The sequence below is a fragment of the Ziziphus jujuba genome, chromosome 1 (genome assembly GCF_031755915.1).
Source record: "Ziziphus jujuba cultivar Dongzao chromosome 1, ASM3175591v1".
NCBI classification, from domain to species: Eukaryota; Viridiplantae; Streptophyta; class Magnoliopsida; order Rosales; family Rhamnaceae; genus Ziziphus; species Ziziphus jujuba.
Window position 1 is genome coordinate 10,238,908 of NC_083379.1, and position 144,179 is coordinate 10,383,086.

Genomic DNA, 144,179 nt, shown 5'->3' on the forward strand with positions numbered 1-144,179 from the left:
TTCTTTCCAAATGCTTGACTTAACGAAGGAATTATCTCAAAACCCCAAATCTATCAAACAATAAATGAATAATGAATAAGTAAAGAATACACACCATAAATACAAGTGTAACAAACTTTAAATAATAGTGTAATAAACTTACCATAAAAGCCAAAGGAAACCCACAGACACTATAACTCTTTGACTTGTTTAAAGCCATGGACTCTCTATGCTCAAAAGCACTCTTTAACGATCTAATGGTGGTGGTGTATGATAAAGTACCCCATGGATATTTATTGAAGTACTCTAAATCATCCACCATCTCCAAGTGATTATGGGGTACGGTGGCTATGCTTTCTTTGCCAAGAAGAACCGTCTCTGGCACATATAATAAAGCCAACTTTAATCTATCATCGTCGACTTCATCATTGTCTTGACACTGTGCGGTCATAAAAGCTTCAGTTATCTCCAAGTTAGTGACTTTTCTCTTTCTACCAAAATACGTATCACTAATACGCGTAAAGATGTTAACCTGCCTATTGGGTTCATAACAAAACCGTAAACCTATAATTATGGCGAACTCTCTATGTGTAAATCTAGCACCACGCCCTCCAAAATTGAATACCATAGAATCCTTGTCATCGCAAACACACTGCCTATATAACATGCTGTTGACGATGTGGCCACTAAATTGTATCTCGTTGGCCTTCAAAAAGTGGCAAAAACAGTTATCCTTGAACTTCATTCTTTGGGCTGGAATAAGCTTGAACTTAATATCCGTCACGGCTTTCCAGAAGTTAGATCTACAATTAACCTTTACCCTCGATATCTCCGAGTCCCAAAACCTTCGAACACATGTTGGTTGATATTCTGAATCCATTTATCTACAAAACAAATACAACTAACAAATAATAAGATATGCTTGCATATGGACAACAAAATCGAAAGGACCAAAAATATATTAAATAGGAAAAAAGGAAAATCTAATGAAAATTCTGCCAAACAAGTACAATTTGAAAGTTTAGAATAAAAAGATATTTATGCATCTAGGGGAAACAATTTTCGAACTACAAAAATCTGTTTTTCGACCAGAGAAAATTTTCTTTTCGACTGGAGAAAATTTTTTGATAGGAGGAAAATCATCTCCAACAGGAGGAAAGTTCTTTTCGACAAGAGAAAATTTCTTTCCAATAGGTGGAAACGTTTTTTCCACCTGGAGGAAAAATTTTCCGCCTGAAGGGAAAATCTTCTGCTTGGTGGAGAATTTTCCAAAACCTAATGACGTACAACTAATGGGGTTTGCGCAAAATTATAATGAAAATGTCTAAAGAAACTTTTAGAACCAGCGCATATGTGGATTTAAAAGCTCCAATATCTTCTATATATTAGTGTACATTATACATTAGGCAACAAACCAACCATACGCATGTGACATTGCTTCCTAAGGATAACCTATGGTTCTAACACATATTAAACATTATGGTTTCACATTCAAACCTCCCATTAAAATACAACTACATAAGAGTTTTAATTTCACATTTCACATTCCAACCATGCAACACAAACATTTCTGTCACACCGAAAAACACATATAAGCATGGCTCATAATGACAAAGGTTCAAAATTGAACAATTTATAAAGAGATGACTTATCATCTCTAAAATAATCCATTATGAAAATTATCAACAATTTTAAAAAACCATTCAATGCAGCACAAATAAAGGTTCTCAGATTAGTTCGTTACATTAAAGTGAAATTAGTTTGCAAAATATTTTCTATTTTGTTTAGAGAAACAACTTACATTAATGGGGGACAAACCGCCACCAATGCTTCTCTATCTATTTATATATATATATATATATATATATATATCTTTCTCTATCTCTGTAAGTGTGTGTGTAATTTTCTCAGCTTACACTTGTAACTCTAACGATCGCAAATTTTGCGCTTCAATTTTCTGCTCGGTCCATCACTTGCTCCTCCAATGCTGAAAAATATAGAAAATCAATATTAGTATCAAAAAAGAGAATGACGGTGTTTCAAAATTAATAATAACAACGAGTATATTGTCTTAATTTCAGTAATGTCCATTTATATAGACGAGAATAAAAGGGACTAAAGTATTATTAAAATCCCCCATACAAATAATAAAAAAATGAAGAAAAAAAAAACCCATGTACACATGTGGATGGAACAAATTGCTTATACCAAAATGTAAGCAACTTAAAGGTCACATACGTTTGAACAAAATGCGGAGAAAAAATAGAGTAAATTTTTTTTTTTTTTTGTTTACCTTAAAAAATTTGGAAGTCCCAACAGAGCATCAGAGAGATATTTTCAGAGACCGAGCTTAGATCAATCCCAAATGTAAAACCTCTCTTGAAAATTTCCCTTAAACAATATGCATTTTTTTCCAAAATGAATGAACTGCATAATTGTGTTTCTTCCTTATCTATACCTCTCTTCAATGCTAAAAACACCTTCAAGGATATAAATTTTTTTAACTTGTCATCATGGCTTAGATTTTTAGCTCATAGTAAACAATTTCATCGTTATGTAAGGTAAGAAGGGTCAAAGGTGAGGAATGTAACGTCATTGTTATAGTAAAAAAGTGGGGAATGAAACACCATAGCTTCAACTTTTATGCAGTTACTTTGGATGGGGAAAAAACCAAAATCATGCTTTAGTTTCATATCAGAAAAAGTGTATGAGCAATCTCAAAAAGAAATAAAACAATAAGTCTCGACCATCTGGTTGACTATTCTCCTATCACTCTGATATATCTTTGACTATTTGTTACCCTATCTTAGCAATTACTAATTTTTAGATAAAGATTTTAGATGTTTCAAAGAGATTCCCATGGTTCATATCGTTTTTAGCTGTGCATTAGAATCTATCAAACATGTCCAAATGAAAGAACTACAATCAATATTCCCACATTTCCTAAAAATAAATTCCAATCAAAATTCTAACAAATTCTAAATGGAACAAAAAATTGAGTGTTAGTCATTTCTAAGTTTATATTCTACTTGTTCAACTAGTTTTCTTGGTACCATACTCATACACTTTATATTTTGTTTTCCAATCTATAAAAAGCTAAGCAAATAAAAATCCAGTTTAGAAAACAAAATCCAATATCCTTTCACTTGCCTAATAATCTATCATTCAGCTTTTGCTTTTCAACAAAAAATCTTTTTTTTGTAGCTACCACTAAGTTGGCCAGTTCAGAGGAATAATGAAGAGCCAAAAAATGTTCAATAAATAATTGAATAACCACATCAAAATAATAATTCAATGATGATTTCTTATGCTTTTCACTAAGAGGCCTTTTAAAACCTTGAGGGCTGGGTTGTAAAAGGATTTTCCAGGCCCAAAGAGGACAATATCGCATGCGGGTAGTCTGGGCTGTTACAATTGGTATCAGAGCTAGTTACCCAGGCCAGTGGGACTGGTAGGTGAAGGGGTGGGACCTCTAACCCATGCGAGTCCTTTTAAAACATTGAAGGCTGGGTTATAAAAGGATTCCCCAGGCCCAAAGAGGACAATATCACATGCGGGTGGTCTGGGCTGGTTCAGATGGTATCAGAGCTAGTTATCCAGGCCAGTGGGACTGGCAGGTGAAGGGGTGGGACCTCTAACCCATGCAAGGCCTTTTAAAACCTTGAGGGCTAAATTGTAAGAGGATTCTCCAGGCCCAAAGAGGACAATATCGCATGCAGATGGACTGGACTATTACAGTAGTGGTGTTTTTATGAAGTCTAACAAGCTATCTATACAGTATATCAGGCTATAACAAGCTTAGTAAATGTTGGCACAATAAAAAATACATGCTAAAGCTGCATCTTATGCAGAAACCGTACATATCGCAATTTCTCAAGTCATAAACTGCAAGAACAAATAAGTTATGGTTAAGACAATCACTTAACATTATTCAAATGCCATTCAAGTATGCTTTACCATTTTCATGGTCTTCTTTCTAGTCTAAATAACAAAGGCTTAACTATGAAGTTTAATTAATTCAGTAATAACATTATAACATCAGTGAAAGTATTCAATCTTAAAGGAAGAGATATGTTTCAAAGCACTATACTAGTTAATCATAAAACTTAAGAACATGATTCCTACTATAAGTGTCTTTAGCATCAAAGTACTTTCAAAGAACAATAAACATGTTGAAAATATTGATGAGTTAAAAGTAAACTCAGACAACTACCATCACAGACTACGTTGCTTGATCCAAAATTATATATCAGGTTATCGAAAACATTACTTTCTCAAAAACATAATTTATTAATAACCTAGCAACCCTAAAAAACAAAAAAAATTCCTAAACTAACATAATTTCATAAGAAACGCATTTCATGACAAACAAACAAGTACTAAAACAATTTATTTTTTTTTTTAAAAAAAAACAAAAAGAGGAGAAAGGAAGAAAGAAAACTATGATAGAACCTCAAATACAAATATCCAATATGATGCGAAGCCACCCGAGACAGCTCGACCAACAACCCGCTGGGGTGCTGACCCATTACAAATGAAGGTGGGGCCGATCACTAGGGCCCAAGCCAAGAAGTTCAAGGACAATCTTGCTGTCTTCATACAAGGAATAAGTCATAGTCAAGAGGGGTTGGCCATATTTAAAGAACAAAGGCCTGTTTTACTCATACAAGCAATAGAAGCCAAAACGGGATCGGGTGACGTTTTTGGTAACAATAAAGAGGCCGGGTTGTATGAATTGGAACCCCATCTTTATGGGTTCAATTCATATGGAGGATGAGTCATAGAAACCAGCCAAAGCAGCTTCAAAGCCAACCAACAAGGTGGTTTGCGCACAAGGAGAAGGAAAGGGCCGGATTTGCTGTATTCTCCGCGGGTTTTACTGTATTTTACTGTATTAACCTTTTCTCATACTTCCAAGCAAGGGCAACGTGGGGAACTTTACAATAAGCTTATTTGGCATCCTAAAAAGCATATTGAAGCTGATTTGGAGCTCACTTTGGTCAAAGAATGGTCAAAGTCAAATTAGTCAAAAAGCTAGTATTTTAGTTTCCTAATTTTATTCTACTTTTTTGTTTTAGGAAACTACCATTATTTTTAGTTTCTATTTATTTATTTTCTGGAAAAATAAGATTAGGAAAGTTATTATTTTATTATTTTCATTGTAAATTAATTAATTCCTAAATTCAACATAAAGGAATTAATTAATCCAAATTAGTTTAGGAATAGGAAAGTTTCGGCCAAGGTAGAATTCTTCTTTGTGTGGCCGGTTTTTCCTAGGGTTTTTAGGGTTTATTTTGTTTCTTTCAAAGCCTATTTAAAGGCTTATTTTTCATTAATAAGATAACTTTGAAACTTTGATTTGATGAAGAAAATACTTGTGAGATTAATTATCTCTTTGTTCTTTGAGAACACCTAAAACACCATTAGAGAATTGGTTGTTTTAGCTTGACTTATCAATAGGTTTTCCATCCCCTATTGTGGCGTCTACATTATACCAAGGTTTCTAACCACAGGTTGGTTAGGGGTTGAGGTCCATTCCATTAGAACTTGAACTTAATTAAAGATCCGGGCTAATATAATACGGGTTTAGGAGCAGGTCGTCCTAGGTTCGTATCATTTGGTATCAGAGCTAAATTTTGTTCAGGTTTGATCTATCTTTATTTGCTTTATTTGTTTTTGTGTTATTCTGCAATTTTAGCATTAGGTTAAGGTTGGATCCATCCTATACACGTTCAGCATCTTAAAAAAAAAAAAAAAAAATTCATTCTTAGTTGAATTAGGATTTCCTAGTTTTATCGTATTTTTGTTTCCTAGTTTGTTGGTTGTCTTTTATCATTGTTCTTGTTAATTTGGTTTTTGTTGATTTTTCTTTGCTGTTTTAGTCTTAAATATTTTAATTCATATATTCAAAAAAAAAAAAAAAAGAAAACAAGAAAAAAAAAAAAGAAGTTTGCGGCAACATTTAAAAAAAAAAAAAAAAAACTGCACATTTTGTTTATTTGGAGGTCACGGGTTTGGTGTTTGTTTTGGAGTTGGAATTGAAATTTTGGTAATTATTCTTGCTACTGCAGTTGTTTATGTTCTGTGAGTGAAAAAAAAAAAAAAAAAGAAGGTGAAGCCGAATAAAAAAAAAAAAAAAAAGAAAAAAAATATTTCGGTTTGTTGGAGTTTGATTTGTTTGCTGGAAATTTGTTGGAGCTGCTGGTTTTTTATTATTTATTCAATATTTGAGTTGCTGGAGAATTATTTTTGCTGCTGGATATTTGGATTTTGGGTGCTTAAATTATTTGGATTAAAATTAGATAAAGGAATTGATACAAAACTTGAATTACAAGAACAACAACCAACACTTTTCTATAATTTTGTTCTCTTTGATTCTTGTTCGTATTTGAATTTCTTTTTCTGGAATTTTATTCTTGAACTCATAATCTACTACCATCTGGTGCAGTTTTCAAAAATTCCAACGTTTTCCCATTATTTTGTGTTTTCTTGTCTAGAAAGCCGAAAAATTAGGATTTGTTGGATTCTTTCGGTATTGCCTACTTTTTGCTACTGTTTTGTTGATAAGTTTAATTAAAACAAATTAGTGATCTAATTGCTGTTTTGTGGGTGTTTTAATTAGAACTTTGAGATAATTCATTGAGTGGAAAAAGGCAAGAGTGTGTGAGCTTAAAAGAGGGTAAAAGCCGAAACTAGTGTGCAAACACGAGTGTCGAGACCTTGTTTGAGTGAAACACGTGAGGGAGTGAATATTGTGAGGATTTATTTTATTTTTTGTAGTATTTTACTAACATGGCAGATTCTAGAATAAGAAGAGGGGATCCACCCTTGAGGATCAATGAAGAAGAGTCCGTAGCATTTCATGGCGATGACCGAGCTACCGGAAGTGGAGACCAAGTGGACTTGAGAACTATTTTGGAATCAATACAGCGGATGAGTGCTCAATTTGAGCATGTAAATCAAAGAGTGGAAAGATTAGAAGCCTCACAAGGAAGGCCGAGCACAAGAAACAGGCAAGAATTCCATGGAGGTCGAGGAGGTCGCGAGAGGCCGAGAGAGGAATTTGATGAGGAGCCATTGGACGGTGACTTTGAGGAAGGTATGGACGAAACCTTTGCTGTCCAAGATAGAGCTGGCCATGGGAGATATAGGAGGGAGGATACAGATGAAGATTTGGGAAATATCAAGGTTAATATCCCACCTTTTATGGGTAAAAGTGATCCTGAAGCTTATTTGGAGTGGGAAGAGAAAATGGAGATGATTTTTTACTGCCACAACTATTCAGAAGGTAAGAAGGTGAAGATGGCAGCAATGGAGTTTGGTCATTATGCACTCCAATGGTGGATAAATGAGCAAAGCACCCGAAGGAGGGTTGGTGAAGACTTAATTACAACATGGCGACAAATGAAAGGAGTCATGAGGAAGCGGTTTGTGCCATCCCATTACCAAAGGTTGCTGCATCAAAGGCTTCAATCTTTGTCTCAAGGAAGTAGGTCCGTGGAGGATTATTACAAAGAGATGGAGATGTTAATGATGAGGTTAAACATGAGGGAGGATAGAGAGGCAACAATGGCAAGATTTCTTGGAGGGTTAAACCGTGACATTGCCAACCAACTTGAATTACAACAATACTTGGAATTGGAGGAGATGTTGCATGTAGCCATTAAACTTGAGAACCAATTCAAGAGGAGGAGTGTTAGTACATGGTTTGGAGGAGTTTCTAGCAGTGGAAGGACAAGTTCAAGTGGCTGGAAAAACAATTCCACTTATGAAAACAAGTTGAGGCCAAAATTAGGAGAAGAATCTACCAACCGGCCAAGAAGGGAGGTCAAGACCGAATCTGTCCAAGCACTTAGAGGTGAGATAAAATCTGATCCTAAACCTCAAAAATCTAGAGAAATAATTTGTTTTAAGTGCCAAGGAAGAGGACACATATCCAGCCAATGCCCAAATAGAAGAATCATGGTATTAAAGGGTGATGGTGAGCTGGAATCCGCAAGTGAAGAAAGTGGAGCTGAAACTGAGCAAGAGGAGGGTTGTAATGAAGATGAAACCGAACCTGTAGATACATCTAATGCCGAGTTGAGCTTGGTTTCAAGGAGAGTACTTGCTGTCTACAAAGATGAAGAGCAGATACAAAGAGAAAACATCTTCCACACTCGCTGCGAAATACAAGGTAAAATTTGTAGCATGATTATAGATAGTGGGAGTTGTACTAATGTGATAAGTAATCTTGTAGTTGATAAATTAGGCTTGAAAACAATTAAACATCCAGAACCTTATAGATTACAATGGCTTAATGATAGTGGTGAGATGAAAGTAAACAAACAAGCCAAAGTAAAATTTAATATAGGTAGATATGAGGATGTAGTTTTATGTGATATTGTGTCTATGATTGCTGGACATATACTATTAGGTAGACCATGGCAATTTGATAAAGATGCTACTCATTTTGGTCGAGAAAATAGTATTGTTTTCAGGTTTAAAGGGAAGAAGATCAAGCTGGAACCATTATCTCCTAAAGAGGTTTACAAGGACCAATTACAAATGCAACAAAGGAGAGAAGCCGAAAAGCTCAAGGAAAAAGCAAGCATGGCACCAACGGCTTCACCATCCATTCAAGAAGGTAAGGTTGAGGTTGCTGACCAAGGTAAGGTTTCTAAGGTTCATATTGAGTGGAAAGACCAAGAAAAATTCGAGAGAGAAGTGAGAAAAGAGAACAAACCCGAGAGCATACAAAATCCAGAAATTTCCGCCAATGAGAGCCAAACCGAGGGAAGAAAAAGAAAAGAAAGAAAAGAGAGGAAAAACCAGAATTTTTATTTGAGTTTAGGGGATATTAATAAGGTCATTGAGTGTAAGAAACCTTTGCTGGTCATGCTTTACAAAGAAAATTATTTTAATGATCAAACTAACTTTGAAGAACTTGAATTGCCAAGTTCAATGATTTCTCTTTTGAAGGAATTTGGAGATGTCTTCCCAAACGAGATTCCAAGTGGTTTACCACCTATTCGAGGGATAGAACATCAAATTGACTTTGTTCCGGGGGCTGCCATACCAAATAGACCAGCTTATAGGAGCAATCCCGAAGAAACAAAGGAGCTGCAAAAACAGGTAAGTGATTTGCTTGATAAAGGATATATTCGTGAGAGTTTAAGTCCTTGTGCTGTTCCTGTTTTGTTGGTACCTAAAAAGGATGGTTCTTGGAGAATGTGTGTTGATTGTAGGGCTATAAATAATATTACCATCAAATATAGACATCCCATTCCTAGATTAGATGATATGCTTGATGAGTTGCATGGTGCTTGCATGTTTACAAAAATTGATCTTAGGAGTGGTTATCACCAAATTAGGATGAAAGAAGGTGATGAATGGAAAACCGCATTCAAAACTAAATATGGACTGTATGAATGGTTAGTTATGCCTTTTGGATTATCTAATGCACCTAGTACTTTCATGAGGCTTATGAATCATGTAATGCGTCCATTTATTGGTAAATTTGTGGTTGTTTATTTTGATGACATTTTAATATATAGCCGAAATTTGGATGACCATGTGGATCAACTTAGGCAAGTTTTGCAAGTTCTTAGAAAGGAGAGATTATTTGCTAACATTAAAAAATGTGACTTTTGCAAAGAAGAACTTGTATTTCTAGGTTTTGTAGTAAGTGCTGCAGGAATCAAAGTTGACCAAGCTAAAGTGAAGGCAATCCAAGAGTGGCCGGTTCCTACATCCATTACCCAAGTGAGGAGCTTTCATGGTTTGGCAAGCTTTTACCGAAGATTTGTCAAGGATTTTAGTACCATAGCAGCACCATTGAATGAAGTTGTCAAGAAGAATGTTGGCTTCAAATGGGGGGAAGTACAAGAAAAATCTTTTAATTTGTTGAAAGAAAAATTGTGTAATGCACCTTTGTTAGTTTTGCCAAATTTTTCTAAGACTTTTGAAATTGAGTGTGATGCTTCGGGTGTAGGTATTGGAGCTGTTTTAATGCAAGAAGGAAGGCCCATAGCCTACTTTAGTGAAAAATTGAATGGAGCTGCCCTAAACTACCCGACTTATGACAAGGAGATGTATGCTTTGGTGAGGGCTTTGGAGACGTGGCAGCATTATCTTATGCCAAAGGAGTTTGTGATTCATACCGATCATGAGTCTTTAAAGCATATCAAGGGTCAAGGAAAGCTCAACCGAAGGCATGCTAAGTGGATTGAATTTATTGAAACATTTCCATATGTTATCCGCTACAAAAAAGGTAAGGAAAATGTGGTTGCCGATGCATTATCCCGAAGGTATGTGCTCTTTTCTACCTTAGATGCTAGATTGCTTGGATTTGAACAATTGAAAGAACTTTATGAGCATGATAGTGACTTTGGAGAAATTTTTAGAACCTGTTTGAAACATGGATTTAATAAATTTTACATATTTGAGGGATATTTGTTTAAGGAAAACAAACTTTGTGTGCCTAATTGTAGTATTAGGGAATTATTGGTTCGGGAAGGACATGGGGGTGGTTTAATGGGTCATTTTGGTATTTTAAAGACTTTATCCTTGCTGCAAGAACATTTTTATTGGCCTAACATGAGGAGAGATGTTGAGAGAATTTGTGAAAGATGTGTGAAGTGCCGAAAAACAAAATCAACATTGAAACCGCATGGGTTGTATAAGCCTTTGCCGATTCCTACCTATCCTTGGATAGATTTGTCTATGGATTTTATTCTTGGGTTGCCTAGGTCAAGGACAGGTAAGGATTCAATATTTGTTGTAGTAGATAGGTTTTCTAAGATGGCACATTTTATTGCATGTAATAAAACTGATGATGCATCCAACATTGCTAATTTATTTTTCAAGGAAATTGTGAGATTGCATGGAATGCCAAAAACTATTGTGTCGGATAGGGATGCTAAGTTCTTAAGCTATTTTTGGAAAACATTGTGGGCTAAATTAGGTACTAAGCTTTTATTTTCAACTACTTGTCATCCACAAACTGATGGACAAACCGAAGTAGTAAATAGAACCTTGTCTGCATTGTTGAGAGCATTAATTAGTAGAAATTTAAGGACTTGGGAAGAATGTTTGCCACATGTTGAATTTGCATATAATAGGTCTTTACATTCAGCAACTAAATTTACTCCATTTGAAATTGTTTATGGTTTTAATCCTTTGACTCCATTAGATTTAACACCTTTGCCTTTAAGTGAGCGTGCTAATCTAGATGGAAAACAAAAAGCTGATTTTGTAAAGCAGATTCATGAGAAAACCCGAGCAAACATTGAGAGGAGGACCGAGCAATATGCAAGGGTGGCTAATCAAGGTCGAAAATCAATGCTGTTTGAACCTGGAGATTGGGTGTGGCTGCATTTAAGGAAAGAAAGATTCCCCGAACAAAGGAAATCAAAACTCATGCCGAGGGGTGATGGACCTTTTCAAGTTTTGGAGAGGATAAACGACAATGCTTACAAGCTTGATCTACCGGGTGAGTACAATGTTAGTGCTTCCTTTAATGTTGCTGATTTATCTCCTTTTGCTTCAGGTGATGATTTCGATTTGAGGACAAATCCTTTTCAAGAGGAGGGGAATGATGCGAAGCCACCCGAGACAGCTCAACCAACAACCCGCTGGGGTGCTGACCCATTACAAATGAAGGTGGGGCCGATCACTAGGGCCCAAGCCAAGAAGTTCAAGGACAATCTTGCTGTCTTCATACAAGGAATAAGTCATAGTCAAGAGGGGTTGGCCATATTTAAAGAACAAAGGCCTGTTTTACTCATACAAGCAATAGAAGCCAAAAAGGGGTCGGGTGACGTTTTTGGTAACAATAAAGAGGCCGGGTTGTATGAATTGGAACCCCATCTTTATGGGTTCAATTCATATGGAGGATGAGTCATAGAAAACAGCCAAATCAGCTTCAAAGCCGACCAACAAGGTGGTTTGCGCACAAGGAGAAGGAAAGGGCCGGATTTGCTGTATTCTCCGCGGGTTTTACTGTATTTTACTGTATTAACCTTTTCTCATACTTCCAAGCAAGGGCAACATGGGGAACTTTACAATAAGCTTATTTGGCATCCTACAAAGCATATTGAAGCTGATTTGGAGCTCACTTTGGTCAAAGAATGGTCAAAGTCAAATTAGTCAAAAAGCTAGTATTTTAGTTTCCTAATTTTATTCTACTTCTTTGTTTTAGGAAACTACCATTATTTTTAGTTTCTATTTATTTATTTTCTGGACAAATAAGATTAGGAAAGTTATTATTTTATTATTTTCATTGTAAATTAATTAATTCCTAAATTCAACATAAAGGAATTAATTAATCCAAATTAGTTTAGGAATAGGAAAGTTTCGGCCAAGGTAGAATTCTTCTTTATGTGGCCGGTTTTTCCTAGGGTTTTTAGGGTTTATTTTGTTTCTTTCAAAGCCTATTTAAAGGCTTATTTTTCATTAATAAGATAACTTTAAAACTTTGATTTGATTAAGAAAATACTTGTGAGATTAATTATCTCTTTGTTCTTTGAGAACACCTAAAACACCATTAGAGAATTGGTTGTTTTAGCTTGACTTATCAATAGGTTTTCCACCCCCTATTGTGGCATCTACATTATACCAAGGTTTCTAACCACAGGTTGGTTAGGGGTTGAGGTCCATTCCATTAGAACTTGAACTTAATTAAAGATCTGGGCTAATATAATACGGGTTTAGGAGCAGGTCGTCCTAGGTTCGTATCACAATATAACTTGGCCAAGCTCAACCATCTGGAAGGCCAACACATATACATAAACATTCTCTCCAGTAAATATCGATTCACTAAAGTAATAATAAATTCCCAGAAATTTTTAACCTCGTAACTTGCTCAATCTACCAAACACTTGCCCAATCCACAAAACCAAGAAACGAAAACGATCAAACAGAAACGACCAAAAAAAAATTAAAATAAAAAAAATCAATAAGAATATGGAGAGGCATAAGCTTTAAGTTCATGATCAAATACTCAATTGGAGAAGAATATGCTTCAGAAAATTGACAATCAAAAGAATCGTGAAGTTCAGATGCAAAATACATACATCGAACAAGCACAAGCACATATATACATACATATATATAAGTATAAATATAAAACAAAAAAAAAACAAAAAAAAAGAAGAAGAAGAAGAAGAAATCCTAAAAGACAGAAAAAGAGAAAAAGAAAACCTTGAGGAGGAAAAAAAGAAGATGGCAAAGGAGGGTGGATGGAGTGGTGAAAGAAAAGAAGACGAAGAAGAAGAAATCTTCACCGGCCGGAGATGGTGGAGACAAAGGGTGCGTTTGGCATATATAATGGACTCTCTGTATGATAGAAATACGAAATTATGCCCTAATTCTCTCTCTCTCTCTCTATATTTCTATTTCTCTTTCTATTTTGGAAAATTATATGAAAGCCGAGGACAGTGGGGGAAGCTGCACGCTCCCAAAAAGAACGCTCTACTATTTGACTCAGAATGCAAGCAATAGTGAGCTATGGCATACTTTTTGTGTACTTGAAGATTTTAAGCAAACAAGAAGAAGAAAAAAAATGTTAAAGTTGTTGGAAAGAAAAACAGACCGCACCGGTGCTTTCAAAGAAAGGTTACCTTGCAGCTGTGGGAATGGCTAACCCCTGGTGGGAGGACGACGACGGTGAACGGCATGAAAGTGATGCAAGGACGATGATGGCGGCAAACGATATGGAAGGCGTTGCCTTTCGTGTCTCTCCTCTATTCTGGTGGCTCTCAATCCAACAACTCTTGTCGACACAACGATGGGTGAGGACGATGTCGGCGAACGGGAGAAGAATGTCAGTGAAAATGGCAACCGGGATGGTCTTTTTTGAAAAACCCTAGCTGCGTTTTCAAAGGGAAAGTAGAAAAAAGAAAACCAAAACCAAAAAAAAAAAAAAACAAAAGACAACAGGCCTTTTGATAGAGAAAAGAACAAAAAAAAATAAAAGAAAAAACATAAATAAAGGTATTTTAGTCCGAATGTGTAAAATATTGGTTAGTCTTTAAAAAAGAAAAAAAAAATTACTATTTTTCATGTTTTCAGTTGTACGGTAGCTAGTTTTCAAAAAAACTCAAACCTTAAAGTCTAGTGAAGCAATTCGGCCCATTGTCATTCCCGCATAGCCCAATCTTTTATTTCTTTCTATCCACATTTCACCCCACTAATTTTATTTGAGAATTTCTAGTTGCAATGCAAAAATGAGTTTACACAATGTTAAAAATTTATATTATTATGATACCTTTGCAAATTTTTGTTTTTTTTTTTTTTTTTTTTTTAAATTTTGAGCTCTCAAAATAACCACCTGAGAACATTGGAACTTCCTCTAGAGGCAAGCTATGGTTATCAATTTTCCTTTCCCAATTGCTATCTTGGATGACAATATTGGATGAATCATTCTTTATCTTTCATGATTTCGTTTAGGAATAAATCAAAGAGTAATTATTGGATCAAAAATGGTGTCCAAAGATGAAGTAGGTTATAAAGGATCTAGAAAACAAAGAAATTTCAAGGAGAGCAAAGAAGCTATTGGATCAAGTCTTGAGGTTTCTTCTTCTTTTGGTATGTGACATCGACGGCTCTTATCGGATGGTAGGAATTCTTTTTTGAAAAAACTACAAAAATTATAAAGGTTAATATATATATATATATATATATATATGTAAGAAAAAAAAAAAAAAAAGAGCGGTATCAGTGAAGTGCATTGTTTATCTGCTAGTTTCAACCCACAATGTTTGAAGTTATGAGTGTTTTGAAAAGTGAGAAAACCATTGACGATATTTGGGAACCTGCCTCCACCCAGATTCTTTGCCAAAATTGTTTCAAATCTCTACATGAAGACCAACTGCACGCTTAGCTTCTCTGGTGATTAAGAATAACTGAAGATTCAGTGGCTCTCTTGCGAACTTATTTAAAAAAAAAAAAAAAGGGAAATTGGATGGGTATTTTGATAATTTAAATGTTTTTGGGGCTGAGTACATATTTTTTTACATTGCAAAAAGTTCTCTTTTATTTTTCAATTATAGTGGATGAAGGATCAAATGCCATTTATTTCCCTTCTTCTCGTAGAAAAAAGGACTCCCGAATTTACCCAAAAAAAAGAAAATCCAAATTAAGATCTAATTTTATTTCAGAAAAGAATTAAAGATAATTAAATATATATATATATATATATTTATTTATTTATTTATATTTATATTTATTGTTTATTAACATGAACCTAGAAAATCTAGTATTTATGAATTTGTAACACAAAAGCCTCTGTTTCTTTTCTTTTCTTTTTTTCGTCTTAATTTATTATTATTATTTTTATTATTATTATGTTTTTTGAATGCCTTAATTTATTAATAAATGTGAACAAAATTTGCTATTTTAAGGAAATCCAACTCAACCCAGGCGAGCCCAATTGTCCAATTAATGATTGATGGCTCAGACCAAATCTTATTTTCTTAGCGGTATTTAGTTTTCTTTCTCACAGCCAAAAATGGGACATAGGTTTTCTCGGCCACCGAACATTAATTTTCTTTCCTTAAAGAATAGAACTCAAAATTTCCGACCCCAGTTTGTCAGGATCCATTCAAAATTCCTCATCGGAACCCTAGACAAGCCCTGATCCTAGGGAAACCCTATTGGACCTTCCAATGGAAAATCAAGCAGAACCTTCCCTAAGGGTTGGACTTACCACAAATTTCCTGCACTGAAAACACACTTCTATAAACACTACCTTATTCCTCCCATCTTACTACAATTTGTTTCCACAAATTTACAGCACTCCAAATAATAACAAGGAATTAATGCAATATTTAATAAAATGCGTCCAATATAGCATACAGAACATTATACAAATAAATATAAAATTAATACAATGTCAGATAAAGAAGCAATACAAGATGAAGAGGAAAAAAGAAGGAAATGCTTCTTGGACTTTCGGCAATGAACTGAGACGTCGAGCTCGCCCCGAACGATCAACGTCTCCCAATCCTTGTACCTAGGGGAACGGAATTTAAAAATATGAGATACTAATCATCTCAGTGAGTGACCCTATCTACTGTACAATTATAATAGTAACGATAATTGTAGCGCAATTGATTAATTAAGAATAAATAAGTAAATAAATAATAATTAATTGAAAATAATATTTTCTCTCAAAACCCTCACCATTCACTCTGTTGGAAAAGTTCCCCTTTTAAAACATTTTCGCGAAACCCAATCTTTTATGCACCAAAAATCAAGGAATAATTAAATAATCCAAATATGAATAAAATGTAATGAAATATAATAAAATAAATTTAGAATACTTGCATGAAAGAAATATAACATAAAGGAAAATTTTAATATATAATTCATAAAATTTGATTTAATAAATCAAAATAAACAGTATCAAAAATATAATTTAAATAATTACAAACAATCCTGTAAAATAAATGGTAAAAATATTATAAAAATTCATTTTAAAATATTCAACCAATCTATATAATAAGAATACGGCAAGATGCATTTTAAAAACATTGATTTAAAATAAGTGACATAAAATATGAACAATTGTATTTTAGAAAATACTAATTGGAAATAGATGATGAAACAAATTAAATACATTTAATTTAAATGCTGCTTTAAAACTTTAGGATTTGAAACTTATATCAGAAAAATAATTCTTGACGCACCACACTATATACCAGTGATGCCCTATGATACCCAGCGTCTCGAGCACCATCTACGATCACTTCGGCGTCCCGACAGCGCTGCTGCTTAAACCGCCATCCCGGCCATGGAGGGGGGCAGCTTACGGCCAATATCAGACTTGCCTGCCCTCGGTCCGATGGCAACTCTCGGTAGACATTATAACTTGCACGCTCATTCACATACACAGTACAGAACACTAATACTGTATGGGTGCATCTAAAACAAATAACCAAATTTATTATTAAAATACGTAATTTTTTCCAAAATTCACCATGGAAATTATACTATTTTTCAAATTCACATTCCCACATTTTTCTTTAATATCACCAGCATAAATCCATCGATTTCAAATCTATCAATGAAATCAACAATAATTTAAAATAAATATTCCTTCAATTCTTCAAAATTCAAAATATAATTAAATCACATGATAAACATAACAATTATAAAAGAAAATTGAAATCACAATTTCTTTTAATTCCCAAATATATTTTTGGCACCCAAACATATATTAAAACAACATATGTTGGCAATATAATTTAGATGGAAATTCTCTTAATATCGAATACATAAAACATATTTTCCAAATATTTAATTATGAAATATTCCGACAATGAAATTTCATAATAATTACCAAAATCTCAAATTCCTTAAAACCAAAATATTTTATAATGCACAAATATTTGATTCCATTTGGCATCAAAATTCCAAATATAAATTTACTAAATATTCAACACATCAAACATATTTTTCAAATAACCAATTAACACAAAATATATATATTTTAACATCCCAAAATAATTTTGAAGGTGGGTCACTCATCTCGGGCACGCAATCCAACCAAGATCCTCCATAGGATCAATTCTACGGCTCACATGTGCTCCTAAAACAACAATATTACACATGGTCAAATAAATTAATATTTTATTCGGATAAATAATACCCGGTACTCGGGGTATTTAACACAAACGTTAACCAAAATTTATGAGTAATATACCGAAACGAAGCTTATGGAATGAGGATCATGGATTACAGCTTACCTCCTAGAGATCGGACCTGAGGTGGCCGGAATCTCGCCGGAAAAATCATAGATTTTAGGCCTTCGATTCTCACAATCCGTTAAGAATTGAGGAAAGTGGACATCGGATTTGGGTTCAGAGGGTCGTAATTAGTGGGTAAGGATGGGCAGTGCAACTGGAAACTCGCCGGAAAGTCGATTTCCCAACTAGCCTCAATGGTCACCAGAATCCGCCACTACCGGCAGCGCGTCCGGTGGCCACTAGCCGTGATTTTTGATGGGAAGGTAGATCTGGTGATGGGTAACTCAACGAGACCGGCGATGAGGCAAACAGAGGTCAGAATAGGGAGAAATCTGGGTTTGAAGTAATCGGCGTCGCCACCGGAAAAAGCCTCGATCCGGGCCCGTCGGCAGTCGATTGGCCGTGATTTTTGGCTGGCCAGCCGATTTTCAGGTGGGCTTCAAGCTAGGGTGGTGCGTGTTCTGGTGGCCGAAAATGGGTGAACAGCGGTTGGCCGGTTGTGTTTCTCTTTCTAGCTCTCTTTCTCTCTCTCTCTCTCTCCTCCTTTCTTTCTCTCTCCTCTCCCCGGCTCCCGTGTTTTGCCAAAATAAAAGCCACCCATGGGTGACACTGTTCACTCACAGGATTGGCTGAAAATATGACACGTGGCACATACTGTTCACTCAAGTCAAAATATATTAAAATATTATGGTATTCGGAAAACTTTACATGTCCATAACTTTTTAACCAGATGTCCAATTTAAGCGTGCCGCTAGTCTATGAACTTGTATCGACGAGTACTTCACAACCATGCATGAGTCAAAGCTCAACTTTGCATGAATAAAAAGTCAACTCCGGCACCTCTTGAATAGTTTGGACCTCAACTTGTTTTGCTCATAACTTTCAAACCGTAGCTCCGTTTTTGATGTGCTACTAGTCTATGGACTCGTGACAACGTATACTTTTTAATAGTACCTCAGTAAATGTGAATTCCATCAGGAGCAAAAAGTCAACATTTGACCCTTTCTCGGTCAACGACGGTCAAATCCGATCAACCTTAGTCAAATTTGAGAAATTTCCGGTGTACTTCGGAACGGGGTGTTACAAGTTTCCAAACAATTCAGAACAAATTTCACCTGTACGTGATTAACATTTTAATACCCTAAGGATTTAGGGAAAAATACAATTTAGTATTTTTATTTTCATAATGTTTCATTTTGAGGGTTATAAAAAAAATTTAACATTTAATACCTTTTTATTTTTAAAATATTACATTTTAATCTAAATGCGGACCCAAAAATTATTTTTCTTCTTCTATCCAAATTTTTAATTTAAAATTAAAAAATTGTTAAAAACCCAAACGCACAATTTTGAAAACCCTTCATCTTCTTCTTTCTTTCTTCTTCCTCCTCTGCTCAAACAAGCAAAATGAAATTTAATTTGAATTTCATGCTCAATAAATTCATTTCAAAATCAAACCCCCCCGCCCAAAAAAAAAAAACAAAAAGAAAAAGAAAAAGTCTGAGGTTGAATCACTGAGTTGCAAGAATTAAATAGAAAGCTTCCAATTTCATCTCCAATGTGGTGGTTGCCAAGGATGGCAGCTAACAATTTCAATACCATTAATGCTACCGTCAAATCCGACCCTAAGAACCACAAAGGCCGATATATCATCTACGTCAAGGCCGGGGTGTACGACAAGTACATCACCGTCAAGAAGAACATGGTCAACATCTTCATGTACGGAGATGGCCGGAGAAAAACCATTGTCACTGGCAACAAGAGCAACCGCGAAGGATTCTCCACCTTCAGGACGGCCACTTTTTGTAAGAACAGCCATCCATATTTATAATATAATATTTACTAAAGACCATATATAATATTTTTACATTCTTGTATATGCAGCAGCTATTGGAGTTGGATTCATCTGCAAATCGATAGGATTTCGTAACACAGCATGTCCCGAGGCACACCAGGCAATGGCTTTGCATCTCGGCCTTCTTCAACTGCAGAATGGACGCCTACCAGGACAGGTTGTACGTGGACGTCAATTCTACAGGAACTGAGTGATATCGGGGATGCAACCTGTTTGATCTAGAACTGCAAAATCATAGTGAGGAAACCCATGGACAACCAACTCAACACCATGACTGCACAAGGAATAACCCAATCCCAGAGGCCAACAGGGCTGGTGATCCACAACTGCAACATCGTGCCAGAGGCGAAGCTATTCCCCATGATATTCAAGATCCAAACATCAGGGAGGCCATGGAAGGAGTATTCCAAGACCGTGATCATGGAGTCCACACAGGCAGACTTCGTCAACCCAGCTGGTTGGTACCCATGGGCTGGAAACTTCGCCCTCGACACCTAGCAAATCATATTTTTCTGTTAATATATGTAACAGAAACAATGAGCAGAGGAGGAAGAAGAAAGAAGAAGAAGATGAAGGGTTTTCAAAACTGTGCATTTGGGTTTAATTTTTTAAATTTTAAATAAAAAATTTGAAAAAATTTAATAATAATTTTGAGTGTCACATGAGGTGCACGTGACCATTTTCACGGTTTTTGTTACAAATTAACTGATTTTGATTAAAGTGTAATATTTTTAAGATAAAAAGATATTAAATGTTAATTTTTTTTTTTTTTTTTACAACCCTCAAAATGAAATATTGTAAAACTAAAAGGTAATAAATTGCATTTTATCCAAAGATTTACTACTATTGGACAAAATTTTCCAACATAGGGTGTCTTTTTGCCCATACTAGGCATCTCTAATTATGCATACCTGCTATCTTCTAAATCGAAAGAAATAGAAAAATAAAAATATATTTATAGAACTCATTAATCTCAATTATAAAATATATTTTTTAGATAAAATAAAAATAATTACAGAAAAACATTTAAATGAAAATAATCAATATAAAATTATACTTAATTATTGGTTAATTTTAAAAATAATCATAATAAAATACTATGTTTACAAAATTAAATAATAAATAGATAACTATAATATTATATAAGAAAATAATATTAAGTAATATCAACATGAAGTAATATATTACAAAAATAACTTTTTTAACAAATTAACAGGTTGTTATCATATTTCAATATTAGCAGTCTTTTCAATTAACTCAACTAACGTGTTTCTTGTTATATTAGCATTGTTATAGATTCAACACTATTAAAGCGAATTCAAATATTGATAATTTCATATGGGGTTCGTATTATATAGAATTTTGTAGATTTAGGTGAAGCAAGCCAAGAAATCAATAAAAGTGAGGATATACACATTAAAGAGGAAAAGGCTAAGATTTTTTGTGTAGGTTTTCAACATGGAAGCTAAAATTAAATGGGAAAATTATTGCAAAGAAGAGATGAAGCAAGTTGCAGTGATGCAGCCACCCGCATTCAATGAGGCATTAAAGTGACCTTCATTGAATGAGAAGCACAAGATCACTTGAGGAGTCATGTTAGTACCCGAGATAAAGGCACCAGTGAATAAACTCTACTCACCAACAAATTAAGGGGTAAAGTGGTCATCAACTTATATAAGCTAGATAAATAAACTCTAGTATGGTTTTATTCCCACTATGACGTTTGATAATCATGCTACATTTTTAACTATATTTTTATATTTGAAAAATACCTATTGATAAGCACTTAAACAAAATAAAAATATAATACTATGCACACTTCACATTGTATTTTACATTCTAAGAAAAATAAAATAGAGTTTAATGATGAAGGTAAAAATATAGACTAGAATGATGGCAAATCATCCCCTTCAACCTTGAAAACTTTTATACTTTATTTGTGCTCTTTATATGTTTATACATACATACATATATATATATATACACACACTATTCATTCTGTCTATTTTTCACACTAATTGCTTTCAAATGGGTTAAAAAAAAATATCATGACATATATTCTTAGGTTTATATAAAATGAAGTCCTTTGGTATATGTAATCCATTTGTTTAGGTTATGTAATTTGGAATAATAAATAAGATCCACTATATATAAATCGAAAAAAAAAATTAATAATAAATGAAATCAGTCAATTTAGACCTTCTGAATCTAACTAGGTTATATGGACTAGAGAATGCAATGGAATTCAATTTATATAAACCAAGCAAATTCAATGGTAGGTGAAGCCGTTAAGAATAAATAATTCAGACGTTTGAATCTATCCAAGCTACATAATTCAGACATTTGAATTTATCCAAGCTATGTATACTAAAGACTATAATTTGATCTGGTCTATGTAAACCAAACAAAAATTCAATGATAGATCAAATTGTTCAATATACATTGTCTGAATATTTTGAAGTTGTTCTGATTATCTATATTAGAGGATACAAAGTAATTCAGTTTACATAAATTGAAGAGAGGTTGAAGATGAATAAGGCTATTGAATAGTGATAGTTGATCAACTTTAATGGGTATTAGGGCAACTTAAGACAATCAACCATTTTCAATGGGAATTAAAAGTAAAATATATGTGATATATGTAATTCTATTTTATTTAATTGTAATTATAAATTATGTATATTTGTTGGTATAGAAAGTAAAAGTTGAATTAATTTTTTTATTTCAAGAAAAATTGAGTATGTCTAGAATATAATGTAGTTATTACTTTTTGTAGTTGTGAATAAAATCCTAATAAGTGAGCTTTTTAACTCACTTATTTGGCCTTTACATGCTTAAGTTCTTTCTTGGAACTCAAGCTTTTTGATGCTTTCAATGGGTTTTCTGTTCTTGTTGTAGGTGACAAAAAAGAGGAATTAAAGCTAGTTTTAGTAGAAATGTTGGAGATTTGAAGTGAGGCCTCATTAGCAACTCCATGGGTGCTCAAGTTGCTAGCTTGGTGAGCTATCACCACCAACTTGCCAACTAGCAAGTCAAGCTTACTAAAGAATACTCAAATACACTCCAACTTGGCATCCAAGCATGCCAGAAACTCTAACTTGCCAAACTTAGCATGCTCCGCCTCCAACTCACACTCCAAGCTCTTATCATGTAAGTATAGCAAGTTCATGGCAACTCCAACTTGCCATGCTCAAATTCCCTTCATTCCTAGTGTGCTCAAGTCAGAAGCCTTAGTAAGCTGGCTCGCTATATGGCAAGTCCAAGTTGCTGTCTGGATTTTCTCAAGACAAAAGCACATGCTCTTCTTCCTAAGTCACATGCCGACTTATTTTTTTGATGATATGAAAATTTATGGAGCCTTGATGAAAAATTAAGGGTTAGATTCCTTTTCTAGTAGGTTTTTAGAGAAAGCTTAAGATCTAAGTTAGGGAGGCTCCCATTTTGGGAAGGAAAAAAAAAACAAAAATACCCTTGGGCGAAGAACACAATTTCTAGTGAGAGAAAAGGTATTGTAAAGAAAGAGCTTGAACTTGAAGGAACTTTGAAGATTGCTAGGAGTAGAGCTTCCAAGATTTCCCATCTACGTTTTTTTCTCAACTCTTCTACTATTTCTTTTCTATATTGGATTCATTAATATAGTTTATTATTGCAAATATGCTTGGATTAATGAATTATTTTATGCTTTTGCGTATGGTGATTTGTAAGAGCATGTTAGATTAGATCAGGTATCTGTGATCATGATGGAACCTATACATTGAATTATAGGTGAGGGTTTATTGTTAATTTTATTTATCATCTAATTACCTTATGATATTCTTATTTTAATGCTAATGCATGCTTGCAAGTGCAGATTTGTTTGGGTGTTAGGCCAATTTGTTGATTTAGATTTCAGAAGGTCTACTTTAACAAATTGGTAATAGACTTGCATATCCTAGGTCTTAATTGGATGTTGTGATACTAAAATTAGGTCTTGGATAGCCATGAAAGAGGGGGCTCAACGCATGGGAAAATTAGCAATTCAGGAAGAGATTTACTAAATACTTGAGATTTTCATAAGCTCTGTAGGATTTTTAGACAAAAAACATGGCAAAATGAAAAAGAAAAAAAAGTAAGCTTGAACTGGTGTGAAAACGCCTGTGCATTCATTCATGGATAGAACATATAAACACAAGCTTACAGAAACAGTAAACCACCTAATTTTCATCTAACACCACAGTAATCATACTGTCAAAAGATAAGTCATACTTTGACTACCTAATACAATAGTGTTTTAGCAGAAAAGCTAAATGTAAAGTAACTAAACATCAAAAAACAACTAAGACAGCAATAAAAAAAGTCATTACGCTAGCACTCCTCCTTGACAATTTTGGTGGAAACTCTAAGATCATTTCTTAATGTTTCAAACCTGTTTCTTGGCAAAACTTTTGTCAAAATATCTGCAAGCTGGACCTCAGACCTGTAATGAACTAGCTTCACTTCACCATTTCTTTCAGCTTCCCTCACGGCATGATATTTGACTGGAATATGCTTTGTTCTTCGATGTTGACCTGGATTTTCAGCAATGGAAATTGCAGACTTATTGTCACAATATATAATGATAGCTTCTTCTTGCCTCTCATTTAAATCAACAAGTAACTTCCTTAGCCATAAAGCTTGATTTGAAGCAGCTGCAATAGCAATATATTCAGCTTCAGCTATAGATTGAGCAACTCAACCTTGTTTTTGTGAGCTCCATGAAAATGGACTTGAACCAAGAGAAAATAAGTACCCTGAAGTACTTTTTGAATCCTCCATGCTGCAAGTCCAATCACTATCTGTCAGGACCCGTCCAAAATTCCTCACCGGAACCCTAGACAAGCCCTGATCCCAAGAAAACCCTACCGGACGCTCCAATGGAAAATCCAATAGAACCTCCCCTAAAGGTTGGACTTACCACAAATTTCCTGCACTGAAAACGCACTTCTATGTACACTACCTTATTCCTCCCACATTACTACAATTTAAATTCCACAACTGGCAGCACTTCGATAACAAATTATATAAAAAGGCATATAATGGAATTAATTTAGTAAATAACCAATTGAAATATACCATTACAGATTCTTGTCCACCCACACCACCCACTTAGTGCTGCACATGTCAATTACACTTCAATATCACATTAAAAATATGCCAATGCATAACATAGAAAGAAAGGTAACACAACATCGCATTAACAAAAAAAAATAAAACAATAACAACGTTGTAATGATACTGGTATTAATGTAACTTGCCCGAGGGCTACCACATAACCACACATGCCCAAGGGCTATCTCACCTACCCAAAGGCTACCACTTGTCCAAGAACTATTATACTTGCCCGATGGCTATTTTTCTTACTCATGGGCTATACTTATCCAAAGGTATCATATGGTAGTAGTAATAATAATATAATAACATCGATTAAGAATATTGGCAAGAAATTAAATCACAGTTAGATAACATAACATAAATACATGAAAATCATATCTTAAAATCATAGCATAAAATAAAATATGCACGCTCGTAATGGAGATACGTACGATACCTTTTGACATACTACGTGATCCATGATTCCAGCTGTCGCCGCACCTTACTACCAATACAAACCAGGGTGGTTGCCTATATTGGCCATCCGATCCCCTGGACTTGTAGGCAACACGATTATGAGGCTAGCTCTACATGGACCACATTTGTTTGTCGCCTCCGTATGGTGCAGTATATATAGAATAATATCAAATAATATAACATACAAATATATGTACGAACACACACATATATATATATATACATAAATATACTTGATGCACCATACTATATACCAGTGGTGCCCTCCGATACCCAGCGTCCCGAGCACCAACTGGCGGGGAGGTTAAAGAGAGAAACTTGCATATGGTGCTTCGGCGTCCCGACAACACCGCTGCTGAAACTGTCATCCCGGCCACGGAAGGGGGCGGCTGATGCGCAATATATAAGACTTGTCTGCCCTCGGTCCAATGGCAATTCACGGGAGACATAATAACTTGCGCACTAATCACATCCACATCCACCTGTGCGCTAATCACATCCACAACTACAGAACACCGGTACGTGTATGGGTGCATCTAAAATAAATAACCGAATTTTATTATAAAAAGATACACAAACTTTTCCAAAGTTTACTGTGGGAATTGTACCATTTTTCAATTTCACCATCCCACATTTTTCTTAAATAACACGAGCATAAATCCACCGATAATAATATACAAATAATTTTTCTCCAACTCATAAAATCAATTAAATAATATTCCAAGGGCATAATTATATAATTTGAAACCACCAAACCTAACCAATATTTTCCTCGAAATATTTAAAACCAAATCATGCCCAAAAATAATATTAAAATCCAAATACACTTAATTAAATGAAAACACCTTGCTCATACGTAATGAATACAATTAAATCACAATAATAAAAATCAAGAATTCTCTAATAAACCAAATTTCCATTTAGCATCAATAAACATAATAAAATTTAAATCATAATTTCATAAAATTTGTCTCTTCCCCAATAATTCAATATAATCAGTTTCGCAAACCTTCAAATTAATTCATACTAAATGTCAGTAGAACCACATACAGTTCCACAAATAATTAAGCATATAAAGATAGATTTTATTAGCTGTTATAACTTCACAGTAATCTCCCAGTAAAGTTAACAATAATTTAACAGCAGTTTAAAATCTACAGCTTTCCAAATTTAAGAAACATTAATTCAATCCATATTTATGCAATTCAACACAATTGGACATCTTCAATATAAATAGCAATTACTTAAACATCACACATACATTTTTCAGATTACCGTATTAAAATAATATTATTTTATCAAAAAATGGCAACTTTCAAAATACTCAATCACAATTCACAAATAAGGTACCCAATCGAAGCTTATAACGAGGACATCAAGAATATACCTTCAATATGTCCCACTGCCACCGGAGATGGTCGGAATTTTCGTCGGAGCCGCTGCCGACTTGTCCCCCCTTGGTACACCATGAACGAGCTTGAATTGGAGAAATTGAAGGTCACCATCAGCTTCAGAAGGTCCAAATTAAGGGAGAGGGACCGAGAACCCGACCGGAAACGGCGAGGATCCGGCGACCGGACGAGCTGTTGTCACCTGCTTCCATGGCGGTTTCCCGGTGCGTCGATGGCTTCCGCGGCAACCTGAGCACATCTCGACGAAGCTCGTATGACGGGTTCCCGGTTGGTGTGGTCGATGCAACGTAGGTGCACCGGAGCACGGCAGATTCGGCCAGAGAAAGAGGGACGGCTATGGCCGCTTCCACCGCCCGATCTGGGCGCGTCGTCACCTGACCGGCCACCAAATTTGGCAGCCAAGCTCGCCAGCAGCTGGGGAATGTCTATGGCCGGTGCGTGTGTCCACTAGGTTGCCGGAAATGGTGAAGGTCGATGGACCCGAGGGAGAGAAGAAAAGAAAAAAAAAGAAGGAAGAGGAAGAAGAGGGATCGGGGCTGGGTCCCCTTTTTCCCACGTGGGGGAAGGAAAAAAAAAGAAAAAGAAAAAGAAATAAAAGGAAATAAAACAAAACAAAATAAAATAATTAAATAATAATAAAATAATATTATTGTATAAAATAATAAAATAATATGGCATTTAACCATAGTTGACATGTGGCATCTCACCGTTGTGACACATGGCACCTTTCATTAAGTCACACGTGGCACACTGTTCACATATTTAAAAATAATATTAAAATAATACTGTATTTGAAAAACTCTACAAGTCCATAAGTTTCAAACCACATGTCTAAATAGGACGTGCCACTAGTCTACGGACTCGTATCGACGAGTACTTCACAACCATGCATGAATCAAAGCTCAACTTTGCATGAACAAAAAGTCAACTCCGGCACCCCTTGGACAGTCTGGACCTCAACTTGCTTTGCTCACAACTTTCAAACCGTAGCTCCGTTTTCAACGTGCTACTAGTCTATGAACTCGTGCCAACGTATACTTCGTAACGGTACCTCAATCAACCTAGAATTTCATCCGAATCAAAAAGTCAACTTTTGACCTTTCGATCAACGGTCAACGATCAAAGTCAACGGTCAATGGTCAACCTCGGTCAAAGTTGGAAAATTTCTGTTGTACTTTAGGACGGGGTGTTACACTATCAGCATGACCTATCAACTTTCCTTCTCCTTGCTTCATAAACCAAACACCACAGTCTATAGTGCCTCTAATGTACCTTAGTACTCTTTTAGCTGCAGAATAGTGAATATGTGATGGAGCATGCAAAGTAAACTCACAGAAAACATAATGTCGGGTCTGGATGCACATAAATACAGCAAACTCCCCAATAAGGCTTCTGTAAACTGAAACTTCAATATTGGCAGCACCATCTTCGAGTTCAAATTTTTTATTTTAAACCATTGGAGTATCAACTGGATTACACTTCTCCATGTCAAATTTTTTGAGCAGTTCCACAGCATACTTCCTTTGGGATAAGAAAATGCCATGACTAGATTGATATATCTCAATGCCAAGAAAGTAGTTCATCACTCCTAAATCTAACTTTTCAAACACTTTTTGCATTTTAGATTCAAACTCCATCACACTTTGTGAATATCCTCCTATAATAAACAAGTCATCAATATATAGAGAAACAATTAATTTTTCATCATTTGAACATGACTTCATGTACAAAGTATGCTCATTCTCACTCCTTTTAAAACCTTTCTCCATAAGGTGTGACTCAATTTTGCTCTATCAGGCTCTAGGAGCTTGTTTCAGGCCATAAAGAGCCTTATGCAGCTTATAAACTTTATCTTCTTTCCTTGAACAATAAAGCCTTCTAGTTGTTTAACTACACTTCTTCTTGCAAGTAACTATTTAGAAATGCATATTTCACATCTAAATGGTAAATTTTCCAACCTTTTTTGGCAGCAAGAACTAGTAGAAATCTGATTGTCTCATGCCTTACAACTGGTGCAAACATATCTCCATAATCAATACTTAGTTGCTGCATATAACTTTTAACTACCAATCTTGTTTTATGCTTTTTATTGTACCATTTACATTGAGCTTGGTCCTAAAGACCCACTCCACTCCAATTGCCTTTTTACCTTGAGGTTTGTTCACCAATTCCTAAGTCTTGTTTTTGTTTATCATGCTGATTTCAGTTTCCATGGTCTCTCTTCATGTCTTGAACTGATTTGCATTATAGAAGGTAATGGGATCACACAATCCTAGGTTGCATCTCTCATATACATCAACCAACGGTCTTGTACCTCGGATGCATCTCTCATATGCATCAGTCAAGGGTCTTGTCCCTCAGATGTATCTCTCATATACATCGGTCAAGACCTCGAATGCTTCTCTTATATGCATCGGTCAAATGTCTTGTACCTCGAATGCTTCTCTCATATACATCAGTCAAGGGTCTTGTACCTCGGATGCCAATAGCATTTTCATCATTTGAATCAGTCTCCTCCTGAATTTCATCATATTCTCAAATAAAATTTTGTTCTGAGGCTTGAACTTCACTCTTTTCCCAATTCCAAATAGCAACTTCATCAACTTTAACATTCCTACTAACAATCAGCTTGTTAGTCTTCAAATGATATACTTTGTACCCTTTTGTGTTGCTGTTATAACCATTCTCACATAAACTTTTTGATCCAACTTGTCTCTTTTCACTTCAAGAATATGTGTACAACAAATGTTCCTAAATATCTTCAAATGCTCCACAGTAGGCTTGACTCCATACCACACCTCATATGGAGTTTTGAACACCATTGCTTTTGTTAGTAGTCTATTTAGCAAATATACTGAGGTATTCACTACTTCAACTTAAAACTTCTTCGGCAATTGCTGCTTAAACAACAAGCCTCTACACATCTATATAATAGTCCTATTCTTCCTCTCACTAACCCCATTTTGCTAAGGAGTATAGGAAGAAGTCAGCTGATATTAAATTCCAGCTTCTTTACATTGCAGCTCAAACTTTTGAGCTGTATATTTAGTCCCATTATCTGATCTTATTTCCTTGATGCTACATTTTGTTTGATTTTCAACCATGGCTTTAAAGCTGGTGAATATCTCAGCAACTTTAGATTTTTGTTTTAGAAAATACACCCAACACATTCTAGAGAAATCGTCAATGAAGTTGATAAAGTATCTGCTACCATTGATAGAAATCTCACTCATAGGTCCAATACATCGCTATGAATCAACTGAAGCTTTTCAGAGGCTCTCTAAGCACCTTTCAAAGGAAATGGCAGTCTTTGTTGCTCACCAAATTGACACACTTCACACACTTTCTGATTTTTGCTAACAGCAAACATATTCTTTACCAATTTTTTTTCATGCATTAGATTTAAGGGGTCATAGTTAAAATGACCAAGTCTTTTATGCCATAACTTAGATTCATCACTAGTTTTGGCATAAAAAATATTGTTTCCCTTCTTATTTCACTCTACTAAAAAGCTTTTATCTTTCATTACAACATTTAGAATTTCACTTTCATATTGATCATATATTTTGCAAGACTGATCTTGAAAATTTAAAGAATGTCCATTTTCAAGCATTCCTCCCATACTCAACAAGCTTTTAATGATTTCAGGTTTATATAGCACATTTGAAATGAGTTTAGTACCTATTGAAGTTTCCATAGCCACATCATTTTTGCCTTGAACTTGAATAAAGTTTCCATTTCCAATTTGGACTTTGGAAACGAAGCTTTTGTCTAAGCTCTTGAAGATATCAGCATCATGTGTCATATGTTGAGTGCAGCCGCTATTCACCAACCAAGCTTCTTTACTACCATTTTCTGCATAATATGTGGCAACAAATAACCTTTCCTCATTTTACTGTGCTTCATCAGCAACTTGTACCTGGTGTGCCTGTTGTATTGGTCCTCCTTTGTTTTTTGCAAACTTTTTCAATATGTCCAAGTTGTTTGCAAGCTCTACATTGAACATTAGGCCTAAACCAGCAATATTTTTCAAAATGGTTGTCCTTTTTACAATGAAAGCACTTCACAAACTTCTTTCTTTCACCTTCTCTGCTTGTACCAGCACCAAGTCTTCCTTTGTCATTGCTTCCTCCACTTTGCTGGTTCTTTTGGTTATTGTTTACTAGAGCCTTGCCATTTTGTACTACTAGAAAAGAACTTTCTGAAGCCTTTTCTTGTCTTATAGATCTTCTTTGTTCAATTGCTTGTAAAACATTTACCAGCTTTAACAAAGAAATCTGATTCAAGTCTCTTGACTTCTCCAAAGATGAGATCTTTGCTTCAAACTTCTCCGGTAAGATAACCAGCACTTTCTCCACTACTCGTTTGTCACTCAGCTCCTCTCCAAGAATTTTGATCTGGTTTACTGCCTTCATGAGTCTATCAATGAAGTCTTTCACCAACTCTGAATCCTTCATTCTCAAAGTTTCGAACTACCTCCTTAAGTTCAATACTTGCATCTGTCTTGTTCTTGTACTACTCTGGAACTCTTCTTTTAGCTTGTCCCAGACCTCTTTGGCTATAGTGCAGGCCATAATTCTAGTGAACATCACATATGAAACACCAGCATGTAAGGCAGATCATGCCTTAAACTTTTTAGCAACTTCCTCATTATGTTGCTTTATTTGAGCAATAATGGGATTTTCTGTCAAAGAGCGAGGATTTCTATTGGTCTTTACAACTTCCCATAAGTCAAAAGCTTAAAGGTAAGCTTTCATCTTTATAGACCACATAGCATAATTTTCTCCGGAAAATGTAGGAGGTGATGGAGCAGAAAAATGAGTTGAAGCTATTTAAAAAAGGAAGGAAAAGTAGAAGGAAGGTTTCTGTATTTTTTTGATATTTCACTCACAGCCCCATTAAGATCGCTAAAGCTTTGGTACCATTTGTAGGATTTTTAGACAAAAAGCACGGAAAAATGAAAAAGAAAGAAAAGGAAGCTTGAACTGGTGTGAAAACTCCAATGCATTCATTCATGGACAGAACATATAAACATAAGCTTACAGAAATAGTAAACCACCTAATTTTCACTTAACACTGCAGTAATGATATTGCCAAAAAACAAGACATACTTTGACTACCTAATACAACAGTGTTTTAGCAAAAAAGCTGAATGTAAAGTAACTAAACATCAAAAGGCAACTAAGACAGCAACAAAAATGTCATTACACTAACAAGCTCTAATTGAACTTGGAAAAGGGAATTAGAGTAAAATAGGACACCTGTAGGCTACGCATTGAATTAGTAATTGGATCTTTAATCAACCTAATCACTTAAACTCAGCAAGGGTGTAGCAGTAATCATAATCCTACAACTTTTGCTAATAGGAGTTCCATTTTGAGCACTTGAATTGTATGCTGTTTCTTAAAATTTCCTTATCATATTAATTGCTCTTGTTAAATTACAATTTTCATCATTTAAATTTCTTGCCTTGCTTTAATTTTCTTGTTACGTTTAATTTGATTGCTTAGATAAAATTAAATAGAGAAAAAAAACCATAGTAATCAATTTAAATTTGTCTAAAATCAATCATTGTGGGATGAATCTCAATTCATCACTTTTATTACTTAAAACGGTTTGTGCACTTATGGTTTCAAACAATTTTTTATTCAAATGAATATGCTTATAGCATAGGTGTGTGTTCAACATTAATACAAGTAAAGAATGAGAGCCACATGATAACAAGCCATTTTCATATTGATAGTGATGTGACTTCAGCTGCAGCAAATAACCATGCTACCTAACCTGTTGCTGTCCTCATCTGATTATTACTCTTTGTATATATCTTGTATCTCATATTTATCTTGTACATATGCTGTCATCAGTATAAGTACTCCCTGTACATTGAATTATTAATCAAGATAGGAAGAATCAGTTTCTGGTTTTATATGTTTTCTATATGGTATCAGAGCTCTTCTCACTCTAATAGGTTTTTTTCTTTTCTTCCATATACCAGCGGCCCCACTTTTTTCTTTTTTTCTTATGTCTTAATAAAGGAAGGACCTTCCACGTCTTCTACTTCTTGTTTTTTTCTTCTTTCTCTCCTGCTACCAGCGGCCCCTTCGACTCACATCAAGAAATTACTTCCCTTGGCGTGCTCAATGGGATGCACTTCTCATTGCTTATGACATATACGGTTATATGGATGGTAGGCTATCATGTCCTTTTTCTCTCCTTCCCATTTCCTCCTCTGACACCAGCTCTCAACCAAACCTAGCCTATATTTTTTGGAACCATCAGGACAAATTTATTCTTAATGCTCTCCTTGCATCTATTTCTACCGATGTCTCTCACTTTGTCTCCACTGCCAAAAATTCACATGAAGTCTAGACCAAACTCTCCAAAACATTTGCTAAACCATCCATATCACATATTCTTCGTCTACGGGAAAAATTAATTAGACCACAAGGGTCTCGTCCTATTCAAGAATATCTATTGGATCTCAAAGTCGCCGCTAATGAACTTCTTCTTCTCAACCAACCAGTTCTTGAGGATGATCTCATCTTGTGTATTGTCAATGGTTTGTCTCCAACACTCAAAGACATCTCAGCTGCTATCAAAACAAGGAATGATTCAATCACTTTTGAGGATCTTCATGAACAACTTCTTGAATATGAATCTTACCTCACAAGACTTGACTCTCCGATTGAACATCAAGTTATTACGGCTCATCTTGCAAATAAATCTTTCTCCAAGCCCAATTATTTTTCACGCCGAAACAACTACAGACCAAGTTCATCTTTTTCTCAGCAGCCTTTATCTTCCACCAGTGGATCTCGTTACCTTAATTCTGCAAGGTCAAGTGCCTATAAAGGAAAATGCCAATTGTGTGATCAACTTGGGCATTCAGCTAAGTTTTGTCCTACATTGAAGGACTAATGGACGCATATTCCTCAAAGAATGCCTCACCCACATCGCCCAACCCCACCACTTTAGGTATTTCATTCAACTTCCACACCTCAAGGAACTTCATCATCTACTGGAATTCTTGGTCCATCTCCAACATCTACAAACTGACTTATGGATTCCGATGCCTCACACCACATAGCTAATGACTTACAGAACCTTTCTCTACACTTCGATTATGATGGCACTACTGAGATTATGGTTGGCAATGGTAACACTCTCCCAATTACTCACACAGGTTCTACTACACTCAAATCTCCTTCAAAATCTTTAGTATGACCAAAAATTTACTTTCCGTTTCAAAATTTTGTGAAACAAACGATGTCTCTATTGAATTTTTTTCTCACTATTTCTTGGTTAAGGACTTGCAGATAGGATTGGTTCTTTTCAAGGGTCCACATAGAGAAGGCACATATGAATGGCCATCCATCAAGACAACACACCCATCTTCTCTAATTCATGCATTTACTAGCTCCAAAGCAACTCTTCAAGAGAGGCACCAATGCCGATCGCATCCTTCGCACAACAATTTCAGCATCTTCTCTTCCCGTTTCTTCACATAAAAAATTTCACTGTTCTTCTTGCAAATGTAATAAGATGCATAAACTTCCATTTGGCATCTCATCTATGTGTAGTTCCCAACCTTTGCAGTTAATTTATTCTGATGTCTGGGGACCCACTACAGTAACCTCTATTGATGGGTTTAGATATTATGTTCTGTTCATTGATCATTTTTCTAAATATATATGGTTTTTTCCAATAAGAACAAAAGATGAAGTTTACTCTACTTTCGTTCAATTCAAAGCTGTGGTTGAGACGTTTTTCCAAAAACCAATAATTTCCTTTTATTCCAACAATGGAGGGGAATTTCAAAAACTAAAATTCTTTTTTCAAACCCATGGCATTACGCATTTTCTCACTCCACCATACACCCCTGAACATAATGGCTACGCCGAACGATGGCACCATCATATCAAGGAAACCGATCTCACTCTCTTATCTCAGGCAAACTTACCACCACATTTTTGGACATATGCCTTTAAGACAACTGTTTACTTAATTAATCGAATGCCTACTCCAATGTTGAACATGCTGTCTCCTTTTCAAAAAATCTTTGGAAAACAGCCCAATTATTCTCATCTAAATACCTTTGGATATTTATGTTTTCCATGGATAAAACCATATGTCCATCACAAATTAGAATCCTATTCCAAATCATGCATTTTCTTAGGATATCTTCAAAATCAAAGTGGTTATCTTTGCTTTGATCCTATCACAACCAAATTCTTCCAAACATGGCATGTCAAATTTGTTGAGCAAATTTTTCCCTACAAAACTCTATCCCACTCAAACTCTAACTCTAATGCAGGTCCCACTCCACCTTCTACCATCATGACATCACTCTCCTCACAAATTTTTCCCTACAAAACTCTATCCCACTCAAACTCTAACTCTAATGCCGGTCCCACTCCACCTTCTACCATCATGACATCACTCTCCTCATCTACCGATCCCACCCACACTATCATCCCTTTTAATCTTAAAACCGGTTAAAGGTTACCAAATCCTTCACAACTTTTATCTTCTAATCACTCCTCCCATTCTACCACAACCTCACCAATTCCACATGTCTTCTTCCATAATGACTCCTCCAGGTTCCACCCAACACCCACAACTAGAGGGCCCTCAGATTGTGTCACCACGTGGACTCTTAGAGATTACCTCTCCTTCTCATGAGTCTTCTTTTTCTCACCCTACCCCACCAACCCGTTGGCATCCCATGACTACTAGGTCCATGAATTTAATTTTCGAGCCAAAAAAACTTTTTAATGATTTTTTTGTAGCAGATAAGCTCTCCCTCTCTGAACAGGAACCAAGAACTGTCAAACAAGCTCTCCAACACAAGGAATGGCGTGATGCCATGGCCTTTGAGTTTAATGCTCTCCTGCACAATAACACATGGGAATTAATGCCTCCATCTCCTGCTCAAAATGTGATAAGTGGATATTTCGTATCAAAAGGAATGCCGATGGCTCCATCAATCGGTATAAGGCATGCTTAGTTGCCAAAGGTTACAACCAGTGGCCTGGTGTGGACTATTTTGCCACCTTCAGTCCGGTGATTAAACCAGCCACAATTCGCCTTGTTCTTAGTATTACTATGATGCACAAATGGCCCATTTGACAATTAGATGTTAATAATGCTTTCCTTCATGGAAATCTTCAAGAAGAAGTGTTTATGGAGCAACCACATGGGTTTGTTGATTTTGATAATCCACATCATGTCTACCGACTGAAAAAGGCCCTCTATGGTCTCAAGCAAGCACCCCGAGCTTGGTATACTGAGTTAAAACAATTCTTACTATAGATTGGGTTCACGCAATCCTTGTTTGACACCTCCCTCTTTGTGTATCATCATAACCATGAGACCATGTATATACTGGTGTATGTAAATGATGTTATCTACACCGGTAATAATGTTACCTTACTGTCTCAGTTTCTCTCTCAGCTGTCTGCTCGCTTCTCTCTCAAAGATATGAGTCCTCTCAACTATTTTCTTGGAGTTGATGTTGTTCCTACTGCTACTGGTCTATTTCTATCTCAAAGAACCTATATATTGGATTTACTAGAAACACCAAATATGCAAGATGCCAATGAAGTGTCTACACCGATGGCTTCCTCAACTTCTCTCCTTCTTCATGATGGCTCTAAACCTGTTGATGCAACCCTCTATCGTAAGATTGTTGGAAGTTTACAGTATTTGTCCTTAACTCAGCCTGACATAACTTATGCAGTCAATAAATTGGCTCAATTCATGCATCAACCATCTGAGAATCACTGGGCTACTGCTAAAAGGCTACTACATTACCTTAAAGGCACCTCCTCCTTCGGTCTTCTCCTACGATCAGATACACCTCTATCTTTGCATGCTTTCTCAGATGTGGATCAGGTAGGAAATAGAGATGATTGGACCTCTACAACTGGTTATATTGTGTTTTTGGGTGCCAATCCTGTTTCGTGGTCTTCCAAGAAGTAGAAATCAGTCTCTCGTTCATCTACCGAGGCTGAATATCAAGCGGCTGCAAACACGGTTTCAGAAGTTTGTTGGCTCATATCTCTTCTACGTGAACTTCATGTCTATCTTTCTCACCCTCCTTCAGTTTACTGTGACAACATTGTTGCTACATACCTCTGTGCAAATCCAGTTTTCCACTCCAAGATTAAACATGTCTCCACTGACTTCCATTTTGTGAGAGAACTTGTCTCCTCTGGAAAAATTTGTGTATCACACATCTCCAGTCAAGATCAGTTAGCTGATACACTTACTAAACCTCTCCCTCGGCATTCCTTCCAGTCAATTCGGTCCAAGATTGCTATCTGTAACCGACCACCAATCTTGAGGGGGCATGATAGTGATGTGACTTCAGCTGCAGCAGATAACCATGCTACCTAACCTGTTGCTATCCTCATCTGGTTGTTACTCTTTGCATATATCTTGTATCTCATATTTATCTTGTACATATGCTGTCATCAGTATAAATACTCCCTATACATTGAATTATTAATCAAGATAGGAAGAATCAGTTTCTGGTTTTATATGTTTTCTATACATATGTCCCCCAAGTCGAGTTAAAAATTTATTGTACTTCGTGAACAACCACTCCCTTCTTTTACAATCAAATGGTACCCATAGGTCCAGAAGATATTTCCAATACATTTGAAATATTGCTTCTGCTTCTAATACAAGGATGGAGCCCATACACATGGATTCCACCGTATAGTAACTGTATAATAGAAGCGGATGCAGATGCTCCCGAAGTAGCATAGTTGTTTTTGGGTCCAGAGAGTGATATGGCTGAAGTGTCAAGGGGGAGCAATTGAGAGATAAAGAGGTATGATGTCTGGGTGACGCTTCTCGAATTTGACAGATAGGAATATCTATCAAATTCGAAGGACTTAATGACTTTCATCTGCCCAATGGGCCCAAAGGAATGGAAAATGAGACCAGATGGAGTAAGAAAAGACTAAAGAGAGGGAACAAATTTGCATTCCAACCAGCCCAATAATACTTTATTTACTTGTCCAGAATTTAATTCTAACTTGCAGCCGCAAATTAAGAATACCATACAGCAATTCTAAAAGTAACTTTCTCCAAGTTTTGATTTATCTTATATTAAATTCCAAGTTTTGATTTATCTTATATTAAATTGAAATTTGTTGAATGCATATGTATGGTTGGGTTTTTGTTTTTGTTTTTTTTTTTTTTTTGGGTAAATGTTGTTTGTATTGCTTTGCTGCAACAATATTGTATTTAGTTGTCAGGACCCGTCCAGAATTCCTCCCCGGAACCCTAGATAAGCCCTGATCCCAGGGAAATACCACCGAACCTTCCAACGAAAAATCCGGCAGCACCTCCCTAAAGGGTAGGACTAACCAAAAATTACCTGCACTGAAAACACACTTCTATAAACATCCCCTTATTCCTCCCACAATACTACAAATTGATTCCACAAATTTCAGCACTTCAAATAATAACAACAGCAACCCAGTGCATAAATAATAACTACACGTCCAATACAGTATACAGAGCATTATACAGATAAATGTGGAATTTATACAATGACAGATAAGAAGTAATACAGGATGGAGAGGAAAAAGGGAAGAAATACTTCTTGAACTTTCGGCAACGAACTGAGACGTCGAGCTCGCACCGGACGATCAACGTCTCCCAACCTGGACCTATGAGGAACGGAATTTAAGAGCGTGAGATGCTAATCATCTCAGTGAGTGACCCTAACTACCGAACACCTTTAATATTTATAATATACCAAATAAAAGGGATTTAATTACTCAATACCGAACGATTAAATAAATAAATAAATAAACAATTGAGGTAACAATTTCTCTCAAAACACTCACTATTCACTCCGTTGAAAATGTTCTCCTTTTAAAACATTTTTACAAAACCCGATATTCGTACCTCCCGAAAACCAAGGGACCAAATAATTTAATAAACAACAAATAAATAAATAAATACCCCAAATATAAATAAACTGCAATAAATTATAATAAATAATTTTGTACTCTTTGGGGTTTGAAATTTTTATCCGAAAAATTTGTACTTGACGCACCACACCATATACGAGTGATGCCCTCCGATACCCAGCGTCCTGCGCACCGACTGGCGGGGAGATTAAAGAGAGAAACTTGCAAACGGCACTTCGGCGTCCCGACAGTACCGCTGTTGAAACCATCATCCCGGCCAAGGAGGGGGGTGGCTGTGTGCACTATATAAGACTTGCCTGCCCACGGTCCAATGGCAACTCACGGGAGAAATAATAATACTTGCGCGTTGAACCACATCTACATATACCAGACCACCAATACTGTGTGAATGCGTCTAAAATAATTATTAAACCAACTGTACCGTTTTCCAAAATTACCGTGGAAAATATACCAAAATTTCTCACTTACCATCCCACATATTTTTAGTTAACAAATCGGTACGAAAACATCGATAACAAATAAACCATAATTTTCTCGTAATACGAGGTTCAACCATTAAAATACCGCGGGCATAATTTATAAAATTAAACCACCAACTTAAACAAATATTTTTATAAAATATTTAACCCAATTATGCCCGAAAAATAACACTTAAAACCACGTACGATTATTACTGAAATATACTTTGCTCATGCACAATAAATAAATTAAACCACAATAAAATAATAATCGGGAAATTCTTAGTAATCCAAAATTCCGTTTAGTATCAATGGGTAAAAATATATATATAAAATAATATTTTTTCCCGACTATATTTAAATTCCACCACATGAGCATAATTTCAGATACCAATTTAACAGCAATTAAATATAATTAATTATCCCAAAATACTTATTAAAGGTGGGTCACTCACCTGGAGCACGCAATTAAACCATGATCCACCGTGGGATCAATTCCACGACTCACCGGTGCTCCTAGAACACAATTCACACACAGTCAAATAAATTAATATTTTATTCGGGTAAATAATACCCGGTACCTGGGGGGTCAAACACAAACATTATCCAAAATTGACAAATTATATGTCCATGGAAAGCTTGTGAGATGAGGATCACATTAACGACCTCCATTGAGCCCAATTCGACCGGCGGTGGCCGGAAATTTTTGGCCGAATTTAAACTTGAGGGATCTCTCAAACAGAGGGGTCAAAAATGGTGGAATAGAGGTATGGGTCGGGCTGGGTTGGTCGGAAACGGCGAGAATCACCGGAAAAACTTAACCGGCTGCCGCCGACTTCACCGGCCCGATCTGGGCGCGTCCAGCGGCGACTGGCCGGGAAAATTGGAGGCTGAGGTCGTGGGGAGCTGGGCTTCACCGGTGGCTGGCGCGTGTGACTTTCCGGCGACTGAAATCCGGCCAAACGGTCGGTCAAAGAGAGAGGGGGAGAGAGTCAAAGGAGAGAGAGAGAGAGGGAGAAGTCTTTGCTGGTTTTTTGAACGGCTCAGGGAAGAAGGAGAAGGGAAGAAAAGGAAAAGAAAAGAGAAGGTGTTTTCCCATGTGGGGAAAAGAAAAGAAAAAGAAAAAGAAAAAGAAAATAAAATAAAATAAAAATAATTAAATAATAATAAAAACAACATTATATAAAATAATAATAAAATAATATGATATTATACATGGTTGACATGTGGCACCTCACTATGGTGACACATGGTCACATTTATTTAGTCACACGTGGCATGTCGTTACGCGTTTAAAAATAATATTAAAATAATACAGTATTTGAAAAACTCTACAGGTCTATAACTTCCAAACCATATGTCCAAATCGGACGTGCCGCTAGTCTACGGACTCGTATCAACTAGTACTTCACAACCATGCATGAGTCAAAGCTCAACTTTGCACGAATAAAAAGTCAACTCGGCACCCTTGGACAGTTTGGACCTCAACTTGTTTTGCTCATAACTTTCAAACTGTAGCTCCATTTTCAACGTGCTACTAGTCTACGAACTCGTGCCAACGTGTACTTCGTAACGGTACCTCATTCAACCTAGAATTCCAACCGGAACAAAAAGTCAACTTTTGACCCCTTCGGTCAACGGTCAAAGTTGGAAAATTTCCGTTGTACTTTGGGACGGGGTGTTACAATCTTCCCCCCTTACAAAAATTTTGTCCTCGAAATTTCTTACGTCGCTGAAACGTATAAGAATATTGATTGCGGATTTGAGCCTCGAGCTTCCACGTCGCTTCCTCGACTAGATTAATTCACCACGAGACTTTTGATCTGACAGGTATTCGATGTCCTTTCGTAGCAACAACACATGAGTTACGCTGCATACCGATGTCTGCTTTCCCGAAAATACTAACTTGCATGCCACAAAACCAATTCTTCCAATAACCCTGTAGAACAAATGTAACAAGAACTTGGCTTTCTTGTTAGCCAAAGCGTACGATTCTCTTCTATGGAGATAATTTCAGAAAACTCAATCGCAGACTTTGAATTCAACATCTTTTCCATGCACGTCGGCTTAACTCATTTGTCGATTTCTGAGCGGCTTCCAAACTCTCTCGGATGACTTTCGCCTTATTCGTAGTCATTCGTAGGTGCTTGCATCCAATTCACGTTGGTCATCGTACGGTGCTTCTCCTTACCTACTTCACTCCAATACAGTGGGGTTCGACACTGCCTTCCATAAAGAATCTCATACGAAGACATCTTGATGCTTGCTTGGGAGTTAATATCGTAACGAATCCTGCAACTTCCTTTATCGTGCCAAACCATGATGTCGTCTAGTGAGCATTCCATACATCTTGTACCCTTGGGGTGTATCGCATACATTGAATCCTGTGCTTCCTTTAGGATCTCCTTTTTGAACTCAAAGATATCCTACTCTTGGATTCCCAATTGGCGATACTTAAACTTTAAGTCGCTCTTGGAAAAACCATAACATAAAACAAATAGTAAAATATATTTTTCAAATATACTTAACTTGCATAGGCAATTGTTAAAACTCCACATTGGAACAATAATAAAAACATGAATAAATGCATAAAATTATATCTTAAAATCCATAGCGTAAAATGAAATATGCACACTCGTAATGGAGGTACATACAATACCTTCTACATACTACGTGATCCATGATTCCAACTATCGCCGACACTCTGCTACCAGTACAAACCAGGATGGTTGCCTATATTGGCCGTCCGATCCCCTGAACTCGTAGGCAACATGATTATACGGCTAGCTCTACATGGACCACATTGGTTTGCCGCCTCCGTATGGTGCAGTATAATATCAAACGATATAACATACAAATACATGTACGAACATAAACAAAAATACTTGAATAAAACACCTTTAATTTCAACTACCACTTTGAAAAGCATTTAATTTTGATAATCGATCGGAAAAATATTTTGATGCCTAGAAATTGATCGACACACATTCATACTCAGCAACGAGTATCAATTATGGGTGGTGACCTTGCTAAACCGTTGATAGCCGATACACACCCCTAGACAATCATCCTTCTTCTCCATGAGTGAAACAAATGCCATTCACGATGATAAGCTTGACCTAGTGAAACCTTTATCCACCAAATCTTGCAGTTAAGCCTTTCAGTCCTTTAACTTTAATGGAGTCGCACGGCATGGCGGTACTGAAATATATCGACGTCCAAAGCCAAATCAATAATAATTCGATATCCTTTTTACGGTTGTAATCCAGATAACTTGCTGGGAAAATGCTTTCGAATTGCTTCCCACTATTAGCGGTTCCAACGCTCCCCATCTTCTTTGGCATCAACCACTTGGGCCATAGACCCTTAACAACCATCCTCCGATAGCTCCTTACAATGACTGCAGAAATTAACCTCCGTAAAGACTTCCTAACTCCTCCACGAAGCACCACTTCAGGTAAGCTGAAACATTTTAACTTTACTCCTTTATGCTAGCGGTCCATAAACATAAGTTGCATAAACACTCAATCCATATCTAGGACCACTTCGATTCCCAAAAAGATTCATAGAATTGGATCTGCCCCCATTACTTGATCTTCAAAAAGAAAAGGTAATCCGCGACCATCGACTACGCCATAGGAATTCCCCATTAGGATAGGTGATTCTAATTGGCACCCTCGAAGATTAGAGTCATTCAAACTTGGGCAACGAATTTGCTTCGAGACAAACGGAAAGAACGCTTTAAGATGGGTAAACCGAGAGATTAGACACGGATGGGATGCACAACGATGCACAGTCCCTTAGGAATACTAGAACCTAGAGCTCTGATACCAACTGTCAGGACCCGTCCAAAATTCCTCCCCGGAACCCTAGACAAGCCCTGATCCCAGGGAAATACCAACGAACCTTCCAACGGAAAATCCGGCAGCACCTCCCCTAAGGGTAGGACTAACCAAAAATTACCTGCACTGAAAACACACTCCTATAAACATCCCCTTATTCCTCCCACAATACTACAAATTGATTCCACAAATTTCAGCACTTCAAATAATAACAGCAACAACCCAGTGCATAAATAATAACTACACGTCCAGTACAGTATACAGAGCATTATACAGATAAATGTGGAATTTATACAATGACAGATAAGAAGTAATACAGGATGGAGAGGAAAAAGGGAAGAAATACTTCTTGAACTTTCGGCAACGAACTGAGACGTCGGGCTCGCCCCGGACGATCAACGTCTCCCAACCTGGACCTAGGGGAACGGAATTTAAGAGCGTGAGATGCTAATCATCTCAGTGAGTGACCCTAACTACCAAACACCTTTAATATTTATAATATACCAAATAAAAGGGATTTAATTACTCAATACCGAACGATTAAATAAATAAATAAATAAACAATTGAGGTAACAATTTCTCTCAAAACCCTCACTATTCACTCCATTGGAAATGTTCCCCTTTTAAAAAATTTTCACAAAACACGATATTCGTACCTCCTGAAAACCAAGGGACCAAATAATTTAATAAACAACAAATAAATAAATAAATACCCCAAATATAAATAAACTGCAATAAATTATAATAAATAATTTTGTACTCTTTGGGGTTTGAAATTTCTATCCGAAAAATTTGTACTTAACGCACCACACCATATACGAGTGATGCCCTCCGATACCCAGCGTCCTGAGCACCGACTGGCGGAGAGATTAAAGAGAGAAACTTGCAAACGGCACTTCGGCGTCCCGATAGTACCGCTGCTGAAACCATCATCCCGGCCAAGGAGGGGGGTGGCTGTGTGCACTATATAAGACTTGCCTGCCCACGATCCAATGGCAACTCACAGGAGAAATAATAATACTTGCGCGTTGAACCACATCTACATATACCAGAACACCAATACTGTGTGAATGCGTCTAAAATAATTATTAAACCAACTGTACCGTTTTCCAAAATTACCGTGGGAAATATACCAAAATTTCTCACTTACCATCCCACATATTTTTAGTTAACAAATCGGTACGAAAACATCGATAACAAATAAACCATAATTTTCTCGTAATACGAGGTTCAACCATTAAAATACCGCGGGCATAATTTATAAAATTAAACCACCAACTTAAACAAATATTTTTATAAAATATTTAACCCAATTATGCCCGAAAAATAACACTTAAAACCACGTACGATTATTACTGAAATATACTTTGCTCATGCACAATAAATAAATTAAACCACAATAAAATAATAATCGGAAAATTCTTAGTAATCCAAAATTCCGTTTAGTATCAATGGGTAAAAATATATATATATAAAATAATATTTTTTTCCCGACTATATTTAAATTCCACCACATGAGCATAATTTCAGATACCAATTTAACAGCAATTAAATATAATTAATTATCCCAAAATACTTATTAAAGGTGGGTCACTCACCTGGAGCACTCAATTAAACCATGATCCACCGTGGGATCAATTCCACGACTCACCAGTGCTCCTAGAACACAATTCACACACAGTCAAATAAATTAATATTTTATTCGGGTAAATAATACCCGGTACCCAGGGGGTCAAACACAAACATTATCCAAAATTGACAAATTATATGTCTATGGAAAGCTTGTGAGATGAGGATCACATTACCGACCTCCATTGAGCCCAATTCGACCGGAAACTTGAGGGATCTCTCAAACGGTGGGGATTTTGGGCAATCTAACCCTGGAAATGGACTCAGAGGGGTTGAAAATGGTGGAATAGAGGTATGGGTCGGGCTAGGTTGGTCGGAAACGGCGAGAATCGCCCGAAAAACTTAACCGGCCGCCGCCCACTTCACCGGCCCGATCTGGGCGCGTCCGGCGGCGACTGGCCGGGAAAATTGGAGGCTAAGGTCGCGGGGAGCTGGGCTTCACCGGTGGCCGGCGCATGTGACTTTCCGGCGACTGAAATCCGGTCAAAGAGAGAGGGGGAGAGAGTCAAAGGAGAGAGAGAGAGGGAGAAGTCTTTGCTGGTTTTTTGACCGGCTCGGGGAAGAAGGAGAAGGGAAGAAAAGGAAAAGAAAAGAGAAGGTGTTTTCCCACGTGGGAAAAAGAAAAAGAAAAAGAAAAAGAAAATAAAATAATAATAATTAAATAATAATAAAAACAATATTATATAAAATAATAAGAAAATAATATGATATTATACATGGTTGACATGTGGCACCTCACTATGGTGACACATGGTCACATTTATTTAGTCACACGTGGCACGTCGTTACGCATTTAAAAATAATATTAAAATAATATAGTATTTGAAAAACTCTAAAGGTCCATAACTTCCAAACCACATGTCCAAATCGGACGTGCCGCTAGTCTACGGACTCGTATCAACTAGTACTTCACAACCATGCATGAGTCAAAGCTCAACTTTGCACGAATAAACTCGGCACCCTTGGACAGTTTGGACCTCAACTTGTTTTGCTCATAACTTTCAAACCGTAGCTCCGTTTTCGACGTGCTACTAGTCTACGAACTTGTGCCAACGTGTACTTCGTAACGGTACCTCAGTCAACCTAGAATTCCAACCGGAACAAAAAGTCAACTTTTGACCCCTTCGGTCAACGGTCAAAGTTGGAAAATTTCCGTTGTACTTTGGGACGGGGTGTTACATAGTAGTATTGTCCAATCATCAAACTTTCATATATATAGATACATACATACATATATATATATATATATATATATGGAAATTCTATGGTGAAGATGGTCCGCATGAGGACCGCAGTATTAGTGACGGTTTTTCATAGTATTAACGATGATTTTTTTAAAAAAAAAATCGTCGTTAATACTATAAAAAACCGTCACTAATACTGTGGTCCGCATGAGGACCGTCCGTACCATAGACGAACTGTATATATATATATATTCTTTGACAATTCCATAAGACAAGTTTAAAATATCAGAAAAATTATGCACTTGCTAAAATCACAAGTTCAAAAGTCTTCCCTGCATACAAATTTGAGTTTACATCTCGGGATAACATAAGGTATATTTTATAGAAGTGTTGTTGCTGTTGTTGGTTTTATTGTTATTATTGTTCTTCAATGATGCATAGGATTATGAATAGAATTTGTCTTTATGAGATTTTTACTTCCAAATACTGTCTAGAAATTAAAATAAGCAGGGAAAGAATAAAAACAAAAACACAGGGATCATTGGAGGTTCCCTGGAAGGAAGACATTCTAATTGCTATCACATTACATTATAACTTATATTAATTTCAATTTCTTAATAACATATATATTAATATATATACAGAAAGAGAATTGTTCTTTTGAAAATTATCCAGTTTATAGTAGACGGGGAGGCGATATGACGACATGACTGTTTCATTGTTCAAATTCATGAGAGTGAAGCAGTGAATGGGATGGCAATCAAATATAAATCGTTTTTCTTTCCCACAGTAACTCCAAAGGCTTCAGTCATGTCCACATTCTCGGGTTGTATTCCAGTGGGAAGTTGCCAGTTGAAGTGGTAGAGTAGATTAGCAAGAGGAAGCTCAACATTTGCCACCCCAAATGCTATCCCAGGACACATTCTTCTTCCTGCTCCAAAAGGAATATATTCAAAGTCTGTGCCCTTATAATCAATGGAACTTCCATCAAACCTTTCTGGTATGAAGCTCTCAGCATCATCCCAATACTCTGAATCTCTTCCGATCGCCCACGCATTCACGATGACTCTGGTTTTTAATGGGATTTCATAGCCATCAATTTTGCAAGCCTCCCTGCATTCTCTAAGGAGTAACAATGGAGCTGGAGGGTGCAGCCTCAGAGTTTCTTTGATCACCAACTTCAAATAGCTCAATCTCTGAATATCTTTCTCATGGATTAGTCCTTTATTTCCTTGGCAGAATTTTCTTACCTCAGCTTGTGCCTTCTCTATAACTCTTGGGTTTTTCATCATTTCTGCCATTGCCCACACCATTGTTGTTGATGAAGTATCAGTTCCAGCAGTGAAAATTTCCTGCATATTTAAAATTGTTTTAAGGTTTTTCAATAAAACTGCATAAAAACTTTATATACATATATATATATATAGTTTTTCCTGTTCGAGGTTTGCGCGCAGCATGGATGCAGAAAATATATACAAACCCAAATCACAGCTTTTATGTTGTCGGTTGTGAGTGGAAATTCAAGGCTGCCACTTTGCTGAAGTCGTAGCAGAACATCAACCAGATCTTCCTCCCGCGGCCGACTTTCATCCCCACCGTTTTTTTCTGTCATATGTTTCTGTCTGTGTTCATGGATGATATTTTCAAGAATCTGATTAACCTTGCCGCGAACCTTCTTCAACTTATTAGTTGCCATCCACCTTGTTATTTCAAGAAATTTATTTGAAGGAAACTGTTCGGCTAAATTAAATCCTCCTGCTAATGATAAAGCTTTCTCTGACAATGATATAAATTCATGTTCGTCTTGGCGTTTATCACCAAATGCTGTTCTACATATTATGGAACTTGTTAAGGAGAACAGCTTACCAGTAAAATTGATTAGTTCTGCAGATGAGCGAATAGACTGAATAAGATTCCAAACCTCATCTTCTCGAATAGAAGCGAAAGATTGGACCCTCTTGATGCTTAGGAGCTCTATAATGCAAACTTTTCTTATCTGCCTCCAGTAATCTCCATATGGAGCGAAGGCAATATCTGAGCCACCATAAGTCAAGACTTGCATCGCAAGAAGTTCTGGCCTCTGTGCGAAGCGAAGGTCATGGGTTTTCATTATCTCTCTGGCCATCCTTGGGGATGATATAATTTACTTGAGCAACTTGGCCTAATTGTAGATGCATGAAAGGTCCATGTTTCCTGGCTAGTTCTCGAAGAGCATGATGTGGTAGTGAGCCTACCAAGTTGTGTAAATTCCCTATAACAGGTAGCTTCCATGGACCTGGAGGGAGCTTAGTGGAAGATCTGCTTTGTTTTACAAACCAAAACAAGGAGAAGATGATAAGGAAAATGGTGAGGGATAATGAATACTGAAGCTCCATAGCTAGACATACTACTCAGGAAAAACAGAAGTCCTTTAAGTTGGTACTCTGACCAGGATTTTTGGCATACATATAAATGCTCTTGTGGAGGAATATTATATTATTTTATAAATCCCACTTTAACTACGAGTCTATTACACAAGTAATGCATATATATGACAATTTATACAACAAATACATGAAACATAGATGGATATAGAATCATTCCAATGCTGGGAGTACTTATTAAATTCAATTCAATCTTTTCTTTCTTTATTTTTCTTTTCTTTTATTATTATTTTTTTTTTTTTCGCCTTCCGCCGCCTGCTAGTGGTATCCAATCTCAATCTTAACAATGTTGTGGCACAATCCCATTGATAGTTGCCTATTTTGTCGTAGACCGACCTAAAGAGAAAAGAACAGCTCACCTAACAAAGCTATGATGTACATAGCCAGAAACTTATCACGGTTTGAATAGTCATAAGAATTCAAAAAGACTTCAAAGCCATATCTGGAAAACAATCTCTATTTTTTATAAAGTTTATTTATATAGTGAAGAATAATAACTTATAATAAGGGGGAAAAAATAGAGAGAGAAGAAAAAGTAAATGAAGTCTCAAATTATTCTACAAAATGTTTTTGTCAGTCAGCCACCAATTAGTCTGGCAAGGTTTCCAACAGCAGTAGCATTGGAAGGTACTTCTTTCAAGGCCACTGACCCTGCACCTATTTTAGCACCTTCTCCAATCCTGATGCCCCCCAAAACTCTACTTCCTGCTCCTATGGATACCCCTTCACCAAATCTTAGGATGCCGACGAATATGATCCCACAAACTTTGCCTTTTCCACCCAATGTTACATTATGCAGAATTGTAACATTGTCTCCTGCAACTGCTGTCTCTCCCATCACAATTCCAGTGCCGTGGTCCAGCAACAGCCCACTTCGAATTTTGCTCCGAGATATATTCACTGCTTAAACCTCCGAAACCTGGCTCTGAATCGACAATGCCAAGGCTGTCCTACCTTGTGACCACAACTTATGCGCTGCTTTATAAGCTTGGCATGCTTGGAAGCCTTTAAAGTTCAGCAAGCAATGGACATAGTTTATACAAGCTGGTTTGGAGCTCCTCTGTTGTTATGATAGTCAGAGAAAAATGCTTAGAAAAGTTTCAAACAGTGCATTCCTTTAGATGCTTGAATTGCTCTGCAGTTTCATGGCCAATAAATTTGCCAATGCAGTTTTGAGTGAATTACGCGAGAAAATGGATGAGAAGTAGTAATTGTACAAGAATGGATCAGAAATTGTTGTGTATCTAATACAGCTTCCTCTCGGATCTTCAACCAGATATAATCATCCTCATCAATGTTGATGTCTTACGGAATGATTTCAGAGGCACGAACAGCATTCTGATTTTCTTCACCGAAACCGGGCTTGCTGCATAGAGAATTAGTACTGATATGGTAATATTGGGTTGATTCCAAAAAGCATGGACCTGTTGAGAATTGGCTTCTATATAATTAGGATAGAACAAAGACTTCTAGTGACTGTGCTGATCGCATTTATGATAGATACATGATCGAAAAAATAAAATGTTACTTGTAGGTTAACGAATATTTGTCTAAATTTTTAGATAGATTAGCACCTTTAAATGAAATACTTAATGTTTAAATCGTAAGGTAAGGGAGTATATTTAGTTGCGCCTTGCTAGAACACTATTTCTTTTCTTCTTCTTTTTCACCTTAAGTTAGAAGATGTGACACCTCCCACTTTGCCATTACCATTAATAGACACCAACAAACCTTTGTTAATGAAATCTGCATCTAACTATTAATCCTGAAGCGTTAGATGGTACTAATGAGTTAATGACATTATTTGTGGACAATGATAAAGCTCCAATGACAGCTCAAACGACAATGAATTCAATGATTACGACAACAACGCATCTTATTCTTACAACATCTTCAGTTCAAGAATCTACATCTCCCATTGACATATTGCAGAAGAAAAAAACTTCAGGTATCGTTATATTTGACTTTTACAGTGCTCAAAATTAAAATTATGCTGGAAACATTATGCATGTATGACTAACATGTCAACTTATTATTATTATTATTTTTTTTTTTTTTTTTTTTTTTGGGTAAGAAAACTTATAAAGATGAAAGAATGCTTTTTGCGTCTAATATATGTTTTTTTTTTTTTAATTATTATTACTTTTGACCTCCATACCAAACAAATCCTAAATTTTTTTTTTTTTTTCTTGCTGTTGAGACTCAAACTCAGCTCATAGGCTGGGCTATTGGTGCCTCTTACCACAGGGTTACCATACAGTCTCAACAAACCCTAAATCTTATGAAGCATTGTTGGGTCCATTCCATGGCCCAAATCTTATTTCTTTTTTTTCTTTTCATTTATATTTCATAAGAAATTCTACTTGCAATGTCAAAATGATTCTACACAAATTCTATTTTTAAAAATTCATCCTCTAAGCCTTTTCATATTCTTTTTCAAATTTTATTATTCTTAGTTATAAAAAAAATAAAAATAAAAAATTCTTTCCTTCAATATGTAGCGTCCTCCTATGATAGTGGCCTTTTTTCTCAAAAATAAAAAATTAGTGATATGAACTTTTAAAGTTTTTTTTTTTTTTTTTAATTTATGGAGCATTTCAATTTTAGGTCATTTTTCTGAAAAGTTAGAAAAATATGTAAAGTAAAGAATTCAATAAATTTTTGACGCGACTAAGTAAACTTTTAAAAGTAAATTGTATTGTACTGATAATCAAATGCTTTAAAGCAATACACAAGAATTAATTGAGACAAAAAAAAAAGGTGGTATGTTGTTACAGCCATCGAGCATTGGAAAATCAATGGTATGGTCAATCTTAAAAGCAAGATGACAACAACTTTTCTAATGGCAGAGGGAGGCAGTGACTACTGCTGAATTTATAAAACTCTAATCCTAATTAAAAAAAAAAAGAGACAAACAAAGAGAAGAGAAGGTGAATGAATTTTTGGTAAATTACTATCTATACAAACTATATAAAGTAAAAATAAAATTGTAAAAAAAACCTCATATTTCACCCCACCTTTTTATTTGAAGGATAAAATACCATTGATTTCCCTTTTTTTTTTCTCTTTATTTTTTTTTTATAAAAATTCCCTTTGAAAAATATCAACTCCAAATTTATGATCTAATTTAAATTGAAATAAACGATGAACATTTGATAAAAAAAATTTTTTTTTTTAATAAAAATCAGATAAAATAGAAGAGTAAAGAAGTAGTGAGTTTTGTCATATTTGGATCGATTAATGTGAACACAAAAAACCTAATATTTATGAATCTTTACAACAAAATCCACTTTCTCTTCCTTTTCTCTGTCTTAAATTGTTCATTAATGTGAACAAAATTTGTTAGATTTTAAGGCAAGGGTTATTTAGAAAAATAGCCACCTTACAACTCCATCTTTGAAAAATAGCAAAAAAAAAATTTTTTTTTTTTAAATAGCCACCTTGAGACAAAAATACCTTTGATAAAATTGAAAATTACGCAAAAGGGTTTTTTTACCCTTTCCTTCTTCTTCTACACAGCCGTTCGTGGGGTTTCTCTAAGGCCATTCTTTGCATCTCATCTTCTCTCACTCTCATTTTTTTGTATTTTTTCATATCTAAAACTAAACTCAGGTAAAAATTTTATCTTTTTTCTTATTAGATGAAAGTAAAGAAATACGTGTTTTTTTTGTTTTTTCTCTTTCTCTTTTTTCTTGTATTTTTTGTTAGTTTAGGGTTCTTTAAGCTTTTTATTTAATATGTGTATGCAAGAAATTAATTTATGAGCTATTATATGTGATTTTAAAGATACTTAGGTGGCATATGGTTTGAAAATGGGAGAAATTTTGTGTAAAACTGTAAAATTACAAAAAACAGTAAAAACGGAGGAAATTTGGCGAAAAAGATGAACTTCCGCCAATTTCCTTCAGTTTGTCAGTTTTCGCAAAATTTCCGCCAATTTTTCGCCAGTTTTCTGCCAATTTTCCACCAGTAGGAAAAAGCTATATTTGGCCAAAAAAAAAAAAACAGAATCAATTTTTTTAATACAGTTAATATATTTATTTAGTATTATTCAAAATTTTATATATTTATTGATTTAGTTTAACATTATTCATTTAATTTTGTAGTAAAATAGAAGATGATGATATTGTAATTGCGGTTTTATACAATGGTACATTGGTACAAAATGATGGTGGTAATTGGGAATATCGAAATGGTAAAAATATAATGGTTTCCGTCAGTAAGAGATGCACAAAATCAGAGTTAGAGGATGAGATTTTCAATTCTATTGAGATAGATCGAAATGCATATTTGCTAAAGCTAAAATGGATATATGGATGATGTGCAGAAAAGTTGGATCCTACAGAAATACGATGTGATAGGGATGTGAAATGCTTTCTTCAAGAAGTGAGGAATGGAGGGATGACAATGATACGGCCTCCATTGTATGTTGAGGTGATTTCAAAAGTTGAACATGTATGTAGAAATGTTCATCAAACATCATTTGCTTCGGATAGTGGGAGTAATCTTCATTCTTTTTCTTGTCCTCCAATTGGCGTTCGTCTTCCACAAGCTTCCGGTACTGAACCTATTCAGGCTACATCTCAGGGAATTATGGTTCAAGAAACTCAGTTTAGAGATCAAGTCGATGTTCGTGGGGCCTAGACATCATTTAACATCCACGAAGGAGTTGATGTTGGAGGTGACTATGCTAAACGGTTTCCTAACGATGAGGAGTATGAGCAGTTGCATAATATTGATCATGATGAGAATTACAATGCAGCAGGGGATGATGTTGATCATAATGATGTAGATTTTGATCATGAGTTGCCGGACGATGATAATGATATGCATCCTGAAATGAACAATGAAGGAATTGATGATGTTAGGGTTCATCGTGCTACAAATGACCACATATCATCGAGCAACAGAAGTGGTTCTATTGCCATATTTTCATCAAAGTTCACTGGCTGTGAGAGTATAGTAGTTGGATAATTATTTCGCAACAAACGTGACTTACAGAATAAATTGAGTATCTATTGCATGCGAGAAAATAAGGAGTTCAAGGTGACACGGTCAACTACACAACGGTATGAGGTTGTATGCTTGGAAAATACTTGTAAATGGCGACTATGTGCAACCACATTTGAAAATGGATAAATATTTGTTGCGAGAATTTTTAATAATGTACACAGTTGCTTGTTAGATATTGTGCATCGAGAACCTAAGCAGACCAGTAGCCGGGTTATCGGGCAATGTATCAAATCTAAATATGAAGGTATTGCACGTGTTTACAAACCCAAAGAAATTCAATATAAATTTTTGCAGAAATATGGGGTAAATATAAGCTACAACAAAGCATGGAGAGGGAAAGAGTATGCACTTAACAGTGTTAGGGGATCTTCAGAGGAGAATTTTGCTAAGTTACCTGCCTACGGTTATGAGTTAGTGTCGAAGAACCCTGGGACTGTTACACGTATCAAAACAGACGATAATAACAATTTTGTATATTTCTTTATGGCGATTGGAGCAAGCATTAGGGGATTTAAATCCCACGTAAGACCCGTGTTGGCTGTTGATGCAACTACATTGAAAGGGAAATACAAAGGGTACATGTATATTACATCGGGCATGGATGGCAATAAGCAAATATATCCTTTAGCTTTCGGCATTGGAGATGGAGAGAACGAGCAAACATATACATGGTTTTTCCAAAACCTCAAGGATGCCATCGGAAATTTTTCGGATTTGGTGTTTGTGAGTGATAGGCACCCCGCTATTGAAAGGACATTACGCAAAGTTTTTCCCAATGCATACCATGCGTTGTGCACGTACCATATAAGCAGAAATATTAAAGCAAATGGATATGCGAAAGATGAATCAATAATACAATGTTTCATGCTCGCAACTAGTGCATATTTTGTTGAAGATTTTGAGTTTTATATGGGGCAAATTGAGGAAAAAAACAGTAGGGCTGCCCAGTACATTCGATCATGTGACCCTACAAGGTGGGCACGTTCTCTTTATCCATGTAGAAGGTACACTATCATGACCACCAATATTGCAGAAAGCTTGAATGGCATTTTGCTAAATGCTAGAGAGATGCCAATAGTAACATTTATAGAGCACATACGAGATTTACTGCAAAGGTGGTTTTATGAGCGACGTACTGCAGGTGCAAAATTAACAAACCCTGTGACTGACCATATGGAAGAGCAACTCAAACTACGAAATTTAAAGTCCATCAGACTATGTGTGAAAGCCATTAATATGCATGAATTTCTTGTGGAAGGTGGGAGTTTGAGGGGTACAGTTAATCTCCAATCAAAAACATGCTCATGCAAAGTCTTCGATCTTGATCAATAACCTTGTGATCATTGTATTGCCGCTTGCAGATACCGCAAAATTGCTCCTTATGGTATGTGTTCTCATTACTACACCGCGGATGCATATCGTGCAGCTTATACTGAGTCCATTTACCTTTTGTTAGATGAAAAACAGTGGCATGTCCCGGATGACGTGGCAAGTCACATTGTTTTTCCACCAAGATGGACACATAGGCGAGCCGGTAGGCCGAGGATGCAACGCATACCATCCGAAGGTGAAGATATTATTGGACGTAGATGTAGCCGATGCGGTGGTGTTGGACATTATAGGCAAAGATGTACGAATCCATTGTCTTATGCTTCGAATTAGAAAGTTTTAATTTAGTGTTATGGTTTAATATGCTTTGATAATTATTTCATATATTGGATATAATATTTTCTACTCCACGGTGGAAGATTTATTAGCAATCTTTTTTTTTTTGAATTTAATCCCAAATAAAAAGAAGCTTTCTGGAATTGATTTTCGATCTTTAGTTTACATATCATTTTATGAAAATGTCCAAATGATTTTGAAAAAAAAAAACAAACATATATCATTTTTTCTTTTATTTAAAATGGTTATTGATTTTAAATGTCACTACATTTTTTGTTAATTCCATCTTCATCTTATATAATATTTGTCTCCACTCCCAATTTTTTTTACCCCACTATTAGCTTATATAATCTATTAGAAATTGATTTTCCAAGTGGAGGAAATTAGTTTCTGATAGGAGTAAAAATTATTCAACAATTTCCGCTTGGAGCAAATTTTTTCCAACAGGAGGAAAACTATTTCCACTTGGAGGAAAAATTTTCTGCCTGGAGGAAATTTATCCAGAGGCTTCAATTTATCTCCATATGGGATTTCCAACCGGAAAAAAAAATTTTCCTTCAGGAGGAAAATTTTTCCGCCTATAGGAAATATTTTCCGACAAGTAGAAAATTTTTTAAAATTTGCAATTGAGTTCGTAAGGCATTTGTGCATAACGGAATTCTAATAAATAAACACGGCACATTTTCTATAGGTCAATTACTTATCCTTACATCAATACCACATTGTTATCTTTGTTAAATGAACATTATAAGCTACCATCATATTTACAATTAAAAGTTAAATATAATAAAGAATATGCATCTATAAACATGACAAAAGGAAAGAAAAATGCATTACCACTCAGCTCATATGCTTAGTTCTTTGTTGTAAGCCTCATATGCATACTTCTTCCTAAAGAACTCCATGTCATCTTGTGTGAATGTCACTGGTAATCTAACATGTAAAAACTCGATAGTCTTGAGTGTAAACATGCCACAGTCACCACTACAAAAAAATAATTATTATAACATATATTACTATTATTAGAACCATATTCAATAGTTAATATTTATTCAACAAACATGCTCATAAAAGGATGCAGACAGCATTAAATATGGTAACATTATGCATAATTTCTGGAAATAAATTTCTCCCCTGTTTCGGTTACCAGCCTTATCTGAGTCATATACAGTCATACGACGCTCTTTCAAGTCCACGTGCCCTACCAGCCAATGTATGTTGCGCTTGTTTAGTGGAATCAACAACTGTCAATACATTACAGGATTTTAATTAGCACAACAAATAAAGGAAGGCACATGAATAAATGAATAGTTAACATTACACAATTTGGACATGTATATTTTACATGATTTATGCATTTCCATGGCTTGGACTCCTTCATTCGAATCCCCAGCACATATTCTTGCATTGCGTATGAGAATTGGAACCTAGATGGATTGGCAAGGAACTTTCCATAACACTGCTCAATGTATACCGACAACGAAATAATTTATTAGTTATCCAAAATCATAATAGCCACATATAGGACACCTGGCCATTACTTACCCAAAATCCTCCATCTATCACCTCAAAACTAGGATAAAAAATATCATGAAATCGATTGGCATGTACACGAAATAAGTATGGCAGGACTTCCATATGCTGCATTGAAAAATGAGTTAATTTTAAATTACATCCATGCAGTTGAACAACTATCTATGGAATTTATCAAATTATAAAATAAAAATCTTGATCGAAAAATACTTACATCGTGATTCAGCCACTTCTCACTGGTTATAAGTAACTGGAAAAAGTCTTTACCCGCAGTCAAAATGTCCATATCAACCTTTGCTGCCCCACCGGACTTCATAAATTGGTTAAAAAATTTTACAAGTCACGTGGGTACTGGTTTGTATGGGTCGAACTTCAAAGTAGAAGATGCACCGAGTAAAGTGCGCTGTAGTTTTTTCCGCAAGCCTCCAACACTATAAAGAGTTGTAATAGCTGCTGCCACCTTCCTATCCCGCCTCCCAATATCTATACTTTGCTTAGCAGCTGCTACCTTTCTTGCACGTCTCACGGCAGGAAACTTTGATGGAGACACTTTCTCGATAATTGTAACACTTGGTCCTGCATCGTCTATAACAGATGGATGTGACTGTCTATCAACGGGGGTCGCATCGGGACCAAACTCTTCTTTATTTTCATCCCCTTCAACGTCCACGTCCATCCCATCTCCCAACCCGTCAACACTAACTCCCACTCCTTGGTGCTTCATTAACTTATCAAGCTTGGTGTCCAAACTTGCAAACTCTCTAAGCATGGCGATTCTTAAATCCTTAACATCTTGCCGTACATTAGCCATTTCACCTTCAAGGATTGTTAATCTCTCTCTCAAAGGTACCTAAAAGAAACAATAATGATTAATACTTGCAATAGTAAAAAAGATAAGCATTCATACAATTTATTTAAACCTCATCATGGGATGGAGTAGTTGGAGGTTGGGATGGAGTCGATGGTTTAACATGAACATGAGTAGCAACTCCTGCAATCGATGATGAAGGCTGGTCTGTCGGCTTATATCCCATTTGCCGCCTCCCTCCTTTTCCCATAATTTCCACAGACACCTCTTTCCGTTTCTTACTTCTTCCACTTCTTGTAAGTGAAAGACCTTCATCTTTTTCATCATGACTTGCCCGTGGTGGCTTGTCTCGAACAACAGGTGCAACATTGTATGGAGTACTGTCATGACGTACATCTCATGCCAAGTTGCCGATATATGCATGCTCAAATTCAGTCACATTCATTAAGCCATGAACGGGATACTGCAAAAGACAAAAGGAATTATCATCAAGTGATTAGTAAGTAATACTAATATTCCTACAAATACTACAAAAGTGTATAAATAATATTACTATGTTGGAATGTATATTTATATATATATATATATATATATTTGTACATATAAGTGGAAGAATTCATATACTTACATCACGATGATCGAAGAGTTCAGTGGCCTTCTCAAATCTTGGCACTTGTGAAATATGCCAATTAAGAATTCGAGGGAATGCCATGTCCGGCAACTTCTTTCCGAATGCTTGACCCAATGAAGGAATTGTCTCAAAACTCCAAATCTGTCAAACAATTAATTAATAATGAATAAGTAAAGAAATACACACCATAAATACAAGTGTAACAAACTTTAAATAATAGTGTAACAAACTTACCATGAAAGCCAAAGGAAACCCACAAAGACTATAACTTTTTGACTTGTTTAAAGCCATAGACTCTCTATGCCCAAAAGCACTCTTCAACGATCTAATGGTAGTAGTATATGATAAAGTACCCCATGGATAGTTATTGAAGTACTCTAAATTGTCCACCATCTCCAAGTGATTATGAGGTGCAGTGGCCATGCTTTCTTTGCCTAGAAGAACCGTCTCTAGAAAATATAATAAAGCAAACTTCAATCTATCATCGTCGGCTTCATCATCGTCTTGACACTGTGCGGTCATGAAAGCTTCGGTTATCTCCGAGTTAGTGACCTTTCGCTTTTCGCCAAAATACGTGTCAATAATACGAGTAGAGATGTTAACTCGCCTATTGGGTTCGTAACCAAACCATAGACCTGTAATTATGGTGAAGTCTCTCCGTGTAAATCTAGCACCATGTTCTCCAAAATTGAATACCATAGAATCCTTGTCGTCGCAAACACACTGCCTATACAGCATGCTGTAGACGATGTGGCCACTAAATTGTATCTCGTTGGCATTCAAAAAGTGGCCAAAACAGCTATCCTCAAACTTCTTTATTTGGGCTGGAGTTAGCTTGAACTTAATATCCGACACGGCTTTCCAAAAGTTCGATCTACAATTAACCTTTGCCCTCGATATCTCCGAGTCCCAAAACCTTCGTTGGTAATCTGAATCCATTTATCTGCAAATCAAATACAACAAAGCATAACAGATGGAGGAAACCTTTTTTCCCGACACGAGGAAAGCCTGGAGGACAATTTTTCTGCCTGGAGGAAAGCAGAAAAAGTTTTCCGCCTGGAGGAAAAATTTTCCTCCTGGAGGAAAAAGTTACCTCCAGGAGGAAAACATTTTCCGCCTGGAGTAAAAAATTTTCCGCCTTGAGGAAAAAATTTCCTCCAGGAGGAAAAAAAGAGAAAATATTTTCCTCCGGGTGGAAAATTTTCCAGAACCTAAATGACATACAACTAACGGGATTTGTGCAACAATATAATAAAAATGGCTAAAGAATCTTTTCGAACCAGCGCATATGTGGATTTAAAAGCTATAATATCTTCTATATAGTATTGTACATTATACATTAGTAGTGTACATTATACATTGCTTCCTAAGGATAACATATAGATATATTATGGTTTCACATTCAAACCTCCCATTAAATTCAAACAAAAACACAACTTCACAATAGTTTTAATTTCACATTTCACATTCTAACCATGCAATACAAACATTTCTGTCACACCAAATAACACAATATTATAAGCATAGCGCATAATGACAAAGGTTCAAAATTGAGCAATTTATAAAGAGATGACTTATCATCTCTAAAATAATCCATCATGGAAATTATCAACAATTCTAGAACTCATTCAATACAACACAACTAAAGGTTTTCAGATAAGTTCGTTACATTAAAGCGGAATTAGTTTACAAAATATTTTCTATGTTGTACAGAGAAGCAACTTACATTAATTGGGGACAAACCACCACCAATGCTTCTCTATCTATTTATATATATATATATATATATATCTTTCTCTATCTCTATGAGTGTATGTGTAATTTTATCAGCTTGCACTTGTAACTCTACGATCGCAAATTTTGTGCTTTAGTTTTCTGCTCAGTCCATCACTTGCTCCTCCAATGCTGAAAGAAATAGAAAATCAATATTAGTAACTATACAGCAATCAAACTTAGCATATTATATGTGTAAGATGTGCATATGAAAGGGCACAGAATACTGCTTACCTAGCTAATGATAAGATGGAGCCTGGAGGTTCAAATAGATAAATGTCTCCTTGTATATTCTTTCTTTGATTTCTATTCAAATGAACAAGAGCATATGAGAAATTTGGAAATTTTTCACCAACAGAAAAAAACCACAAGAACTACTAACAACTAAATAACTACAAAAATATACAAAATAATAAAAAAATAAATTAAGGACAAAATCATTGCATAAAATTTCCAGATTTTCTTACTTTTTATATATTTCAAAAGGCAATATAAAAGGTTTTATTTTGTTTCTTGGATCAAGAAGTAGGAATACTGAAGTAGGAATATTAAACCATAACACCAATCCCCATTGCCATTTCTCTCTATTTCTTTTTTATGCAGCCATAATAACACTCACTCACTAGCATAGCATAAAAAAAATTATTTGCAATATTTTAATTTTGCTATTTTGGACCTGACAATCTGTCCTCTTGTTATATTTATAGATATAAATTAAGGATTGCAAGCTGACCATCATCATCCCCAATAACATGAATAAAATAAAGGTGAATTATTTACAAATGACATTTACAAGACGAACAAAGAAGGATAATATTTTAACTTGTCTTATTAATTTGTTTAATTTTGTCTGCTGATAGCTATAAGGAATTTATTTATTCTTTTTGGTGGCAAGAAATGGCAAGCTAGCTCAAGTGTATCTCGTAAATCTAATCAAAGCACTACTATTACATATTTTCTAAGCTATGCCTAGTCGATGGCCAATCAAAATTGCATGTTCTAAATACAGTTGTTTTAACATATATATATATATATATATATATATATATATATATATGTAGTCTACTAAAATCTATACATAATAGCTTCAACTGCAAATAAATTTCAATGTATTTTAATCTTCTCCTTATGAAAACTACGAATTGTTTGCTAGAGAAAGAGTTAAATTATAAAAAAATAAAAAAAAAAGATTCTAACTTAGTTTGCATGATAAACAAATGCTTAATAGATATATGAAAAGTTAGAGTTTTTTTTCCCTTAAGTTTTGAGCACATAATAATAAAAATAAGATTTAAATTCAATGTTGTATTTTTTGCAATAATCCGATCATGCATTGTTGTAACATAAACTTTAATGAGGTGAGTCAGTAAGCTCAAAACAAGTGAGGTTTGATGATTTTCGCACATATATCTATAACTTTTTATGGTGCTTATGAAGTCCAAATTGAATGAAAATTACAAAGCTGTCCCATAATAAGTTCTATTCGATGATGCTAATGACAATTCAAACCTTCACTTGGATATTAATGTCTTGTAAAATAATTTAGAATGCACTGTGCATCAACCATCAAGTTGATAAAGCTGGTGAATGCTACTTTGTTAATCAGGCATTGATTTAGACATTCTACTTAACTATGCACTATATCATCCACAACTTTTTGCTTTTCAATTTGTATTCCCTATATATTATTAAATGTATTTTCTTCTAGAGTTTGTACTATTATACTGTTTTGATTATATTTAATGTAGCTGATATTTTTTGAGCCTAATGTTTGGAGTTAGAGGAGAATATAATTTGTCAAAGTAACTGAAATTTTCTTGCCGTAGTCCAAAACAAAGAGAAACAACAGAACTCATTAATAGGAAATCAAAATCGAACAAACCAAATTCCATGATCAAAAATATATTAACTAATAGTACAAAAGCTTCAAAACTAAGAACAAAAAGTTTGCAAGAAAGAAGAGAAACCTTACAGCAACCTAAAGATCAGAAATGGGGTTGCACAAAATTTTCAAAAACTAGGATCAGAAATGCTTAACTAATAACTGTACAATAATGAAAAGGAGAAACATCCTTTCTATTTTCTTTTCTTTTTCTTTTCTTTCTATCCAAACATCCAAAAAAATAACAATACTTTAGATGTCAGGATATGAGGTAACTACATGCAGTTGACGAAGATTACATGAACAAGATTACATTTTCTTTTCTGACATTTTCTCTTGACCCGAATAGAGCATTAACTCAATTTAGCAGAACCCCACAAATATTCACCCCACAAAGAACTAGTAGCTCATTCCACTTAAATCACTTAATTGACAAAGTTAAAGCACTAAATCATAGATTACATGAACAAGATCACAAACCCAATAGCAACTATAAGCTTCCATCAACATAATCACATTAAACTCATTTCAAACTCGAGCTTCGACAAACATAGAGCCCCCAAAAATGCAGCACCACCACCCTAAACCCAAAAACGCCATATTTAAAAGCCAAGAGCAGGACCAAAGCTCTACTTCTTAGATTGCCTACCATTTCTCGAATCAAAGACAAGTAAACAATTCCACAGAACCATAAACAGCGAATTAACAACGAAAAAAAACAAAAACAAAACTGCTAGTATAGAAGAGAAAAATTCTTACCCAGATCATCCTAGGAACTAAGAAATTTTGGGGTTTGGGGATTTCAGATCTAAGTGTGTGAGTCTCTGAGCTTAGTGTTCTTGTGAGAGTGATAGAAGCTAGCAAAGGCAGAGAGAAAGAGAAAGAGAGAGAGAGAGAGACAGTATGTAGAAGAAAATTGGCTTCACGTGGCCCCTACATTCCACAATCTGATTTTCAGTCCATATTTTTAGTCAAAAAAAAGTTCTTGAAACTCTTACCTCTTTTAGCTATTCCTTCACTTCCTTCTTCAGTGATTCCTTCACTTTCTTTTTTCACGATTCCTTCACTTTCTTCTTCAGCAAACTAACTGACGAAAATGTGGACCTTCTATAGAAATTTGCAAGCTAATTTTAATTTTCTAGAAAGTTGTCTCTCTGCTCGAAGACGAAAATCAAACAACATCGCATGGGCATGGGGAGGGAGGACAATTTTCCAAAAACTGGTTATTCTATGACACCGGCGAATGGGAGGACAATTTTGCTTGAAGTGAAAATGGTGTTGGTGTGTTTCTAAAGGAAAAAGGAAAGCTTAGCTTTATTCGAAAGCCCTAGTTGTGTTTCGAAAGGAAAAGGAAAATGAGAAAAAAAAAAAAAAAACAAAAACAACAAAATAAAAGAAAGTTGCATTTCGATAGAGAAAAAAAATCCCAAAAAAAAATACAAAGGATATTTTAGTACTAAAAGTTGGCTAAAATTAAAAAAAAAAAAATTACTATTTTTCAAAAAGTAATTTGTAAAGCGGTTAGTTTTCAATATAACCCTTATGGAAATCCAACTCAGCCCAGGTGAGCCCACCTGTCCAATTAATGATTGATGGCTCGGCCCAAATCCTATTTTCTTAGCGGCATCTGGCTTTCTTTCTCACTGCGAAAAATATGACACAGTTTTTCTTGGTTGCCAAACATTAATTTTTCTTTCCTTAATAAATAAAACTCAAAATTTCCAATCCAGTTTCGTAAAAGTAAACAATCCAAAATCAATTTCACCAGTAAGTAACTAGCATGTTAGCGCAGTGAGGATTTGTTACACCAGGCATTACAAATTGTTCATTTTTTTCACCATAGCCATATCCAAATCCTCATAAAGGAGCCAAAAAAATCCAAAATAGTGATTTTTTGAGCTGACCCATTAATACCCAGTTTTGGAAGTTCTCAGGAAAGTCTTGGTTGCTGAGAATTATTGTTTTAATTCACTTTGTAAATACCGGCTCTCTGAATAATAAACACTTTAAGCAGGTATTGCTCGCGAGCTCGCTCAACCTCGGAAATCAACAAATGGGTCGCTCTCGTGGAAACTTTCACTCCGCTGATGATGACCCTACCCAAAGGTCTTTTTTTTTTTTTTTTTTTTTTTTGAATGATGATTTCATTTTCGTACTTCAGGCATTTTTGCGTGGTTAGGGATTTTAGATGTTATTATTGAGAGTTTTGGTTTTGATTATTGGGTATTGTTTAGATTTGTTTAAGCAGTCTTACTTGTGCTCTGTTTGATTTTCAGTTTTGTTAAGAAAAATGAAAATATATATGGATACAAGAAGAAATATTTAGTAAAATGCAAATGCAAGTCCTTATCAGAGCTCACGGTCAAAAACAAGGAATGTTATTCATCATTACCTAATTCTATTTTCTTAGAGAATCTTGCGTGACGAATTGCACTGTTTACCCTCAGCAATCTTGGCATTCCCTTTTCATCTCTATGTGATAATCTTTGTTGTAACAATTTCGATCGAGCAAAATGTTTCTTATTACTCTATATGCATTTTGATATTGTTATACTTTAAGGTTTTGAGTTGACTCTGAACATATGTAGTCTTTGTACTTGTTCTTTCTAACTCAATAAGCGGTCTGTCTGCTTCGGATTCTTAAGTCAATGTCCTGTTTTCAACTATGATTCAAGCGATGAATTAACTGTCACATTGAGTAGTTTTATCTGAACATCTGGTTTTGGTTAGCGCAGATCAAGAAGAAAGAAGAATGCATCCAGTGGAGAAAATTTGGAATCTTCCGGTGCAGGTACTTTTGCATCATCATATAATATGATATTGAATCTGTTGACCAGTAAACCATCCTATAATGGTTTTGTTTATACCTTAGGCTCTTCCACTTTTGTTCTGCCCCTTGGTTATTCACATTCTTCCGCATTGTGCAGTATCTTTCATCCCTTTTATAATCAGGTTACGTATTCCAAGACATCAACTGATTTGATATTGGGCTTCTTTAGTTGAGAACTAGAGTTCTCCTGGGCAAAGACATATATATATATATATATTGTCCTTTTATGATGAAGCTAGATTTGATTGGGTTATAATGTATGAGAATAAATAATATGCATGAATTTACAACAAGACCTCTTCTGGAGTGCCTTATGCAAGGGAGCATTGCCTAGTACATCAATATCAACAACTTAACAGTTTTCCTAGATCAAGTAGCTGCAACTATATTAATTGTAGAAGATGTTTTTTTTTCAGATGATCATACTAACAATTTACTAGTCTGATCTACAATCTTGAGATTATTGTTTTCAATTTTTTGTGTTCTATTTTAGCTTTTTCTTTTCCCATGTCTTTTTTCTTTTTTTCTTTTTTTTTTTTCTATTATTCTTTATGTTTGTTGTTTCTATGTCTTTAATGTTTCAACTTTTTGGAGTCAGGTCAAGGATCAATTGATGGGAAAAGGGCTTTATACCACTGCAATTATTGCAACAAAGACATTACAGGGAAGATCCGAATCAAGTGCTGTGTGTGCCCTGATTTTGACCTATGCATAGAATGTTTTTCTGTTGGAGCTGAGGTGACGCCCCATAAAAACAATCACCCTTACAGGGTTATGGTTAGTAACACTATTAAGATTTAAGAGTGTTGGTGTCTTCCTGGTACACTGCTGTTAACACTAAGACCATTGTTATTCTCCTGATACATTGCTGATTTGTAGAGTTTATAAATTGTTAACTTATTTTAAAGAAAATAATCTTGTCTTTTGTGATGTGAAAATGAACTTCCTCTTTTGGCAATTGTTGGATACCTGGAAAACTATGACTTAATAGGAAATTATCTTTTAAAACCTTTTTCTTTAAGTATCTAATAAATATTCAACAGCTTAAACTGTTTGAAAACTTTTTCTCTTGAGCAAAAAGATTAGTTGGAGAACTGCTGTGGTTTTTTCATTTTTTAGAATCCTTACGTCAAAGTGATTACTAGTTGAGTTTTTGTTGGTTATGATGTCATACTGGCACTGATCATTGGGACTTGCAGCTAGGAAACGACAACCTTTGTTAAACTTATGCTCTTATTCACTTTTGTTTAACAGGATAATTTATCTTTTCCTCTCATCTGCCCTGACTGGAATGCCGATGATGAGATACTGCTTTTGGAGGTATTTATGTTCAATTTTTCAATCCCTTATCTAGTATATGGATTGTGGATTGGAATGTGGCTTGTATCTAATCTTGTTCTGTAAATTTCTAATATTAGGGGATTGAAATGTATGGCTTGGGAAACTGGACTGAAGTTGCTGAGCATGTGGGAACGAAGACTAAAGAACAATGTATAGAACACTATACAACTGTTTATAAGAACTCCCCCTTGTTTCCTCTTCCGGTATGGCACATTTTAAGAATAATCCTTGCCTTTTCAAATCGTGATTTTTTGTGAAACTAATTAACTTATGGAGTGTATTTGTTCTAGGACTTGTCTCATGTTGTTGGAAAAAATAGAAAGGAGCTTCTTGCTATGGCTAAAGGGCACAGTGAGGATAGGAAAGGTTCGTTATAAATTTTGCCTCCTATCATGATCTCTAATCATTTTGTGATATGTATAAATAAGAATAATTATAATTGTATTGCCAGACTGGAAAATAGGAGCCTATGCTTTTGCCATTTTGATCATCTTCAACCACACTTTGTATGTAAATGTGACTCATGATATTATGATAACTGTGACAAAAAATGGTAGGTTTACTATGGCCTATATGTGTTTCTTTCAGTGATGGTATATTTATCTTCTACTGAATTTGAGAAATTAGATACCGAAGTTATAATGAGGTAGTACTTGGTACTTGGAAGTTTATGGTGACTTCTAGTTGATGTCAATGCCTGGAAAGGTTTTTATACTTCACTGTTTTTCTTGGTTTTGATATTTCTTTTAACATTTGTTACTGTCACAGGATTTCCTACCCTTGGGGAGCTCAATTTGAAGGAAGAATCCCCATTTTCTCCTTCAAGGATCAAGTATGGCTATCATTTCCTTTTCAGATACATTATATTAGCATCTTAGTTTGCCTACCTAACCTGAATTTTCTTGATTTACTCAGAGTTGAAGATCAGCACAAAGGTGGACCCTCAAGCCGTTTACTTTCTAGCTTAAATACTGGTCAGACAAAATATATGATCAACTAGCTGGTTTTGATTTATCAATATGTATGATTCAGATTCTCTACCTTATTTTCTTATACTTCAGATGCAGAACCTGGTGTTCGTTCAGGTGGTACAAAGTCAGCAGCAAAAGCTGCTAACAAGAAGCCATCCAAGATGGCCCAGGTTAAAGATGGTCCAAGTATTGTTAAAGTAGAAGGTATGGTATATGACTTTCTTTTGCAGATTACAGATGGTTGCTATACCTAAATTTTGTGCTCATGTATATTGCCATGTTCTTGGGAGTAAAAATAAGATTACATAGTCCTGTTTTGGGTATGTTTTTATCCTGTTTAGGGCAGACCCATAGCAAAATTGATGGGAATGATCGGCTTATTGCTGTATCCTGAATTAAGGGATCAACTCATTACCATAGAATTCTGTTACATATTTATAGTATTTTTTTTATGTCGCTTGCAGATGCTCAAGCGGACAGGGGCTATAAGGGGAAGAAACCTAATATGGGGAATGACGGTCCTTTAGTTGAGTTGAGTGGATATAACCCCAAAAGACAGGAGTTTGATCCTGAATATGATAATGATGCCGAGCAGTTATTAGCTGAAATGGAATTCAAGGATGCTGACACTGATGAAGAGCGTGAACTGAAGTTGAGAGTGCTGCGGATCTATTCAAAGAGGTAGGTAGTAACAACAATTTGATTTTCATACTTATTTGCCTTAGCCTTGATGTCAACTAGGAGTATCAGTCAACTTAGCCTCAAAGATAAAAATAAAGAGAAGTAATAGTATTGGTGTTATTGTAAAAAATTGAGATGGAGCTTCTATTTAAAAATAAAATAAAATAAAAATAAAAAATAAAAAAGAACTAATTTTTAATTCTTTGCTTCGACTGTACTTGTATATTAGGATTGTTTCTCTCATGACTAATTTTATATTTGTACTGTATTTTCTAAAACAATTTGAGGTAGTCAACTCTTCTTATCAGATGAGGATAGTTAAGAGTGGTTGAGTTTTTGTGCGTGTGTGTCCTAAATTTCTTGGCAGGCTAGATGAGAGGAAGCGACGAAAGGATTTTATTCTAGAAAGAAATTTGTTACATCCAAATCCTTTTGAGAAAGATTTATCGCCTGAAGAGAGGGCAATATGTCGGCGCTATGATGTCTTCATGCGTTTCCATTCAAAGGAAGAGCATCAAGAATTACTTGAGACCATTATTTCAGAGCATCGGACTCAAAAAAGAATTCAAGAACTTAAGGTATCTTGCATGGTTGAGCCAAGAATATTGCATGTACTTGGTTCCTGAAATACAAATTGCACTTGGCTGCTATACGAGTAATAATTTTAGTTGGAATGTAGTTCTGTCCAAACTTGGTTTGTTCAATTTAGCTGGGTTCTGCCCAGAACTCTGATTACCAAGTCAAACCATTGTTCTCTCATACTGGTACCATGCAGGAAGCTCAAGCTGCTGGTTGTCGTACATCAGCTGAGGCAGATAGATATCTTGAGCACAAAAGGAAAAGGGAAGCTGAAGAAAGTGCCCGTAGAGCTAAGGAAAATGCTCAGGTTGGTCCAAGCAGTCAAGGAGTTCCAAACATGTTTATGGCCTCCGAGTCCATTGGCAAGGATTCAAATTCTAGACCAGCTGGACATGCAGCTTCAAGCTCTGTTAATGATATGGATATAATGGGATTAAATGGCGCTGATCTTTTGTCTGAAGCTGTAAGTTTGCAATACTTTCTTTCAAGTTATCTAATCACCTTAATCCTCCTTCCAATATTGCAATGGCTAGGACACATTCATTTAGGTTATATCTTAGATTTGTAATGCTGAAATACATTTGATAGGGCCTAAACGTTGATTGATATGAACCACTATATATGCTCTCAAAATGTTGTACTATCACGTAGGTTGTCATTAACTTTGTTGGATTGGATGTATCGTATTTAAAATGAATCCAACAGCCAAGTGAGTTGGTTGACTGCCAAGATAACTCAAAGTGATGGTTTAGATGTGGTATTGAAGGTCAACTCACCAAACTGTTGAAAATTTATTTAGGATGCTGTTGCTCCAATTTATAGATTCCATAGCATCCTGACCTATGACTCTCTGTAATTTATTTATTGAGCTTTTTGTTCTAAATGATTCATTAAAATGCCTTGGCAGGAAAAGCGGTTATGCAGTGAGGTCAGGTTACAACCAACTGTTTATCTTAAGATGCAAGAGGTTATGACAATAGAATTCTGCAGCGGCAATGTCAGTAAAAAATCCGATGCCTATAACTTGTTTAAGATTGAACCAAGTAAAATTGACAGGGTTTATGACATGCTCGTGAAAAAGGGGATTGTTCATCCATGAGTCCGTTTCCATACTTTTTATGTTCTTCATCTTTGTTGTAGTTGTACATTATTATCATTTGTATTTATTTTATTTCAAAGAAAAAAAAAAAAAAAAAGGGGCTGTTTCTGCCCTTTCTATTTTAGGAAATATGATTTTTCGTGTACCTCCACTTATCCGACTGTCCCCATGTATATATAGAGTTGTCATCCTATCATGTTCTTAATGGTAACTCTTCGATCGTTTTAAATATGGGAATTTAAAAACATAAGGGTGAACTATACAGGTTCAGTGAAATCGTAGGGCAAATTAAATCTCACATGGACTTGTATAAATTTCGAATATTTTTCTAAATTTCAACTTTTAACTTTTAAAGCAAATTCAAAATTTCAACTTTTAGCTTCTAAAGCAAATTCAAAAGCCAATAACGAAGATAAGATTTTACCAGCAATAGGCCAGGTTAGAAATACTATGCATATAACCACAAAACAGGAAAACTAGGGAAACGCCAGTATTCCAAAACCACTGTTGAGTGGCAGACTATATATATATATATATATATATATATATATATATATATATATATATATATATATATATATGTATTAAAATTAAAATAAAAAGACCCCTCTGAATGACCATGACATGCTTTTGCCTTGTGTTATAATAGAAGCAGCAAAACCCAGCTGAACTACACGCACAGCATCTCTAGAGCATCGTTAGAAACTCTGAATTGACGACAGAAAAGCAAAATTATTTCAGAGGATGAAGAATTACTATCTTTGTTGAATTTATTGTGTTTTCTTCGTGTAAAAATTTTCCCTAGAGCACAGTGTTATCATCATTGTTGGGATTTAACTATGAATTGCAGAAAATGTAATACATTTGATCTTAGCTTAAAACTGAAATCCTTCGGATTAATTAGAATACAAGACAAACCTTTTAAAATTTACAACTAAATCCATGTCCAACTATAATATACAAAAGACACAACTCATATATTTCTGGACGTGCATACACACTTCTTCTTTGACCATTAGGAGTAAAATGAGCTAACTGACTAACCTGAAACTGACCATGATTACATTTACCGATTTAGTCCCAAAACACTTTTTAACATTTCCTGTACACCTGCCAATTCTCTTCATTTTGAAAATCTATTCGAGTATGCCTATGCCAACACTTTTTCCTTATTTACATCTCACAATTATGAGTCCTTCCTTTCTGGATCTATCATCAAAATGAAAAAATTCTCCGGCCCAGTTCTAACTTACTTTGTCACTTCTATTGCTTCTGATGCTTCACATTTCTCATTTAGACCATCTTCCACTAAAACTGATTTCTCCTCGTTGCCACCATCGGCATCATCAATGCCACTGTCACTACCATTAGAATTATTAGTTTCATCACCGTTGTTGATATGAGACCGCTTCTTTGGATTTGAATCCTTCACATTTTCCAAAAGGTCAATAGGCGTGACTAAATCAGCTAATCCTTGTCTACCTCCAACGATGTCAGGCTTGGGAATCATGTTAACTTTGGATCCAGCTACCTCATCCATCTTCAAGTTAGGACTGACATTTTCAGACAAAAATAAGAGTATGTCAGGCTTTGCCTTTAAATCTATCCATTTGTTCCCTATCCAGTCTTTGGAAGCTCTAATATCCTTTTTCTGGAGAGTCAAAAACTTTTCTTCACCTAAAAAGTAAGAGAGAGAGAAACATCAGCCACCATGATAATCTGACAAGCATAACATTGAAAAAATATTATTCAGCCACTCTTAAATAGACAGGTCAACTAATCAATATACATGTGGAAGGTGTTCCAAGATTAATCTAAAATTAAATGCATCAGAATACAACAAATAATAAACTTACCAGGCAAATAGACTTGAAGATCAGTTCCAGAAATTCCAATTCCAGTGACTACAGCTTCCCACCAGCCATCACACCACCAAGCATCCACTGGCGCTCCAACCACAAAAGTAAAGTCTGTAGAATCCTCGGGAGGGCATGGCCGGATTCTCAGGCGACCTGAGCATCTTATGCCCAGTCTATCAGGAGCAGCCACTCTATATGCTGGGATCCATTCCTGTGTATTAACAAGAGGGGAAAAGTTTAATTCACTATCCTCGACAGTTTAATTCACTGTCCTCAACATTTAACCAATCTTTTTCTTTGGTAGCCAAACTAAATTCAAATTTTATGTTATTGAATAATTTCCATTACCTCTAAATTGCCAGATTCATCAACATCCAGCACATCATCATATTGGACTTTTAGAAGCTTTTGAGATACCTGCACAACCTTACATCTGAACCAGCAACCTCGCATGCCACTGTCCTGACAGAGCAGCTCTATCCTCTCATCAACCTTGAAAGAAATGGAACATTGGGGCTCAGGTGTGACAAATTTCATGCCCATCATCTTTCTTGATAGCCTTAATTTCAACTTCTGGCTTGTTGGATCACATTTTGGACCACCTGTTTCAAGCCCTTGATGTTCCTTGTGACTTCTATTCCTTTTAGAACCCAAACCCACAAGATCATCACATTCAAAATCTTCACCATCTTCCCCACAAAGCTTGTAACCCTTGAGTTTCTGCTTGAAGACAACTTGGTCATCTATAGAGGAGAGAATTGCTTGGTTGGAGTATCCACGCAATTTAGCAAGCGTGAAGGGTCTAAGCTTATGGTTTTTGAACTGTCTAAAGCACATATAGACTCCAGGTGATGAATTATTTGCAACTTTTTCCAAACATTTCTCATAATGCTTAGGTGTTAAAACAGTCGCAAGGCCATCAATGCACTCTGCACTGATCACTTGGACATGAGGTGTGATGAAAACTTCTTTGGGGTGTGGATTTAGCTGAGGGATTACATCTTTGACTTCCTGATTATGGTGAAACCAACGCACTTTTACCTTTTTCTGTCCTTTCTTGTCTTCATACATGTCTTCCAAGTAACCAAGGTAGTGATAATCCTCTAAAGCCATTATAAATACAAAGGAGTGAACCTGAATGTCAATGGAAATCAAGAAAATGTTAGATGCATTAAGAAGAACAATCTTGAGAATTTAAAACAAATGAAAAAGAAAAGAGCAATGCCACTGAACAAGGGAAAAATAAAAATGATATTACAACAGCTAAAGAGAAAAAAAAAAAAAAAAAGAAAGAAAGGTTGACGTTTACTCCTATGGTAGTTCCATTCCTGAAAAAAGCTGGGTAGTGCTTGAGCTGCTTGGCACAGATCCAAGCAATCCCAGACCATTCAATTCCTGAATACTGAACTTTCAATTTTCTTGGAACCTGGATTCATATTGGACAATCCAAAGTTTTGTTAGATACAATTTGAAAACTTACAACCATATCCAGCAAACAACAGGAAATAGGTACCATTTGATCTGGCAAGTGAGTTTGACGACCCCTGAATTCAGTCAATGATACAGCTTGCGTTGAGTCATTTGTTGGTGAATCTGTTATAAGAACAGTATATTTTCTTCAATTAAATTAAATTTTGTAAATATAAAAGGCATGCAGCAAAATGTAAATACCAAAAGCCAGTGTAAAAGAAAAGCAACAAACAGACAAAATGAAGTATTAAATGGTTTGTATGGATGAGGAGAAACATTAACTGCAGTAGGATAAGGTAGGGAAACGGGCAAAAACTTAAATCAAAACAAAATTACAAAAATATGAGATCTGCAAGGCCTTGCTTTGAAATTTTTATGGAGAAAGCAAATTAACAATCACCTTGTTGTCATTAAGAGCTCTTTCTTTAGGTAGTATTTAAGTGCAATATGCAATATCTTTTGTGCCACAAAGCATAAGAACCAGGGAAACCAGCAACTTAGCTAATGCATTTTGAAATCTAAATGAGCCTACCAACCCCTTAGTTCGGTTTGATCTAGTTTCCATAAGATTAAAACTCAATGGAGCAAGTTGTTTGATGACAGATGCAAGGTAGAGACTCTACTAGAGGCCAGAACTTCTGCTTAAGCATAAAGTTAAGCAAGTTAAGGTTGCCTAATACATGAAAGATTATACAAGGAATTCTTCAGCATTGGAGAGAGATTGTCCACTTAGGACTAGGGTAGCCATCCTGATTAAAAAAAAAAAGTTTTAAACTTTTGATGCTTACTAATCATCATTCTTTTACATCACAACAATGGATCCTGCATTAATTGACTTTGCTTAATTACTGCAAGTAAGCTTGACTACTTTATTTGGAATCTTTAGATGATATCTTCAAAGGGAATTAACTCTTAAGGAAATAGGAAGTTAATGAAACAAAACAATAGCTATTCTGCTATGCTGAACCCATATGTAAAGACAATCTGATATCTATAGCAATCTATCAAACTAAATAAATTCCAAGTGAATACGCATTAGCACACGTACCACCAGATAACTATACTCAAGTGCTATACTCAAATGCAGGTTGGTTGTTCCTCTTCCAATGTCAGAGAGAGCAAGAGAAGGAGGGAGAAGGACCATATCATGGCTTTTAAACTAGCATAACATGTTTTAAATTTAAATCTATGAATACATACCATGTCATACCCTGCTCTAGGACATGCATATTTACAATACTTCTGTAAAAACAAACCACAGAACCCACATCAGAATAATCTAATACTATGTGTACCCACAATTACCCTGTTGAGATGAATTCAAATTTCCAAAATTCAACCAAAGTGGAAGGAAAAGGTTATAAATGCCATAATTTAGGGTTCTAGAATTAATTCCCTCACCCTAATCCCAGCCTCCAATCCCTGCCCAACCTCAAAAAGAGAATAATTGTTAGTTTCTGAAGGCACGAATGAGCACTGGAATCCCAGATTTCAACCAAAATAATAAATAAAAATAAAAAATAAAAGAAGAAGAAAGAGGGGTTTGGGGGGGTAGGTAGTGGAGATGTGTGGTGTGGGGCAAATGTTAGGCAGCTAAAATGAAGGATGATTTGGAAGAGACTAGGGGTTACTCGAGGTACCTATTCTCATAACAGAGCTTGAAAATCCTGTTGATAGACTCATCTCTCTCTCTCTCTCTCTCTCTCTCTCTCTCTCTCTCTCTCTCTCTTTTTGTGTCTCTGTCTGTGTCTCTCTATCTCTCTCTCTTATCGATGTGCGTGCATCGGGTGTTAAATATGGTAAAGGTAGAAAGTGAGGATGTTCAATGTGACAGTAGGACACCCAAGTCGAAAGATACCATAGATGCATGACCATACAATGACACGTAGCAACAAGCCTCACTTTCTTGAAAAGATGTCACAAACTGATTTGCATTCAACATTTGTTCTCAAAAGGGGATTTAAACTCTTATTTACAAAGCAAAAACACTTATTTTCTATATAAGGGCGCCCAAATAAAATCAATGAAAATTAACTTTTACAACAAACACTAAATTCCAATTGTTAAAATTATGCTTGTTAAAGAAAACATCATAAATCCTATATTATGCAATTGGTTCCACGGTGTAGTGGTTAGCACTCTGGAGTTTGAGTCCTGCAACCTGGTTCGACTCCCAGTGGGACCTTTAGGTTTTTACACTGTGTCCATGTGGTCCTGAACTCTGTCCTTCAATGCTAGGACATGCCACACAATATGGGATCAGAAATCAGTAAAATCAAAATCACCAAACTTTTTTCTGAGGGCCAAAAAATGAAATAAAATAAAAATAAAAATAAAAAAATCGTCTCAAATTCTTAATTAATGTATGCCAACATGAGTGGAATAACACAAAATTCATATATTAATAGGAAGGTAAGAATTTCTCCTTGTTTGAAATCCGAAAAAAAGAATTCCGCAATTCTTCAGAAGTAGGATTGCCCAATGGATTACAATCCAGTTATTACAATTCTCTATGATCCAGAACTAGGAATAAATATCTAATATTATTATTATTATTATTATTTGTAACAACTCTACTAATCACACTGTCCGACCATGATTATTTATAAGTTACTTAAAATGGTAATATTTTGGGAATAGAACCAAATTCCATAAGAAAGACTTATGAGCTGACAGAAGCAATGCTTTGGGTGTTTAAGATGATGCAAAAGATTTGTTCCCCCTAATTAAGGAGTTATATGTTGAGCTAAACTCAACATGAATGGCATTTTTAGAATATCAAAACCAAGTTCAGTTCTAATCATTCTCAACATGCATGTGATTTTCATATTATCAAGACAAAGTTCAATGCTCAAAAATGTAGTCAGTGCTCAAGGTGGCTTATGGTTCAAACAAATACGTTTGATGGTTGATAGAAATGAAGAACAGTTCAAACAGTTATGCTACAAAATATAGTAACGAGTTTTGTGAAAATTCCTAGAAGATGGAGATGGTTGGGAAATATAGGAGACTCATCCCTACGAATATATTCAGTTCTGCACACTTATTGTGCAAGGAGAATTACTGATAAAGGATTTTATGACAATAAATTGTTATTGAACTGTAAATAATCAAAATTTCCACAGACTTCCAAGAGAGTTAATGATAATTAAAGATGAACAACTACTAAGACTAAAACAAACCAAATTAAGTATTTTTTTATCATAAAATTTTCTTTCAAATATTTACCAATCCTAAATATGACAAAACATGCAGTCCTGAATGCAACTTGCTGGAAATGCTGCTCACGAACTTTCACGTAAAAACTATTGGGCGGAAAAAGAAATTATTGTTCAACCTACAAAATATTTAAGGTTCTAAGCAAGAATCTAAAATTTGTAATACTGCATGAACATATCACACTTAATGCAAGAAAAGTGATAATCAAGTAAGAGACAAATATCTTAATTATCGATTTTTGCTCGAAAAGAAAACCACCCACCAATAAGAATTCACAACCATGCATGCAATTTGTAGTACTAAACCTAGCATCTTGATCACTAAGCCGTTTCTAGAAATTTTGGTGTAAACACTGCACTTTAGGCAATGCTTCTAACAAATTTTCAATCAAATACATGTAAGACATATTGGATTCATTCAACATTCACCCCATCAGTAAAAATTCCCACAAAAAAAAAAAAAATTTCTAAAATTGCAAATAAAAAAAAAATAAAAAAAAAAAAAAAAAAACAAAACAAAACAAAACAAAACAAGACAAAACAAAAACACATACTTGAAACATCTAGCAGACGCTGCCTAGAGACCAAAGATGTCAACCACTCAACAACTTCTCTTCTTGCTCGCCATTTTGTGCAGGAATTGATGGATCCTTTGGACCCATAAGCCTTCAAGAACTGATCGGAAACTACATACATCATATGCCTAATGCTCCTCTCAGTCCCTATAACAGCAAGAACTAAATCCCCAGTTAGATCCTTCAAGTAGTAGTGAACCACACGGTTTCCTCTGTCGTGACACAAAATGTGCTCCTCCCAAGCCACGAAACTATGATCATTCGCAAACACCATGATGCTGCGAACCCCTTCCAAATAAAATTCAACAAGCCCTTTACATCGTATCAGCTGCAAAATCACAGGTTACAAAAGTGATCAAGCTTTTTATTTTTATTTTTTCCCCCTTATATCTTGCCAAACTAACCCATTTGACTACAAAACCCTAATACTGGTAATCTTGGGTTCTCACGGAATTCAAACCCATTCAAACAAAACGCTAAAGCAAATACAACTCTAACCAAAACCCACATCCCAGAAACTCACCCTAGCTTAAAAAGTTGCAAAAGTTCCTAGTTTTTCTCTTTCGTCCGTTTGTAAAGGAATGAAAAACAGCCGCCAAATAAGTGGGTATGAAGCAAAAGTGAGCAGCAAAATAATGTGCAAAAGGTAAAACTCAAAATAGGTCTTAGGGTTCCAAAAAACCTAGACCCAATTAGAAAAGCGCAGGTCTAAGCGACAGCATTAGCTACAAAAAGCCCACAAAGTTAAGGCAAGGGAAGGGATACAAACAGAGGGGACTAAGGTTGCATTGAACTTTGGAAAAAGATACGAAAAATGGAACTAGGGGGTCTATTAGTTTCGTAAAGATGCTAAGGAAAAAACCCAAAAGTCAAACAAAAAAGAAACTAGAGAATTCAATGGTTGGAACAGAGTATGGTGTGGTTGTTAGAGTTTCAAGGAGAGAGAGAGCTTCTCTTCGGTGAGTTTTCCATGGAGCTTCTCCACGACAAACTGAGGAGCCGAAATTTACAGAGAAAACGAGACAGAGAAATGGACATTGTTCGGGTTTGCAGAGCCACGGAGGACTAAAGGCAGAGCCCAAGACATTTGAGGAACCAGAAGCGGAAGAAAAACAGAGGGAGGGCAGGAGAGGAATTAAGAAATTTGATCAAGGACATTCTTGTCCTTCAAGATCTGATGGTTGTGAGTCCTGGTGGGCTTTCTGTTTTTGAACATGTGGCAGATTTAAGACGCTTGGATTGGATTTGCCGATTGGGATCACTCAGCGAATCTATATTCATGGGCTTGACCAATTTAACCACTCCCCTAAACGACGCAGTTTGGCTGTGATATTGATGTGCATATTGTCCAAAATTCTAGTGGGAATGTGTCACTAATCAAAAAGAATTTATTTATTTAATTATTAATCGGTAAATACTGTTGAAGGTTGAGAATTTTGACTCTCTTTTTTTCATTCTGTAAAAAATGTAATATGTCAACGTGTCACATTCTTGAAATTATACAGAGATGACATCATCTACATTTTTAGATTATTTTATTTCTTAAGCTAGAATATATATATTACATAGAATTTTTTGCTTGGGAACTTGTATTTAGATAGCGTAAAATGTTGTCTTTTAGGCCTAGTTGAGTCACTAGCATTGAATTTGGCTGCAACCACTACCAACTCCAATTCATAGATCCATTATCTTACACTGATTATAGGGGAAGAGTTTTCCATAAGAAAATAATAAATAAAAAATAAAAAAAAGGGGGAAGATTGATGCAATATTTTTATTAAAGGACACAATTTGGTTTAGATTACACTATGATCTTGTGTATATGTGTATATATATATATACATATATATATTTTGAGTAATATTGTATATGTGTATATATATACACAAAATATATAATAAATATGTTCTTTTTTTTTCCTTTTTTTTTTGCCGGCTATGCTTATGTTGTTGCCCACTTAATGTAGTAGTAATGGTTATCATTTTGGCCCCACTTAGCATTTTTGGTACTTTTTTTTTTTTTTTTTTTTGGGGGGGGGGGGGGGGGGTGGAATAAGCATTTTTGGTCCTTGTTTTGAAATCAAAATGACATTTGGATATCAGGAAGAAATAATTAAATCTTAAATTAATAACTTTAATACTAGATCGGTAAAAGGAACACAATGTTAGAAACGTAGAAGGAATTTTGAGACGAATTTTGAAATGAAAATACGCTATTCTATCAGTATATAATGACCATTTCAAACAATTAGGCTTTTCCAAATTTTAATAAAAATTAAAATCTATGGACATTATTTAAAAATTTTAAAACTCATATTCACATAGGAATCTTTCTTTTTTTTTTTTTTTTTTTTTGAGTAATGATCATATTCATTCACATAGGATGAAAGTAAATGAATAGGTGGAGGTTTTTTTTTTGTTTTTTTTTTATTTTTTATTTTTTTACACAATAAATTTCTTTATTTTCTCACCAATGGAGGGTAGTAAGGTGATAGGCCTTTTTCGCATGACAGATGGTCGCTTTCACACTCAATAGTAAATATAAGAGATAAGGTTTGTTAAAAATGGACTAAAAAGAAAATGGTAAAGCAGAAAACGAAAACAAACCACTACAGCCACACACTCAAAAAGCAACTGAAACTGGCAGAAGTGGAGAAAATGGTCTGAGCTTAGCAGCGGTTTTGGTAGCAATCATCCAAAAAAAAAAAAATGAAAATGTTAACCTTTAGATCTCAATTCTACCATTTAAGCTGCACTAATTTTACCAATTCTAGTTCATGTCATTCACTTTTGGTCCCCATTTCATACCTAAACCGCCCTGCGCATTCAAAAAGTTCTGCAACCACTAATCCAGGACAAGCCATACGTTTCATTGCAAAATCTAATGATATAAGCAAGCCTTTGGTACTAGAACTCAAACCCAAATCCCAAAATCCACCAAAGAAAGAGCTATCCCAATTCTTGACAGATGGGAATTCGAGGTGTTTGATACTTGGAGCTGTTTCTGTAGGATTGGTGCTGTTTCTAATGGGGGCTGATGACCAAAAAGCATTAGCTTTTGGTCCTGAAGGTCCACTGGTTGAAGAGTTTTGGGACAATGTGAGGAGGTATGCGATTTATGCTCTAACAGTGAGTACAGGTGCTATATACACTATCTTCCAGCCCATACTCGAGTTGTTGAAGAACCCCATCACTGCAATTCTTATATTGACCATTTTAGGAGGTGGGATTTTCATTGTTTCCCAAGTGCTTTCTGCTATGGTTGGTTTCTCAGATTTCTCTTATGATTATGGTTATTAGATTGATAGGTTTTCATATATGCCAAAAAAAAAAAAAAAAGAGCTAGCTCCTTTTTCTGTCATCTGGGATTTTGATATCTTTTTAGTTCTAGCATACTAATTGAGGGCAGTCCGAATATTGTTCACTTATCTTTTCAGCTTTAAGATGTTATGCTGAACCGTTAATGTAATTTCTGAGACGTTTATTGCAATCAAATATGCTTAATTTCGGTGCATTGTATTTGTCTAGAATTGTATTTGTCTAGAAGACAAAGTATTAATTTATCATGTTAAATCTAGGCATGAATTCTGGAACTAACACATGAAATTACAATAAATAAATCTGAACTCAGGATATGCAATTCAAACACCAAATACGACACTTTTTTTTTTTCATTTTGTTATTTTTTTTCCTTCCCAGAAGCTAGAGCATATATTATATAGTGGCCTAAAAATGACTAACATATTGTATGCATAAATGAGAGAGAAAAGAAAACACTCTGTTTCTTATTTATTTTATGCATGATGATTACATAACATGAACTTATAATAGACAGAGGTAGTAGCCAGATATATATCAATATATATATATATATATACACATATGATCAGCAGCCACAATCAGCAGAAGAAACAGAGAGAGGATAGCGGAAGCTATTGGCATACTGGAAAGAAAGGCTTTGACCAGGGGCAAGAGCTTCCCCATCATTAACAAGGCAGTCATCGTAGTACATTCTTTTGAATACTTGAGGGTTTACCATCCTTGCTGAGCTAAACCATCCACAGCTCACATGAATGTTGGAGATGCTACACCCTGAAACGCATGCGTTTAGGATCTGAACCGTGTAGGATGGTATCCCATTAGGAAGTGGTTCTGTTTGCCCTTGAAATATTACTATGTCCTCCTTTGAGCAACTTGGTCCAATGCGATTCATGTCACCTTCATCTGCATAAATAAATATATATAATCTAGTAGTATAATAATAATTTTTTTTATTTTTTTTATTTATTTATTTTTGGGGGGAGGGTAATTATTATTCTTGGGAAGAAGCTGAAGGTCCACCAACCCCACAACCCAAATAACTGACTCTTTACACTAGATCAAAAAGACCCAATCGTCTGAAAGATGAATTCATTGTTTGTAGGTGTGTATGTCTGTCTGATATGATTTTTACTGATTTTTTTTCTTGATCACTTTGAATTGGACAACACCCTTCATTCATTTTCCATATTGGATATGACATATCCTAGGCCTCTGGCTCTTTACTCTTAATGCATTACCACGTTACCGGTCTGCAGCTTCTATATATAATTGCACCAACTTGCTCTATATCTTCTTTGCAAATGTGTATATATATATATATATGTAGACATATATATTGCATTAAATTCATTACGATAATTGCAAGCAAGCAATATTATTAGCCTTTCTCCTCCAAGATGGGGTTATCTTTTTTTTTTTTTTGTCTTTTCCTTCCAAGTTTCAGACAATGAAGGAAGAGTGGAAAGAGGCACTTTTGGAACTATATCATGTCCTAAAACTACTTATTAAATTATAATCTATACTTTTCCTCTCAACAAGTTCCAGGAATAATATATGCATATTAAATAGGTTTTCGTTACGTATATGTGGACTCCATTTCTGAGCTTTACATGCATGTATACTTGTTTTTGACTTCTGCTCAAGAGTACAGTGTCTCAAACACCCCCCACAACCATAGAGTCGTTTGGGAATGTTGGGGGGTAAGAAAAAAACAAACGAAAGAAGAAAATAGTGAAGAGAAAAGAAATCTGGAAATTAAATAATGAAGGAAGAGCACCAATACCGAAGTAAAGACTAGGGAAGAGAGAGTTTTTTTTTTGCCCCTCTTAAGTCTTACCAGGTGACTGTAGTAGCTTCCGGCCAAAGGCAGTCCTATTTTTCTCGGAAAAGACAAGCCTTTTAATGCCAGCTTCCCCTCCACCTCCCAACTTATGAAATAACTGCTCCGTCCCTGCACCTCCATACCAATAATTAAACTAATTAATTAAGATTAGGACGCCATTTCGAACACACAATCCCAAAATTATATATATTTCATGCAACACCAATATTAATATGTTTATATTATTTATATATATATATATATATATATATAAATAAGTTTGTTCTGTATATATCTATCATAATAGCATTGAAAAACCAAGATGAAGAAGTTCAATTCTGCTTAATTCATACATGTAGCTTAAACAAAATCGAAGATAACAACTAGCTCGCTCTTTGACGTAAGGTTGGCAACCATGCCAGTATATGCAAATCAAGGTAGCTTATGAAAATCGATCAAACTCTGCTTTGGTTTTTCACGGCTTCCTGTTCTTCTTCTTCTTATTATTATTATTATTATTATTATCATTTTAATTCTATTTTGTCTATATGATGAAATATAGAGATAAAGAACGGGCACAAAAGTAGTACCGAAGAACAAAGCAGTGATAAAAGCAAAGCTCAGTGCCAAAGAGACTATGAAAAGTCTTGGGCCAACGATGCTTCTGATCAGCACACGTCTCATCGTGAATCCTTTTAGCTGCCCTGCAAACTATAACCTGCATATTTCAGAGAATATGTTAGGAATAAAACACAGTTGAGTTCTTCACATATTCGTACATAACCTAGAATTGATAAAGAACAATTAACTTCATTATGAGTATGAATAAGCACTTGCATGTTTACTCTCTCTCTCTCTCTCTCTCTATATATATATATATATATGTGCCTTTGGTTTCAAGAAAACAAAAAGAAGAAAAAAAAAAGTTCAGAAAATTAATGAAACAATACTATGAAAAAGTGGAGTAAAGAATCATGAGTTTAATATATAGAAGAGATTTTTAATATAAAAAAGGACATGGTTATGACAGACAGGATCTGATAGATGAGAAAGTACTTGTAAGAAATGCAGGGTAAAACTTTCGTACCAAGTGAGGTTTTGCAGAAATATAGAAAGAAAGCAGTGCTCTCTGATCTTCAGCCAAAGCAAATCTAACGAGGAAGAAGGGACGTGAATCCAGGGAAACTTTATCATATTTATAAGAGGCTTATAAAACAGAATTAATTGAACACCAGAGTCGTTCATTTTACAGAACTACCCTCTCTCACCTTTGCATGGAAAATTTATTCTCTCTTTGACTCATTGACCGGCTTTGTCCCAAATCGAGGAGGGAAAAAAAAAAAAAAAAAACAACTATAAAGAAAGAGAGAAGAAAATTATTTTTGATACCCCCAAAAGTAGATATCATTACATGTGCATGAATTATGCACCATATATACATCATATGTTAATAAGCATTACATTTTACTCTATGGTTGCACTTTGCATTAGAAAAGCATAGCTACCTTTTGTAGACAAAATGAAAAGCAAGTCATGTTTCCATGTTGGTGTGAATTCGGATGAAAATTGAATTATAAAAACAAATTAGGTATGATTAAAGAGAAAATGAAAAAGGACTTTGTGTTGTCGAGTTGAATAAAACATATACATATACAAATTAAGTCCAACACCAACAAAGCTTTAGGAAACCCAGCAGGAAAATAGGAAAGTAAGCAGGTTATGGTCACATCAAAATGATTCTCTGCCGCTGAACCGTGTGTCTTGTTTATTTGTTTATTTATTTTTCTCCATATATATATATATATATATATATATCAAATCGTTAATTAAAAAATTATATATTTAAGACATATAAAGGAAAAAAAAATTATAAATATAAAAAAAAAAAAACGAAGTGGATAGTTTAAATAGTTAATTATCTATGTTCATAAAAATATAGAATCGAGCCACAAAGATTAAAAAGCAAAAAGTTGTAGGCACTAGCAAAATAAGCAATTAAAGAGAGGTGTGATAACAAAAATCCTGCAGATCACATCCAGTAATCAATTAATTACCCACCACCACTTTAAACTTGGTTAAAGTTAAAACTCAAAATTGAAGTTTCTTAAAGCATGAAGTGAGAGATTTTTTTTCTTCTCAAAATATCAAACACTTGGGAGTGCTCAAACTGAGATACGTGTGAGAAGAGATTATATATTGGGGTCAACAACAGAGAGGGTTTTTAAGGGAAAGAGAAAGAGCCGTCAAAAAGTAAAGAGTAGGCAGAGAGGATACACGATTTCTGCAAGCAGCGTAAATTACTGGGGCTGTCTGTCCCGTTCGTCCGCCCACTCACGCTCCCACCGCAACTCCTTTTAATGCTTTTTGGTAATTACTCACTCTCCCTCCTCATCACCCTGTTGCTTAATTAACCATATGTTTTACCCACCAAATATGTTATTCAAACTATTTATCACCGTTGTGATATATTTTTCTATTTTTACCGTTTTCTTACCAATATATATGTATATATATTACCATTGTTTTTGTAAATTCGATTTACCCATAAAATTTCTAAAAATATACTTTCAGATTCAAGATTTAAATCTTCACTTTGAAAATTTCCTCTTTTCCAAGTTTGTACTTTAAAAAAAAAAAATTTATTTATTCCCATACAAAATTTAATGAATAATATCTATTTTAGGACAACTTAATGATAAAATTATTGTTGTTTTTTTTAAATCCATACTTTTAGATAATAAAAAAATATAATAATAAAGCCACATATATAATTTAAACATATGTTTCTACTTTGTATCAGATTATATGAAGGAAAGTTGGCTAGTTGAAAATCTCAAACTTAACTTTCTGTAAGTTGGTGGGAAAGGCCCACAATGACAATCTTCTCTGGCATCAATAAAAGTCAAGTGTATATGGTGAATTAAGGATGTAGATATACATATGGTACCCCACAAAGGTTTTAAACTCCTCACTGCCAAATTTATTTATGCTGGGGCTGGTGGATTAATTAAAAGGATAGGACCGCAACTCCCTGTAGTAACAGTGGCTGTATTAATTTGAACATTGTACAAGGGAAAGCCCTCCCTCGACTTATGAACCATAATTTATATATATGCCATCCTTTTTTTTTTATTTTTGTGTGCAGTAGCAGGAGGACTACTGAATACTGAATTACCGATAAATATCAGTTAGAAGAGTGGTACTGGGTTTTTGAATTTTGAAGTGTGTGTTTGTTTTTTTGATACCTTATATTGAGCTTTTATCTACAGTACTTATTTACTCTCTGCTTATTAGGACCATTGTCATTTTCTCCACTTCCAAGTTCTAGACCAGCATATTTCACCACATGTCTAACTGTTTTTTATTTTTATTTTTTATTTTTCAATTCATATTGAGGTTGCCAAGATTTGAATTTGTTGTCTGAATAAATAATGACTTTACTATTTGATTGTTTCCAAAAGGATATCACATGTCAATTTTAGCTCCCTTTTATTAAACTTATAAATTTATTTGAAATTTAAAAATATTATAGGGTATTTTCTTTCCCATCATATAAATTTGTTGAAAAAAAAAAATATATATATATATATATATATTTTCAAGATCAAGAATTTATCTTTTAGTTTAGTATAAACCACATGAAAAACATAATAAATAGTGTAATAATATTTTAATAAATAATTTAAAACTAAAATTCTAATTTGAGATGTGATAAAATCTTAAATATATCTCCCATCATTATGTTTATTATTATAAATTCAAATTCGGAGATAGCTTTTAGAACTAATCTGCATAAACAATATTAAAGAACATACAGTTGAGTTTGAAGCAAATGCCAAACTCAAAGTGAAAGTGTTTCATTGAAAGCCCAAAACCGTCCAACTCATTCAAAATTAAGGCAGTATGGTCCAGGCTCACTACTGATTTTTTTTTTCCCCCTCTATATTTTTATCCATTGCTTGCCGGATCTAGCATTTTCCTTTAAAGAGGCACCATTAATAAAATAAAATGTAAAACAATTTGATCTTATATATGCATATCATTAAGAAAATAAAACGTAAAAGAATTTGACCTTATATACACATATTACACAAAAAGCTATAAATATTCTAACCCCTAAAATATTTATTAGATGGTGATTGATCAGCTATCTGCTTTTCATATGTAAATATTGATTCATCCATTTATTTCATCGGGAAAAACAATATTCATTCCTTTTTGGATCAACTTGGATTCAAACTGATAGTGGTCTGTTCAAGAAGAGGTTTTATTTTGGCTGTTGCTTGAGAATTCAAGAAACAAAAATAAAAGAAAAATAAAGAAGAAAAAGATATTGATTCGATCTCTTATTCAATTGCATTAGTTGATTTTTGTAATTAATGCATATGGGTTAAATATAAATCTTGTCTTTTTTGTCGAAGTCTTATTTTTGGAGGGATAAGAACGCACACAGTGCGTGTTTGACGACATAACTAAAGAAATAGTTTTCTGTTCTTAAAAACTAAAAATTGTTTTCAATACTCAATATAGGTGTTTGGTCAATATTTTTCCATAACAGTTTTCAAAAACAAATTGTTTACAAGAAACAATTTAAAAAAAAAAAAAAAACAATTTTGGTGTTTTCAAAAACTCAAAAAGAAAAAAATATGGAAGAAGTGTTTGATGGCAAAGAGGCCCAAGCTTCATCCTTGTGAATCTCCAGCACTACCCCATGCTTGATATTGGATATCAAATATTTAGAGTTCACAATTTTAAGCATGTAGGTTTGAAGGGTTTAATATTAGATTAATTTTACTTATTGCATTTAGTTATATTTTGTCTCTTTCTATTTTTAAAATAATTTTTTTAAATAATCAATTAAATTGTTATAAATTTTATCAGTGATGGCAACTGTTGATCACAAATTGCATTTCATATCTTAATGGTGCATCAACAATGAAAATTCACCATTTACAAAATATGGCAAAATTTCCACTCTACTATTTTGTATATATGAAGGAAAAAAAAAAAAAAAGCAAAAAAATCAAAGAGTACACATGATACCACAAATTAATGGGTTCGGAAAAAAATAAAAAAAATTGTAAAATAATATCTTTGGACAGCTCATGAAGAAAAAGGACCTTGATTTTAGCATCATCATTATCCGTATTATTTAAGTTAATTAATAGCAATTATTGGGCTGGAGAAATTAATTTCAATTTCTGCTGATAGGTACTTCTGGAGCATATATATTATGTACATAAATATTCTATTTATTCATTAACTACACCTGATCTTGGTATATATCTTGTCCTATACACATGTATATATATATATATATATAGTACTATTTTTTTTGGCAAGAATATACATGATATACATGTATTAGTTTTTGCTGAGCCATTAATTAATGAATATTATTTAATAGATATTATAAAACATATATAGCATCTCCCTTAAGCCATATATATAAATTAAGGTTCTCTGATTATGGAAAATCTTAATCAGAAAGCCACTCTACATTATTAATACAATGACGTCAAATCAATCACTCTGAACATCTCCATACGCAACTCACTAATTGCCATAAAATGCATTTAATAAAATAAAAGAGACTCATAACCACCCCAAAGCGAGAAAAAACAAAACTGGTCTACAATTGGCACTCCACACCGCCATACAAAATTAACCTTCAAACACAAGCAATCCCCTCTCATATACCAATAATAAATAAATAAAATTTTAAAAAAATAAACTTCCATCAAAATTTTCAATACAATTCCCTTATTAATTGCATGTTTTGCGCAGCTTAGCCGTTCACGCCTAGTCTCTCCCTTACCCCTATATATGTATGTGCAAACTTTCATTCACAGCTTGCTTTAAAACTTCATCATAATCATCAACCTTGCTCTCTTTCTTTGTCTTTTTTGAAACTTAGTTTCTGTCTCTCTCTCTCTTCTCCGAAAGAGAGAGATAGAAAGAAAAGAAAAAAAAAAAAAAGAAAGAAAGAAAGAAAGAGATATGGCTATGGCATTTAAGTGGCTTATTCATTCAGCATGTCATGTTTTAGGGTATCCAAACGACACCGTTTCTCAAATTCATCATGCTGATGGAGATTTGAAGAGCTTGAAGGTTTCGACCTCTAATGGTGTGGCTGTGAAGAATAATATTAATCATGATGAGCAATTCCAAATGCCTCTTCATTACCCTCGCTATACAAAAGCCGATTACGAGAAGATGGAGGAGTGGAAAGTTGACATGCTTCTTAAGCAATATGGAATTGCAAATATCCAAGGGAGCCTTGATGAGAAGAGGGCTTTTGCAATGGGGGCTTTCTTGTGGCCTGATCAATATTGATTAATTAATCAAATTAGCTGCTTTGTTTCCCAAGTTCATAAGTTTAATAAATTTCTTGTTTTTCTATCCTGTAAGTCTGTAACTAGTACTGCATATGCATAATAATATGTAATTTTGAGCATGGTTATATAATCTTATGGTTTTGCATTTACTTAATCATATGTATAAATTATTTATACTTATAGTTCTTAATATATAATCTAGAAATGGTGGCATAAATTCGTTGATAATCAATTCATTTCACATCTACATCCTAGCTCATAAAATGGAATTAAATTGATTTCCTGTGTGCTGATTAAGTTGTATTACTGTAGATTGGCAATTCCTTTTTTATTTTTTATTTTTTATTTTTTATAATATAGATTTACAACTCCTTTGAACTGTGTAGAAACCAAACGACACAATAATTAGACTTCAGTTTTAATGTCAACCCTTTTTTTAGTTGAATTTTGTTACTCGTTACAAGTAGCACGACTCGTGATGGATTGGTGGATAGGAATTTATCTTCCAATATGTTTTATCTACACAGAAATTTTTTTATTTTTATTTTTTGGTTGATTAATATCTACGCAGAAAACTCTACTTTTTGGTTAGAGTGAAAGTTGATTTTGAAAGTTTCTGGAAGCACTAGTGCTATGTACAGTGTTTTGTTTTGTTTCTCCATTTTGTTTTGTTTTGTTTTCCCAAGTGGTTATACTGTTTAAGCACTAAAAAACACGCTGATTTACAAACTCTTAATTTAATGTGATTGGTTTTGAGTAGTATTGAAGAAGTTCGTGCATTTACTAGAACACATTTTCCGAACCAAAATCGTGTCAGCGGTGTTGCTTAAAGCTCCAAAACCAGCAAAGAATTAAAAACTACATGATCAAGCATCCAATAAATCACAGGGTGTGTACGAGGGCATGAACACAATCATTGAAAAAATTGACAAATATGTTCCTAACACGTGTCAAATGACACATGCATAAAATATTATAATTGTCTTGAACAATTATAAAAATATATAAACTTCCATGTATATTTTCTTATGTCGATCCAAGAAATACAAATTTAATCAATATTTAAAATATAATTATTTGTTTATCGTGATTCTTAGTTTTAAAAACTGGCTTAAAGAATCTTATATGGAAGAAAACAAGGGGAATTGAACATAAATTTTGGTCAAATTTCTAATCAAGGGGAAAGTGAAATTGACTAAACAAGACTCGTAATTTAAGGACATGGGTTGACAAAATATTTATATATTTATATAATGTGTAAAAACAATTTTAAATAAATAAAATAATTAAATATTATCATATTATTTATTAAATAAATTTGATAACTGTTTTCGTAACTCTATACATAATTTCTTACAAAATGTCCAAATAAACTATATATAAAAAGGAAGAAACCAAATCGAAGAAAAAACAAAAAAAAAAAAAAATATGTTTGCTAATGAAAAATAAAGTTGCTTTTACCCTGAGTCACTAGTTTTGGTGGACCCCGTTAATAATTAATTATTGGGGTCCTCATATTTCTATAATATGAACAAATATTCATCATGGTCGCCTCCATGGTTGTTGAACCATAATGAATTTAAACCAATCTAGCCGTGCCATGGACGCAGTACATTATATATGTATACTGGTGAGAGCTAGAAGCTTCAAAGTATATATCTCCCTTTTTCTTTTAACACGGTACCGTAACCATTCCATTTCTATACGTTTTATAAAGTGAAAATTATAGACTGCCTTATCAGTCAGGTTCTTTTATTGTCAATTCCATCGATGCCCCTTAATTATATTGCAATCAAAAGGTCATGTTTGTAAATTCAGTTACAGAGCACCTTGAAACTGTACAAGCTTGTAGGATTCCTATAAATAGAGAAGGGACTTACTTCATGTTCACTCAAAACAATACTAATTAACTCATTCATGAACAGAAACTCACGACACCAAAAGCCAAGCCCCTTTTTAAGTCCTTTTTTTCTCTGCTATTCCTTTCTCTGTTTTTCTTTTCTTTTTCTTGGAAGAAGAAAAAGCAGAAATGGATAGAAATATTGGGAATGGAAATGGCAATCTTCGAGTTTCAGCTGCAAAATTGATGATGAATAGTAATTTGCAATTCTTGAGGAGGACTCTGCAGGTTGCTATCTCAGTCTCTCTGTTGTCTCTGTTCCTTTGCTATTCTTCAGGCATTTCTCTGTTTCCTCACTCATTCAGTGTCTACTTCTCTACGTGTCTCTTTTCGATCTTCACTCGGAGCCTTGAGAGGAAGTACATGTTCCTCGTTTGCAATGGAATTCTTGCTTTTCTCGCAAAAAGCTCGGTTTCTTCCACTTCATCATCAACTTTTGTGGGGGAGTCTGAACTTACTGTTGACAGAGTTCCAGCGTCCAATATATCTGCTTTTGAAGAAGAAGAAGAAGAAGAAGATGAAGATGAAGATGAAGATGAAGATGAAGAACAGGAATTGGAGTACCAAGGAAATGAATCCTTGTATGCTAGTGATAATCATGATGAGGTAAAAACTGAAGCTTTAAAGGTAGAACACGAAGGCAATGAGGAAGAAGGAAGTTGGTCTCTTTCGATGAAGCAAGAAAATGAAGAAGATGAAATGGAGGGAATAGAAACAGGAAACGAAGGGGTGGTTGCAAGTACAGACGAACTGAACAAGAAATTTGAAGAATTCATCAGGAAAATGAAGGAGGAGATCAGGATAGAAGCTCAACAGCAACTAATTGCAGTTTAATTGATTAATTATTGTTAATTATTTCTAAATCTAGTCTACTCTTTTACATAATTACATATGAAGAATAAGTATAAATGTACGTGTTTGTTATGTGGATTTTCAGTTAATTTGCTAATTGAACTTGGTTTTGATCTATCAGTGGATTTTGGCCTTAATTTGCTTAATTTGCTTCTTTTTTGTCTTCTATTTCATGAATTTCAGAAACTACTAGACAGATTAGTAATTTTTTTTTTTAATTAATTTGAGAAGAATATATTCCTGAAGAAACCAGAGATCTAAACAGTATAATTAATAATCAATATTTGATTGACTCATGAGAGACCGATTATCTTCATCTTTTTGTGTGTGTAGAAAATACTGGAGATTTTGGAAACTTATTAATTAAATAAAGACTACGTATACAAAAAAACAAAAAAATGGACACATGTAACGATAACATAATAGTAATTACTACAAACTCCAATTAATGCAGGATGTTTTTGAAGCCAGATTAGATGATTTAAACTTTTAAAATATTTGAAGTTTTGGATGACCAAATAAAACGAAATATTTGAGTTTGTAGTTGTACGGCTGGTCATTGGTAGTTGTGGAATGCAATATTGCAATGCATACGTGTGGAATGGAGGAGGGGGCATTGGTATGTCAAATTTTAGCCTTGGGAGGCCACTAGTTCCAATGCCCCATATGAGCAAATTGTCATATTATTTTGATCATGCACACAAACTTTAGGTAAAGTGTTTCTTTCTTTCTCCTTAGCATATTTTTATTTATACATTTTTGTCGTTTGTTATCTTATAATTTTTTTTTTTCTAACAATATGTATATTTTCTCACTGGTATTTTTAATTACGAAAACTAAAAAAGAAAATGCATGTATATATATTTACACTTAGAGTAAGTCTTTTCATCGGGGATCCTTGGTTTTATTAGATTAGAAATATTTACTTGGCAAATATCTAACTATAGGATAAATCAATAATTAAAATATTTGAGTTTAAATTTAAAAGCTAGATGAGAAGTGGCCACTTTAGGATACATAATTATTTCTTAGTTATTAAAGTAAAAATAAAATCTTTTATAAGAAAATTTTTGTATAATATGACACTATTGATGGCAAGTACAAGTTGTCCATTTTAGATTTAAATTTAAACAACAATCATTAATACATTTATTGCCTAAATACAAGCATTTCTCATTTAAACTAAATGAGAGATCATGGAAAAGAGAAATGTACTATTAATTTTGCTGTTGTAGAAGTAAACACTTATAACATGTAAGTCGACCATGGCGATTCTTCTAATTATCCTATACATCTATGTGTGTGTGTATATAAATATATATATATATATTATTTTTTCTTTCTTGTCAAATTCATTTTCCAAAGGGCAAGTTATATGTATACTTTAAAATCATTAAAGGTAAATTCAATAAAATAATGCCAAATCATTAAATATATAAATTTTGGTTAATAAATTTGGCGAGTCTAGAATTATTATTTTTAAAATATGAATGCAATCTAATCGGTACCGACCAGTAGCTTGGTTTGAATAATAAATATTCTTTTTATTCGTTTTAAATGTGGAAGAGTCTAAATTCAACTGATTTTCAAATGCAGTATTACTTAAGAGGATAATTAATAATCTACTTCAAATGAAGAACAAAGCAATCACTCTAACATGCAGACTGGTGATTAGTACGATACACTCATATACATAATCTACACGAAATTGATATTTTGTTTCATAATTTATACAAAATATACCGATTAATATGGATAATCCTTTTGGAAACAGTATTCTTGTCTAGTGCTCTAACAGTGCATAAATTGGAAATGAAAATTGAAAAAAAATAATAATAAAAGATCATGTACTAAGACAACATTTCCGACCAAAAAATAAGAATATATAAACAAATAATAACAAACATACAACCTTTAGACTAACATGAAAATTTATTCTCCTGCACAATCCACGCGTGGGTTTGATTTAGAAAATGGAATAATTTATTAAGAGAATCCTTCTAATAATAATATTAAAAAGCAAAAGCTGGTGCTAATTCTGTAATAGATCATAAAAAAATGCCTATAAATTTTTTTATTATATAAAAAATTGTATAACTAATTAAAAATAAAAGATATTTTCCAAATGTTCAACAATTATGAATCAACCTTTTAAAATGGAAATTTAACCAAAAAAATTTTGAAAAGACCCATATAGTTCCATGGGAAACAAGACGAAACCCCAGGAGACACAAAAAAATAACCACCCTTTTTATTGATGGGACTGTGCTTCAAACAAAACATATATTGATGGGACTGAGATTATTAAATCATTGCAGAAACAGCCACAAAGATATTAAACCAAACATACCAACTCTCTATGGTTGATTCGCAAAAGGATAAAAGCCATAATCCTCTTTAATCAATCTTTTTAACCTCCCGATTTCTTCCATTAAATTCTAGTCCTGCTTTACCTACTAATCAGATTCTCCAAATCAATTTAAAAAAAAAAACAAACAAGTGCTTCGGACACAAACTTGCCATGTGGTTCCATTGCCATGAAGCCAAATAACCCAAAATGAGGCCACCACACGCTTTTGCAAACCCTTTCAAGCTCATATCCAAGGGGTGGTTTGAGAGAACTGCGAGAGGATATGAACCACAAGTTTAGTCCGCGGACACTGGCTCCACCAAAAACCAAGATGTAGGTCCACCCCACAATACCCCAACTCCCCAACTGATTGATCTGACCATTACAATTAATCAAAACTTATAACATATGACCATATATATATGTATATATACACATTCTCTTCCATTGGGCAATTCCGTTTTACTTAAAACTGGGCGACAAGCGCTTCTCACATATAGTAAGATAGTATGAATCTACCTTTCCAATGTGGAAAGGCGTTTGTATCACCTAACATAAGCTGACCTATGTCATCCAGCGATGGATTGCTGTATATATATCATATGCTATAAATTTGTTATTTCCGGAACTATTTTTCCAAAGGTTCTAATCAATAAGGTTGTCACGTTCCCAATTAATTTTTAATTTTAAATCGTATTACTCATACAATTTATCTTGTCATTATATCATCCATTATAAATTGAAAGATAGTTTCTAATAAAAAGAACATTTTTTTCTTATATAAATACCAAATATCAATTTAAAAGTTGTTCGACAATAAAAGAGGATAACCATCTTTCATGGCTACTTGGTATTGCTCTTTTGTCACTTCCCACTTTGTACGGTTTAGAAACCGACCATTCGATGCGGTTTTCTTTACACTCATGGCTAAGACTATTCAGCTTAGGTTATAATATTCGTTTGTAAGGTTTCAAATATCATAAACAGGGCCCCTCCTCCCATTGCATAGACGGACCCTCTTTCAAAAAATGAGGATGGGATCGATTTGTCTAATTGTATTTACCTGCAATATTTTGCAAACACCGATCATGAAGAGGAGAGAGATCTAGAAGGACCCCCAGATTAATGAAGGGAGGCCGGCAAGTAGGTAAAAAGCTGGTTCTTATCTGTCTACAAGCGGAGACAAAAAATTAAAGTGCTTAAATAATTGTCAATATATCTAAGTTTATGTACTACTGTTTCAACTGTCATTGTAAAAGGGCAAAAAAAAATAATAATAATAATAAAATAAAATAAAAGGCATTAAGAAAGGATATATAGGACCATGACCGTATTGAGGATAAGTACAACTTGTCCATCTTTCATGTCACACCCAAATGGGGCAAGTTCTTGCGGGTCCAGAAATCCAGAAAATCAAACATATAATGGGCATTTGAATCAAGCAGAGCCTCATACCCATTGAGGCTTAGTGAGTATACTGTTCAATTGGAGATAATAAGCTGCGTAGCATAGATAGTTTTAGAAACTAGAATGTCCATGCTGATGCATGTTTTCTATTGAATGCCAGAGAAACAACTACTTTAATATCTATGCAAGCGTATTGACATTTAGTATCACTCAGCTTTTTGGAGATAGATTTGAGCTTGGATGCTGAGCAAAGATAACAAACACCTTTTCCATTGAGCCATAAAAGCACAGATGGGGCTGCAAAGAGATGAAAAAGTTTTCAACTGGGAAAGTTAATCCCAAGGGGTGAGGGGGTTCATGCACGTATGATCAGTTCCTGCCTGAAACAACCGCAAAACATTTAAAAATTACCCAATAAATAAATAAATAAATAAAGAATAAAAAAGGCAAAACATTACCTGTAGAAGGATTAATGAATCAAGTGACAGAAGTTCCAAACTGTACCTGTTTGAGAATCTTACGAGAATTCCATACCCATTAACTTTTGAACTACAATCATCTAGGAAAGAGGAAGGATCAATCTAGACACTGCTTCCAAGTTCTAGCAGCTTAAGTAGCTCCTAGAAGAGGAATTTATTCTATGGTAAGCTTCTGTATTGGTGACTAGGATTACCCAATATATAAATTACCACCTTGGCAATAGGCTGGAGGTTGTACTGCAAAATTTTAAACTTTACCATATTACTGACAAAATAATCAACTTTAACGTACTTTTTTACAAATCTGGTGCTTTTTACATAAGAATATGTGAAGCCAGGCAAGGTAGAATAAACTAACATTAAAAATACATTAGCATCACCATTAAGGGCATATGAAAATCTGATCCCTAGTCAAAAGATTATACGGGTCTAGACACAAAGTTTTATCAAAGAATCTTCCGATTAAATTCCAATGTACAAGAATTTCAGTCAATATGCTTTACATGCATGTAATGTAACAACATATGTACACGGATTATCATCATTAGTAAGATTATTATTAAAAAGATATTATGCAAAATAGATGTTTAGCAAGAAGATGATTATTCCTTCGCTGTAAAAAGAAAAGAGAATGCAATAAAAAATAATAACGAAAAACAAATAATCTTGAAAATAAGTCATAAATAAATAGAGCAAGCCATTATCAAAGATATATTAGTCCAATCAGCGTAGATAAAAAGAATAATAAAGATAAATAAATCTCAAGTCAGCTATCTGTATTTTTAAAACTGTACCTCTCTTCTTTTTCTTTTTTCTTTTTTTTTTCTTTTTTTTTTTTGGGGGTAAATTTTACAACTGTATCTCAGTCTTGAAAACTTCGATTGAATCTCATAAATAAAGGTGCATTTCCCAAGGAAAATAATAGCTTAACAGTAGCGATTAGCATTATTTTTATTGACTTCCATCTTCTTAACCCTTTTGATAAAGCAAATTGGAGCTTACACTTGGATCGGTTTCTTTTACATATGCAGATTTCACTTAAGAAAACTAAATTAAATCAAGCAAGTACTCATCTCGTCCAAGTTACCTGAGAAAAAAATGGTGCAAGAGAAATAATGAGGTAGAAACTGTGCTTCTTTATATTAATATACACTGGCGACATTATAAACATTAGAGCACCTTCAAATAAGCTTTTCCTTTTCCTTGTACACATTTATGCTGCCTGCCACTAATTCTCCAGTGAAGTCACAAAAATGTATTGGCAACTGAAACAATCGGTCTCCTTAGTTGGAGGACTCAGGGTTAGCCCTTGCTGACATGTCAGACTTTTCCGCTCAAAACTAGAAAGAAAGAACGCAAAACGATGCACCTTCTGGTCAAACTTTCTGTCACATGTCTATTCTCTTTGACTTGAGCAAATTAAGCTGTAACTGAATTTGCTACCTCATAAAGCACCAAACGTTTTTATAATTAACCAGTTGGTGAAAGTGTCAAATCCATAGTTACTCCATCGCTCTCTGGCATATTTCTAACCTCATCAAGGAGCCTTGAAAGTTCTTTTCCAAGTTCCCTACGGACATAATCAGAACGCTCCTTTGTAATTGACGATTCTGAAAATAGAGTCTCACTAAGGCATTGATATTCTTGAAACCATTCATCTTCAGAATGTTGAGTACCATTATCATCATAAAAGACTATAGAGCTTTCTCTTCGCCATCTATTCAAATAATATTTGTCAGGAAGCTGAAAGTAATTCTTTAGTATTAATACCCGAAGAGCATGTCTGCATAATGTTCCTGAGGATTCAAATTCTTTACAAGAACAGTGAACATGCTCTTCTTCTGGTATCCATATAACTAGACGATCTGCATCCAGATTTTTGAAGTGGTGCACAAGATATGATCCATCAGGCCTTTCGGAGGTAGAATATTGCATGGCTAGTGCCAACTCATGTTGCAAAGCATTGAAAGCAAAAGGAGTAAGAATACCCCGGGCATGCTCTTCTATGGGTACGCATGTTTTGATATACATATACTGCATCTCTTGATGTGTCTGATTCTGAAAATTGGCAGAAATACCAACCTGCAAAATTTAAGCACAAGAACAATATGAATGCAAGGACAAAAGAGAGTCAGTTCAAAGGCCTCGTTTGAAAAAGTTTCACAAATATACCTGCTCAAAGAAGCTGCGCAAACATGTTTGTGCATTGAAAACTCCTTTCAAGAATGCATCAACAGATTTCAAATACACTGTTGTTGCCATCCGAGCAAGAAAATATCCTCTCATATAGGATAATGCCCAAGATGCCCTGGATGAATAAAGTAAAATGATATGTTTATCAGTACCAAGTCCAAACAATGAAACCATTTGATTCCATTGAAGTTCAAACTCCTCTGTACTTTCCAGCCGATATAAAGCATCAAACTCAGATTTAAATTCTGCATAGCGAGATCCAAGTGGAAGAGAGAACCAACTGGACAATTTTGATTGAATATTCCATAAGGTTATTACATGTTTAGTGGCTGGTAATTCACTTCGTATAGCATCTCTAAGCCCGGGGTCAAAATCTGTGAGAACTGTTTGTGGATATCTTCCTCTCATGAAACGAACAAAAGTCTGTATAGAAAAGAGAAGAATCATCGTTAAGGAAGCTATATGAAGACATAACCAAATTACAACAGAGGATATTGGTGTTAAACCTGTAAAGCCCATGAGAAAGAACGTGAAGTTTCATCTTGCAGTAAAACACAACCAAAGAAAATGGCTTTTCCATGGTTGTCAATGCCAAGCCATGCTCCAAAAAGCATGCCATATGTGATCGATCTGTATGTAGTGTCAAAATAAACTACATCACCAAATATAGAATTTGCACGGATTGAATCGCCATAGGCCCATGCAATATTTTCAACCTTGTCATTCTCATCGACTGTGAAATCATAAACGAAGTCTTCATCTGCCTCTTTCGTCACCTTGCATGCCTCAAGGAGTTCCGCTGTATCATTTTCTCTTTTCTCAGTGAGCAAAGCATCATTTTCTTGGACTACCTTCTTGCGATTTTGGACAAAATTTCTGACATCTCTTTCCAAAAAGGGCAATTGTCCACCGTGAATCCCCTTTTCCAACTCCAGCACCTTCACAATACGATGTATGGGAAATCCAGCTTTAGAGAGTAAAAGTATCCGTTCTTGATCAGCCTCATGAATTTTTCGATACGCCGGAAGAAGGCGTACTTGGTCATCTTCCAAAAGTTCATGGTTATGAACATTACTGAATTGCACAACAAACCATTGAGAAACCCCTTCAACAACCTCCTTTGACAAATACATTTTTGCATCACATCCACACCGCACTGATTTTCTATCCCTATGGTGTTCCCCGGTAGGCTTCTTCTTCACGGGTGCAAAACCAGAACGGTAACAAACAAAGTCACGTTTATAGATACCCAACTGCGGGCTAAGTCTCGATCGCTCTTTCCTAATTGAGAACCCATTCTTTCTAGCAAAATTACTATAGTACTCGAATGCATCATCATCACTCTTAAAAACCATTCCTACATAGGGGGAAACCATAGCTTCTGAAGGTGTGTTATCATTCTTTACCAATTGGGATGCTATGTTGGTCTCTTCAGCATCTCCCTCATATGTAACATAACATTTCCAATCCCCACACGGGCATTGTTGCCGCCTAATCCATATGTTCTTTGATGGAATCGATGTCATCAATTACACTTTTCAATTATATGTGTGTGTATATATCTATATATATATATGGTGCATAAAACACAGGAAAGCTCAAATTTTTAGAGTGACCCAGAAAGCTAACGGGTAATATAAACCCTTCAATTGAAAAAAGAAACGAAATTTAAAACAAGAACATAAATGGGCTAACTTAGCTGAGATTAACGAGGCAGTAATTTGTTCCCTGATAGGAGAATTAATTCACCTCTCAAGCTGCAAGTAGAGTCAAAAAGTGAAGAAAGTAAGCCAGATTAAACAGAGAGAAAAAACTTCATGAAAAATGCTGAGTAATTAAGCATGATATGCATTAGAGAACAATATAAGCACTGAACAACCACGAACCAAAGAAAGAGGGAAAGATAATGCATAAACCCTTGTTTCTCAACACTCGCAAAATTTCACGAAAAAGAAAAACCACCAACACTCACCCAATCCCAGTGGCCGGTGTTTTAAGTCACCGAGAGTCAGTGTTTTTGTTGGCTGGGCCTTTTAAAAGAATATTAAGATCGGCTCTGATTTTTAGCCCAATGCATCGAATACATAGATTAGCTCCATTAGGAAAAGGTCCACAAATTTTCGAATTTAAGTATTACAACTCGAAATTATTTATTTAATTTCTTAGAAAATTATTTATTTATTTAAGTTGCTAAAAGTATAAATGCTTAAAAAAATAATGGCGATGATTTTTTTTTTTAAATATAAAAAAATATATATATTTCTTTTATATACTTTATCCTATCTAAATCCTTAAAAAACATTTCAAAAATTAAAATTTGTTTACCATAATTTTTGCTTTTGCTTTTGTTTTTGTTTTCCTAAAAGTACTCTATGATTTGGATTTTTAGTGGATTTATTGATAGAGATCAATTGTTTATTTTCAGATGTATTGATATTTTAATTTTAGCTTATTCGAACAAATATAGAACCCGAGTGGATGGTTTTATGTCTATTACCAGTTTTTCCTCCCCAATTGAGACCTATTATTAAGATAAATGGGGGTAAACTAATGAGTTCGCATATTAATGAACACTATAGAAGAGTTACAATGCTTTATCCTTAAATGTCCAGTCAACTGGTATGCCTCAATGCATTTCAAGGAGAATCAGCTAGTTCTATTTTGGTGCAGACGCCAAAAGCGGTACCAAACACTTTTAAAAGTAGATTTGAAATTTTAAAGTTATTTTTAGCTTCTTAAAACCTACTAAAATATTTTATGAAACAACCCAAAGAGCAATCACTTTGACAAACTTTGGAGACTAAAAATTCTCCACCGCTAATTTAACACCCTAAAAGTTAAGACAACTAAGGGTAATCTACTGCTTCAACGGACAGCAACCTGAATTGCAATCCTTTCAACCCCTAGTATCAAAAAAATAAAAAATTAACATCCTAAAAAAAACATCAACTGCCATACACATGATTATTAATTTTTGTTGGGTCTTTTCTAAACCTCATTTATTAATTACTAAATAACTAAGCATATTCTTAAGCAAACACCCAAAACAATCACTCTTTAATAATACATATTAATGCATATAGTATATCTTTATAAGAACAACTCAGTAATAAAATTTATTATTTTTTTAAACAATGATTGGTATTCGAATTCTCATTTTCAGTAGTGAAAAAATTCTTAATAAAAATACATGTGATATAAAAAGTCTTTTTCTTTTATCAGATATAACAAACAATTTTAAGATATTTTTTTTTTCATTTTTTATTTTTTTAAATATGTGTATGTCTTTTATAAATTCTTTAATTACACATTAATCTCTTTGACTTTCATAGTTTTTGCACTTCAGCTTTCTTACTTTAAAAACTGTGGCATTGTCTTTAAAGTACGGTATGTATCATTTTAGTTTAATCAATAGTGAATATTTAAAAGAATACAAACAAGATTACGTGCCTTTTACAATATGTAACACTTTACCATATGAACTATAAAACGAAGTAGAAAACTAATAATGTTTCCAATACATTTATTTTTTGGGTAGGTTATTTTAAATGTTTGTTCTAAATTATTTTAAAGCAATGCAATAACAATACTTGAAAAAAGACAATTTGATAATTTATGAAGTTTAGAGAGAGAGAAAAAAATGCATATACTATATATGTATTAGACAATCAATATCTTATCGGATCAACCTGTTACCTGATTAGATATATATATATATATATATATATATATATATTGATTTTTGTGCAGTGCTGTGAATAATAGTAGAATGGCACTTTTTGTGGCACCTATTACGTGTATGAGATTGGTGTGTCGGTTATGGGAGATCTAGTTTGGCGCGTGATTCACTGATTTGGAGGAGTTGAATGAAGACAAATTTGGGATGTGACCAGGTGGATGTCAAAAAACCAAAGCCTTCCTTCCTTTCATGATCGAAATACAAGCCACTTGGAGGCATTAGTAAATCCTTGTTCGTTTTCCAAATTCTATAACACTGTTATTGCGGGTCCTATATAACTTTCTAAATGGATTTTCTGTGGCACTTTGCCATCATCACATTCTATTCAAGCACTGGAATATCTACTGGTAAACCTTTTTGACCCAAAAAAAAAAAACTCCTATTTACTTTTTTTCTCTTCTGTTTATATCTGGGTTTTTGCAGCATTTTCTTCTGTTTTTTCCTGCGTGCCTTTATATATATGATCTGAAATGCCACATTTCATTCAATATGAATGCGGGTATATATTGATGTTTTCATTCAATCTATTTAAATGGAGATCCTCTGCTTTGATTTAGTCCTGCTTTGTTAATGTACATTAAATTCTAAAATGGTCCTTTTTTTATTTTCGCAATTTGATACGTGATTTAAAATAAATAAATAAATAAATACATGAATTATTTGTTAGCTCACTTCCTTTTTTAAGTTTGAGGATAAGCAATAAGTATTTTGTCATAAGGAATGTTCAAACTTTTACAGCAACTATTGAATGTTCAGAAGCTGAGTGCAAATCCCTTTTGAAACAAAAACAAATTGTTTTAGCTGAGAAAAGCATTGCAGATATGAATGAAACAAGTTTTTTTACTAATTTAACTAGACTTTACTAATGACTATAACTGAGGGATTTTATTTGAACTGATTCTTAACTAATTTCTTCTCATACTATGATAACAATCTGTTTAATGACACTATTTATCACACGCAAGCGAGCTACTTGAACATACACTAATCATAGTTATGTGTTTAAGTGCTATATACTATTGATGAGTGTAAATAATCAGATACTATATATGTACCATACTTTGTGACAATAATTTCCATCGATTTTCAGATGATCTTCGATGAAACCTAATGCTGCAATGGATAATGATGCTAAACAAGCCCTGCTTTCTGATCAAATAATGGTAGATCATGTTCAACAGATGAACGAAAATAATGCCCTGCAGAGAAGAAGAAACCGCCAATATGGTACTAGTACTACCACTGCTTCTTCATCAAAGATTAATAGTCTCCTAAAAGAAAATGGAGCTGAAGATCAATCTCTTTTAGATTTCGAATGCTCGAGAACTTTTAAACAACAATTTGATATAAATCAAGTAATCATCCTGTTGGCTGCCTACTTAGGGGGAGGAACCCTGTGCTTCTTCCTGGTTAGGAATCAGATTGAGGGTAAGAAAACAAATGGGGTTTTGGATGCCATGTGTTTCTGTGTTGTGACAATGATAAACCGTCGGATATGGTGACCTTGTTCCCAATAGCATACTGGCAAAGCTACTGGCTTGTGTTTATGTATTCATTGGAGTGGCTCTTGCTGGTCTAATTCTTGGGAAAGTTGCTGATTACTTGATGGAAAAGCAAGAAACCCTTCTGGTTAGAGCCATTTACATTCGTGAAAAAGTTGGTTCGCCTGAGCTTCTTAAGGAGGTCGAAACTCACAAAGTGAAATACAAATTCCTTACTTCTGGTGCACTTATTTTGGTGCTTATGATTATTGGAACTGTCATTTTATCTGTAGTTGAGGATCTACAATTCATGGATGCCATCTACTGTGTTTGTTCTACCATTACTACTCTTGGCTATGGAGATGAAAGCTTCTCATCTAAGGGTGGTAGAATTTTTGCTGTGTTTTGGATATTGGGAAGTACAATTTGCTTAGCACAGTTTTATCTCTACCTTGCTGAATTGTACACTGAAGGCAGGCAAAAATCACTCATGAAATGGGTTCTTACTCGGAAGTTGACTCACTCAGATCTTGAGGAAGCAGACCTTGATCACGATGAAGCTGTCAGGTAGGTGGATTATTTTTCCATCATATATACACTACGAAATATATATATACATATATGGTCTTTCTCACTACTGGTCGTGTGTGGTTTTTGTGTATCAGTGCTTCAGAATTTGTCCTATACAAGCTAAAGGAAATGGGGAAAATTAGCCAGGAAGATATTTCAGTTGTGATGGAAGCTTTTCAGAAACTTGACATTGATCAGTCAGGAACTTTGACAGCATCTGATCTTGTACTTTCTCAACCATCCTGACGTAAAACTCGAGCACCATCATCTTTGGTACATATATATATATATATATATATACAAATTAATATATGCAACAATTTTGTAAAACATGCTTTGAGGTTATTTTAGACACGTAATATGAACTTGTGATAAATTATAGATACATTATTCTGTGGCCATCAAGAGTGGCAACAATTTGCACCAACTAGACCATCTGCCTTCGCTTCGTAGTGTTGGTAAGAGAAACAATATTTGGTTCATTGGTATTAATCTATTACAATAATTCGGCAGGTTGTTTGAAATAACCAAGCCATTCGGGTACAGAAATTTTGGTCAGCGAAACTATATATAAATTAAATTTAGTCTCACTATGCCAATTGTGACACAATTTAAAATATCAAGTATTTTAGGTACAGAAAACAAGGTATTGGACCGAAATGCATATGTAAATATTGATGCTGGAGCTGGTATGAAACTATGAACCTACTTTCATTATTTTAGAGGAACAGAAAAATGGGGGAACTTTTATCCATTGCTATGACCAAAGAAGCATTGTCCTAAACCTTCTAATGTTTTTTCTTTTGTTTTTTTTTTTTTTTTTTCAATTAATTTTGTAATCTCCCATTTAATTTTTTTTTTTTTTTTTTTTCTCTTTCCTTTTTATCGGCACCTGAACAACATAGCAAAAACGAGAAAATCTACTTTTCTATCACATGGGACAACAGGACAACTTTACACAAAGATAGAAGAAAAAGAAATCTAAAGTGAACCCCAACTGCCTTCACAATTATTATTATGGAAATGTACAATTTTAATTGCCATGGAAGTTGTTCATCACAGTAAACTTGTTAACATAGTGATACAGTTACAGAGAAAATCATCTATGAAATCATTGACGAAAACAAAGAAACAGTTTCCAATCAGTTCCTGCTATTGATGATTTAGATTACCATATGCATGAACCTCATTTGTTTGCTGATCAAAATTTTGATAGTCCTGATGATGATCATGATTAGTCTGTTCATGGTGGCTTGCAGCAACATAGTCCATAATTCCTTTACCAGCTTTTTCTCCATGAGCTTCACTTGCCGCATGGGAAACACCGCCGTTGAAGGCAATTATAATCACCAGGAATACAGTTGTTGATGCAAAGAGAGGCCAGAAGTAGTTCAGAATTGTTAGAATCCTAGGGGCTGCATATAACACCAAGGAAAAGATCAATGAAACCAAAACGGCTATGCCAAAGTGGTATCTGTACTGAACAAGCTGTGGTGGTATATCCATGGGGCTTCTCCTAACTTGGAATACCAAATCTAGAAACAGAGAAAGAGAGAGAGGTTATAGCTATATATAAAGCTTAGTTTTCTAAGTTTCTGGTGGAGAATATGGAAGTTTCTCTTTCTACCAACATGGGAAATGCTGCTTTCAATAAACCTCTAAGTTTCCAGGGTCTGTCTTTTACTATTACATTTTTTTTGTTTCCCATAATATCCTCACTTATTTTGTATTATAATATATTTAATTAAGGGACTACATAGTACATGTAGATATATATAAACCCATTACCCATCTCTTCTTGTATGCCTTGATTGCTCTTCAAATTGTTTTGTGGTCATCATGTTCCTTTTTGCTTAAAAAAATAATAATAATAATAATAAAATAAAAAATCTAATTTGGGCGGCCATTAGCCTATATTCTTCTCTAGAAATAATTCATATAAATTAATATATAATATTGTCCCAAGATGTGATTGGATGAAATAAATGGTAGTGGGGCAAATTAGTCAATAGTGCAGAACCAATGAAATGTGGTATTATGACAGAGATGCCTTTGTCCATTTCTTTGATTGGTCGGTTGCTTTGTCCCTCGACAGATTGCGCACTTTTTTCAAATGAAATGAAGATTAGTATTCAGGAAAAGAATGGCATCTCCTGTTTTCTTTCTCTGTGGTTTATGGAGTATCAAGAAAGTATTACCTAATCACAACATCATCTTCGCTATGTTTGATTTCTTCCTTTGATTAAAGTCAAGATGGAAAACAAGGATAACTTTTTTTGGAAGCCAAAACTGTTTCTTTTCCCACTTGGTTGATCTACTTTTTCAGGTGGAGTTGATTGACGGTGACCAAACAAGAATTAGGTTATTCCCATTCTAGGTTTTAGCATATTGAAATGGAACTTTTTTTCTTCCCTTTACCAAATTCTTATTGCCTCTTGAATACGTTTATGTTAATATTTGCAGATAGTATGTATAGATACTCTGTTTTTTCATAATACAAGTTTATGCCAAAATAGTTGTATGAAAACTGAGTATATATGGAAATAGCTAACAACAATTTATTTATTTATTTATTTTCGTTAAGAAGTTATACCATATTATCCTACAATAATTAATACTCATGTATGTCACAAAATATTAGTCACATATAATGCAAACTATAATCATGTACAATATCAAAATAAAGTTCATTTGGCCTAACAAAATAATCAATATGCTTAGAAATTCAGCAACTTTGTCCCCCCCCAAAAAAAAAAAAAAAAAAAAAAAAAAAGAGGTCTATTCCAATCCGATTCAAATCTATTGAAAAAATCCAATTAAGATCAGTAGGCCCATTCAAGTAGCGAGAAAGAAGTGGGCTTTAGTCAGCAGTTGGACGACTTATCCATCAATCTGACCCAAATTATTTTTGGGGAAGTAGCTGACCCAAAGTATTTGATTATGAACCAAAGAAACCAGCCCAAAGGAATTTTTTCACTTCATTTGGTGGACTAATTGGAATAATAGCTGTCCAATTTAATGATTTCCAGTCCAATCTTACCTAAGAAATTAGTCTACTTTATTTACCAAAAAATAAAAGAAATTAGTCAATTCTACTTCAAGCTACCAAACATGACCTAAAGCAATTATTACATGTACATAACGCTACCTGTTTTTTTCTTTATCTTTTTTTTATGGATATTCTAAGCTACTTTTAAATTTTTAAGAAATTAAAGCTGAAATATATAATTGCATTGAATATGAATTCGATTAGACTGAAAAAGCAAGTCATCCCTACCAATTCTGGTACTTGAAACCCCCAAAGTATTCTATTTGTAGTTTCCGGGTCTAGAAAAATAAAATTCACCAAATTTGGAATTATTTTGGTTGGTTGGTTTATACTTTCTGGGGTTGCAATAAAAGTAAAGTTGGAAAAAAAATTATTGAGATAAATGCACTTAGACAGGCTAATAAGGCTAAATGGGCTTCTTGTTTTGTCTATTTGTTATTATTATTGATCAAGCTTCAATCATCTCTCAACCGTTCCATTATATTTATGCCAAACATTCGACACGGAAAAAAGAAAAAGAAAACTTGTTAGCTTAAAATATAAGTACTTTTATTGATCTACCTACTCAAACCAATTAGGAACACACAAAAAACAAAAACCCCTCATGGCTTAGCTTGAACCCACTTCATATCCTTTTCAGAAAACTTAGTCAGTACTAAGAATTCAATCAAGAAATGATTACAATGGAATCCTCCAAATCTTCTGTTAATCAAAACCCAAATTGACTCTTTTTCTTTTGTCTATTTTCTAGCTGGGGTTTGGGTTTGGATTTGTGTGTGTGTGTGTGTGTGTGTGTTTTTTTTTTTTTTTTTTTAATTATTATTTTTTTTCTCTTTATTAATTTAGAAAGTGGGTGTTGGGTGTTGGTAGAGGATAATTTGGCCAAGTCTTCCTTTTATCGCCTAACCACAATGCCATGTAATATCTAAAAGTTTTGCCATATGGCTAACTGTCAAAAAAACAGCTGGACTTTTTATACGTAATAGTTTTGTCATAAATATATATGAATTCATTCATATATTCTTTTACGCAAAGATGAGAGAGTCAGTGTTTATTAATATGTTTTTTGTTTGTTCTTTCAAGCCACTTTAGTTTGTCTTTATCAGTTTAGGGTTATCAATACCTCATTTTCTTCTTCTAAATTCAAGAATTCTTTTGAGTGGCTTCCACTAAGTTAATAATAACCGAGGATTATGGAAATTTTAGCGCTTAAGCAATGAAATTACTCCAAAAGCAAATAGCTTTCATTCAAATAGACAGACTATGACATGCTCTTAATCATGGTCTTTCATTTTTATCATTTGCAAGGGACTAGAAGAGTAAACAGTTTCTTGTTTTCATTCCATAGAAATTTTTTTCCCTTATTTTCTTTTTTGGGTATGGAAAAAATTAAACTATAAATTCTTTGCACCTGCTAGAAGCATGTCAATTTTGTTTGCCAAAATTCCAAATTAATCAAATAAAAAAAATCTATATGTCTTGTTTTGAATGGTCATTTTTTTTTCTTGGAATTTTTTTAGTTATTTATTTATTTTTATGAAATGATAAGGCTACAACAAATGGCACCAACAAATACACTTTTAAAACACCCTTGAAAAAAATAATAATGTATATGTGGCCATTCTTCAATGAATGTTCCAAAAGTAAGTACACATTCTGATGAGGTAGTTAGCAGAATAAAAGTTATTAAGTTTCGCATTGTTTTTATATAAAATTGAACACTTTGATTAGAAACAAATATATGAAACCAGAAAAGATACTATTGTTGGTTTTAACAGATATTGGATTAGATAGTGAGGTTTAAAAATTAAAATAAATGTAAGCAATTCTTTTAGGAAAGGAATAAATAAAAAAATAAATAATAATAAAACCGTTACTGTCAAAAGGAGGGAAGAGAGGAGCTAAAGAAGCCGCTTTGGCCGTCTTATTGATTTGAGCCTATAAAGTTTTGCTTCTCAGCAAGGGAATACCATTCCTCTCTTTACGGTCAATTCCTTAAAATTCACACACAAAACCTCATTAAAAACACCCATTTCAGATATTTCATTATCTATTCCAAAACCCACCTCTTTTTATTGGTAGAGTTTGATTAGTATAAGTATTTTCAAAGTTGGCGAGGAACAAACCAAAACAAGGAAGAAAATGGTGAGTCATAATGAAGAGCAACATGGTGTGGATGACTTCCCTGTTCTTCAACCAGACCCTGTTGTCTTAGAGCTCAATCGTCTGAAGAACTTGCTTAAAGGTTCTCTTTTATTTTATTTATTTATTTATTTTAACTATTTCAACTGGTTTTAGCGGCCGTTTTTGGCATTATGCTCTGTACCATTTAAGTTCAAGTTCAGTAGTATCATAAAAAGGTTAAACTTCAACTTATTTGGTGTTGTTTGATGAGTTCTGACTACTGAATTGGTTCATGTTTTATAGTGTATATTAGGGACAAAACATTGTTCCATTTGATTTGACTGCTTTCTGTTTAACGGTTCTCTTTCATTTGTCTTCTGGTTTTTATAAATTTAGATGGAAATTTAGAAATGGAATAGTTCCTAGTTTTTCTTGTACTTTTTCTTCTTTGTCTTTACCAACTTAACTTAGTGATGGCAATAATAGGCGACTAGTTGGCAGTTCGCAACATACGTCCTTCTGCACTAGTATGTTCATTTAATGACTTTAAAAGGTTGCTTCTTCTTCTGTGGCTGCTTCAATTTGTTTAGTAAACTATTATGCAACCACAGAACTAAGAGCATGCAAGTGTTTTGAACAATACAAATGAATAGTTCTTCGGAGGGGCTATTTTCCTACTTTTTGTCTATTGCACTCTCTTATTACAGTATTAGAGGTTATGCTAATCATGTTCAGCAAAAAAACGACAAAGAAAAAATGGCAAATTTACTTCATATCTTAGTCATCTTTCAGAAAAAAAAGTTTGTTTCCAGAATTGAGATGTAGATTTTCAAGTTTCTCCCAGTGAAATACAAGTTGTGCTTTTTCTTTTCAAGATAAATGGATGCATCAAGGACAATTATTTTGTCATATAAATTTTGCCTATTAGTACCTCGGGTTTCCGCTAACAATTTGGGAACAGCAGATGAAATTACCAGAAAATATTTTGTCTTCCTGTCAAATGTTCCCCTGTGAAAATCTTTACTATTGAATATTAAACACATCTACATTAATGCATTAACAGAAACATACAGGCAATTTTATGCCTTGATTTTGGCCAAGCATATGTAGCTTAAAGATAGTTGGTTATGATGGTTTTTTATAATAAAGATTATGGTTATTAAGAAAAGAACAAGTTTTGAAGTTATGGCGAAAGTCTTTCCTATTATTTTTTGCAGAAAAGGATCGGGAATTAGGTGTGGCTCAGGGTGAAATCAAGGGTCTGAGAGCAACAGAAGTTTTGAAAGATAAGGCTCTAGAAGAGGTACAAAAAGAATATTTTCATATTGAGATATAGTTCTAAAACCATAAACACATAGACAGTGAATGAACCATTTATAAAAACCCATATTAATGAAATTTAGTCAGTGAAGGACATTATTACATAATTTTATATTTGTAAGCAGTAATTTGTATTTACATAGCATTAAGATATATTTACTAGGGTCTCGCCAGAATTGTGTTTGAATTTCCTTTCTGTAAATCTTTTACAGCTCAGAAATGAAGTTCAAAAATTGGATGAGAAACTTGGAGTCACTGAAAATCTTCTTGAGCATAAGGTGCGTTTGAGTTCATCCTAAGATCTTTTGAAAATCAATGAGTCTATTTCATGTGCGACTTGATATACTTGATGGTAAACATCTGAAAAAAATGCAGAATCTTGAAATCAAGAAACTAACAAATGACAAGAAAAATGCATTGGCCGCACAGTTTGCTGCGGAAGCAACTCTCAGAAGAGTGCATGCAAATCAAAAGGATGATGACTCTTTGCCTATTGTGTCTGTCATTGCTCCTCTTGAGGCTGAAATCAAAATATACAAGAATGAGGTAGGAAATGAAACTTGAAAGTAAAAAACAAAAAAATTATTTTGTAAAAGCAATGAAATATGAGAGCACAAGTGGCTTATGCAGCAAGCGCAATTTTCTCCTTTTGGTGTTCTCAGATTGCCACCCTTCAGGAGGATAAGAAGGCTTTGGAACGCCTGACCAAATCAAAAGAGTCAGCTCTGCTTGAAGCAGAAAGGATTTTGAGGAGTGCTCTAGAAAGGGCCTTAATAGTTGAAGAGGTTCAGAACCAGAACTTCGAATTAAGGAGACAGATCGAGATCTGCCAGGCATGACTTTAAACCAGATTCCTCTTATATTTTCTCTAATATAATGGAAGTGTGACAAGTATTTAATGTGAAACATGCAGGAGGAAAACAGAATCCTTGAGAAAACCAATCGTCAAAAGGTTTTAGAGGTTGAAAAGCTTAGTCAAACCATTCATGAACTTGAAGAAGCCATTCTAGCTGGTGGAGCTGCAGCCAATGCTATCCGCGACTATAAGCGGCAGATAGAAGAATTAAATGTAAGTATCAAGGTCAAATGTAGCTTCTACAGACAACAGAGATAATGGTTTATATGGTGTTTTGAGAATTTTGATCTTTTCAGAATTCATTGAAATTAAAAACCTTGTTTTTATGCAACTTTTCAGGAGGAGAAGAGGACTTTGGAAAGAGAGCTAGCAAGATCGAAAGTTTCAGCAAACCGAGTAGCAACTGTAGTGGCTAATGAGTGGAAAGATGAAAATGACAAAGTTATGCCTGTTAGACAGTGGCTGGAAGAGAGAAGGCTAATGCAGGTAATTTCCTGCCCAGAAATTTCCTTCAAAGCCTATTTTTAACAAACTTTCGTATTTTGATAAAGCCTTTTCTACAAGATTTTTCTTCTCTTTATTCATGATAGTTTATATTTTTCCTTGTCTATTGATTTTTTCCTATTCTTTTTCGTATGAAGAGAAAACTCTGTAACATAGTTTATTACATTTGTTCCATTTCCATTCTCTCAATGAACAATTATGAACTGTATAATACAGGCTGAAATGCAACGGTTGAGGGACAAGCTAACTGTGTCAGAGAGAACAGCTAAAGCAGAGGCACAACTCAAGGTCAATAATATTATGACTTTCAATTTTCTACCAGTCATTCTAAGTCTTTCCTCTTAATCTAATTCAATCACTAAACTTTGGTCTGAACATTTTATTTCAGGAGAAATTGAAGCTGAGGCTTAAGACACTGGAAGAAGGGCTAAAGCATGTTTCAAGTTTCTCAGCCAACCCTAATGCTTTCTGTGCATCTCAAAAAACAGAAAAATCAAGCAATATCTTAAGCTTCCTGACAAGCAATGGAGGGCTCATAAAAAGATCAACATCACAGCCAAGGGCTTCCACCTTCGGTAAAACTTCTCCTTTGCAACAACCAAATGTAGAAATTGAAACAGCTACGGGCGAGCTAAAACGAGCAAATAGCTTCAGAAAGAAATATTCTTCTGGAGAAAACATGTTGAAAAGAAGCCTATGGGCAACCAAAAGTAAAGTTGTTGATAGTGGTGAGAAGGAGAACAAGGAAATCAAAGAGAACACAAAAAACAACGACAACAACAATACAACAGCTTCTGCAGAAGCCAAAACTAAAGGCAGTGGCAATGAAGAATCACCTAACCAAGGAACTACAAACTCCGATAGTGAAGATATGGTCTCAGGTTTTCTGTATGATAGACTTCAAAAGGAGGTTATCAGTCTGAGGAAGATTTTCGAAGTGAAAGAGAACCATTTGAATGCTAAAGATCAAGAAATAAAGGTATGGTTGAAGAATACTCTCTCTCTCAGTCTCACTCTCAACAACTATTTGGATTCGTGAATCATGAGATAATTGTTTTCCAGATGCTCATGAAGAAGGTTGAAGCACTGACAAAATCCATAGAAGTAGAAACCAAGAGAATGAAGAGAGAAGCTGCAGCTAGAGAGAAGGAAGCTGCATCAATGAAAATGGTTGACAACAAGAAGAACAGAACCATCAACTCCTATAACAGGTATTACATTTGTCAAAAAGCTTCAGCATTATATATCCCAAATTTGATTAGTTACATATTTCTTTCTGTAACAACATAACTTTTCTTCACTTCAACTGAAATTTCTTATTCAAATTAATCATCTTTTGGTGGTTTGTAATCACTGCAGGGTAACCAAATCACCTTGAAAACTTACATTGGAGAAAGCTGAAAAGCATCTGCAAATTTGTTGATTTATCGGTCATTGCTTGTGATTCTTTAATGTAAATACAAAAGAACAGAGTTTCATGCATGCTAGGTAGCTGAAATAAAGTTCCGATAAAGAAAAAAGGGGGACCTGACTTTGTAAAAACTTTGTACATGTTATATTGGTTTTGATTTGTGTTTTCCTCTGCTTGAGATTCACATAAATGATAATTATCACATTTCTTTTGGTTTATAGATGCCAATAATTTATGTTTACCACACTTGCAAACGGTGACCAAAACAAACATACAAGAAATATTGAAATGTCTTGTTGAAATAGGGTATTTATTATCCCCTGACTAAATCATGATAATTATAAATAACCATGTTCTGCATCCAGAAACAGATTGGAACCAGAGAAAACAGTACATTCAAAAACACAAAAAACAGGAGTACTTCTCTGGTTATGACCAACTACCTACTATCTTTCGCCAATATACAGTTCCTAAGATAAAAAGGAAAAAGGTTGGGTGCAATTCTAATCAAAAACCGTGCACCTCTGGAATGGTAGCCAATGATGGTCGCCATATTGGAGACGCTTCTTCAAACCCAAAACTCTTTAACATTTGAACAGCAATATCTCCGGGAGGATGGAGCTTCTTAGCACCTCTCAAAAGCAGCTCCAGTTGATCCCTAGTCAGCACAATTTTTACTTTCTGCCGTTTACAGCTTTCTTTGTTGGCTCTTTTTGGAGAAACCAAGGGTTTACTAGGCTGGGTTAGATAAGGAACTAAATGGCCAGGTTCTACCTTGCTGTTGGGCGGCAATGATGAATGTGGCTGGGCACGGTGCACCAGTTTGAACCCAATGTAGGGTCCAGAAGTGATCTTCTCCACAGATGTTGAGGCTTTGAACTCTTCCACTTCTCCATTAAAGACAACAGCTTTGATCTTCTCTTGGGGTGGCCGGAATGAAACTTTTATGCAGTTCCCCATTGTGTATGTGGATGGAAGGGAATAAGGATTCTTCATCAATTTATATTGCGACTTTGATAAGTTTTGACCTGTGCGAGCAGTTTTACGTGCAAGCCATAACACAGTTTCTTTATTAGCTTTTACATTGTTTATATGAAATTTTTTTAATTCAATGTTGTAGGTCCAGTTTGCAGTTTGCACTAAAAGAGAATGCACCCAAATGTACATGAATTTTTGTGTTGTTAAAGTCAAAGGCCTTCCACTGTTCATTGTACTTAGGGCTCGAGGCCCTCAACGAACAAACAAAATAATAATGAAGTTGGAAGTCAACTACTTTGGGAACCGGGAGTTGAGCGCCAATAAGTCAAAACCTTATCAACTTTTAATATCTGCCTCAACCCCACACTTTTTTTTTTTTCCCTTTCTGTACTATTCCAAATTAAGAGAAGTTGGGGATTCAGAATATATAATTCTGGTAATAAAGAAAATTGTATTAAACGCAAATCCTAGTAATAGCTTGCGAGAAGTTTTGTTGTTGTATGAACGTTCATTAATTCTCACAGGAACTTCGAAACGTTTAATTATAGCAATCCAACATATTCTTTCAGAGAAGATTATGGCCTTTAAATGTTCCATAGATATTCTCCTGATTTCTGACTCTCAAGATTTTGTTCTACAACAGTTTCAATATGAAATTAACAGATAGAGTTACTCAAAGAATACAATGGCAACCATATCAAGTCAAACCAGGGAAAAAGACTAACGAATATTCATAGAACTTCGTTTAACTATATGAGACATCAAATTATGTAGATTTAATTTGAATTCTAATATTACGAAAATTCTCTACAAGAATGATGCTAGAAACATATAGAAGGTAAATAGAGATGCAGCTCAAACAGTTGTTGACAACGCATTGCAGTGTGAACAATAGAATAGATTTTACCTATGCCGCAATTAATTCAGAAGAATTTCTGGAGTCCAACCATGACTTGGCTGCAACTTTTGTAGTCAAAAACCAGCCAACCTTATCTGGAGCCTCATGAAATGGAGCATTTAATTCCTTCAAATGTGACTCGAAAACACTAGCTAAACCTTTGTCAGAATACTTGTGCTTCCCGTGTCCAGTATTGATTCCGAGCAATGGTGGCAACTCCTCCCCAGATTCCAATGTGTTAGACAAGTCATTTATCCAAACATGCAATGCAGTAAGAGCTGCTCCAAGAGAGAGACCCTTTAGATGAAGAGACCATTGGGTCGGAGACCTGGATTGTATGTCAGTGTATATCTCTTGTGTAAGCCCCAGGTCCAATAGCTCACAGGCTTTTTGTAGCATATTGAGGTTCACACAGAGATCAATCATGCAATTGCAGTAGGCTTTCTTTACATCAGCACCAATTGAATCAAAAAGCTCAAAAGCTTCTTTTTTAAAATTTTCATTTCCATCATCCTCCTCCAGCAAAAGTTTTACCACATTCCCAAGCTTTGGATAAGCCCGTTCAATGCAATTGGTAAGCTTTCCAAGTTCTTCCTTAGGGGTTTGGGTCATCACATTCAGTAGACAACCACAAAAACGGTCATCCGGAGTTATGCCCAGATCTAAGAGTTGATTGAATGTCCTCACAACTTCATCAATACGTTTCACTTTTCCATAGCATTGGATTAGTGAGGTCAAAATAAATATATTAGGCTCGAAACCCGCTTCCAACATCTCATTCAATGTTGCCTCTGCCTCAGAGACTTTCCCACTACATGAATATATGGTAATCACCGATGAAAATGTCCAACTGTCAGGCTGAGTACTGGAACTCTTCAAGTCTTCATAAATCTCCACAGCTTCATCAGCGTAGCCAATATCAGCACACATTGCTAAAATTGTATTGTAGAGAATCACATTCAACTCCAATCCTTTCTCCTTCATCTCTCTATAGACATTAAGAGCATCATCACCATATCGAGCTCTACTATAGGCCCGCAGGAGAGCTGCATAGGTTATCCAATTTGGGGAAAATCCATTCTGAGTCATCTCTTGGTAAATCTTCTTGGCCTGCCAAGGCCTCTTAGCTCTTCCCATAGCATCCAATAAGGTGTTATAAATAACCAAATTTGTCTTGGCCCCTATAGCCTTCATCTCCTCATAGACATTCAAACACCCATCGAAATTCCCTGATTGCCCATGAATTTTAATCAAAGTAGAGAATGTCACCGGATCAATGCGCCATTTCTCCGTTCTAGCACGATCATACAAGCTGAAAGCCATATCAACATTACCAGCACGACCATAAGCATCAATCATTGCCGAGTAGGTAACATCATCTGGATCACATCCAAAAGTGGGCATTTTCTCAAACCACTCAACAGCCTTATCAGGGAAAGACGACATCCTAGCACAGCTAATCATAGTTGAAAAGGTAACATTATCAGGTTTAACACCTCTCTCAAGCATTTCATCAAACAGCTTCTCTGCTCTATCCAAGTCCTTACATTTCCTAAACACCTTCAAAGTTACGTTGTAAAGAATTACTTCCCTCTTAGGTTTCAATTTACTTTGAAAGAACTTGAGAGCAAGCAATGCATTTTCAGGATTAACCATATTATTGAGAACAACCACAGCATCTTGTTCTACTATTCTATCACCTAAATCCTTCAAAACATTCGCAACATCATCTTCAGTGGAATTACAAGAATTCAAAGCTTCAGCTAACCTCACTAGTTTGGTATACCTGGCATCGTAAGATTTCCGTCGAAGCTGTGAAGCTCTGGGGCTACTGGGATTGACCCAGATGTAGCTTTTTGATGAAAAGCCACGTTTTACATCTGGGGTTTGAGAATCTGCAACTTCAGGGTTCTGAGTCTCTTGCACAACGGGGTCTTGTAAAGAAACATTGGTTATTTGGAGTGAGGTTCGGAATTGAGATGAGAGAAAATTGAGTTTGCAAAGGTGGTCAGAGTTTCTTACTCCGAGTTTTCTGGTTGAAGAAAGGGAGTAGCAGAAGAGAGATTGGCGGTCATGGACGAGAGAGGAGGGAGAAGAGGAAGAACACAGATAGAACGCCATTTTTCTTCCACGCTGTGCCTCTCTGCTTGCGTTCGAAAGGCTCTGGCTTTTTGGTTTAGATGGGATAGGAGAAAATAGTTCGATTTTACTAAATTAACCTTTTTGATTGTGCGCAGACAGACTCAATACTAAATTGGGCAAACTTGTCCGTCGAACATAAAAAATAAAAAATAAAATACCACTAGAGGGGCGTTTGATACCTCGGATGCATTCGATATGCCAAATAGATCCGGATCAGACAGAATTGAATAGGATTGAACAAAATCGTTAGTATAATATTATGTTTGGTATAGTTTTGAAATAAATAGTAAACTAATGATATTATATTTAATGCAAAATCGAACTGGATATGATTATTTTATAATTATATTTTTAATTTTTTTAAAAATAATTTTAAAAGTTAAATTTATATGAAAAAAAATTATTACATCTAATTAATATCGTATATTTATATGTTTATATATACATGCAAAATATACAAAATTTGTTGTGTACACCCACAAATTATATTAATATATAACTTTAAAAATAGCCTAAAATTAACTTAAAATATAGTATGCCATAAATAACAATTAATTAAAAATAAATATATTTTAATGGTATGCATAAGACAATTGAATATTTTTTTCAACCCATAAATTATATTAATATATTGTTTCCGAAACCAATTAAAATAAAATTTTAGTATAGTAAATCATAAATAACAATTATCTACAAATAAAGAAATAATTAACACTATATGTAATTAAGAACTTGTTGATAATATAAGAATATCCATCTCCAATTTATACATATATGTATATAGATTTCACATGTAGCAATTCAAATAACAAGTACTACATAAATATAAATATATTGGATTTTACAAGGATAATCTACTTATAAAACAAATAAGTAAATACACTCATTGATAGCAATCCAAATAAATAACCTACTATAAAACAAAACCATTACACCATTCGTTGTTCAATTGAGCATGTGTATGTGCTGTGTTATTTTGTATTAGATTTACATCATTACGATTCCGCATCAGTCGTTCTACATATCAACATATGCATTTTCAGCTTCTTGGGTTGTATTATATGCTTGATATAAATTATCTCTAAATCTTTGCACTTATTGATGACATTCAGGCTAAGGATTATATATCCCTGGTTCTCTACCTTTAAACACAACATAAACTCTTCTCTTTGCCATTTAATATTCCTGCATATAAGAATACATTATAATATAATATAGTAATACAATTAAAAAAACTTACAATTAATCAACTCAATCATGCACATGTTAATATTTTAAAACATAACACATAATCATAAAATTATCCTTACCTGCAAATTTAGAAACAAACATCCACTACCATACAACAAGTTCATAAGTTTCAAACCTAATTGTTCATAATTATCATCCTCCCATACATAAACATGAATATGTAGTCCACAGCTTTACTAAATTAGTTATCTAAAAAGTCACGAGCAAATGCAATTTTTCCCGCATCCGTTTTAATAACCTTAAAAACCTCTATATTCGATGGATCCGATCTCATTACCTTAGAGATTTTGAGGTTGTCACTAGCCTCAAATCCTAACCTGTCAAGTTCCATAGCTAAATATTGTGGATAATAAGCCTCAAATATTTCCAACTTTGCAGCTAATTTATCAAATAATTTCTCTGCTGCATTGCCTAACCCAGCTATAATGTCATTGTCCTTCAATCTAAATTTCTGCTTACCTGTTCCTTGGAATTGTGTAGATGGTTCACTACCTCCTCGATTCACAGACATTGGAGAATCGACATCATCAATTGGTTTGTTTGCAGAGTCCATATTTATTTCATTTATCATATCAATTGGAGTTTGTGCTCCATGTCCGGTTGCCCGATTCTTCCCAAAAATATTAGCAAGCCCCTCATACATAGGAAAATGTTTACCTTTCTAACCTTTTGCACTTGGGGTACTCTAAAATACAAAAAGCCAACGTTTAGCTAAGAAAAACGAAATGCTAGGTAACAAACTAAAATTGAAATTAACATATATTTTCAAATAATATTCAAAACCTGCATATATGCTTGCCAAACTTCTTCACTGTCAACGTCCATACATTTAAGAAAGTCATTCCATCCAAATCCACTTTTGTTCAGCATGTCATATATTATACCATTTTGCCTCTTCCACTTTCTCATCTTTGACTCAATATGTGGATTTGCTCGCAGTCTCGAATTAGGACACATCTCAGATAGTCGCCTCTCAATCATAGTAAGTGTGCCAGGTTTAAATGATCCTGTATCACAACGTTGCCCACTAGCTATAGCTTCATTTAAGATAATCATCAAAGCTTCTTCCTCACTTTAACTCCATGTATGCCTAGATTCACCACCCCTATTATCGTTATTGCTACCTCCAGCTTTCATGGCTATTCATGTAAAAATTCCATGATTTCAATAATACCATAACAAATATGAATTTAATAACAAGTAACAAGAACCTCGTGTTATATTTAATATAATTTAGTCTTCATACAAAATATGTAATAAACAACATAAAATTAAGCAGTTACAACATTATATAAATTATAACAATCAACTATTGCCTATGATGACTTCTTCACTCATCAAACATATGTCTAGCTAACTCGTTTCCCCAATTAGTCCATTGATCCGAAGAACCAATTGATCTGATAATATCTTCCTCCCCACTTATGTCAGCATCGTTCCTTATATCAAACTCAGCTTCTCCAGGATCAAGTGCCATTTCTCTCCTTATAAGATTATATATCAAACAACATGTAGTAATTATCTTAATTTGGGTTGAAATTGGATAGAACGATGGACTTCTTAAAATTGTCCATCGCATTTTTAGAACCCCAAAATATCTTTCTATGATATTTCTAGCAGATGCATGCTTCATATCATGATTTGTAGATGCACAACCATCTCTCCATTCAGAAAGGTGATATCTTATTTCCCTATATGGTGCAAGAAATCCTTCACCATTAATGTAACCAACATCCACTAAATAGTAACAACCTAACACAGAAAAATGGCTCCTATTAGATAATGTAATGTTAGTCCACTACAATATAAACTTTAAGGATTGATATTACCGGTGGGTACTTTTAATCCATTTGGCCTACTTAATGCATTTTGAAGTACTCTTGGGTCTGAAGAGGAACCTTCCCAACCAGGTAATACAAATATGAATTCCATATTTGGGTTACATACACCTAAGACATTTGTGGCTATCTCACCCTTCCTGGTTTGATATCTCGGCTTATCGATTTCAGATACATTAACCTTAATATAAGTTCCATCTAATACTCCCAAACAATTCTACGTCACAAACAAAGTTAGTTACATCAGATATTGCCACAAATATCTACGAACTAAATAGAGTAACCAAACTAATCGATCAACATACCTTAAACATTTTCCATCTCTCATCCGAACAATTATCTGCTCAATAAAGTTCCATGTAAGAGTAACACTCCATTCAACACTGAATTGAAATATCTACTTACTGTTTCCCCTGATCTATTGAATCTAGTGATAATTGTACAGTTCTTCGTATGATGAGCAATTATATGCAAAAATATGCACACTTGCTCTTCCAATGTAATAGTACCATCTCTTTTAACATATCCATCCTGGAGTAATAACTGACATAAAATACTAAATGTTCTCCTATCCATCCTAAGTTGACTAATACAGTTAACATCATTGTCCAACAAACTAGTTACAAAAGACGATCGCAACTTTGCACTCCTAGTTATTCGATTCCTTACACCTCTATCATTTCTCAATCGCATTGCTACATATATGTACATAAACACTACAACCATAACGCATGTCCAAAAATATTCTAATGCTACATCATTTGGAAGCATCAACAATGCAACTAGTTTTCTTCGATCCATATTCACTACACAAAAAAAAAAAAAATAAAAAAAAATAAAAAAATAAAACAAACATAACAGTTTAATGCACATTTTAATGTACAAAAACATTTCTTGAATGAAAATTAGTAAGACTTCTAATAATTATAGTAAAAGTAATAATCCCAATTACAACTAAATATACAAATAAATATATTACTTCTCTAGAAATGGTGAATATAACAATATATGTATGAAGTGGCTAGACCATTTTTAGAATGTTTTTATTTTATTGGAATATTTATTTGATTAATTACTTCTGTAAAAAAGTAATTATTGTTAGTATTTGAATGAAGTAGCAAAATTTCTAATTTAATTGGAAGAATTACTTAAAAACTGTTTCGATTGATAAATTTTTTTTCACATCCATCCATATTTTTTGGATATGAAATATAGTAATAAGGATAATTCCCAATGTAGTAATTTAAGCTACCATCAATTATGGTTGGCAATTCATGAAAAGAACTTTGGAAAACTGTTTTAATGGTTTTTAACTGGTCTTGGTTTTGTTTTTTTGTTTTTTTTGTTTTTTTTTAATTTCTTTTATTCTTTAAAAAATAAACAATAACAAAGCAACCAAACGGGCTTGTAAGCCTCTCATACAAAATATTTATTACAAGCAAAAGGAACCAGAGGAACCAGATTTCAACAATTCTAGTCATAGCCATGCAATATCAATTATAAAAAATAAATCCAAAATCTCAACATTTTATATAATCTGTCAATCATATACATACTGTAATTATTTATTGTGAGAAGAATAAAATATCATTGATTTAAGAATTGTTGAAGTACAGTTAACACCTGAAATAGAGAGGTCACAATGCCTCATTTTCTCAAAAAATGGTCCAGTAAGACAAATGACATGATAATCCCATAGAATTACTCCACCTACTCTTGTTGCTAGGCTTTTGTCCATAGTTGAATCTACAATGCCGTGAATGCACAACAAGAACCGACATCTTATTTTAAACTTGGAGAATACATGATATAATTATTCAATTCAACCAAATCAAAATCACCACTGCAATGATAAATCTCCAATAGATGTCAACGAAGAATAGATAGTGGTGGCTCCTATGCTTCTACCCAGGCAAACTGTAGTATATTGTAACATAATAAAGAGACATTGGAATTTTCATTTCTAATTCTGTCTGTGCATGTGTTTGTGCTGGTGATTGACTAATTAAATAATACATTTGATATTAATTACAATGATAGAAGTAATGCCAAACCAAGAGATCATTAGATTCATTATAACCTTAATATATATATATATATATATATATATATATATATATATATATTAAGAAAGATGACTAATAATCAATTCAACCAAAGTAAGTTAATTATTTGTAATATTTCACAAAAGAATTTCCTGAAGCACCAAACACTGAAGATTAAGCCAGCGTTTTCTTTATTTTTACAAATATTCTAATGCTACTTTAAATGCACAACAATTGCTTTCATTGAACACCAAACGAATATCAAACATAAAGGAAGATAAAGCGACAAAGAAAAAGAAAAAGATAAATGTGATTTCATCAAACATAAAGAAAGATAAAGCGACAAAGAAAAAGAAAAAGATAAATGTGATTTCATCATAGTTAAACCTGAATCTACCATCAATTATACTTGTTGCCAAATGAGCAGAAACACATAAACACATAAAGTTTCATGCAATCAAACAATACAAATGAAAAGAGCCAATGACAAACCTATGAAATCAAAGCATGAGGTCTAAACCTCCAGCCAAATACACCATTCACATAACAAGGTATATAGCAATGTTCAACTCAATAAACTCCAATATTCCATATATGTATTGTAATGAAGATTACTTACGGAGTGCCAGAGAGATTCTCCATGTCTACAAGGTAACTTGACATCTTTTCAAATCAAATTTATAAATATTAAATATATATGCTGAAATCTATACACAAAACAGAAATGCACTCTTAATCTATACACATTAACAAGAAGCTATCTCTGTAGTTTTTGGTAAGTTTTCAAACCATCGGAACACCATACAGCAACACCATACAGCAACACAACCAAGAATACCATACTTTCAGAACAAAGAATTCGAACAAAACCCAAAAATAAAAACAGAAAACATAAATTCTTACTACCAGATATGCGAAAAAAGAAATTGACGGCCATAAATTTCAACTGAAACCATTTAACTGAAGTAAATGAAGATTCTCTTATCTTCTCACCGTTGTTTAGCCTTCTTCCTCAATATGAACAAGAGCCAATTTCTCACTAACTGTAAAAGATCCCAAAAAAAAAAATGAAAACAAAATTATTTCAGTCAAGATATAGATGACCCACATAACAATTTTTCTACAATGCATAATAACAGAAAACCAAATAAATATGCCAGATCAAAGAAGAAGAAGAATGAAGAAGAAGAAGAACGCAGAAGAAGAAATTTTTTTCTAGAAATATGTACTACCAGATTGAAGAAGAAGAAGAAATAAAATTGCAGAAAAAAAAATTGCCAGATCAAAGAAGAAGAAGAACGAAGAAGAAGAAGAAGAAGAAGAATTTTTTTTCTAGAAATATGTACTACCAGATCAAAGAAGAAGAAGAAATAAAATCGTAGAAAAAAAGAAAGCCAGATCGAAGAAGAAGAAGAAAATGAAGAAGAAATTTTTTTTTCTAGAAATATATACTACCAGACCAAAGAAGAAGAAAAAATAAAATCGCAGCAAAAAAAAAAAATTGCCAGATTGAAGAAGAAGAAGAACGAAGAAGAGGAATATGGCAGATGGAAGTCCTAAAAGGAAATAAATGAAAAATGAAGAAGAAGAAGAAGCAGATGAAGGCAGATCGAAGAAGAAAAACAAGGAGAACGGAGAAGAAGAAGAAGACAATTTTTTTTCCTACAAATATATAATGCCAGACAGAAGAAGAAGAAAAAATAAAATCGTAGAAAAAAAAGATATATACCAGATTGAAGAAGAGGAATATGGGTAGATTTAAGCCCTAAAAAAGAAATAAACTGAAAAATGAAGAAGAAGAAGAAGCAGATGAACAATGAGAAAAGAAGAAGAAGAAGAAGGAAAACTCACGGATTCAAGAAGAAGAACACTACCCACGAGCTTGATCTGGCCAGAGATACGCGAGAGACACCAACGAGAGTCTTCGATGAGCTTCGGATAGAAACCTGACCCAGGGGGAGGGACGGGTCAGCTTAATCCTCCTCTAGGGGGATTAGTGCACTATAGCAGTTAAGTTATTCATTTCTTTATTTGCTGCTACCAAACACCGGATTGGGACACAATCCTGTCCAATTCAGTGAAACAAACACGCCCTAAACAATAAATAAATAAAATAAAACTAATGCTGTTACATATACAGATGACATTACAAAATATTTAACTTCGTATTGATGATAGGTTTTATAACTTAAAGTAACATCCTTTTAACCCTCATTTATTTTTAATATTAACTCTTTGTAACTTATATGCTGGTATAAGCTTAAAAATATGGTTATTGTCAAAAGAGAAATACAAATAACAATTGATATTATTATTTGCTTTCTTCCTCTTTTCTTGTGTTCTTACTAAAATTCTAGTGTTTTTATTTTATAATTTTGTTCTTAATTTTCAATACATTATCAGCATGTAGTTCTACCAATTTTAAGTTGTGGTAAATCTCACAAAGCTTGAGTTTACTGCCTTGATATTACAAACAAAAATTATCTGTCATGGATTCTTGATGTTTAATTCATCTGGAAGCTATGAACCTTAGGCATAACATAAAAAAGGGAAACAAGGCATCAGTGCAAGAACACACAAAAGCTATGATCTTTTTATGTTATCATATCCATGAAGGATTGAAAATAAAATACCATACCATGAAGGATTCTTATGAACTCAGGAAAAATCTAAATGAAAGGTCTGATCATCAAAAAATTGTAATTTTGCTAAAAGCTTGGTATGATTGGATTAACTTGCATTTGCAAGATTATAAAACTGTTGAAGAATAAAATTCAACACTATTTAAAATTAGTTTTCAATTACAATTATGTGGTAAAAAAGTTATCGAAGAAGACATGCAAAAGAAAACATTCATGTTCTTTGCTTTTTATACCTTAAATGTGCTCTTGTAACAGCAATATCTAGAGTGTAGTTTAAAAATAATTCTGAATTGATTGTGATCTTCTTATTGCTAAACAAAATAATGAGCTTTTGATGAAAAATCACCAAGCTTGCCCATATGACTCAACACCATTCCCTGAAATGAATGCTACTTTTTCTAATGGTCGCTGAGGGCATTAGAATGACCATGGGTTGGGCATGGTCCGTGGTCTTGGACATGGGCTTGGTCGTGGTCATGGGCTTGATCGTGGTTATAGTCTTTTTAAAGCAATACGATGTTTGTGAGAATTCTCAAAATAGGAAAGCAACAAAAAACCACCAAAAGTGGAAAAATAATCACACAGGAGAAAAATTCAAAAGAAAGAACAAGATGTTTGCTATAGATGTAGAGTGAAAGGCCATTGGTCTTGTACTTATCATACCCCTAAATATTTGGCTTATCTTTATCAAATCTCAATTAAGGCAAAAGGAAAGGAACCTGAACTGAATTTTATTGCTCATCAAAATCAAAACCCAGAGATGAATTTCCCTAAATATGAGGACTCTACTGGTTAATTGAATATGACCAATATGGAGATGGATTTTACTAATTATGAGAATTTTATTGATATGAACAATGTAAATGTTATGTATTATTTGGATAATCCAAACAATTGATTTTAAAGATCAAAATGGAGAAATGATTGTGGGGTTTTCTTTTACAATTTTTTTAATTTTCTTTTTTGTTTTAAACTTTGATATCTTTTATGTGTTGTTAATGAATAATATAACATTTTATTTATTTGTATTAATTTATGTTTAAACTTTATATTTATAATTGTTTTATTGTATATGAAGCAAATTAACTTCTAATAATGGCAAGATCATATCAAAAAAGGATGATGGAATTATATGTTTGGTAGACAATGCAACAACCCATATGATACTTCGAGATAAAATTTACTTTTCTCATTTGACATTATATAAAGCTAATATTAATACCATTTTAGGTATTAAAAATTTGGTTTAAGGCTTTGGAAGAGCTAATGTCATGTTACGAAATGGAATAAAATTTTGCATTGATATTGCATTATATTCCTCTAAGTTAAAAAGGAATTTATTGAGTTTTAGACATGTACATTAAAATGGATATCATATTGAAACTATAAATGAGCTTGATGTAGAATATCTTTGTACAAAGATCCAAAGATTTTTAAACTTTGGCATGTCGATTAGGACATCCTGGATCAAATGGGCATCTAGTAAAAAATCAAAATATTTTATTGCCTAATGATTACCCATGTGTTGCATATTTCGAAGGGAAATTAATTACTGGACCATCTTTGACAAAAATAGTTGTTGAATCTCTTACATTTTTACAAAGAATTTATGAAGATATTTGTGGGCCTATTTATCCCCTACGTGGATCATTTTGATATTTTATGGTGTTAATCGATGCATCGAGTCGTTTGTCACATGTGAGCTTACTATCTACTTGTAATCTAGCATTTGCTAAATTATTGGTTCAAATAATTAGATTATGAGTACAATTTCTAGGTTATCCAATTAAGACAATTCGTCTTGATAATGTTGGTGAATTTACATCCCAAACATTTAATGACTATTGCATGTCAATTAGAATAGAAGTTGAGTATCTTGAGCCCATGTACATACCTATATTGGTATGGCCGAATTTTTTATTAAAAGATTACACTTTATTGCTCGACCATTAATCACGCGAACAAAGTTACCAGTTTCAGTTTGGGGATATGTGATATTACATGCTGCATCTTTGGTTCGCACTAGACCTACAGCTTATCAACAATATTCTCCAATACAATTAGTTTTTGTAATGAACCAAGTATTTCTCATTTTCAAATTTTTGGTTGTGCAGTATATGTGCCAATAGCACCCCCATAACACACAAAAATAGAACCTTAAAGATAGATTGTTATTTATATTGGTTTTTAATCTTCATCTATTATTAATCTCCATCTATTATTAGATATCTTGAACTAAGATAGTGAAATGTTTACAACATGTTTTGTAAATAGTTACTTTGATGAGACAATGTTCCCGCTGTTAAAGGGAGAAAAGCCAAATATTGATGAACGGCGTGAAATTTCTTAGAAAACATCATCATTGTCTCATTTTGATTATCCTATAAATCAAACTGAACATGAGATACAAAAAATCATTCATTTGCAAAATATTGCAACTCATTTGCCAGGTGCATTTACTAAAATAAAGAAAGTAACAAAATCACATATACCGGCTGTAAACATTCTAACAAGGATAGATGCTCATGTTGACCAATCTGAAAATGTAAATGAGGTTAAAGCCCACCTAAAGCAGGGATGACATTCTGGTTTACAAGATAAATTTCCACAAAAGAAAAAGGAATGAAAGTTAATTAGGTCTCAAGAAGAGTATGTCTAAAAATAATGATAATTTGAAAGTTAATTAAGTCTCAAGAAGAATATGTCTGAAAATAATGATCATGCAATAGAAAATATAGATCAATTGAAGAGCATAACTCCCGAATAAGTTCAATTATTTGATAATTAAGATATTTCTATAAATTATGTCCAAAGATAAGGAAAATTTGATCAAAATAAAATTATTGTTGATAAATTTGTATTTGCTATGGCTCTTGAAATAACAAGAGATGTTAGGATCCTAAACCAAAGTCCATTATTGTCAAAAAAGGAAAATTTGGCATAAATGAAGAGAAGCAATTCAAGCTAGGTTGAATTCGCTTATGAAACATAAAGTTTTTGAACCTATTGTCCAAATCCCTGATAATGTGAAACTTGTAGGATATAAATGGGTATATGTAAGAAAGAGAAATAAGAAGAATAAAGTTGTAAGATATAAAGTACGACTTGTAACACAAGGTTGTATACAGAAAACCAAGAATCGATTATGAAAAGACATACTTTCCTGTAGTGGACATGATCACTTTTCATTTCCTAATAAGTATTGTAGTTGAGGAAGATCTAGATATACGTTCAATGGATGTGGTTACAACATATTTATATGGATCACTTGATAATAACATATATATTAAAGTCCCTGAAGGCTTTAAAATACTTGAAAAAAAAAAAACAATGTCACATGTATTCAATTAAACTGCAAAGATCCTTATATGGATTGAACAATTTGGACGCATACGGTATAATCATCTTAGCGAATATCTTTTGAAGGAATGGTATTTGAATAATCCAATTTGTCCATGTGTTTTTATCAAAAAATCCAAATCTGGTTTTTCAATTATTGCAGTATATGTTGATGATTTGAATCTTATTACTCATAAAGAGCATAGAAATACTAGTACTTATTTGATGAAAAATTTGAAATGAAAGATTTAAAAAAGGAATTTTTTATCTTGGTTTGCAAATTGAACATTTGGCAGGTGGAATTTTAATTCGTCAATTAACATATATAGAAAAAAAATTTAAAAAGGTTTTATATGGACAAAACTTATCCATTACGTTGTTATATGGTTATCCGATTGCTTGATGTGAAAATATATCCTTTTAGCCCATGTGAAGATAATAATAATATTCCTGATCCTGAAGTACTATATCTTAGTACAATTGGAGCACTTATGTATCTTTTAAATTGTACACATCTTGATATATGCTTTGTAGAAAACTTATTAGCAAGACATAGTTCTGCACCAACTAGAAGACATTAGAATGGTGTTAAATACATTTTACATTATCTTCATGAACATTTGATATATATCTATTTTTGGCAAAAAGATCTAAATTACAACTAGTTGGATATGTAGATGTTGGATACCTTTTTATTCCACATATTTGAAAATCTAAGACAGAATATGTATTCACATGTGGAAATACTGCAATATCATGGAGATACAAGAAACAAATAATCGTTGCTACTTCTTCAAATTGTTTAGAATTAACTGCAATTCATAAAGCAAGTGATAAATGTATTTGGTTGCAATCAATGATCAAACATATACAAGAAATATATAAATTATTTTCAATCAAGGATAGTCTAACATTATTATATGAAGACAACATCGCATGCATGATGCAAGTTAAGGAAGGCTGCATGAAAAGTGATATAACAAAACACATTTCGCATAAATTTGTTTGCTATCATGAGATGCAGTAGAATGGTGAAATTGATGTTCAATAGATTTGATCAAGCAATAATCTAGAAAGTACTTCCTACTTCAAGGTTGGAAAAGTTGGTATACGAAATTGGAATGCATCGACCTAGAGGCTATTTAGCTCATTGACGTCAAAATCATAGGAAATATATGCATTAATTGTACTCTTTTTCCTCCGCCAAAGTTTTGCCCCACTGGATTTTCGCTGACAAGGTTTTAACAAGGTAGTGTAAGCATATATGTCATTATTATTATTTTTGACAGGATCTCCCATGTGGCCCTCCCAATGAAGTTCTATTGGGCAACTTCTAGAGAATACCTAATGGAACCTCACCTAAACCATGAACAAACAATACATGCCATAACAAATAATACATCAATATAAAGATAGAGTCACAACAGTATGTAAATTCATAACTATCGTCCACAACTACAACCTATCATACTATAGACTATAACTATACATACATAATATGGTTACTACCGTAACCAATATTTAGGTCAGAGAATTCTAAAAGTATTTGTAAATTTAGAAATACAACTAATGCAAATAAGTCTAGAAAAATAAAGATAAATAGGGAAAAATAAGTACTGCTACTACTGTAAAAATCACGGAACAACAGGCAATGCATGAGACTATCATTTAACTGCTTGGACATAACAGAACAGATTTTAAAACAAATAAAATATGAGATAAAAATATCTCAGTAAGTAACATGATACAATAAAAAATAATATTTTATTTTTGTAAAATTTTCTCTCAAAACTTCTCATTCCATTCATTTGAAAAGTTTCCTATTTAAAATCATTTCACAAAAATCCCAACTTGTATTCTAAATCAATATCATAAAACCAATGCTTAAATAGTATAAAGTCAATAATCATTAAAATATTATAAATTTGATTAATGATGATATAAATATTGAGCATAAAATAATATAAACATAATTTCACAAAATAATTATCAAAGTGTAATAAAATCATAAGTATTAGAAAATTGACAATATACTTAGAAGTATATATAATGTACTTTATGATATACCTAGAACTGTCAAATGGTGTATGGCATCCCGAAATACCATCAGACAGTAAAAGAAAGAAACATATGGGATGAACACATCTCATGACCCTTATATCGTGACAATATACATCTGTGAGATGAACTCAACCTCACGACCTTTAATGTGCATAAGGTATCGCGGCAATAATAAACCTATGGAATAAATATAACCTCACTACCTTTAGAGTATTACAGGCATAGTGGTAAACCTGCACGTTATAATATAATATTTATCCAAAACACTAGTATTGTATGGTACACCAATTAATATAGACAGTACAATATTTATAAGACAATCTTTATAAGATCATACTTTTTCAAGCAATATTGTATCATAAAGCATGATTTCATATTCAAATCCAACCATACATTTAAATATTATCAAAATCCCAAATTACCATTTCATGTCAAAACTATAAATATCACAATAAAATATATATTACCATAAACAATTTTTAAGTACATAAAATTATAAAATACTTAAACATGCTTGAAAGCATATATAATTTCCAATTCGCTTTTTCAAAGTCAATTATTTTTTAAAATAATTGAAACCTCAATTCAAATACCATAATATTTAGATACCATGATCTATAAGTCCATTATCAATTTAATAGAGTTGGAAACCATTTTAAAATTTTATTAAAAATCACATAAAATGATAGCACATATATATAAAAACAAATACTCATAAATGCATAAAATAAGCATTTAAATTAAACCATGTATATATAAAATAACCAAATCATTGATATTGTATTAGCATATCCAAAACTATTTAAAAATATAACCACTCACTAGTACTGTCAATGCTCACTCCTACTCCTCCACAAAATTATCTCCAAGCTCAACACGAGTGTCTATAATATAATAAAATATTTTTCAGACTCTATCAACTAAACCAAAGATATTGATGTATATTAAATATTTTAAAATAATTTATACAACTATAAATTTACTTAAATTTGACTCTTAGCGGTCTAATTATACCATAAATCCTTAGAACCCAGTATCCAAAATTGAGATTTTTCACCTGAAGACCAAATTTATGAAACTGAACCTTCCAATAGACCTATTAATATCTAATTACATTAATTCAACTTCAATTTTGTCCAATTTGATCAATTTTTGTCCAAACACAGTCCAAATTTATCCATTATATAACTGATTGATCTAAAAATGAAAAAAATTATCAAACGATCACTACTAAAAAAATGCCTTTTAACAACCATTAATTTGGTTGCAAAACATCCAATTTTGGTCGCCAGTGGCTTTTAGAGACCAAAAAACCGTGGTCACCATGTGGTCGCTTAAACGTCGTAACAGATTCTATTTAGTAACTAATATATGTTGGTTGCTAAATTAGTTGAGGTTTTAGTGGCTAGTTTTTAAGGATTTTGTGACCATAAATTAGTCTTTAAAACGCCTTGAATATTAAAAAGGACACCAATTTTAAGCTTTTACCGACCAATTATAAAATATGAGCAACCAATATTTTGTCACTCAATGCTGTGTTGGTGACTATTTATGGTCACTTTAAGCATATATTTTAGTCATAAAAACTTATAACTTCGTAACCAAAAAATGTTATGGGACCAATTATTAAAATATTCATGGCCAAAATTATGGTCACTAAAAATCCTATTCAATAACAAAATGTTCCAGTCATCAAAAGAGGTTTTGAACGACCATGTAGTTGGTTGCAAAAATATGGTTTTAGCAGCAATGTGATTTGGTCGAAGAATTTAGTTTCAACGACTTATTATTTGGTCCTTAAATAGTGTTTGAGTGACACATTTTTGTAGTCACTAAAATTGTTGGTATAGTGGCTAGTTACAATTGGTGGCAAATTTTACTACTCTGTAACTATTATTTGGTCGTCGAGAAACCTTTCACTAACGAATGTTATGGTTAATAATAATAATCATTGGCAATTTGAAATGCATTTTAATGACAAAAATATTAGTCATTGTATCCCTTTTTCACTGTATACCAAAATAAAGGGCATTATCAATTACCAATATTGGGTTTCTATAAACCTTTATTTTGGTATCAATTACCAATAGATTGGTAGTGAATTATGCTTATGAATGTTAATAAATATTAATAATATTGTATAATTTCAATTATATGTTTAACCAAAAGTATAAAACTGATTATATTATTATAAATTTCATTACATACATGAAATTGATATCACACTATATTTACATTGCAAACACAAAATATTAAAGAAGGCATCTGTATATAACATGAATAAAGCAAACAATATAATTTATACTTGTGAGATGCTACAATGTAATTTGAAAAGCACGCACCAATATCCATGGTTATTGTAATCGTACCATAAACTGTATCAACGCATGTTTGTTGTAATCATACCATCTCATTCTTAAATATAAAAAAACATTAAAAAAAATTGAAGACAAAATACAAACGAAACAAATTAGAAACAAATTACTAATTGATTGATATATTGGGGAAAAAAAATGTGCATAACTGATTCAGCTCCAATAGTATTCTATAATAAATATCCCTCACTTCCATTGAAATTCTCCAAGAACACTAAATGCATTTGTGAATATTTGACAAATAGAGGCAATAATAAAATTTAGGAAAAAAAAGATAAACTCTAAAAAATGCAATAATAATTTCACCAATAAAACATTTTTTATTAAGCCAATAACATTCATGATTGAGCATAAATTCACAAATGAAAATACATAATTAATTTTCAATCAAAACAAACTCTACACAAATATACAAGTAATTCTCAATCTAAAAATAACTTGCACAAGGTAAAATATTGAAGGAAATAGAATCACTGTTACTCTAAATATTATCATGAATTGGAATAAAAACAAATATACATATGAATATATATATATATATATATATATTTATATTTTTATATATCCAATCCTCCTAATTCACTTTAAGAAATATCCTATTAGGATCATGTTCGGCACTGTAGATGTAATCAATTGCAACAAAAAAAAAAAGTACTCTTTTTTGTCATTAGGTGCTTGTCCAAGGTGATAAGATGGTGCAATATATTTTATTATGATGACACCCATGTTTTAAAAAATAAAAGCATATTGGAATTGATGATGACATAAATATAAAGAAATTATTAAGTGAGAATATAAATATAAGTAATTAATATATGCAAATAAACCACATTCAAAAGACAGTGTAGGTTATATTAACCTATAGTTAAAATGGAGCATGATTAGCATAAACATGAATATAAATCATTACACAAATACAACAGTATGATGAAGAGAAATCATTACATAAATACAACAGTACAAGTAATTAGTATATGCAAAGTGAAGGAACTTTCTAATATGTCCAAGGTGATAACATGGTGCATTATAATCATATTGTGTTAAAACTTTAAAGAATAAGAGTATATGTAAAGTGATGACAATAAAAACAAAAACGAATTATTAGCTGACAATATGAACATTCTGGACTTAATATATATATATATATATATATATATATATATGCTAGTAAGCTATATTAAAAAAGCAACATATAGTTATATTAAATTAGTTTGAAATGGAGCATAATCATCTTTAACATGAACAGAAATCATTACAGAGGAAACTGAAAAAAGGAAAAAAAATATATATAGTTATTTATGCAAATGAGTCAGTATCCTCACCGGTTTCACCATTACTTAACAACTCATCTTCACTATCATTGTCGGTTTCCTCATTGTCTCCCCATTATCTTCATTCTCTGTGCCACTATCTGCATCTTCATAATCTTCACTCTCTGCACCACTATCTGCATCTTCAAAATCTCCACTCTCTGCCTCACTATCTGCATCTTCATAGTTTGTTGCACTCTTCAAATTAATTTCTATTGGGTCAATATCTTCACGATTAAGACGTTCAATATCAATTGATTCAAATAAATTTTGAATGTCCATTGAATCATTTTCTTGATAAGCATCCAACTCATAAACTTAAAATGAATCACCATGATCATCACCTTCATCTAATCGATCTGGAAAATCCCACAGATGACGGTGATGCACCTTTCGAACCACTTTCCAATGTTGACCCATCTTGTAATCATCCACGTAAAACACTTGTTTAGCTTGTGAGACAAGGACAAAAGGGTCGTTCTTATACCAATATGAAGTGACATTAATGCTTGTGATTTGAAACTCTGTGATCATCTTTTTCTTTTTCACATTTGTGTCAAACCATGCACATCTAAAAAGTACAACAGAGTGTTTGGACCTATAGTCTAACACAAGAATGTCTTCTATTACCCCATAAAAGTCACAAGATTCACCATCATGATCACCTACAACCCAAATTCCACATCACGAATGACACGCCTATCATCACGAACTTTTGTGCGATATCGAACTCTATTTACTACACATCCACTATATGATCTTATTCCATAATCAGGACCACATGCTAGTGAGTACAACTCATCAGTTACCATTGGATATTTACATCTACTGAAATATTTTATCTGTGAAAATGTAATTTTAATTAATTAACAATACTTACATATCAAGCTGGAATTTTACCTTTTATAACTAAAAAATACATACCCTTTGTTCAAACCATTGTGGAAATTCCTTTTCTTGTACCTGCAGAATACTTGTGACACCCCTGTTTTGCAATAGTTTGGTGTGCTCACTGCAAAAATGTAATTTAATTAGAAGTATGGATTTATAATTTACTTATTTTGAACTTCAACTAATAATATATAAGTTTTGGTTCTTACTCAAAATATGGCTGCAACTCACAGCAATTGTAAAGGATGTACCAATGAGCTTTTTTATAATCATCATCTTTCAGTTCAACAAATTGAGGTTTCCCCAACAAGTTCACAGGTTGAGTGAATACTGACAAAGTCGAAGCAATCTGATTCTCACCATCTTTATTACGTTCTGGCCGATTGAATCGAGTTTCAATACCATGAAGGTACATTGAACAATAAGTTAATGCCTCATTGACAACATAACCCTCTGCTATTGAACCTTCTGGATGAGCTTTATTTCTCACATATTTTTTCAATGTTCCCAAAGCTCTAATAATGAATGAAAAATATCATAAAAATAAAAAAAAAAGTAAAAAAATAAAAAAATTAAAAGAATGTAAATTGATTGATCAACTTTAATAACCAAAGGCTTTACCTTTCAAAAGGATACATCCAACGAGTATGTACTGGTCCTGCCATTTTTGCCTCATATGGTAGGTGAACTGCTAGATGAACCATGATATCAAAAAAGGCTGGAGGGAATATTCTTTCCAATTTACACAATGTAAGTATTATCCCCTCTTGTAACATATCCAAGTCTGAAACAGATAGAGTTCGTGCACAAAGTTTTTGGAAGAACATGCACATTTCAATAATTGTTCCACAAACCTCTTTCTTAATGTAAGGTCTTATACCCACGGGAAAAAGTTGTTGCAAAAGAACATGACTATCATGAGTTTTCAAACCTGATATCTTACCATCCTTAATGTTCACATTCTTTGAAATATTAGCAGCATAGCCATCTGGAAATTTGACAGGCTTCAAAAACTTACAAAACTCATGTTTTTCATCCCTTTTTAATGAAAAACATGCCAAAGGTTTCAAAACTTTACCACCAGTTTCTTGTAAATGCAATTCTTTTCGAATATTTAGATCCTTTAAATCCATACGTGCCTTGTCAGTATCCTTCGACTTACCTTTGATGTCCAACATTGTTCCAACTATATTATCACAAATGTTTTTCTCAATATGCATCACATCCAAATTGTGCCGAAATTTTAATTTAGACTAATATTCTAGTTCAAAAAATATGCTTCCTTGTCCAATTTAATTCACAGGCAGCATGTTTTCTCTTTTTATCCACATTGTTAGGATGTTTCCCCGGTCTGCTCTCAATTGTCCTATCTAACTGTTGTAATATTTTAGCTCCTGAAAACTGCCTTGGAGCTAACCTTCGTTCAGGCTTTCCATCATATTGTCGATTATTTCTCCATGCATGATTTATGGATAAATATCGACGATGTCCCATGTAACAAATCTTACTTCTTAAAGCTTGGGAAGAAGTATCTTCATTACAAGTCGGACATGCTTTGTATCCTTTGGTACTCCATCCAGAAAGTGTTCCATATGCTGGAAAGTCATGTATTGTCCACAACAGTGCTGCATGCATTGTAAACCTCTCCTTTTTAAAGATGTCATAAGTGGTGACACCATTTGTCCATAGATCTTTCAATTCATCAATCATAGGCCGTAAGTACACATCAATGTCTTTTCCAGGTGCCGTTGGGCCTGGTATTAATAGTGACATCATCGAAAAAGTCTCTTTCATGCACTTCCAAGGTGGCAGGTTATAAGGCACTAACATCACTGGCCACATGCTATACGAAGTACTCATTTTACTAAAAGGATTAAATCCATCAGTGGCAGCACCTAGCCGAACATTACGAGGATCCATATCAAATATCGGATATTGTTCATCAAAGTGCTTCCATGCTTCTCCATCTGTTGGATGCCTCAATACTCCATTTGTGTTAGGACGCTTCTCTTTGTGCCATCTCATATCAATAACAGTATGGCGAGATGCAAATAATCTTTGCAATCTTAGAGTGATAGGAAAATATCGAAGCACCTTTTGAGGGATCCTTTTCCCCTCAGTACCTTGAAATTTGTATCTCGGTTCAGCACATATTGGACATTTATCCAATTCAGCTGATTCTTTCCAAAACAATGCACAATCCCATTTACAAGCATGAATCGTTTCATATCCTAATCCAAGTGCATGAAGTGTACATTTTGCCTTGTAGTAAGACTTTGGCAATTTAGTACCCTCTGGAAGTGCTTCCTTGAGAAGTTCAAGCAACATACTAAATGACTTGTTACTCCAATGGTTTAAAGCTTTTATATGCATTAACCTGACCAACAAAGTCAATGCAGAGAACTTTGTACACCCTGGATATAACTCGCTTTCAACTTCAGCAAATAATCCCGAAAATTCTTTATTTCTATGATCTTGATCTCCAATGTGACCTTCATATGCATCTACATCAATATCCATGTCACCTGCAGCATCTTGCAATGCTACCCTGATATCATCATTATCATCTTCTTCCCTATCATGTTCAACATCTTCATCATCTTCCTCAAAACCCATTTCAATACCTTGAAAATTCAATGCCCCTCCATGATAAATCCAATTGTGATAATCTGGTGAAAATCCTTTCACCCATAAATGTCATTCAACTACACTTATATCTTGGAAATACACATTCCGACAATATCGACAAGGACATCTAGTCCTATTATCTTCATCTAAATGATGTTTAGCCAATTCAATAAATGATTTAACACCATTTGTGTATTCATCTGACAGCTTATCATGACACCATATCCATTTTTTTTCCATAACTTCCTAGAAGAAACCAATAGTATAGTTATAAGGATATAATATATCAAGCACTTAAAATAACTTAACTTGTACAATATTGAAGCTAAAATGGGTTTAAGTGTCTCAATACACAGCAAGATAGCATTAAAGGATAGGAAATTAAAAGAATAATAAACTAGTTAACTAGCAAAAGGAGAACAGATATTGCAATATTCATATACTCAAAGACATGAAATGGTCTATTTAAAAAAAAAAACAACAAAAAGAACAATGATAGGTATACTAAGCATTATTCATTCCACTAATATTTGTTTTTGGAGTATATTCATAGCCATCTAGAATTAACATTGATAATCAACTTCACTTTATCATAATAAAGATAAAACTTCAATGACCTTGTGTCCAGTGTGTTTTCTTATAGCATGATCCTTTTTAAAGGTGACAGCAAGGTAGTGGAAGCACAATGTCAGGAGCTGCTAATATATATTTATGTATCACATAAAAATTATATGTATGTAGATATACTTTATTGAAAAAAATAAGAATAGAAATTTCCAGCTTACTAGGCATTAAGTTATGGCTAAACTGTGTGATATAGAGTTATCTTGTAACATAATATTTTAAATAGAATGTGGACAATGTTATTATGTTTCTATGATGACTTGGTTTACAAGCTGATTTAAAGTTTGGCAAGTATCCCTACATTTGGTTATTTCAATTGCTCTGCCACATGATTTTTGGGCTCAAGTTCGTGTAGATGCACTACTTTTATTGTTTTTGCCAAAATAATAAATTAGTTTTTTCAATCTTATTGGAGGGTAAATCAAATGGAAAAAACCACCTCATCCACAAACAACCAAACCATAATTCCAGGAAATGACATATAATTACGCTTAGAAATTATGAAAACCAAATAGGATATGGAAATGTAATTTGTATAAGTCATAGGAACTAAAAGTATTCACCTAATCCTATATATGCTGCAATAAGCTGTAAGTTGTTCGAACAAAGAATGCACGGTACATATATTTGTTTTCCTATTGACTCATCATGTAGTTTGGTATGAACCCAAAAACAAAAATCTGATATATTTTTCAATATTTACAGTACTAGAACTCTGTCATTTACATAAAGACACCACAAACTCAGAAAGAAAATGTCTCTTACCAAGAATGCCTTCCTTAGGTCATGAAGAACCTTTTCCCTCTCGGCTCATCACATCCAACTGAAAATCCAACCAGCTCCTCAATCCAGTTGCTTTCGTTTGATATGTATAAAACCCAATCATTCACATATACCTTACAAGCTGAGCAAAAATACATATGAAGAATGACTTCTTCAGTCAGCCAAAATTCTGGAATTGGACGAAATTTGATAGGTGGTAGCAGAGGTAATAAGCTGTATTTTGAAAAGAAGAAAACAAAACTGAGAGAGAGGTTGAGAGTGTTACCGGTCGAAATGGACGCACAGAGGGGTGGACTCCTATCACATAAAATGTTTCAAATGGGGATTTGCTTTTGCTAAAACGTAAACATAAGGGACAGATTGGGATTTTAGCAAAATGAAATAAATGGGAAATATGGAAAAAAGCGGCAAAACTTCCCACCAAAGTAGAAATTCATATTTGGGTTTCACTTTCCAATATAAATTTCTGTTTACTTTCTCTATTTTGCTTTCTTTTCTTTCTTTTTCTCTTTTTTTCTTCTGTCCAAATCATATGAACCTAAGAATTAACCATATAAAAATTTAATATTCATATGACAAATATTGTAATATACATTTTCTATAAAACAATGTCCATATATATATATATATATATATTAAATAACAATGAAAGCTATATGTATGGAAAGTGAAAAATGTATTTTGTTCATCTTAATTAATCAAGTGTAAATTATTAGGAAACATATTTATAATGTGGTTAAGTATCAGAAACGTTTATGTGCATTTGCAATTATTTTATACCATGATCTGAGTTTGAATTTAAACACTAATGATAATATATATATATATATATATATAAATGTACAAGTATCTTTGTAGATTAGTATGTAAATAACATCTTTCTTTGTATGATAAAAACTATAATAACATAACAAATGTTCATTGAGAAAACAAAGAAGGATCAAAATCATAATAATTAAACACATATTTTATATATAATTATACGTCGACATATAGTATCTCAAATAAATTGCGGACTATATATATGTATGGGGTTGTGTTCTATCAAAAATATTTGACAAATATGTTTGACAAATCGCACTAGCAATTGCAGGATCATTCAATAGTTGAAAATTGATATATTTTAAATATATTATAATTTTGAAAAAGAATTATTTTTATTATCTATTTTAATAAAAATAAGCGATTATTTACCATTAGCTAATAACAGTTAAGGATCGCTAATATGTGTCAAACCCCTAATTTGTACACAGTACATTCCCCTATATACATATAGTTACTTATAAAAACTATGCTATAATACATCTAAGCCCTTAAGATTTGTAATAAGGTTTGTTATAATTTGATGTTAGAAAAATACACTAAGACCGTGAATGTTAGACGTTTCCCATCAAACTATTTGTACAATATATCAAAATATCTTCCAACAACTTATAAATATAAATTTCACAATTAATCATTAAGGGAGTAAGAATTTGTAAATTTTATAATTAATTATTAAAATAAAAAATATATAATCATAAATAATTATTACGTTATGTCGGTAATAATCGTGGCACTAATTTGCAAAAACAAAAAAATGATAAGAATATTAAGTAAAACAAAAAGATTTGACAAATAATAATCAATTACATTAAAAGTGTTTTTCCTGGCATAGAACCAATTATTAATTTACAACACGTTTATTATAAATTCATAGTCAAAAGTTAAGCATTCATTGAGGCACAAAATATATATACATATATATATATGTGTATACATATAATTTTGCATGTGAACAGTTAAAAATACATTAAAAATTAAAAATAAGTTACTTCAAAAATAAGTATAACATTAAAGTTAGTGAAAAAAACAAAAAAAAAAAAAAAATTCGAACTAGTGTAAAATAAAGAAAATGCAGCTTGCCTCCCCTCGAGTTTAAACAACATTAATATAAACAAGCTTTTTTTTTTTGTCTCATTATGTTTATTCTTGTTATTGAGAACAATAAAATGTAAAAAAAAAAAAAAAACAGAAAACAAAATTAAAATCATGTAGGGGAGAGATGGAATCCCACAAACTATTTTTCATTTTGCATTTTTTATCCTTAATTTAATTATTTAAGTTTGCATTTTTGTCCTCAAGTTCGTTTAACCTCCTAAACCTTTAAAACATTGCAGTTAAATGTCGTTCTACCATGGAGAGGGCATAGTATCGAATTCAGTCAAAATCCATGTCATAATTATAGGATTATAAAGTAGTGTCCTTGCCTACACATAATTGTCATTGCATACATTTATATACTTACACTACAAACAGAAAGTAGTGTATCAAAAGGACTGTAAGCTGAGCACTTGTGCCTGTACATGCTTTGCAAAAAGACTTGTGATTGCAAATGTCTATAACCATGCATAGTGCCAAAAATTCACCTGTGAATGCAAATATTTTGCATTCTAACTATGTACACTATCAAAAAACTATGTATAGGTGAATTTTAATGCTATGCATATCACAAGCAGAAACCATAACATCAAGTCATTGTTACAGTAGGTGGTGGTGGTGGCGGCGACTGGCTGGGACGTGAAGGATGCTGACTCACATCCAAGAATGCAGAAAGTCTGGCAATGAGTTTTGCCTGTTGATCCACAACTTGTGCAAGTCTTTTTACCTTAACCTTGTAATCTTCAAACTCTGTAGCCAACTGAGGGGTAGGTTGGTTAAGCAGCCTGCTATAGCTCTTTCTTGGAGCTGGTCCAACACCAGAAATGAATCTAGCATTTCTACCTACGACTTGTGCACGTATGTCAGCTTCTGTCAAAAAAACCGGTGCACCAGTATCATCAGGAGAAGCATCATCTTGTGTCTGCTGCGTTTGTGCTTCTTGTAGCTGAACCATCTCATTCTAACAACATGAAAGGTATAAAAATGTTATTATAAGATATTACAAGTATGTCAAACCAGTTAAGGAGTGATAAGTAAAACTTACATATCTTGATTCAGCTATAACATTATTCCATCCTTTTTTTTGTGTCCAGTGTGTTCTCTTGAAAAACTCAATCTCACCAATTGGTTCATTTGGAGATAACTACAAAATAAAAAGAAAGATAATTTTACTTGCATGCTTAAACAAAGGGAAAGTCACATTCACATTTGGGACTAAACCTTCTGTATGTATATATATATATATGTATATATAGACACTTATATAACATTATAATCATAATCTCCAACTTCAATTCAACATCCCAATGAATCACCAAGATTCATAGCTTAGAAATAGCTCACAAACAAAGGTAACAACAAATCAACAGAATCACATAGAACTATAGCTACAAGGCAGTAGAAATCCAATATCAACAAAGTTGAAGCATAAAAGGTTTGTCGGAATAACAAAGGTAGTAATAGTAAATGTCCTTTTTAGCTGATACTGTTGACATTTTTGCCTTTTTATCATGGCAATGAAACTAAATAGTCATTAAAGCCATGGAATTCTAAGCTCAAACCCAATTCTGCTATAGATACATGACATATATTATAAACTGTCAAAGGACCAAAACTAGTAAAAATCCATTAGCATCCAATGACAACCAAATTTCAATAGACATAAGATGCATGAGCAAGAGATTTATCCTTAAAATTGCTAAGCAAACACTAAGATATCAAAGATATTAATGCAATTGGAAATTTCACTTATCAAGCACTTTATGAACAGAGTATTTACCATAATATGGAAAAATAATAAAGAAAAAATAATCCATTCTCAAATATAACTAAAGTAATTGTTGAAGAATGTCAAACCAGTGCTGCCCTTGTTGCAATAAACGATCTTGATCCAGCATGATGATTATATAGCCTTTTAGCCCTATTACATTGCCCTGCTTTAGAACGTTTCTGTATATATAAAATAAATGGTTTAGAATATGATAAAATATACACATGAATTTAAAAAAAGTTTGAAACAGTTTAAATAGTTCTAACTCACCAAAAATTTTGGACTCTCAAAATGAGCACACAACCACTCCCAATCTTCTTGACATCGTATTCTTTTTTGTCTAAATTGCAATGGGTCTTTGCCTTGCATCTTACACAGCTTGAAATGATTATTGCAATAACTCCTATTGTTTTTGTACCTATCACGACAATGCCTCTCAACAATCTCTATCCATTGAGGATCATTCAGATCAATGTCAAACCGATCCTTATACACAAAAGGAAAATAAAACCTTGTTAGTTATTATAATACTGATAAGGTATATTAATGATATGAGTCTAAGTTTTACTCACAGCAATATGTTTGTAGACAATTTTCCTTTCATCATCAAAAGCATATTTCCATCCCTTCAATCTTGGTGAAACAAAGTTACACACAGCAATGCCAATCTGATTGGCAAAGGGAGAACAATGGTCACCATATGCATGCATATCCCCATCACTTACTTGGACGCGAAGTTTAGTATTGGATGCCATTGTTTTAAGAATTTCCAATCCTCGCGTAATGCCACGTGTATTTTTCTTCATTAAACCTACAAAGTGAAATAATGTTAATTAATAATACTATGTAATATAGATTCTCAATTTACATAACATATATGATAGATTACCAACATACCAGTGGATACAGGTGTATCTTCAGTACTCTCATCTACAGGATCTATAGGAGAATGACCTTTAGACGATGTAATGTTTGGAATTGGTGTTTCCACATACTCTGGACCACTCGGTATTGATGTCTCACTAGGCGTTGGTGTTGTGGAACGATCTGGTGTTTGCATAGGTTGTCGACCTCTAGGGGATGGTGTCTCCATAGGCGATGCAGTCCTTCTAGATGATGCTGTCGTCCTAGGAGACCTCCTAGGAGCCAAATTCTCTCTTTGTGATGGTGTCCTCCTAGGGACCAAAGTCTCTCTTTCTGCTGGGGTCGTCCTAGGAGACCTCCTAGGGACCGAAGTCTCTCTTTGTGCTGGGGTAGTCCTAGGAGACCTCCTAGGAACCAAAGTCTCTCTTCCTGGTACATATCTTGATCTCTTAGGTGGCATATTTAAAGGAATATTTTGGCAATATTTGTTTCCCCTATATGACCATCCTGCAAACATAAAAAATAATATCAATACTATATCTAAGGGATTGATATTGTCAATAATCTTAATCATTCAATCCTTTTGTTATAGGTATATATATATACATACATGTATATATGCATAAATGAAGCAATCATCACTGATCTTGTGGAAATGTTATAGTCCCTTCTTATTCTATCTCTCAAACCCACATATTTATATATGTACATACATCTATATAGATGGAGGATGCCATCAGTATTCCAATCTCCACAAATTACGCACCATGCCTACACAAGGTGATCATAAATAATATTTAGACAATTAGTTATATATATTCAACAGGAGTTATTCTAATTTGATTTCTCCATTCAATTCCCAATATGCAATAATATTATATATTGATATTCAATAACATTTTGCTATGTTATGGGTGTTTATTATTAGACAAGTTACAGAGTCCATTATTCAACATTCAACAATTTAGAAGTTCTTAAAAGTCCCAATCCAAAAAAACCAAAATATAGTAAAAATCTAGAAACTGTCTTATTTGTTTATAGGTTGAAAAACCATATTTACTTCTTTACCTCAAGTTTTTTTCCCATTTTCGGTTACCTTTTTTTTTTTCTTTCTTTTTTTTTTCTTTTTCTTTTTTTACATTTTGATTCAGTATCTCTCAAAAACAAAAAATCTCAAGCAATCAAATTACGATGCTTGTGTTTTTTTCAAAAGCAACAAAGCAGTTCAAGAAAATTCCAATCCATGAAAACTCATTACATTATGTTAAGAACGTAGGAAAAAAGATAAAAATGCAATTATGTATCAACATGTGGGAAAAATTTCTAGAACTTTATTGTTTGAAAATATCAACCACATTGCCAAAAACCAATAACATATAGGGCCAGAGACTCCTCTCACTCAATATACCTATCTCTCACAAAACACCACAACAAACATAGAGGGAAAAAAAGAAGAAGTTATAGATGTCTCTTACCAAGAATAGATTTGCTTCCTCTCATGTCCCTAATAAATCCTTCAATCCTTCCTTTATCAGCTCATTAAATCCAGTTGACTCTTTGTCATACGTAACAAAGAACTAACCCATCTATCACCTACGTTTCATGGAATAAGCAACTTAGGGAAAAATGAAGAAACAGAGAAAAGAAAAAGCACAGAGAGAAAATGGGAGAGGAAACACACCTGAGATGGAGCTTGAGAGAGATGCCAATCCAAGCAGTCAGAAGCAACGAATGGTCAGAGAGGTGAGGCAATCCAAAGGGGGCAGCACAACTCTTGGAGAGAGTTTTAGAAAGGAAATAGGGCCGGTGCAATTTTATCATCTAAAGGGTTTTATGGGGATCATCCATCCAAAAATGGTTCTATCGGGATTGTAACCAAAAATACAAAAAATAAATAAAATCTGTTTTTTTTTAAGTCAATATTTCTTTACAAAATGCAGCTTCATTGTGGATTATTTTATTAATATTATTATTAACACCGTTTGTATCTACTTACTAGCCACTGACATGGTAGCTCAAACCATTAAATTACCAATTTCATGTTTCTTTTTCTTACATTTAGTCAAGGTTCTCACTTCCCGCCAAAATGGAAAAGCACGTGGATGGTTTCCCGCCCTTGCATTTACTC

General features: G+C 33.9%; 12 protein-coding genes and 2 pseudogenes across 21 annotated transcripts; 7 read left to right on the forward strand and 7 right to left on the reverse strand.

Annotated features, from left to right (window-relative positions):
- The first annotated feature begins 19,284 nt into the window (after window positions 1-19,284).
- Window positions 19,285-20,061, forward strand: LOC125418498 (putative pectinesterase/pectinesterase inhibitor 45). The gene is made up of 3 exons (XM_060818821.1): window positions 19,285-19,513; window positions 19,593-19,720; window positions 19,786-20,061. The coding sequence occupies exons 1-3, from the start codon at window positions 19,285-19,287 to the stop codon at window positions 20,059-20,061; spliced, it is 633 nt and encodes a 210-aa protein (XP_060674804.1).
- A 26,102-nt stretch (window positions 20,062-46,163) lies between these two features.
- LOC107415123 (desmethyl-deoxy-podophyllotoxin synthase-like) lies at window positions 46,164-48,175 on the reverse strand (annotated as a pseudogene).
- A 407-nt stretch (window positions 48,176-48,582) lies between these two features.
- LOC107415113 (serine acetyltransferase 1, chloroplastic-like) lies at window positions 48,583-55,901 on the reverse strand (annotated as a pseudogene).
- Window positions 55,902-62,982: 7,081 nt separating this feature from the next.
- Window positions 62,983-69,085, forward strand: LOC107415460 (transcriptional adapter ADA2b). Of its 5 annotated transcripts, XM_060813130.1 has the most exons (15): window positions 62,983-63,284; window positions 63,365-63,459; window positions 64,089-64,144; window positions 64,782-64,960; window positions 65,438-65,503; window positions 65,602-65,727; window positions 65,815-65,890; window positions 65,976-66,077; window positions 66,293-66,356; window positions 66,440-66,498; window positions 66,586-66,699; window positions 66,960-67,176; window positions 67,544-67,754; window positions 67,952-68,218; window positions 68,663-69,085. In XM_060813130.1, the coding sequence occupies exons 2-15, from the start codon at window positions 63,407-63,409 to the stop codon at window positions 68,852-68,854; spliced, it is 1,782 nt and encodes a 593-aa protein (XP_060669113.1). In that variant the 5' UTR covers window positions 62,983-63,284; window positions 63,365-63,406; the 3' UTR covers window positions 68,855-69,085. The 5 variants fall into 5 exon arrangements, with proteins under 5 accessions (XP_060669113.1, XP_015879283.2, XP_015879299.2 ...); XM_016023797.4 differs by having other exon boundaries at window positions 62,983-63,459; XM_016023813.4 differs by having other exon boundaries at window positions 62,983-63,459; window positions 66,440-66,459.
- Window positions 69,086-69,698: 613 nt separating this feature from the next.
- Window positions 69,699-77,063, reverse strand: LOC107415399 (uncharacterized). 2 transcript variants are annotated; one of them, XM_016023731.4, is made up of 7 exons: window positions 76,500-77,063; window positions 75,956-76,304; window positions 72,227-72,306; window positions 72,023-72,139; window positions 71,062-71,847; window positions 70,711-70,924; window positions 69,699-70,531 (listed from the first exon to the last, which is right to left on the reverse strand). In XM_016023731.4, the coding sequence occupies exons 2-7, from the start codon at window positions 76,248-76,250 to the stop codon at window positions 70,104-70,106; spliced, it is 1,920 nt and encodes a 639-aa protein (XP_015879217.1). In that variant the 5' UTR covers window positions 76,251-76,304; window positions 76,500-77,063; the 3' UTR covers window positions 69,699-70,103. The 2 variants fall into 2 exon arrangements, with proteins under 2 accessions (XP_015879217.1, XP_015879208.1); XM_016023722.4 differs by having other exon boundaries at window positions 75,956-77,063.
- A 1,489-nt stretch (window positions 77,064-78,552) lies between these two features.
- On the forward strand, window positions 78,553-79,489 carry LOC107415320 (uncharacterized). Its single transcript, XM_016023628.3, has one exon. The coding sequence runs from the start codon at window positions 78,685-78,687 to the stop codon at window positions 79,273-79,275; it is 591 nt and encodes a 196-aa protein (XP_015879114.1). The 5' UTR covers window positions 78,553-78,684; the 3' UTR covers window positions 79,276-79,489.
- Window positions 79,490-79,732: 243 nt separating this feature from the next.
- On the reverse strand, window positions 79,733-82,410 carry LOC107415102 (TPD1 protein homolog 1). Its single transcript, XM_016023390.4, has 5 exons — window positions 82,387-82,410; window positions 82,206-82,269; window positions 81,709-81,836; window positions 81,134-81,247; window positions 79,733-80,199 (listed from the first exon to the last, which is right to left on the reverse strand). Exons 3-5 carry the CDS (start codon window positions 81,800-81,802, stop codon window positions 79,862-79,864), a joined length of 546 nt encoding a protein of 181 aa, XP_015878876.1. The 5' UTR covers window positions 81,803-81,836; window positions 82,206-82,269; window positions 82,387-82,410; the 3' UTR covers window positions 79,733-79,861.
- A 4,501-nt stretch (window positions 82,411-86,911) lies between these two features.
- LOC107415338 (uncharacterized) lies at window positions 86,912-87,610 on the forward strand. The gene has a single exon (XM_016023648.4). It carries the CDS (start codon window positions 87,119-87,121, stop codon window positions 87,452-87,454), a length of 336 nt encoding a protein of 111 aa, XP_015879134.3. The 5' UTR covers window positions 86,912-87,118; the 3' UTR covers window positions 87,455-87,610.
- Window positions 87,611-89,485: 1,875 nt separating this feature from the next.
- Window positions 89,486-90,190, forward strand: LOC107415360 (uncharacterized). The gene is made up of 2 exons (XM_048474775.2): window positions 89,486-89,824; window positions 89,909-90,190. The coding sequence occupies exons 1-2, from the start codon at window positions 89,486-89,488 to the stop codon at window positions 90,188-90,190; spliced, it is 621 nt and encodes a 206-aa protein (XP_048330732.2).
- Window positions 90,191-93,851: 3,661 nt separating this feature from the next.
- LOC107415444 (putative protein FAR1-RELATED SEQUENCE 10) lies at window positions 93,852-98,728 on the reverse strand. 5 transcript variants are annotated; one of them, XR_007242763.2, is made up of 5 exons: window positions 98,610-98,728; window positions 97,144-98,394; window positions 96,617-97,060; window positions 95,532-96,526; window positions 93,852-94,681 (listed from the first exon to the last, which is right to left on the reverse strand). XR_007242763.2 is itself a non-coding variant. In XM_048480101.2 (3 exons), the coding sequence occupies exons 1-3, from the start codon at window positions 98,161-98,163 to the stop codon at window positions 95,915-95,917; spliced, it is 2,076 nt and encodes a 691-aa protein (XP_048336058.1). In that variant the 5' UTR covers window positions 98,164-98,517; the 3' UTR covers window positions 95,366-95,914. The 5 variants fall into 5 exon arrangements, 1 of the variants encoding a protein (XP_048336058.1); XR_003056415.3 differs by having other exon boundaries at window positions 98,524-98,657; XR_007242764.2 differs by lacking the exon at window positions 98,610-98,728 and having other exon boundaries at window positions 93,852-94,345; window positions 94,470-94,681; window positions 97,144-98,517.
- Window positions 98,729-101,472: 2,744 nt separating this feature from the next.
- On the forward strand, window positions 101,473-104,305 carry LOC107415093 (two-pore potassium channel 1). Its single transcript, XM_060817758.1, is given in 2 exon segments — window positions 101,473-101,860; window positions 101,862-104,305. Coding segments are annotated over 2 exon segments (951 nt in total). The 5' UTR covers window positions 101,473-101,476; the 3' UTR covers window positions 102,429-104,305.
- A 3,051-nt stretch (window positions 104,306-107,356) lies between these two features.
- LOC107415034 (microtubule-associated protein 70-5) lies at window positions 107,357-111,909 on the forward strand. The gene is made up of 11 exons (XM_016023300.4): window positions 107,357-107,721; window positions 108,818-108,903; window positions 109,133-109,198; window positions 109,296-109,466; window positions 109,583-109,753; window positions 109,834-109,989; window positions 110,116-110,262; window positions 110,497-110,568; window positions 110,669-111,259; window positions 111,343-111,491; window positions 111,640-111,909. Exons 1-11 carry the CDS (start codon window positions 107,619-107,621, stop codon window positions 111,656-111,658), a joined length of 1,731 nt encoding a protein of 576 aa, XP_015878786.1. The 5' UTR covers window positions 107,357-107,618; the 3' UTR covers window positions 111,659-111,909.
- On the reverse strand, window positions 109,305-112,687 carry LOC112492764 (uncharacterized). Its single transcript, XM_025077018.3, has 2 exons — window positions 112,214-112,687; window positions 109,305-109,440 (listed from the first exon to the last, which is right to left on the reverse strand). Exons 1-2 carry the CDS (start codon window positions 112,685-112,687, stop codon window positions 109,423-109,425), a joined length of 492 nt encoding a protein of 163 aa, XP_024932786.3. The 3' UTR covers window positions 109,305-109,422.
- Window positions 112,580-115,766, reverse strand: LOC107415634 (pentatricopeptide repeat-containing protein At4g16390, chloroplastic). The gene is made up of 2 exons (XM_048475685.2): window positions 113,577-115,766; window positions 112,580-112,719 (listed from the first exon to the last, which is right to left on the reverse strand). The coding sequence occupies exon 1, from the start codon at window positions 115,686-115,688 to the stop codon at window positions 113,577-113,579; it is 2,112 nt and encodes a 703-aa protein (XP_048331642.1). The 5' UTR covers window positions 115,689-115,766; the 3' UTR covers window positions 112,580-112,719.
- Between the last annotated feature and the right edge of the window lie 28,413 nt (window positions 115,767-144,179).

Excerpts from the sequence above, each read along its gene's own strand:
- LOC125418498 (XM_060818821.1), top strand. The coding sequence starts at position 19,285 with ATGGCAGCTAACAATTTCAATACCATTAATGCTACCGTCAAATCCGAC. Across the intron at positions 19,514-19,592 it reads CTTCAGGACGGCCACTTTTT|CAGCTATTGGAGTTGGATTC; the intron begins GTAAGAACAGCC and ends TTGTATATGCAG. Across the intron at positions 19,721-19,785 it reads ATGGACGCCTACCAGGACAG|AACTGCAAAATCATAGTGAG; the intron begins GTTGTACGTGGA and ends TGTTTGATCTAG.
- LOC107415634 (XM_048475685.2), bottom strand. The coding sequence starts at position 115,688 with ATGGCGTTCTATCTGTGTTCTTCCTCTTCTCCCTCCTCTCTCGTCCAT.
- LOC107415034 (XM_016023300.4), top strand. The coding sequence starts at position 107,619 with ATGGTGAGTCATAATGAAGAGCAACATGGTGTGGATGACTTCCCTGTT. Across the intron at positions 109,467-109,582 it reads TCAAAATATACAAGAATGAG|ATTGCCACCCTTCAGGAGGA; the intron begins GTAGGAAATGAA and ends TGGTGTTCTCAG. Across the intron at positions 111,260-111,342 it reads CTAAAGATCAAGAAATAAAG|ATGCTCATGAAGAAGGTTGA; the intron begins GTATGGTTGAAG and ends ATTGTTTTCCAG.
- LOC112492764 (XM_025077018.3), bottom strand. The coding sequence starts at position 112,687 with ATGAAGAATCCTTATTCCCTTCCATCCACATACACAATGGGGAACTGC.
- LOC107415460 (XM_016023797.4), top strand. The coding sequence starts at position 63,407 with ATGGGTCGCTCTCGTGGAAACTTTCACTCCGCTGATGATGACCCTACC. Across the intron at positions 63,460-64,088 it reads GATGATGACCCTACCCAAAG|ATCAAGAAGAAAGAAGAATG; the intron begins GTCTTTTTTTTT and ends TGGTTAGCGCAG. Across the intron at positions 67,177-67,543 it reads CTGCGGATCTATTCAAAGAG|GCTAGATGAGAGGAAGCGAC; the intron begins GTAGGTAGTAAC and ends ATTTCTTGGCAG.
- LOC107415399 (XM_016023731.4), bottom strand. The coding sequence starts at position 76,250 with ATGGTGTTTGCGAATGATCATAGTTTCGTGGCTTGGGAGGAGCACATT. Across the intron at positions 72,307-75,955 it reads GCGTCTGCTAGATGTTTCAA|ATTCACCAACAAATGACTCA; the intron begins GTATGTGTTTTT and ends TTCTTATAACAG. Across the intron at positions 71,848-72,022 it reads GGAATGGAACTACCATAGGA|GTTCACTCCTTTGTATTTAT; the intron begins GTAAACGTCAAC and ends ATTGACATTCAG.
- LOC107415360 (XM_048474775.2), top strand. The coding sequence starts at position 89,486 with ATGGATAGAAATATTGGGAATGGAAATGGCAATCTTCGAGTTTCAGCT. Across the intron at positions 89,825-89,908 it reads CTGAACTTACTGTTGACAGA|GAATTGGAGTACCAAGGAAA; the intron begins GTTCCAGCGTCC and ends GATGAAGAACAG.
- LOC107415444 (XM_048480101.2), bottom strand. The coding sequence starts at position 98,163 with ATGACATCGATTCCATCAAAGAACATATGGATTAGGCGGCAACAATGC. Across the intron at positions 97,061-97,143 it reads CTTTCTCATGGGCTTTACAG|ACTTTTGTTCGTTTCATGAG; the intron begins GTTTAACACCAA and ends TTTTCTATACAG. Across the intron at positions 96,527-96,616 it reads TGCGCAGCTTCTTTGAGCAG|GTTGGTATTTCTGCCAATTT; the intron begins GTATATTTGTGA and ends TAAATTTTGCAG.
- LOC107415102 (XM_016023390.4), bottom strand. The coding sequence starts at position 81,802 with ATGAGACGTGTGCTGATCAGAAGCATCGTTGGCCCAAGACTTTTCATA. Across the intron at positions 81,248-81,708 it reads TATCACTGCTTTGTTCTTCG|GGACGGAGCAGTTATTTCAT; the intron begins GTACTACTTTTG and ends ATGGAGGTGCAG. Across the intron at positions 80,200-81,133 it reads GAAGCTACTACAGTCACCTG|ATGAAGGTGACATGAATCGC; the intron begins GTAAGACTTAAG and ends TTATTTATGCAG.
- LOC107415338 (XM_016023648.4), top strand. The coding sequence starts at position 87,119 with ATGGCTATGGCATTTAAGTGGCTTATTCATTCAGCATGTCATGTTTTA.
- LOC107415320 (XM_016023628.3), top strand. The coding sequence starts at position 78,685 with ATGAAAATGTTAACCTTTAGATCTCAATTCTACCATTTAAGCTGCACT.